Here is a 144,179-nt window from a genome sequence, read left to right on the forward strand (position 1 = left end):
TAAAAATGTAAACCAGTGGCTGCAAAATAGACTACTTGATCTGTTTGACAAGGAATGAAGAAATGTTATCATGGCCAGCTGAAGATGTTTTTAGTTCATCAGTAATGAAAAAAAGAAAAAGGAGGATAACTTCTTATAATAAATCTAGTGGCTTACCGTAACAAGCGCCAATTTTACTAGCTAATTCATGACCATGTTAAGGAAAGAATCATTAAATCTTTGAGCTATATCAAATGAATTATTAAAATAATTTTCAACTTCATAAAAAATTTAAGGTAATTCTAGGTGAGTCTTATCAGCAACTGATTTATAACTTTCCATGGTGTAACATTTTTCACTGAAATATTTCTTTTTTGCAGATCTCAGAGTATATTTATTTCTATAAGATTGATAAGCACCATGGGTAAGGGGTGTAGGATCTGAGATGTATTTTTTGTACAATTTGTTCTTTTTCCTAAGCAGCTTCAACAAATCAACTGTATTTCCTAGTAGAGCTGCCATTTGGAAAACTCATTCATTGATACTAATGCTAATAACTTTCATACAATTTTGATATGCAAAATGAGCATTATTTTCTTTGTATATGTCATTCCATGAAATACTGGAAAGCATATCTTTAAATTTAGAAATATTTAGCTTGCTCATAATTCTTTTATGCATATTTTTCTTTTTTTGTTTAGTTGTATTAAACTTGATTAACGAGTACTGGAATATAGGGAAATGATAAGACAGATCTAAATACAAGACCCCAGATATCATTCCTTCACTCAAATTGTTTAAGATATTATTAAACAAATTTCCTGAATTCTCCTTTACTCGAGTAGACTTATGAATAAGAGGGAAAAAGTAACTAGAATATAGAATATTGAGAAAATCTGCATGTATCTGAATTATTTTTAAAAAGGTTTATATTAAAATCTCCTAAAATGTAACTAAGTTTATCCGCCTTGTTTATCAAGTCAAGAGAACTGGATAGACATTCATTAAAATGAAGAGATTTGACAATAGAGTGAGCAATAAAAACATTATAAAAAAATTTTCACCAAAAGCAAAAAATAGAGATACTCCACCTCCAGATCTATTTTCTCTTACATAGTGAACTGAATTGTAATTAGGTAATTTAAATATTTCTCTAGAATCCATGTTTCAGATAAGGCAATAACAGAGAAATTATGTTTGAGTGAAGATAAATAATGAATACATTTGTCATAGTAAGGAAGGCTTCTTATATTCAAGTGGAAAGTGAAGAATAAATTCAAAGGCATAGAAACATATAAGTCATTAAACTGAGTTTGATCATAAAATCTGCAAAGGTTTTTGGCATCAAACGATGAAAAAAATGTAGAAGAATCAATTGCAGAGGAATCAAAATGCTTAAAAATATTACAGAGTCAGATGTATTGTAGTAGTCCATATAGTGTATATTTACTGTACTATAGATATGTCAAGCAAAAAAAACAAAACAAAAAAGAAAAATACTGTATAAATTAGACATGGTGGGCAACTATTGAAGCAAACTCTAAATGTTGGTCCTCCTTTGTTGAGGAGGGTTTTGAGAAGGTGGATGGACAATACGTTTGTCATATCTCAAATATGCAATGTTACCTCTCTCTCGAGCCACCTTCATTGCAGGGAGTTGATCTTTCCTTCTTTGTCGGACGGTCTCAATGAAGTCCTCACTGATGAAGATGCCCGAGCCCTTCAGGTTTTTTGCTTTATTCACAACATGAAGTTTGTCCTTAAGCCGCAGAACTCTGACCCCAATGGGTCTGGGCTTCTCTGATGGTGTCGCTGGCTTCCCAGTTCTATGAGCCCAGTCAAGCTCTATTTTCAAGTGATCCAATTGTAATTTTTCACTGAATAGTTTTCACAATAATATTATGCCATCTTGACTGGCCCTCCAGCCTTCTCTGAGATTGAATTTAAACTTTTACAGATTGTGTCCAAATCTGATCTGGTTTCACTACAGATCTTGGACCAGGTGCCAAAGGAGATTTTAAAATTATAAAAGAAATTTAAATGATAATAACATAAAACATCAGCAGCTCTAGATCCGTAATCACGCTTTCGTGTCAACCCGACAGCTGTCTGGCTGTGATCCCGTCCTATTCTCTCCCACCAACGCAGTCACAGGAGGAGGTCAAAGTCTTAAAAAAACTCAAGTAAAGAAATGTGCTTTAGCACAGTATCGTTAATCTCTCCACCTTTTCTTTAACTGTTGTTTATGAAGTGTTTTGTAAGTCTATACATCTTGATGGCCCTCAAAATATGTAAAACACATATAGGAGTCCTTACAATAAAACGGTTTTATCTTTTAATAGACCTACTGCTATATCTACATTGTTTATAGACATTGTTTGCGTTATGAGGATGACACAGATTTTAAGGTTCACTCATGCACACTGTTTTAAGTTAAGCTGTTAACACAGTATTTTAGATTATAAACAAAGTCAGAATTCTATTTGTTTAAATAGGAAAAAGTATCCAGTGGACGCCTAGCATCCATGATAACTTTGGGACTAAAATAAAAGTGAATGTTTTTTTTCTCCTCTCTGGTAGCGCTGTAGGTTACTTCAATTGCTGAGAAACCTTAATTGTCTTTATTATTTACAAGACAGTTTATCTACAGTTGAAGAAAATAAAACCTGCAACACCTCTCACCACTACATCCTGGAAGGGAGCAGACTCTCCACTTTTCTAAAATGTAGAAACAGTAACATAAGTAGTATAATAGTACATAAGTAACCTGAGTTTGCATTCTTTATCTGCGACAGCTGTGCGTCCAACACTAGGATGTGATGTAAGCTGACTGCTTTTGACAGGCTGAAGGGGTCACTTCCAATCCTCTCTCTCCATCAGAAAGTTCTGCTGCATCATACAGCTGATCTTCAACCATAACAACACGTGCCAAGTCGACAGATGTCTATTTGATGTCAGGATTCCTTCCTATTCTCTCACCCCTCAAAAAAGTTCACTGCATCATACAGTTAAAAAACGGATCTACCCCATAACAACATATTCATATGGAGGATCACCACCTCTCTGTGATCGTGACCGATGCACAAACTCTGGCGTTTGACACACACACACACACACACACACACACACACACACAGACAGCCATCACAAAGAGAAGAAATGCCGCACTATTTACTTAAAAATCTTGATGTTTCTCCCAGCATCAGTCGGATCTACATAGCTACGCTTCATCTCAAGTCGACAGCCTCCCCAGTTTCACTATAGGCTATCACATGGCAGTTTCTTAACATTGCTTTATTAACACAGTGGATTCTAAAAACAGTAAAGTAACCCCAGTTTGCCATCTCTATATGAGGGATCTGAGCGTAACTCTGGGCCAAAGTCTTTTTTACGGTTTTATCCTACGATACTTGCGTGTCCTACATTAGGATGTGATCTAAGCACGCATTGCTAACCTTAATATACTACTCTGATAAAAAAATACTTAAGCCAGTTTAGAGCAGCTCCTTAAATGCCAATAACATGTTCCAGTCACTGTAATAGAATTGATGGTTAGAGGTATCAAATGAAGCACTAAGATCTAACAAGACCAAGTCCTTTGTCTGATGCAGTCAGAAGATGATTAGTCATTTTCACCAGTGCTGTCTCTGTGCTATGATGAACTCTAAATCCTGATGGAAAATCCTTAAATAAACTATTGCTATGTAGAAAGTCCCATAGCTGTTGGGCAACTGCTTTATCAAGGATCAAAGGAAGGTTAGAAACAGGTCTATTTGCTAAAAACCTCTGGATCAAAAGTGGGCTTTTTAACATCAGTTAGCTACTTTAAACAACTGTGGTACATAGCCTGCTAATAAGGACAGATTGATCATATCTAGTGAAGAAGTGCTGACTAAGGGTAAAACATTCAAAATTTAGGATGAAACTCTTTCATTTAAGTCATTTAAGGAAAAATCACTTTAGGGCCAGTACAGAAGAAACAATTACAGTGAGCCATAACTTTTTCAAGTGTGAGTTTTTAAAGTAGTGGCTCAAATCAAGGATCAATATGCCTGAAGCCTACCCCTTTTGAATCCTGTCACATGATTGGGAAGGGCGTGTGTGTGATTTCTTGTCTGCCTGTGTCACTGAGTGGGTTCCCATCTGTCAGGAGCTTACCATTTCAGATGACACCTGCCACTTCCAGCTGAGACTTTAGGCCACTCCATGCCATGAAGTTGACGGATTTTGCTGGTCAGCAGTAGTACGCTGCAAGAAGAGCCATCAAAAACACGACCCCCAAACAGTTGAAGAAAACAAAAGGTTTATTTTTTCCCTACAATACTTTGGGAGTAAAATACCCCCCCAACATAGTTAACATTTCAATATTTGGATTTGTACAAAATCAATTGCCCAGCAAAGAGACAAACACCAAACAAGGCACACAATGTTTCAAGTACAAGGCCTACCACTGACACATAAAACATACAACAACATGAGGTCTTGTTCTAAGGAAGTCATAATGTCTCAATGCCATCACCATGAAGTTCAAACATTACCAGGGTTTTATTCTAGTACAGTTTACAGCTAATAAATTAACATAATTATAAATATTAAACCGATCTGGAAAAATATCACTAACCATGAACGTTTAGTGTCTTAGTTTTACGATTTCAACAGGATGTTTTATTGTAACAAGATCAGCTATTGGAAGAAGTGATAAATTAATTGATATTCCTATTTTCTGAGATAAGATATGTAATGTATCCATATGAGGTTAGACAAGAACTTTACATTCATAATATCTCAGATCCCCCACAGACAGAAAGGCATACATTATTATCTGCAGGTTTTATATAAAAATACAACTTTGGTGTCTTCACTTGACAACAAATTCAGAAAAAACAGAAACCACCACAAAACTGACAGGAATAATTAATGACTTTTAAAATAAGTGGTGTCTTATTTAAATTACAATATGTTCCCCACAATCTCTTTGGTTCAGTAAGGCAAAGGTGACACTGAAATGGCAACTTCCACACAGTAGGGGAGAGTTGTAGTGGTCTTGGTATATCCTCCTTTCACACACACAGCTTTACCCAGAAGTTAAAGTTGGTCCAGCATCTTTGTTTTAATCAGAGCTGCTTGTCATTTGAGCAAAGGACAACATTTGTATAAATAGTAAAGAGAAACAATCATTTGGGACAATCATGTCACATTGGAAATACAATGTATAGAATTTTTAAAAGCACCAGCTCAATAAAGACATACAATATATTTATTGACTTCCCTCTAGTAGTATCCATCTATAAAGAAAATTTTATTTGTCCAGACGGAGATTTCAGCATTCACCCAAATTCAATAGAATTTGAATTTTTCAAAGCATTAAAACATGTCAATAGAAACACTGTTGCTGTTATTCTAGATAGTTCACAGAACAAGCTGTCAACTGCTTATAGTACAGTACTACTGTGAGTTCCCATGACAACTGTTGACAATGTCAACAGGGACACACAGTTCCTGGAAAGATGTTGCTGCTGAATAATTTTTCAGTGGTATAAGCACCATAAACTTAAAGAGTGATATCTGGAAACCTGGACAAATAAAAGCAAAATGATCTGACCTGACAGACAGGCCAGTGAGGTTTTATCATTTGGGTGAAATGTTGCTTTAAAAGATGCCCTGTGGAGTTTTGCAGTAAAGAAAGTTACACTGAGTGATTGACTGAGTGACTGACTAAGTGATTTTGTGAATTCAGCATTGTTTATATTCATGTGTACTAGCATGCCTTTAAGGCCATCTTAAGATTCATGCATGAAAGGGGTGTTCGCTTTATGTGCGAAAGGGCCCACAGAAGATTACATATTCTTATACTGTTTTGGCCAAAAGTGCACATAATTCTGACACAGAATATCAGACACATACTTATAATTTCACAGATATGCCACTGAATTATACCAGGAACAAATCCATCTTAAGTCCACAGGGATTCAGGTTCGGTGTATAGCAGTTAACTAAAGGAATTTAGTCTAGCTAGGCAGCTACTAGCCAATTCTGACAACTCCATTCTTAATCCCCCCCAGAAAGCGCTGATTGGCTTGGTTGTTTTTTCAAGCCACCAATGACCACAACACCTGATCTATTAGATTTCTTAGAAACTGGAAGGTATGGATGTGATTCAAGGTCTAAAACCAGGGTAGATGCCACCATGGTCCCACTGGAAGGCTGGGTTTGGGTATAAAATTAAAAATGGTCCGTTAGGTAGTAATAGTAGGTAATAGTGTAGATGGTTAAGTTTAGGCATAAACTTGACTGTTAAGGTTAGAGATGTTATGGTTTAGTCTGTCCTTAACTACAGCAGGACCCATGAAAACACAGTCAACAAGATAAATAACTGTTACTTGTAGTTTATCTAAAATCCCATTACACATGCCAAAAATAAGGCTAGTTTTATAAATCTGCCAACTCTTGGAGTCATAGTAGATAGTGGCTTCAAACTTAAATTGGCTGCAATAGGAAATAGGTTCACAGAGCAAGAAAGAGACAGGGTAGTTAAGTACAGCATTTCTGTGTGCAAGTATATACAGTATGTGCCAATGAATTCTCTAGACTGAAATCTGCTGGAGTCTGCTGCTGTTTGGTTCACCAGCCACACCTTCAGCCTCACTTCATCCTCAGGGACGCAAGGGAAGCAACTACCGTAGCTGGTACACACATGCAGCATGTTGCATTATTTTCCATGTGTGCATGTGTATGGTTAATGTCTCAGGTCCAGGACAGTCTACTTACAGTCAGAGCCACAGTCCATTTGAGGCTTAGACAAGGAGGCAGTGCAATCAAGGCGCTCAGTGCTCCTTCAACCTGGGAGGCAGAGACAAGCATTAATGCCATATTGATACATTTTCCAGTCAAGAGCTCTATGAAAAGTGAACTCACAGTTCATGAAGGACTTTGTGGAGTGTGGATCAAACTATTAAATTACACGTGTCCTGGCTTCAGAACATTTGTTCATCTTCCAAGTTGGATGTCAAATTACTATTTTTGTGAGCGATAATATTGTGAACTGAGGTTTGTTGCTTTCTGAATATGTGACTCAATGGCTCTTTAAATTACTTGTTTAAGAAATTAAATCCATTTCTCAGCCAAAATATTTCTGATCTGCAGTACCAAAATGGCAGCATACAGCCTTCATTCCTTACCAACTGTTGCCCATTATCACTGATATTACATTAGTTGTTGTGTGGGGAATAAATATTCATGCTGAAAACTGGTTTCAGCACCTGACAGTACTCATCTGGCAGCAAAAAGAGAGCCATACCCAGCATTTCCTCCAAGCATCTGGTTCTTGCTGTGAGCTAAAAAAGATTATTTCATTTGTACTGTATTATCTATTCTGTGCTCATGTTTTGCCATGCCATGCTTTATTTCCAAAACAGTTTTAGGAGTACTATTAATTTGTCATTTTTACAATCATCTTTGGAGTTTTATCCATCAAAATTATATAGACAATTAAAAGAAATGACTACATAGCAACTGAAAAAAGTGACTAAACTTTGAAGTTAATTCAGCTTGGAATATGAATATTATATAACCCCTATTTTTTGTTTCAGGGAATTTGAGTGTTTCCCCTTTTCTATTAGAAACAACAGAATAGATTTAGAGGCTCTACATCAGCTTATTAAAGAATGCAGATGTAAAATGTAGCTATATAATTTCATATCTGGAACAGACAAACCTCCAATACACTTTACCTCTCTGCAAACCTTTCATTTTCATTTTGGATTTTCCCTTCCCATTTGAACTGAGAGATAATCATCTATAAATTTCAAAAACTGAATCAATAGCAATATTTTGCAGTGTCTTGCAATATGTTTCGTGTTTCATCACAGTACTTCCAAGTTCTATGCGTGTAGCACGAGTTATTTAAATTTCTCGATGAATTGTTTCAGCCCTTGTAATGCCCAGTTCAAAGTAAGATTCAATAAGCTGATCCATACTGAGGCGCTGGGAGCAGCTGAGCGGAAATAGAAACAGAGGGAATGGAAGAAGAAAAGTATTAAGGTGATGCAAAACATATTGCAAGGGAACACAAAAGTAGTCCTCAAAAATATTCTCACCGTCACCCTCCATAGGTTCTCAAGATTCTCTCAGGTTACATGTTTCTCCAGTAAATGTGTTTATTGGAGCATGGCTATATCTATATGGTTCCTAACTAGGAAATCTATACAAGCAATGTGCTTTTTAAAGCATTTGAGTCCTTTGAGATTACAACTTAAAATATTGAAATACATCACATTAAAGCCGCTTCAACCTTTAAATCGGTTATGAAAAATTATCTGGGAAAAAGGGAAACTTTTTTCTTAAATTACCCACCCAATTCCCACCTACTCCCCTTAACTCCCCAAATCCTACTTGTCCTCCAAGTGTCTTCCAGGGATGCAGCCTTTCAGCACAGTCACTAAGCCCCACACCTCACAGAATATTACATATTAATATTATTATTCTATACTCCCCCCCACCCAAATGATTGTAACATATTTTTGCTTATTATTATTACCTTATTATCATTACCACCTCCATGTGCATTCCACTTCATAAATAAAAAAATAAATATATATATATATATATAATAATAATAATAATTAGAACTGCAAACAGTTATGAGCGGGGTCCAAGCCCCCTGGTGCCAGGTTTACCATATTTATGAATGTGCAATGTATTTAGTAGTTATGAGGCAAAATGTATGAAATGAATAGGATTTTCCCATGGTATTTGAGCATGGATTATAGCGCCACCTATAGATATAACATGCATGTATGTCAATGGGAGTTTGTTTTTACGTCTATAAGGCCTTTTCACACGGGAAGCAATTTACGCGCCTCGTAATTCATTTACAATGAGAGGCGATCGTGTGGGAAGGGGGGCGCGGGCATTGCAACAGGCGTAGCAACAAGCGGGCGTGTTCCTGTGAAACTGTCGCTATCAGCTATCGCTATCAGCTATATGAATATGAATAATATATATAATAATATAGCTCATCAGCTAACGTTACTTAGCCTATAGTTTTACTTTAAACTAGGCTATGAAGGAATACAGTGGCGCACAGAAGCCGTTGCTATCTATTGAGCGCCTTCAGTTTACTCGCGGAGCGCTTGTCTCTGTGTCTTTTCACATGAGAAGCGCAGAGCAACCCCGCGGGGCCATGCGACTACGCAGGCAGAGTGTCGCTTCCCGTGTCAAAAGGCCTTTAATCTGCAATAACAGCACCACCTATGGGCATATTAGGGTCAACTTTGGTCCATGGAGTCAGGAGACTGTCCTGAACAATTTGGCTCAAGTTTCATATCAATGTGATTTGTCGTTATAGAGGAACAAATATTTTGTGTTAAATAGCGCCACCTAGGGGATAATATCACCAAACTTTGCACAGCCACTTAGGGGGGCATGCCCCCATAAGGTCCTCAAGTTTGGTGTCGATCGGCCATTCCACACCTAAGATATGACACTTCCTGTTTTAAGCGTTTTACACAAACATTTGTTAGCTTATCATTCCAACAGTTTTTCGAGTATCAGTCTGGAGAGCACTAACTGTTATCAGCTTGGTCCAGAGATTATCCGTGCCAAGTTTGGTGCCGATCGGACTCACAGTTTCGGAGGAGTTAATCAAAAAAGGTTTTTTAGTTTTCGCGATGTAGCAGAAAAAAAAGTCTAGGCAGAAATGGGCGTGGCCTATACCAGGAGATTCAGCTCGATCTCCCGAACGCGGGATATAAGGTTTTTAATATGCGTCTTTGTATCCGGGAGTTCCAAGCCCAAATGTGTTGACCTTGCTATTAGAGCCCCCTAGAGTTAGAAGTGTGTGGATTTTTTCGCCTGCCATTGTTTCACGAATCTGAACGTACCCCGTGAGTTTTGTGTCTGTAGCACTTACCGTCTAGGCCGCAGTATCACTTTTAGGCAAAAACGCACGGAAAAGTAATAAAAACTAATACGATTACAATAGGATTCCCAGCTCCGCTCACAGTTCCCAACCCCACTCAGGCTTGGACTCTAATAATAAAAAAACCCTGTAAACATATCCACAGTATAGTCACTGCAAATACATACTGTAATGTGTTCTGCACTATGATAAATTAAATTAATAAATAAATATAGATAGATATTTAGATAAATTATTTTTCAACGTATATGTAGTATTGTTTTTTAAATCCCCCTGGGGACAACAAAGTCCAACTAACTAACTTTAAAGTTATAGTTATATTATAATATAACATCTTTGGGAGTGAAGGAATGGGAGAACAGACAGTAGAAAGAGACAATGATCAACAGTAGAAAGCAGGACTCACTCTACAGCGGAGATGGGATGGGCTTTAGCCGAGCATAGCTCTTTTGTCACGAGCCGTAGCAAAAGCTGAAACACACATGCACAAAGTCAAATATTAGTTCATTTATTTATTTTGCTTCTATTTGAAACATATTCCTTTTATGTTCTGCTGGCCTGAATTTAAAGCTACATTCAGTAATTTTACTGGCCACTGTTGTTCATGGTTTCTAAAGCACTCACCAACAGAGCAAGGAAGTCAGCAGTCATCAGCATGTAGAAGACCTGATTCCAGCCGCCTGTAGCCAACAACCCCGCCAGCAGGGGGCCCACTGCTGCACCTGACAGCATAAACATAATTAGGATCATTTGTTTGTGTGTGTAGATCACCTCCCTATAGAAATATCTCCAAGGATATCTCAGACAGGTTGAATCCAAGCTATCCCAACATGAACACTACTAGGTAGGTCATTCAAAGATAAGGTTGGTTGTTGGTTGTCCACAAATCTCATCTGGAGACCCAAACCAACCATGTCTTCTACTAAAAAAGTATTGTGTGCGAGTGTCAAAGACTGATGTTGCTTCTTCCTCTGAGCCATAAAGCTCCATTGTTGTCTAAAATTATTAAACTATTAAAACACATTAGTGAGCCTCACTGTTCTGCTGGGTAACATGTTCCTTCATCACCATGAACATTCTCAAACCCCAAAACACCATCCTGCAGAGCACCATGTATACTAATCCACCGTTGTTTTTATAAAATGACATTTCTAAAATGACATACACTGCTCAAAAAAATAAAGGGAACACTTAAACAACACAATGTAACTCCAAGTCAATCACACTCCTGTGAAATCAAACTGTCCACTTAGGAAGCAACACTGATTGACAATCAATTTCACATGCTGTTGTGCAAATGGAATAGACAACAGCTGGAAATTATAGGCAATTAGCAAGACACCCCCAATAAAGGAGTGGTTCTGCAGGTGGTGACCACAGACCACTTCTCAGTTCCTATGCTTCCTGACTGATGTTTTGGTCACTTTTGAATGCTGGTGGAGCACTGCCAGAGCCCTGCAAAATGACCTCCGACAGGCCACATATATAACCGGTGACAACAAAAGTCAGTACACCCCTAAGTGAAAATGTCCAAACTGGGCCCAATTAGTCATTTTCCCTCTCTGGTGTCATGTGACTCATTAGTGTTACAAGGTCTCAGGTGTGAATGGGGAGCAGGTGTTAAATTTGGTGTTATCACTCTCACACTCCATGGCACATGGCACCTCATGGCAAAGAACTCTTTGAGGATCTGAAAAAAAAAAAGGTTACTCTATATAAAAATGGCCTTGGCTAGAAACTGAGCTGCAGCACGGTGGCCAAGACCATACAGCGGTTCAACAGGACAGGTTCCACTCAGAACAGGCCTCGCCATGGTCGACCAAAGAAGTAGAGCGCACGTGCTCGGTGTCATATCCAGAGGCCGTCTTTGGGGAAATAGACGTATGAGCCTGTCAGCCTGTCAGTGCTCACACCATACGCCACACAGTGGAAACAAATTGGTCTGCGTGGCTGTTGTCCCAGAAGGACGCCTCTTCTAAAGATGAGATGGACTCCAGTGGCAACCTGTGAAGCTCTGGTGAACTCCATGCCCAAAAGGGTTAAGGCAGTGCTTGAAAATAATGGGGCCGGTTTGGACATTTTCACTTAGGGGTGTACTCAATTTTGTTGCCAGCAGTTTAGACATTAATGGCTGTATAATTTACACTGTAACACAAGCTGTACACTCACTACTTTACATTGTAGCAGTGTCATTTCTGCAATTTTGTCACGTGAAAATGAAAAGTTATAATCAAATATTTACAAAAATGTGAGGAATGTAGTCACTTTTGTGAGAGAGATAATTTTATTTGTGAGTTGTTTTTAAAAGTCTTCAGTAGGTGTAGAGTGCTACAGATAAGGTTGGGACATTTAAAGATATTGGGAAACAGACTAATACATACAGTTAGCTGGGTTTTTCCATGGGATTTGTTGAACATTAGAAACATAACACCAGCCTTCTGTTAAGTAGTTTTATTTTTATCCTTTTGTCCTGTTGATCATTGATACTGACCTACAGATCCTGTGCCATCTATTATTGCTGTGACAGTAGACAATGCTCTAGCATTTCCTTTCAGGCTCTTGTGGGTGCCCTAGGGTCAAAGGTCAAATGAAAGTTTGAGAGAAAGAGGAATGAGAGAGGGGGTCTATGCAGATTGAGTCAATAATCATGTATGAATTTAGTATATTGGAATTAGAGTTAAACACACTTACCAAATCAGCAGACACTGCAGTCGTAATGAGGGCGTAGGGTCCATTGACTAGACCCCCACACACTAACAGCATGCCTGGGAAACACAGACTAGGTGAGTTACATCATGCATTTCTACAGCCATCCAAATCCACTGCACTCCTGTGTAACTCAATGTTTCCCCCAGTACTAAGAACATACCTGGTAAAGTTTACTCTACTTCACTTAGGGCAAACCAACAATGTGTGCCAAAGTCAAAGTCAACTTTGTTGTCAATTCTACCATGTACAAGGCACACAGAGAATTGAAATTGCGTTTCTCTCATGACCCACGGTGAATGTAAGACAAAACAAATACCAAAAACAATAATTTAAAAAACAGTTATTAACAAGTTGTTTACAACAATTAAACAAAGTGCATGTGTTTTATACATCAGAGCGGCTGCTGTTGCTCAGCAGCTGTATCATCTTCTGCTGTATCACAGTGTCACATAATGACATTTACAAATTCCCTTCAGCATATTGTGAGGATAATGAGCCACAGCTGTGACCATTATGAGCTCAGTGGGAATAAGAGTCATCAGTTGAGCCACAATGTCTACACTGAATGAACCACTGATGATCACCTGATGATCTAATTATCTGGAACTTGTACATGATAAGCAGATGATGTAAAGGACACACAGAGGGATAGTATTTGAAACATAACTATATAACTCCAAAACAGTGTTCAGGAGCATTTAGGAAAAGACAGATTCATTAATACACGTCAGAGCAAACCCCCACATCGAGATGAGGGCAGGTGTGTGTGAACGTCTAAAAATGTTCTTAAGAATAAATATGAGTCGAACATAAAGCCTTACAAAATCAGGCAGCTCACAGTAAGTTTGATCTGTCTCAGTGTGATTCCTCAGAGCTGACTGCAGTGACTCAGTTAAGGACTACAACTAAGTCTATCCACAATGTCACAAAGCATCATCCATTTTGTCATAACTGAATTTAATCTGACTTCTTTTCGCAACCAGTGGAGTTGACCCCTATGGAGGACTGATCATAAACATACTCAGAAATAAATACATAATTAAAATAAATGCTCAAATAAATAAACATCGAATTAAATGCACAAAATGATCAGACCAAGATTAACAGACCAGAAGCAACTGCTACTTGCCTGACCTTCCCCCTGTGGAGGAAGAGCAACAACCGCTACTAGCTAACACCGAGGATGTCCTTGACCCAGCTTTTCACCAAACTATTCAGGAAATAACAGCAAACATATTCAGGGTGATTGATGAAAAGCCGGGGCCACTAACCCAAACTATACAGACCTTTTATAGGAGAGAACCACCGAGGCAGAGAATAGGATAGCAGCGTCTGAACACACCTCCAAGACGGTGGAGACGTGGTTTCAGGTGCTTGAAAACCAAATACAAAACATGTCCGAGCATATCGGTGACCTCGAGAACAGAGCAGGATAAAAATGTTTACCAGAAGACGCGGAGGGGAGTAACACAACAAAGTTTTTCGAGAGCTGGATACCCAACCTGCTCGGACTGGAGACGAAAGCCGACCGCGTCAAAGTTGAAAGAGCTCACTGCACTCTAGCTCCAAAGCTGGGACCAAACCAGGGACCACGACCCGTCCTAATCAGGGTTCACAACTTCGCTGACAAACAGAGGGTGCTGGACGCCGCAAGACTTAGCAGGACCATGAAGTACCAGGAGTCCAGCATCATGTTTTTCCTGGATCTGTCAGCCGCGGTACTGCGCAAAGGAAAAGGATTTTAGGACCATCATGTATTTAGGGCTAAATACATGATGCTGTACCTGACCACGCTGAAAATAATCCACAGTGGAGAAGCCAGGAGTTTCGACTCCCCCGCTAAAGCCATGGCCTTTATTGACACTCTCAGATGAGCTACACGTGAGTCACCAGCCGATCTGTTTATGTTCATGTTTATGTTCATGTTTGGGCAGATCATATATCTCTGTAGATAATGATGATGGCTCACAAGGCTAAAACTGATCAATTTCAAATGACAACCTTTGCCCTACTGTCCTATGTTTATGGTGATCATGGGTGAATGATAACATGGTGTGTAAACCAATATTACAGACAGTATTTTATTTTGTTTTTGCAGAGGGATGGGACCTTTTTTTTTTTGGTCTGCCTATCCTTGTTCACAGGTGGATATTAATATTATTCAGGTGGTCATTTGAGGTCGGAGCTGTAGGAGAGGTTAATCAAGTTAGTGTCTGGGTATGGAGATGGTTATGGTACTCCCTGGTTATCGCATGGGGAAGGTTCCTCCCACAGTGCTGTTGGCACGTCTGTTATCTGTCACCTGTGTTGTCTGTTTTTTGTTTTTTGGAATATTAAGGGAAGCCACTCCCCCATTAAAAGAAAAAAAATATTGTTATCTTTAAAAAAGGAAAAGATTCTTATTATTCTCTGTGTATACCAATGACATGACACTGCAAGACAGCAATTATAAACTATTTAAATATGCTGATGATATGGCCTTAGTTGGTCTTTTTTATAAGAATGATGCTGTGTCTGATTATTTTGCTCAGGTTTCCAGACTGGTGCAATGGTATAGGTCTAGCTATCTGGCAATCAATGCTGTGAAAACAAAGGAGCTGATTTTACATCATGCTGAGCAATCCCTTTCGCTTACTCTCTGTGGTCAAACAGTGGAGATTTAAGAGAGTTTTAAGTATCTAGGTACACACGTGGATGACAAATTGAGTTTCACTGAAAATACTGATTTCATCTGTAAAAAAGCCAGGCAGAGAATATTCTTAATTAGGAAACTGAAAGAGCTTGGTGTCAGTCAAAACATCCTGGAGAGAGTGTATATCAGCTTGATAGAGTATTCTAGAGTATTCTCGTGTTTAATATCTCGGTCTGGTTTGACCTTCACAGTACAGCTCTACACAGAAAGGCCCTGAGTATCATTGGTGACAATAAACACCCCCTCCATATGTTTGAGCTGCTTCCGACGATACAGAGTGCCTCTGGCAAATAGGAATATCTATAAGCGATCTTTTATACCTAGTGCAATAAATTTAATGAATAAATTGCATAGTGTCATATATATGTTCATGTTTGTATAGTGATGTTTTTATAGGTCTGGTGAGACCAAAGACAATTTTCTTTCCAGCCTTGGCTGGACAAAGTGGTACTCTATTCTATTCCATTGATAATGCTATGCTGCAAGAAACACACCTGAATGATGAGGAGCATTTACAGCAGCAACAGTGCGGCTTTCATCAAGTCTATTTTTCATCTTTTACCACCAAAACAGTTTATAGAATCTGTTGTCTCCTGTTCAATTTGAAACATTATAATATCAGACCACGCAGCAGTATACATGAACGTTATATTTAAAAAATTCTTAAGAAACCCACGAGTTGGAGAATAGACACCTCAATTCTAAAAGATCACAAATTCATATCATATTTCACTACAGAATTTAAGCATTTCTTCACCATTAACAACCCCTCTGTTAATAGTTCATCTCTGCTCTGAGAAACCTCCAAGGCCTATGCCAGGGAGTTGATCATATCTTATATTGCTACCAAAAGACGCAAAATTATGGAACAACAAGAAAAGAGGTTGAGTATATTGGAGGGGGATTATTTCAAGAAACTTACAGAAGCTAAATTGAAGGAAATTACTGCTATCCGCTCCACATTAGACTCCTTGCTAACACAAAAGGCGGGGGGAATTAGGATATGCAAAACAAAGAACATGGGGACAAACCAGGAAGATATTTAGCCAATTTAACAAAAAAGCGACAAGCCTCTCAGCTTATTGAGTTAATTTCAGATGGGTCAGGGACTTGTTCCTCTGATTCTATACTAATTAATGACACTAATGACAAATTTCTACACAAAATTATATCAGTCAGAGCAAACTAACCATGTTAAAACACTAATGGAAGCTTTTTTCTCCAATCTTGATCTTCCAACTATATCACAAGTTCAGAAATCTAAATTAAATGCCCCGATCTCAGCGGCTGAACTGCGTGAGGTCATTCAACTCCTTTGAACAGTCAAAACGCCAGGCAGTGCTGGTCTCGGTGGCTATAAAGAAATTCAAAGTCTTCTATTAGAACCTATTATGAATGTTTAACCACTCCTTTGAATGTGGCACCCTTCCACCATCATTAAGGGAAGCCAATATTTCACAGATTCCGAAAAAAAGGGAAATGCCCCGAGGATTGTGCCCCGTATAGGTCGATCTCGCTATTGAATGTGGATTTAAAAATTCTTTCCTAAGTTTTAGCAAGACGCGAAGGCTTTCTACCGATCATTGTGAAGTAGGATTAAACTGTTTTTTTTTATTAATTCTTATCCCAACATTAGAAGATTGCTAAATATTATCCAGCTATCTGAACAGCAGGAAGTAAATGGTCAAGTGGTTTCCCTAGATGCGGAAAAAGCTTTCGAGAGAAGAGTTTTTAATTTTTTTTACAATTGATTGGTTCAGCTTAGGTGATAGATGGATGAAAGTCCTGTATGCCCAAATAATGGCTGCAGTCCTAAGCAATGGTTTAGCGGAAGCTGTCAGGCGAGACCCTTTAATGGTTTGATGTGGGCGAAAAATTACATAAAATTACACTGTATGCAGACGATGCGTTGCTGTTTATGTTAAACCCCTCTGTATCAGTCCTTTGTCTTATCAGAGCGGTAATGCCTCTAGGTACTTCCAAATCAGAGAGGTAATGCCTCTAGGTAATTTACGACATGCCTCTAGGTACTTCCAAATCAGAGAGGTAATGCCTCTAGGTACTTTACGACATGCCTCTAGGTACTTTACGACAACCACCAGATAATCCCAATCCTTTCCCATTCAAGTGGTCCCCTACAGGTTTCATGTATTTAGGCATATATTACACCTAAATTCAATATTACACCTAAATTTAATCAGTTGTTTCAAGCCAACTTTAACCCACTATTCGATAAAATTACACAACGCTTGGAGAGATGGAACAATCTTCCCATATCATGGCTGGGCCGAATTTCCCTTCTGAAAATGAATATCCTTCCACGTTTGCACTATCCAATACAAATGATTCTCATCTTTTCAACCATAAAATAGAGAAAAAACTGAATGACAGTTCTTTTATCTGGACTAAACAAAGACCACGGATCAGCATGTCAGTATTGCAGTTACCAAATACTATGGGTGGGCTGGATCTCCCAGATATTAAGAGATACCAATTGAGTGCCTTTCTAAGATACATACAGTCTCCTCCAAAAGTACTGGAACGGTAAGGGAAATTCCCTTGTTTTTGTTGCTCACTGAAGACATTTTGGTTTAAGATCAAAAGATGATTATGAGACAAGAGTTCAGAATTTCAGCTTTTATTTCCTAGTATTCACATCTAGATGTGTTAAACAACTTAGGACATATCACTGTTTGTATTAGACCACAGCATTCTTTGGTGAGCAAAAGTAATGGAACTAATAATCTTAAAGTAAATAACATTTAATATTTGGTGGCATAACCCTTACTTGCAATAACTGCCTCAAGCCTGCGACCCATCGATATCACCAAACTGTTGCATTCTTCATTTGTGATGTATTCCAGGCTTTTACCGCAGCTTCTTTCAGTTCTTGTTTGTTTCAGGCTGTTTCTTAAGGAGGTGAAATGCATGCTGTATTGGGTTAAGGTCAGGTGATTGACTTGGCCAGTCTAAAACCTTCCACTTTTTTCCCCTGATGAAGTCCTTTTTGTTGGCAGTGTGCATTGGGTCATTGTCCTGCTGCATGATGAACTTCCTCCCGATTAGTTTCAATGCATTTCTCTGTAAATTGGCAGACAATATGTTCCTGACACTTCTGAATTCATTCTGCTGTTACCATCATCAGTAAATATTAATAAGTCTATTCCAGAAGCAGCCATGCACGCCCAAGCCATGACATTACCTCCACCATGCTTCACAGATGAGCTTGTATTCTTCGGATCTTAAGCAGTTCCTTTCTTTCTCCACACTTTGGCCTTTCCATCACTTTGGTAGAGATTAATCTTGGGATGTGTTCGAAACGGAAGGCAGTTGCCTCGCTGCCTCGCTGCCTCGATATCGTAATAGACAGCTGCCTCAGAAGGCATGACTTTCAAGTGATCATCAGTCCATAACACTGTGTTCCAGAACTTTTGCGGCTCATCTCTGTACTTCTTTGCAAATTTCAATCTGGCCTTCCGATTCTTACTACTAATGAGTAGGTTGCCTCATGTGGTGTGGACTCTATATTTCTGCTCTCTGAGTTTTCTTCCAACAGTGGATTGTGATACCTTCACCCCTGCACTGTGGAGGTCGTTGGTGATGTCACTAACTGATATTTTGGGGGTTTTCTTCACAGCTCTCACCATATTTCTGTCATCAACTCATGTTGTTTTCCTTGGCCGCCCTGTTGGACGTCTGTTGCTCAGTACACCAGTAGTTTCTATCTTTTTCAGGACATACCAAATTGTTGTGCTTGTTATGCCCAATGTTTGTCCAATGGCTCTGGTCGATTTTCCTTCTTTTCTCAGCTTGACAATGGCTTGCTTTTCTCCCATAGACAGCTCTCTGGTCTTCATGATGGTTTATCCTCTTTAACAGGAAATGCAGTCTTTATAGGTTTGAACCAAGGATGAAAACCTAGACTAGTCATGCAGAGCTACTTAATGTTTGGACAATCGAGCTAAAAGGCAACACATGGGTAACAAGAAACATCTGTCTGTCACATGTTCCAATAGTTTTGCACACTTGAAAAATGGGTGGGTTCAAACAAAGGGTGGTATGTCCTGAGTTGTTTAACACATCTAGATGTGAATACCACGAAATGAGAGCTGAAATTCTGAACTCTTGTCTCATCCTCATCTTTTGATCTTAAACCGATGAGGGGACTGTAGCTCATTGGATTAAAGATGATGCCTCATCAATCTGGCTCGATATCGAGAAGTCCCTATCCAATTGTCCACAAAAAAAAAAAGTACTTTTTATTGATAAACTGAAATATATTAAAAGCTTTGCAACCCAGTTACAATTAATACTGTTAGAACATGGAGGATTACACAGCATAAAGAAGGCAGATCAGGGCATACGTCGGTTTTCACCCTGATCGCTGATAACCGTGACTTTCTCCCAGGAACCTTGTACAGGGCTTTCAAATGCTGGACAGTTAAGTAAATTTCTTCCCTGGGTGATCTTTTTGTTGGTCCAACCCTCATGACTTTTAATCAAGTTATGGAAAAATATGGCATATCAAGAAATTACCTTTTTTGTTATCTTCAGGTCAGAGATTTTATTGTAAAAGATACATCTCTGCTTGCTGATATGAATGTCACACAGATAGAGAAACTTACTGCCTTCTCAGAGCAATGCTTCCATTAGAACCTTTTATGCCAGTCTGAAGGATTGCTTAAATCTCGGCATTCGGACGCTTGGAATGATCTGGGAGAGGGAACTGGGTGTTGTGATAACTGAGGAGATGTGGGAGGACATCTGGGAGAATGCAAGGAAAGTATCTGTTTGTTACCAGACAAGAGTGATGCAATTTAAGATACTGCATAGAAGGGGTGTAACGGTACATATATTCGTACCGGACCGTTTCGGTATAGGACTTTCAGAACGGTGCACATGTGCACCAATTGCAGTCTTTAACTTTATATATTGGGCTTATTGTGTGTGTGTAAGATACGTAAATTCCGAGTTTCCACACGGACATATTAAGGCGGACCAAATCTCTGCCTTGTGGCACTACAGCGCTGCACAGGCAGCCACTTTAGCCCAGCGTCTCGCTAACTAGTGACTTAAGCATCACGGACAGAGCTTTAAGACCGTCCCTTATTGTTAAAGTCTTCTGTTTGGGAACACTTCGGTTTCCAGTGAAATACAACAACGGACAAGTTGACAAGACGAAAGCATTGGGCCGACATTTCTTAGTAGTGATCAGGTATGTTTCTGGCAACACGTCAAACTTGCTAACTCACTAATGGTATCACACGAAGGAGAAGGTCACTGCAACAAAGGAGGAAAAAATAAAAAAACGCCTTTTGGCATTTAAACAAACTTTACTCTTCGGCAAAGGTTTTTTTTTTTTTTTTTTTTTTTTTAATCTGAGCAGGCCTTCCAGCTGGGATTGATAATACTCATTGATGGAATAAAAGAATAAGAATGCTGCACTGTAATCCATATTATTATTATTTTATTAGATTTTATTAGCTATATGTGGTATTGTTTTGAGAATATTTTATTTAGTGGAGAACTTGTTAGTAGTTTGTAGCAGTATTTTATTTCTTATTGTCATTTATTTTATATAATTTATTTTTTATGTGTAATTTGGAAGAATGTTTAAAAAACTGTAAACTAATTTAGATTTTAACTAAAGTTCATAATAAACCAGCAGCAATTTAATGTTTGCTCCCCTACTGTACCGAAAAGAAACCGAACCGTGACTTCAAAACCGAGGTACATACCGAACCGAGATTTCTGGGTTCTGTTACACCCCTACTGCATAGAGCACATGTTGGTCCAAATTGTCTCTCCAAATACAGAAAGGATGTCTCTCCATTTCGTCAGAGTAAAACAGAAATTGGCGATCTTACTCACTGTATCTTGTCCTGTGTAAAAATACAACAATATTGGAGTGGTGTTCTGTTTAAAATACAGAAGGTTCTGAGGAAGGAGTTTGAACTTGACCTGGTTTCCCTCTTTCTGGGTCTTCCCAGTGGTCGTGTAACTGATATATATCAGAAAAAAAAACTGTATAATGTTATGACATTCTGTGCCAGGAACAATATTCTTCAGCGCTCGATCTCAGATAAGGCCCCCTCAGTGGTGGGATAGGACAATAATGGAATTACATACCTCTGGACTTTCTCACCTGTCCTCTGCAGTCCAAAACTAATGCCATTGAAAGAATATGGAAACAATTTCTTGACTATATTAATGTAAATATTTCTGCTATACTGACAAGAGCATTTGTATAAAAAACTATTGTTTATTTCTGCTTTCTTTCCTTACTCAACTCCCATTAAATCCAAATTAGCTTTATTGGCATGAATGTATAGCAATTATATTTCACTTTATTCTGTATAATGTGCCTGTCACATTTACCTGGAATCTGGGTTTTTGGTTTTTGTGTTGTTATTCCAGCTTGTGGTTGCTTTGTCTGGTCCTGTCTTCTGTATGTTTGTTTATAAAAAAATTAATACAACAGAAAACTTAGAAAACTTTTTACTTAATATGTGTGTTTTAATATTTTTGTCTGTTTTATTCTTCCTTTGCATTTTCTTCTCCATTTATTTCCCCAAAGGTATTTATTTCTGTCTCCCCTTTTTACATTTTGTTATGCAAATGAGGAGTGGTTGTGTCTCAAGGGGTCAACTTCTCGCCTATTGGTGGACAAGCCAGACGGCAGAGGTTGACTCTACATGCACGCATCAACAATGCTTGCTCCCCACACAGTCACAAGAGATGGCTTCCTTTAGTGAACTGAGGTGTTTAGCAACTCTATTTGAAGACACTACTACCAGACATGTCTTCCTTATTTTTTTGTGTGGAGCCCCTGACCTACAGAGTTTTCAGTTAATATAAATATGGATCCAGGCTTCTAGAAATCACTATCAGAGCATATTTCTCGTTTTAACAAGCTTTATTTTGCATTATAAAAAGATATATTTCATGTTATTATGCCATATTTTCCTATTATTACTAGATAGCAAGTTATTTAGTTTTAACAATTTTTTTGTTATGACATGTCACTTTTTCTTTTTATGTCAAAAACCTTCTCCTTATTTCACAAATTTTCTTGTATCAGAAGCAACTACCACTACGCACTACCCACTGTACCACTCTAAAGATAAATAGGTTATACATGTTTTATGTAGCAAACTTTATAAAACTTGGCAACAAGGAAGTTTCTTGTAAAAAATAAATAATTTGGTATCTAGTAAGAACAAGAAAATATGTCATAATAACATAAAAAGATACCTAATTTTTACAAGATCCTTTTCACATTACAAAAACTGGAAGTAATTTTTGTCTTGGTGAAAGCAATACGCTACTGTAGTTAGAACATTTTCACCTACACTTTATTAAATTAGAATTTCAGCTGATATTGGTCAGGCATTGAATAAGCCTACATCTAAGTTAACTTGAAATGTATGTTTACTTTAGTTATTATTTCAACAACAAATTACTGGTTTTGTTTAAAAAATGTCAAAAGGTCTTCAATGTACAAAGTTCAAATGCTTAATTTTGTCAGATCAATGGACCCAAAGACCCACACCTATTCATTATAGGCTAACTTTCATATTTGAGAAAATGGAAGCAGAAAATGTTTGACAGTTTTTATCATCAACAAGTAATTTATTCTCAAAAGTACTACTGAATAATTTTCTCTCAACCAACAAATGAATTAATCATCTAATCATTCAGCTCTAGGCTGAAGAATAAGAGCTGGCTCTTACCGATGGTTGGCCCCAAACCGAACTCACTGATCATGGAGAAGCCATACAGCTGCAGGACAAAAACAAAGCAGACAGTTAAAACACTCACATTTTCAGTTACCATTCATAATTTAAATGTCTAAACAAATAAGCAGCTGCCTGGTGTTACGTTCACCTAAAAAAAATGATATCTTCGTCTCATTTGTCAACATATTGAGTTATTAGAAAAGATTAAAAATGGCATTAAATGTGCCCCATTTCTTAATGTGCAAAACTGTGGTGCCTTTTATATTATGATGTTGAAAATTTTCGTGTCTTTTAAATTGTTTTGTATTACATATTTAATTTATGTTTAATTGCGTTGCTTTGTACCTTGTGACAAACTGCCGAGGACTACAGATGGAAAATAGCCTTCGGACAAATTTTGCCATATTTACATGTGTTCATTGATGTGCACTGTCCCTTTAAAAAAAAAAGTTTCACTGACAACGAGTGTTGGGCGTAACACGTTACTGTAATCAGATTACTTTTGTCTATAACTTCAGCAATCACATTACAGTTACTAATAACAAAATCATCGCATTACCTAGCAAACTGGTTCTTGTACTATCTGCATAATGGGAGGAGAAAAAAATAAATCAAACGTCCCTTTTCGTGAGTGCAAAGACATCTTTCGAGGGGTGGAAGTATTGTATTAATTTTGTGAAAGGATAGCGATACCCTCTAGTGCACCTGTGGCGAGGTTCTTTAGCTTGGGCAGTCTTGTGCTGACTCTGATGAGGAACAGGTTGTCTGACAAACGATTTGAGAGACTCAGGTATAACCACTGCTTTGATAAGCATGTCCAGTAAGAGGGAAAAATCTACTTTAAAGAGGTGGTATTCTGCTTTTTGGCTTTCCCTCTCTCCTTTATTGAGTTATTTCTCTTTTTTGTGCATGTAACAGGTTTGCAAAGTGAAAAAGCCAAAAGGGAGTTCCCATCTCCCACAGAAAACTCTGCTCTGAACCGCTTGAAAACAGCTCGTTTGTAGTCCAGCCCTTCACTTCCTGTACTTGTGACGTCACAATGAAAACGCGTCATAAAGCTTGCCGAGTGGCTAGCGGGGTCAGGCACGCCCTCAAACCAAGCTAGGCTGAGCAGAGGCCCTTTGGCTCGACTCGCCTTTGTTTGGTTTTCCATTGTAGAAATGTTGTACCTGTACCTGCTTCCAGGTACTTTTTTTCGTATCACCTCCGTCGAGGTTCCAAGCGAGCTGAGGGATACTAAAATGTGACGTGAAAACAGACAGACTGCTGATTGGTCAGAGAGAATATTCACTATTCACTGCATCATCATTGCTGCACCAGACAGAGGCCAGCAACAGAAAGGTTTATATTTTACAGTTTGCTGCGGGGGAAGCCTGCGCCGACCCACGGGAGAGGAAAACACAGCCGGAAGGTTTTCATACCGCTTATCTGTCTTTACATTCTGAACGTTTTAACTTAAAAAAGAGAAAGCTGTGTGGATCGCTGGTGTGTGTGTCGCATTGAACATTACGTCGCGGCACCTGTGTGTGGTGTCGCTATGATGACAAGCTACGTACTCTGTATCTCTGGGTACTATCTGCAATGGAAAACAGAGCAGGGCCGAGCAGAGGCGAGTCTATCGATTTGCGCTATGGTAGCATTTTTCAGCAAGGCAGCATAGATCGACAAAACACCGGCAACATGTAGTCCTGATGGTAAGATGTGGAACAATAATGTTGTGTGGTTGTGGACTTGTGAGTAACTTCTACCATCTGCTAGGTTACGGTCGCAGTCTGAAGCGGCTTTGATTTGGATCACACTACCTTGTGTCTTACGACCCGCCCTTCTCTGCTTCTGATTGGCTAGTAGGCTTTACCTGGGAACTGCGCATGTGCAACTCCCAACAAAGATTTTGTACAAGTAAGATGCATCACTCTGTTGCTCAAGAGCGGAGCGTACAACACACAGGGTGAAAAGAGGAGCTGCAGCAATGAGCAGTATGAGAAAAATATGGTGTTTTTTGAAAATTAAACCATGTAAACCTGTTCTGGTACAACCCCTAAATAGGATTTTGAACCTGAAAATGAGCATAATACCACCTCTTTAAAGCCATAGTTTGGCAAGTGAGCTACAGTAAGTTTGTTGTGTGGGTTTGGTGTGTTAACTGCACAGTTCAAATTGCATTACATATGATAAGTTTTTCCTTTGAAGTCTCAGCATCATCTGTTATTGTGATGAGGGCCAGTGTCTTATTTTTTTATTGGTATTATTTTCAACAAATTAATATTTGCACTAGATGGTTGGAAGGACAACATATTTTAAGTTATGTAGTATTATAATGAAATTCATTATTTAAAAAATAAATGTTTCCAATGAAATAACCAATAAAAGTTTTAAGCATTATAGTACTGAACTCTAGCCTTGTTCTTCTCTTGACAAATGTTGGGCTGATGTTCACAACTCTGTTGTCAGCTTTGTAATATTAAAGACCATAAAAGAGAGATCATGCATATCTTCTCATTATAATAAGGATTTCGGTTGATCTGAGCATTTATCAGGTGTAACTTATTGTGCATTAAGCATGCAGTAATCCAAAAGTAATGTAACTAGTAGTGTATCTAGTTACTTTCAGTAGTGAGTAATCCAGTAAAGTAAGGCATTACTTTAAAAAAAAAGTAACTAGTAATGTGTAATATATTACCTTTTTTGAGTAACTACCCCAACACAGCTGCCAACAAACATTTTGCCTCAGTGAAATATGTGTTCACTGAGGCATCTTGCTGGATGCTGGACAGAGGCCGGGTAACTTTAAAAAAATCCTTGATCTATTTACATCTATTTGATGTCTGTCATTGCTACTTGGAGTGTATCCGTGCAGTGTAAACTTACTGTGGGAGCAGCCAGCAGCAACATGACTGCACAGGTGGTGGCCCTCTTCCCCAGTTTATCAGAAATCACTCCTGCCAAGATCCCCCCTGTGCATGCATGATGCAACACACAAACACACGCACGCGTGCGCACACACAAACACATTATTCATACAGTGCACAAAAGTAAGTAAATACTTACACTAAGTGAATGTGGGAAGAACATTCATGTAAACAAAGCACCTACCAACGATTCCTCCCACATCAAACAGGGTGGAGAGATCTGCAGCCTTCTTGGCATCTAGATGAGCTGAGACACACACACACTTAATTCAATTCTCTTTTTGGCAGTCTTTTGTCTGACATATGAATGGAGGTAACAAAACTGAGCGGGCTGCCTACTCTCTGTAAACAGCATAATAATGTGGCAGGCTAAGATACTGTATCAGCTTGGTCATCACATTGCAGATAATGTTAGAAAGCTGTGTAAAAATGCTGAATGAAAGGTCTGTACAACTGTACAAAAGGTCAGTCTCCACACTAGCCTAGTCTTCAGCCCCTTTCAGATGTGCTGTCCTTTACATTTATCTGGTGGCAATTTAACATGTTCTTTATTCTCTTTCAGTCTTTCAATTAGAGAGCATGACTTTTTGATTTCACATTCAGATATTGTAATGCTTTCGTCTAAACCCACTCAAACAGCCCCTGCTTGCTCTTACATCTGCTCTGAATCTGCTCAGACTGCTGGCACTCAGGTAAGTTGTTACTTGCACAGATTTTGAGCTTCAGGATGTATTACCTACACCAGTGCCTTACTTTTTACTATAATGGCTACATACTGTATAATATTAGCTGTACAGCACACCGGCCTAACATTGGGTTGTTGGAGGAGAAAACGATGTCACCTTTGTGACTATGTCGCTGCCAAAGTCAAGGACCTCCAGAAAGTGTTTATTTGAATGGTGATAGTACCTTCCTTCAAAATAAATTGATGATATCTTATTTGCAGTACGAGAATACATCCATGTTAATACTGGCTTTCAAGTGTTTTATATTACAGGAACACTGTTGCTAGGCAACAAACAACAGTTAGTTTTTGGGGATGGAAATGTACCAACAGCAAAAGCAACTAGTCAACACATGTAAAAACACCATAGACAGTATATTACTGGATGAAGCGACCCCACTGGTTTCAATGGAGAGTAGTAAAGTCAGTATTTTCCTATGAAATACTACTACAGGCTACTTCCTGTTGGCACCAGGTTCTAGTTTGCATGATCGCGCAGCATAAGCGTGGTTCAGGACGTAGAGCCACAGCAGAAACCCCATAATTCTGGTAGCTGCATAGCTACACTATGCATAGCTACACTATGCAGCACCAACAAAAAGTCTCTTGGCTCCATGTGTTTGTCTGATTCGGATCATCACAGTTTAATCAGCCAACCTACAAAGCGGAAGGAACAAATAAGGTTGTAGTTCTGTTTGGTTCTCACCTGCTTTGGTGATGTAGAGCGGCAACCAAAAGAGGAAGGTGTAGCTGACCAGCTTGGCAAACAGCAGACATAGAGAGAACTCTATCACTCCCTGGAGACAGACATTAATACAAGATTGTTGGTATAGTAGTTTTTCTGTGATTGAATTATACCTTCCTAGCTTAACTTTTAAAACTGGACTGATAAAATGATTCTGTTCTCTAGGTGCCCAGAAACACAACTCTTAAGAATGATAATGTTGCTCTGTTGCTGCAGTAGGGAATTCTTTTAAAAAGAACTTTCTGTCATATTTGCTAATCTGTCGATATATACCCTGACAGCAGTACAAGAGACAGATAATTTGTGGAAAAAAATCAGGTTCCTTTGGCTCCTCATACTTTCACTGTGATTTATTCACTGTGACAGAAACAAATCCCAAGTGCTCAAAGAAATATACTGTTGCAGTATAAAAGTAGTGGCATATCTGTGATGTCCACAGATTAGATCTCATTTACTCAGTGATGCTCAGAGGGATCAGTAGGACAAACAGAATAAGTTGTGCCCTGCAAGAATCAAGATGACTCTTTATTAGCTTGGACCTCAGACAAACATTTCCATTGACTTTCAACTGACTGGTATCCGTAGGGCTCCCATGAAGCTGATGGCAGACGGCTCAGATTCCCTCTTCACAACCACCGTGGGTTGCATGGGGACACACACGCTGTCCCTGGGCAACAACAGCTCTGTGTCGTAACTCTGAAGGAGAGAGACGAGCAAGGCAAAGGTCAGAGGCTGCAGATTTAACAGTTTTTCTGTCCCAGGCACCCGTTCACCTGCTAATTGCAAATTAAATCAAACCAGTAGCCAAGTCAGAGACTTTTATCAGTTGAGTTCATGCAGTAACTTCACTAAATTTGAGCAGTGACCTTTTGTTGTTGTTGTACCTAAATAGGTTTGTCACTGCAAAATCAGATTTAGAGTAATTTTTTTTGCATTAAGTTGTTGCCTTTACATCCAAAGGTCTTTGAGGGTGAACTGATAAATGGCAATCCATCTGTTGATGACAACCGTGGACTGTTCATTCATTGTAGACATTGACTAGTTAACTGTTTTAAAGAGGTGGTATTACACTCATTTTCAGGTTCCAAATCTTATTTAGGAGTTGTGCCAGAACAGGTTTACATGGTTTAATTTTCAAAAAACACCATATTTTCACCATATTTTATTTGTCATTCTTCACAGTGCTGCAGCTCCTCTTTTCACCCTGTGTTGAAGGCTTCGCTTTAGCTATGGAGTGATACATCTTGTCTCTAAATGATCTTTGTTGGGAGTTGCACATGCCCAGTTCCTAGTTAAGGACTACTAGCCAATCAGAAGCAGAGAAGGGCAGGTCAGTGAGAAGCCAGTAAACACGGCTTCTTTTCAGCTGTACATGTTCCCGTTACCAGCTTGGCAACATGGACTGGAGCAAGAGTTTCAGAGTGGTGAGTTATTAATCTGTAACAAAATTATCTTTCATCCATAAAGTTTTAACTGAGCTCTGTCTCTACATCACAGGAACAACTTTCTGTCCACTGACCGCCTGGAGGGTAGCTAGTGTTTGGCAGGGAGAGGAGGTGTGTGCTGCAGCTCACTGTTTTTCCACTGGTGTTTTTGAGGGGGTGTCAGAGTAGCTGCTTGGCGAGCCTTACATGAGGCGTATTTAGCTTTCGAAAGGGAAGCGGCTGGACTGCAAACGAGCTCTTTTCAGTTTAGAGCAGAGTTTTCTGTGGGAGATGGGAACTCCCTTTGGGCTGGACTTTGGGCTTTTTCACTTTGCAAACCTGTTACATGCACAAAAAAGAGATATAACTCAATAAAGGAGAGGGGAAAAGCCAAAAAGCAGAATACCACCTCTTTAAAGGTGGAAGGATTAAAGTAGGAGAGTAGGCCTCAGAGAACTGCATATTGATTTAAGTGGTGCTCCTAATTTTTGTGCTGGTGCTCCTAAAATATTCAGTTGAGAACACCAGTGCTGCTTGTGGAACTAGTTAGTCTAGATCCCTGAACGGCCCACTCTGGAGTCTGGAAAGAACAATTGCATGTGGTAAGCCCAGCCCACCCAACTATCGTTCCAATAAAGTTAAAGAAACTTTGAATACACATGTCCTGACTTTCCCGCACTTGCAGACTCATGGACTTAACCGCCATGTTCCCGCACAGGAAGTCCACGAGTACAGAGTGCTGTCTAAATCTAAAAGCATTAGGACTCAGCATAAGAATGCCTTTTCAGTTATCATCAAGCACCCCCAAAATGTGAATGCTGCTGAAGGAACCATGAAACACCTGGAAGCAATGAAGGAACTGACCTTCCTGTTTTGCACACTATCCTTGTAACAGTAGTATGCCTAAATGGATTACAATGACATGTTGGTTAATACATTGTTACTACATGGCAGGAAACTCCACCACCACCGACTCTCACACCGTTAACTATAATCGATTTACACAGGGCTACCAGTTCCCCAGTACAATCTAAAGCAGTCCATTCCTGGACTATTATTTGATTGTTCTTGGGGCTGTACCTACTGGTGATGAAAGTGCTTCTGAATGAATTTTCCCCTGAAAACACATGTTCTCAGTATGCTTCTCACTACATGTAATGGCTCATACATGAATAATATTTCATTTAAGATTTTCAGTATTTGTGGTTTTCTCAGTGCTCTTCTCACTGGTTTGAAGTGGGAGGGGCTCAGATGAAAAAAAGTTAATGTCAGACTCTTCTATGCATCAATCCGGATATAGAAACATCTGAATCAGAATCTGATAATGGTTGGTTGGTTGTCACTATCAATCAAATCTGATTTAACCAACACAGTCCAGATGAAGAAGCTAAAGAAGTAAATTCCTAATAAATAATACCTAAATCTCTTATCTTTTGTCTATTATGTAGTAATGAATATTTAATATTATAGCGGGAAAAAATCTGAATAAATCCAATTTTTCAGGGGAAACACAGATATACAGAGACAGGAGCATTGCATGTACAATACATTAAGTATTAACATACACACAGAGACAGTCACACACCTGGGTTTTGCTGTCCTTATACTGCAGATACACCTCAGTTTGTCCATTTATGCCATTCCAACTCTTTGTTGGAAACTGCTTGACAAGACAACAAATCGCATTATTAATATTCATACGTTCATGTTCATTTTTTCCAGGCGTTAAATCTGGTGTTATTCTATATCTTTCTTATTGCCAATTAATCCCATGACAGGACCTAAACCAACAGTGCGTTAGTCAGCAGGGTGATAAATAAGCAAAAAAACAACATAAATGTCATCAATTCTGTTCAGTTAAACTCCATTATTCCAAAAGACATTTCCTCAGTTTTACACAGAGCATGATTGGGATTTTTTTTAAATATTTTTGGGGCATTTTGTGCCTTTACTTGATAGAGCAGTGGATAGAGTGCGGACAGAGGGAGAGAGATGGGGGGCGACAGGCAGCAAAGGGCCGCAGGCTGAATTTGAATCCAGGCCAATACAGTAAGGACTAAGCCTTGTCCATGAGGCACATGCTCTACCAACTCGTCATCGTGACTTTTATGATTATTTACCCGTATGTTATTCAGAAATGTATCACTCAATCCAGCCTTATTCCACGATACAAAGTTGACCAGTTTTTGGCTAGACAACCTTCTAACAGATGGTTTAAGTTAGTCTCAATAATGGGCCTGCATGAAGTGCCAGTATAAGATAGAAAATAATTTTTTGGAACTTTGAATAATGCAAAGCTGCCATATAGGAGTCACAGAATTACAATATAGGGCTGGAAATGCAGTATAACAGGTCTCCTTTAAGGACGGATTCAAAGTGGATCCCTGTCATCTTGTCCTTTCATGGAGTGAAACTTTATTGAAATAACTGGGGCAATTGTCTTAAATTCACATCCCAGTAGATGTTAATACCTTTGGTGCATCAATTAGTAATTAATGTTTGAGAACCGATGACTGTTTTTTCAGCCCCCGTGCCCTGTATAGAAACATCTGTATAACTCATAATCCTATTATATTCCAAAGATCCAGCAATGGATGTAAATCCTGAGGCAGTAATGGATGCTGATAAAGATTACATGGTAATACATATAAAATACAAGCACACACAGTAATTAATAATCAAAATAACTACTACTACAAAAAGACAAACAAAGAAAAGGGTGTATATACTCACACTCTTGCCTTGACAAGAATTTCTAGCGTACGTGCTTTTCAGGTCATTTGGATCTGAAGAGGGAAAATATATAGGTTAGTTTGATCCTCTATTTACAGATGTGAAATCCTGCTAAGAGAAAAAAAACTGCCACAGAATGCAGGATTCCATAGCTAACTGCACTCAAAGCTAAATCCACTTCTTTTTTTATGCAAGTAAAATATGTTCTCTAGGAAGTCACAGACCTTTGTACCAACCATTTGTTTGGGAATTAGCAGCGTAAATGGAAACTCACTTTACTAAGGAAGAAAAGGGGTTTACTGTGTCCACTTTGAGAAAGTGCAGGAACTGCACAAGTAGCTAAATTTAAGTTAATAAACAAGCCAATCAGCAAAATAGTAAGATATTGTAGCCCCACGCACGCTCAATGAGGAAGAGGAAACAGACAACGCCCATAGCTGCAATGATGAGCCCCGGTACGATGAACGACAGGCCCCAGTTTGAGGAGACCCAGTAGCCGGCAATCAGGGAGCCCAAGATGTTTCCCACTGAGGTGTGAGAGTTCCACAGCCCCATGATGAGTCCACGCCTGGCAGGAAGATAAGATAGCAGCAACAAAGACATCAGGGTAGTGGAGGCAGAGAGTCCAGTTTGATTGTTATTGTGTTAAAATTGAGCTGTTTCATTAGATTAAATGAGTTTGTAAGAGAGAAATGCATCAAACCTTCGCTAAAGGCTTGTGCAGACTACACGACTTTCAGCAGCAGCAGATCGCTGTGCTGTTCAGACTACACAACCTGCCGTCTTGTGACGGGAGTCTTGAAGTCGTTGTGGCACAACACTACGTGACTGATCGGTGACAGGGGTCACACACTACACGAGCTGACGACTGTCACCCGACGCTGGTCTCCAAACCATGTTTTATTATGTTTTGTGAGGTGACCTTGAGTGTTCAGAAAGGCGCCTATAAATAAAATGTATTATTATTTTTATTATTATTAACTATAAAGACAAAGAATATGGGTGAAAGAATGGATTATCACATGCAGGTAGCAGGGATCGTCTGAGTTCCAACAACGCTCCATCTTTGGATTAGGTGGGAGTTAGACGGAACTTCCAAGATGGTGACAGATGGAGCCACCCACACTGAGCTTCAAAGCCACGCTCAGAAAGCTATGCTTAATGTCTCGGAGTCTATGGCCATGTTTTATACAGTCTATGTGATTTTTTATTACTGAATGAAAAAAAGGCGTTGAAGTTAAATCAGAAATGCTCATTAAATGTTCAGGGTGTAAGTTTTAGTGGCATCTTGTGGTGAGGGTAGCAAATTGCAACCGTCCCATTTTCCAAGTTGTTCTTCCGACATCAGTGTGTGTTCATGTGCTTTTAAGTCAGAATGTGGAATCAACATGGACACTGCTACAAAGATGTGTTGGATTAACATTATCAGAGCAAATAAACACACAGACATATAGTTCACTCTACATGGATAGCAAGTAAAAAAGATTCTGATTATTCCGACACAACATGAATGCACCATCAGTCAGTGCTCACCCCTCCCTTTCCGAGCGAGCAGGAGAAGCTACGGTGGCTGACACGCTCTGTCGTCTCTTGTGCTAAATATTATGCGTGGTCCTCCATTTGTCCAAATTTCTCTTCTTTTCTTACTTCTAATAAATCAGACTACTACTACTATTACTGTTACCTGTGGTGTATGTAGATAGAAATGGCTCATTCTAAGGTAATAAAAACATAACTGTTCTTTATGCAAGGTCTTTCACACCAATGAAAACATAGTTGGAAGGATATTATATCGCATTTCTGTCAATAGATCCTCTTAAAAATTACACACTGAACCTTTAAGCCCCTGACTCACTTTTAAGTAATGCTTCATCCAAAACCATAAACGTTCTTTACTACAGAAGCCAAATTGAAATCCATATTGTATTTTTTCCTCTGCTAAATTCAGTCTGAGAAGACCATACCTTCCTTTTCCAAACCAGTTCCCGATGCAGGTCACTAGACTGGGCCAGCCAGTGGTTTGGACCAAGCCGTTAGCTACCTGAAATCATAAAAGGATAAATGAGGACAGCATATTGTTTTATTTGAAGTGTTGTTCTTTTTACTGATAACTTACACTGCACTGTAACTTTTACTGTCCTGTTTTCTTTTTCTTTGTTTTTAGCTTTTTATTATTTTCCATTTAACTCTTTTAACCCTGATTGTAACACTGTAACTTTTATTATATTCTATTTTGCTTTTAAACTTTTACATATTTCCCTTCTGCTTTTATGTTTTATGTAAAACACTTTGAATTACCTTGTTGTTAAATTGTGTTATACAAATAAACTTGCCTTGCCTTGATTTTATATGTTACCATAATAATGGTTAATATGGTATAACACTTAATTATAGGCTATGATGTGTGTGTAGCATGAAGGGACTACAAATTTGTTTCGTTATGCAGCCTTGTGCTGTATAATGACTAATAAACAACCTTGTACCTTGTAACCTGACTATGTAGTATATGTGTACGTGTGTGTCTCTTGTGTGTTAACAACCATCTCAGATGCTGTCTATATTTGCAGTCGCAGAATAGGTTATTTATTAATTTTCTTATTTGACAATACTTACCACAGTGTCTTTAATAGGGTTGGATACCAGTACCAAAACCAGTACCCTTAAAGTGATACCGATACCATACAGATACCAACAGAGTACTTCATTTGATACCTTGCATAAAATCCCACCTGTTGAAGCCATAGTAGTTGATTGGTAGCCTATTATTATTTTTATTGTTGTTATGGACAAGCAAAGTTATCCATTCTATTTTGTCTTGTTTCAAATAACTGTTATATAAAAGTATTGTGAAAATTTATCAGATTGCTCTCATCCTATAATTAGCTAGTTCATCCGCACAGGTAGTATTATACGTGGAAAGACTACAGTTTGCAAAGTTTTTATATTTGAATGAGAGGAGTAAAATAGTTCAGTGACCAAATAAGCCGTGGGAAACAAATTTAAGGTAATTTTTTGTGTTGAAAGTAAACAAGGGACATTTATTTTGTTAACTAACAGCTGATGTGAATAGCCAATAAAATGTACAGAGAAGTGTTAAAGAATACCAGGAGATAAAGCCAACAGAAACCCAAGCTTGTGGTGATAAACTTGCAACAGTGACGAACATGCCTGAGACCGCAGCCGAAGGTGAGCAGCTGTTAAAATCACGCATGCAGGCACAAAAGGGAAGATATTGTGTGTTTGGATGCAAGCAAAAACATACAAATTGTAATTTTTTGCTGCAATCTGGTTACAAAAGTATTGACTGAAGTACTGGTTTGACTGGAGATGTTTCGATACAACTCCATACTGGGCTGTTTCAGTTGATACTATAAAAGGTATAAAGTAGCGATACCCATCCCTAGTCTTTAAGCAAGATATTTTATCCTACCAGCAATGACACAACAGCTAGCTAATCTGTGCCCTAAGCAGAGAGGTAAAGAGGATTTCCCTCATAGCAAATGAACCTGTGCCATGACCATGCTGTGACTACTGCAAGTTGGCACATTAATCCTTGTGGTCTCTGCTTTAACTTGTTGCCAAATGTGATATTTCATGATTTACTAATGCATTATGAGGGTCTCACCTGGACAAATATATAGAAGCCAAGGCTGTGGATGTTGTAGACATAACCCAGTCCAAACAGGCAGGTGAACAGGCCACTGGTCAGCATGCCCACTGTTAGGTACAGTCGAATGGGCAAACGCTCCCCAATGATGCCGCTGCATGGGCAGATAGTGGTGACATGATAATAACCACAACAACTTAGTCTCATCAGTTAAGTTGTTAAATATCTACCTACATATAAGCTTTGTTTCATAACCTCCACAGAGGAGATTAGGGGCCCTATACACATTCACTGCAGCAGGCTGTCGCTGCCAAGATAGAGGCAGTGTCTCTATTTAATATGAGACACGTTTACGCACAAGGCATAGCAGCGTAAGCAGTGTAGCTCAGACACTGATAAACCAAGAAGTTTTATACACGTCCACACTTCTGTCCATAATCACGCTTCCTCTCTCTCGCTCATCCACCAGAGCTCTCTCTCTCTCTCTCAGAGACTGCATTTTGATCAATTGGTGGTTTTTATAATGTGCCATTCATCCAACATTTAAAGCTATCAGTTGATATTTTGACTGGTTTCATTCATGTTACGACAAAACACACTTAATTAACTTAAGATGATTAATTAAGAGACTAAATACAACCCTTTGTGCTGTGCACCTGACTTCGCAACCTGATTATGCTAGCAAAAGTAAATCTGGACACACCCTACCTACATGCACTTGCGCATTTTTAAGTTTTTAAATATCTAAACCTGCTGAGGGAATTCAGTGAAAGTTTCACCACAGGACAAGGGACTCATTTACAGTGATGATCCACATCCAGTTCTTGTTATCTCACCTGAGGTACATTCCCACTGCATAGGCACAGAGGAAGGAGTAGTCCATGGCTCCCAGTAGCTGTTTGTAGTTCCTTTTATCTGAAAAATAAAGTGTTGTAAAGCTTATAGTCAGCTGTGTTTATAGGTCTCTATGCTGCCACGTCCTTCCGTGATCAAAGCTACAGAAAACAAGCTGTAAAAGCAGCTACGTGCTTTACAAACTCATTTTATAATGTTTTTAAGTGTGTAATTAATATTAGAATCTGACATGCTTGAAGGTGCTATGGGTACTGTATTACAAAGGTATCATGTTGAGTAATATCGAGATGGGTTTGTCACTCATCGAAATCCCCCCCCAACATGCTTAAAAGTCAAGAGTCAAGAAGATACAAACCAAAAGGCTTCCAGCTACAGTCCATGTCTGTGTGGAAAGATGGCAGGGAGGGCAGCTGGCTGCCACTGTCGCCGCTGCTAGAGGCAATGGTGGCTAGTTCAATTACAGACGAGCAGTTCTTATGGAGCTCGCTCTGTCGATACAAAACAACAAGGGCACCATTCAGTTGGCCAGAAAACACCATGTGTTACAGGCACAGATTGTGATATAAAATACACAGTATGTTCCCAAGATGTACATCTTTCATCTGACCATATGTTCTTTATCCATCGAAGTTTGACTTGCTACGTGAAATAAAATGAACAGGGACATTTGATGACATACACACATTTGAAACCACTAAACCAAACAGAAGGTTGACTGGCTTTTTATTTACACCAGTTCAATGATACAGTAAACAAGCAAACATGAGGCAACAACACATAAAAGCATCAGGACATTACATTGCCAACAATGTCTTTTGGAGAGAAAGAGAACCAAAGCTGTGTTCAAGAAGATACCAACCTAGTCTCTAAATCTGTATGTAGATGAACAATGAGTTATTTACCTTGACAATGCTAATGGGTTTCCTGGAAAGGTGGAAGCTGGTGTAAAGCAGGAAGGTGAGGATGAAGGTGAAAGCTCTGTACCTGCAGAGAAGAAACACAAGAGGGCAGCACTGAGACCTGAGGGTTATTTAACGGCCACATCTGAGTGAGAAAACGGCTGAAAGTAACACAATCTGTGACTATCTGCACAGTCTGAATCGTTTCAGTTTTTTTTTGCCCCACACTGATGCAGAAATATATTTTCCTGTGATAATTGTACTACATATTACTCAATACTGACATAAATCCATATCAGAAACATTAAAGGTTTTAAGGAAAGTAGCCTAATTAATGTCTGTTATTGTTATAATAATCATAACACAGCTGTGATCTGGAAATTGGATTCATTTTAAGATGCTACTATTATCATTATTATAATGTGCTGCCAATAGGATGATTGAATAAAATACTGATTATTAATAAGACAAGGTTTTGATGTTTATTTTGGATAAACTGTTATATTAATTTTCGTTTAGAATACACAAACATTTGTCATTAGATTAATCAACTGAGCCAACTAAGCCAATCAAGTGGTTTAACTGACATAAGGGTGTACTACGCGTGTGTGACTACTACTACGAATGATAGTCGTAGTAGAACCTGTGGGGAATTTTATTTTTAAACCGTATTTTAGGGCAAAGTCATCAAATATTTTCAGCTTTTTTATTAGATTTTACTGCTGATTCAATACATGCAGTTTTTATGTCCCAGTGACCATTTAAAGTGCAGTTATAAATCTCCCCCCGGCCTGGTCTTGCCCAGAGGAATTCCCAAGATGGCTGCCGACATGGCTTTAAGGACTTTGCAGATACCAAGGTGTGTGGCTGACATTACGCCTCTCCAGGTCCTATTATGTAACACGCACATCTAGAAATATGTATATGTATTAATCAGCCAGAATGACGCACTCTACAACTGAGTCAACCTCCCATTTCTGGCTGACGTTTAACACGTCAGATCAAATTGTTGGGAAATATTTAGGCACACAAAGTATAAGCTATTTCAGGTGTGGCTGAGGTCTAATTACACATTAAATATGTGATGAGAGTATTATCCTGCAGACATATTCCTTGTTAAAGGAACATGTCTGCACCTCCCGTCTAGACTAAAACAGTGAAAACGAAGACCTAAAATGGAGTTTCAAAAGTTTGAAAACGTTTTTCATTTTATAACTCCGGAGAGCGTTTTATTGCAGACGGTTAAAAACGGAGGACTTTAGAAACAATGACGCACACTCATTTTGGCTGTCTGATTGGGTCTCATAAGTCCTGCAAAGAAGAAACACTGTGCTACTGACAGAGTTTTTGACTTGTTATTTTTATTAAAATATTTTGTACCATGCAAATAACACTTACAGCCTACACTTTTACTGTGCATGTCACCGTATTTACTTTGTTTTACAACTCTGTTTTCCATCGCCACAGCCGTTTTTAAACTCCAGAGTTACATTCAGAAACAGTCCCAGCTCGTTATTGGTCCATGCAAAATAAAATCTGGTGCGGTTCTTTGTCTGCATTACTTTGTTCTTTCAGGAAATCACCGCCACGCACATGCCCAGTGTACCTGAACGGCCACTTGATATGCGTTTTCAGTCGTTTTAATGTAGATACAGATCAGTTCTGATACATATGGTGTGTACAGGTCAGGAGGTCTGCTGCACTGCTGCTGTAGCCTGCAGTCACAGTTGCACCACCACAGATATCGTAAAAGAGAACAGACGGACTCATTTGTGCTCCTGACAAAGCCTCATTTCATCATTCATCAATGTCAATGTTACACCCATCTACAGTTTAATCCAGGATATCCTGCACCTTGTATGTGTACTTTAATTTGCAATTCTTTTTTTTGCTTTAGCTCTCCCGTCATGTTTACACTCATTTGTGAAATGAACTGTTTGCCATCCTGATGTCTGAATGTGTGTGTGTTCAGTGGTAATGAGTAGATTGACGGTAATCATCGGCAGGCTGAAGAGCAAACAGCTGAAGCGGAGCCAGAAATCTGCCTCTCATCTGTTCTAAAGTACATCAAGATGGCTTTCCAGGCCCTTTAGCAGATACTGGAGAAGGACCAAGAAGCATTTTGAGAAGAGCAACTGCTGGATGGCATGCTGTGACTCTATTCCAGTGTACGTCAACAGCTAGACAGCTGGCAAGACACAGCCTCAGCTCCACCACACAGCATAGTGTGTGGTAAAGCTGCACATGACTAACTAAAGAGAAATCTCCTAATCACAATACAACCTACTGCACTTCATGACTGTTTTAGAACGAAAAACCTCAAGCAAAAGGGCCCTCAACAGTTCAAAAATCCTGAATGAATGAATGAAAGAATGGCATAATATGTAGAGCTGAACGTTGTTTATCCAATTGAAAATACATTTAGCAGTTTCACATTTTAATATGTTATTAAGTCACACAGACAATGGTGTGTTGTTCCGATTTTGACTTCCAACAATTAAACAAATAAATAAAAACAGCTTAATCGAATTAAAACATTATTGTGGCATGCTGTTTTGCAATGAGACCCCCCTAAAAAGCCCCAACTCTCTCTCTCCGCTGTGATGTTTACTTTTGAACTGAGATGACAGAGTTGTAACTGCTACAACTTGCTAGTTACCGAAAATACATGCATCCTTACATGCTTACTAATTACTTGTTCGTGATACTAACCATTCAATTCACAGACGGTCCGTTGTGAATGTATTTGTGGGACAGAGAGAGAGAGGGAGCGAGCAAAAGGAGGTGCTGAGTGAATATGTGCACACTGATTCTAATCTTGTTGTTGTACACTTTTTGTTCAATTCTAGCTCTGTGTTTTTTGTGTGAACAAATTGAGAAAGAAGTTATATTACCAGGCAAGGCAAAGACCCGTGTTAACATTGGTGAAGCCAATTGCCAACGTTGGACATTCGACAGGTAGGGGCTCTTAATTTCCAACGAATGGAAATTCACACAACTGCTACCTCCGAATCACTATGCTTCCTTCGAATATCTTGCTGTTCTTAGCCCCTGTTCCACAAAGCTGGCAAGGTGCTTGACCTAGTTCTTGTCTGAAACTGAGCCACCGAATGCCTAACAGTCACACCTCTACACATATCTGACCACTATGTCATTCAGTTCAAGGTATGCCTACAGGAACAGCACCATATGTCTCACATCGTCACAACCTTCTCAACCACTCCCACTCTCTTTGTCTCAGCGCTCTACCTCCCTTCAACACATTTTCCTCACTCGACGTCAATGATGCCGCACAATCGCTGTGCTCTACACTGAGCTCATGCCTGGATATAGGGCTGGGCAATAAAACAATAATGATAATTAACGCAATATAATTTTCCTTGTTATCAATATAATAAATGTTCAATATATCGTCAATAAATATTTGGTTTAATTCATTTGAATCCCGAACAAATTAGCACTTAATTTTTCTATTAAAATATTTATTTTGTTGAGGAAAAGGGACTGAAAAAAAGATTTATTAATCATCTTAATGTTATCATAATAGTTTTGAATGTTCCCCCTCAGATTTGTGAAGTAATCCACTGTTTGGCATCAAGTGTTTGGCCCATTCTGACCATTAAGAAAAGTTGAACCACATAATTAACCCTCTGGTTGCTTCAATTTTCAGTCAGGAGCAAAAATCAGCCATTAAACTTGAAAGAAATAGCAATTTGACATTTATCATGATAATTATCAATATCGAATGGTATGAAATGTTTCATCGTGATTGTTTTGGAGGGGGGAAAATTCTACAAGTTACTGCCTGACTTACACATTTACTGATTGTCAACAACTAAAACCTTATGCAAGCAGTTCATATCAGTTTCACACTGCTGGCAAATTGGCAGTCAGAAATGAAAACTGATACAAAATATCTAAGAGCGTGAATGATTAAACAGTAAGCTGAAATTCAGAGGAAATACCAATATGTAAACAGATGCCACCCACTTACACACACACGCACACACACTCACCACTGGTCCCTGTCAAAGGACACCAGCAAGCGGATCCCAGGAGGAACAGTGGCCATGTTTGGATTTAGGTTTGACAATCAGGGTGACAGGCAGCTGATGAGACCTCACGCTGAAGAGGCTGATGAGGTACATGCCGACATGGTGGTTCTGCCTAGAAATATCAGGAGCCTGAAAAGATGACGAGAGGGAGAGGGGTGAGAAAGGGGAAGTGGAGGAAATGATGAGAGGAGAATGGATGAAGGAGACTTGTAAATGGAGAAGTCCATCAGTGAGGGCATAAAAAGAGTGATAAAAAGTGCCATTTTTCAAAGCTGGTGTAATTTATGGTTTATTTCTCCTTTTGTTTCTACAGCTGAGCTTATTCCACATTCAGTCCGTGTCCGTCAGCGGTTTAAAGGCAGGCTTACATGTCAAAGTTTGACACAGTTGTTTTCAGAAGTCTTTTACTTTACTGAGGAGGTCTTGCAGTAGCTACACTACAGTCACCCATTCTGAATCAACACACAGGACAAATCTAAAATAACAGAGAGGAAAGCTCAACTATGAGAGGCAGAGCTATGTGCAGATCCAGTGCTGATAACCAGGAAAACGTGTAGTCATTCTGGTCAAAACTGTAGTGCTGAAATGATTAGATAATAAATCTATTAGTCAGTGGACAGAAAATTAGTCAGCAATTTAGTCTGGTATACGTGCATTTTCATCCTAGCGTGCTTCTCACGTCTCTTATTTGTCGTCTCCTCGCTCCTCGATTGAACCGGAAGTTGTTCCGCTCCGCCATCTTGAAAGCCGTCCCAAAGCTCTTATTTGCTCTCCGAGGAGCGAGGAGTGATCTCTGAGGAGCTATGAGCAAGGATACCCCAGTGCATCCTTGTCTTTGCCCAGTCTTTGGCTATATTTGATTTGTTTTATGATTCACCGTCTAGAGTTCATTGGAGGTCTGAACAACAAAAGCCCCACACACAACTTTCTTCATTTAGGCTATTAGAAAGATTTTATTGTTCTTTTCTTTTCTGTTTCTTTTCTCTCATCAACTTTTATTATGGAGACAATTTAAGTCAGAGAGAGTCAGAGAGTCTGTCAGCAAGAAACACGTTTTACATCATTTTTTTTTTTTTTTAAAGTGTCCAATTGCTATGCCAAAGGAAAATCCTCAGTGGCAAAATGATCAGAATTGGAAAAAAACAACCTTTCAAATCCTCTGAATGTGTTTTACTAGTCATTTATCAAACAACTGTTGAGCAAGCAGAACATAAACTTAAATACGACGTCTTTGACCTCCAGACACCTTTCCTCTCATTCACAGCGGCTGTATTTTACACATGCAGCTGGCGCTGGATTAATAAACCAGGTGCTGCGTTGGTTTGACCGCACGTGAACGCTCCGTTATGAAGCTCGCACTAATGACTTCCTGTTATAAGATAAAAGCCGTTTGTGCTTGAAGTGTGATGAGACAGCCTAAAGACGGGAGGTTGATCAGCTGGCTCTCTGGTGCGGTCAGAACAACCTGCGTCAGCTCAGGAAGCTCAACCTGCCTAAGGAGCTGCTGATCCACTTCTACACAGCCATCATCCAGTCTGTCCTCTGCACGTCCATCACTGTCTGGTTTGGATCTGCCACCAAAAAGGACAGGAGCAGACTACAACGGACAGTCAGGACTGCAGAAAAGATCATCGGTGCCAACCTGTCCTCCATTCAGGACTTACACATTTCCAGAGTCAGGAAACGGGCAGGAAACATCACTGTAGATCCATCTCACCCCGGACACAACCTGTTCCATCTCCTCCCCTCTGGTAGGCGCTACAGAGCACTGTACGCCAAAACCAACAGACACAGGAACAGTTTCTTCCCACAAGCCATCACTCTGATGAACAGCTGATTTCTGACTCACAGTGTCAGGAACAATTCCTGTGCAATATCCCAGTAACTCTAACTAATCAGCCACCTGTTTACTGGTTTCCACTTATTATTTATTTATTCACCATTCTCTATTTCAGTGCTGTTCATACTATGTCATATTGTAAATACTGTATACCAATACACCTACCTCAGGTCATAAGGTCATAGGTCTTATTTATTTTTTCCAGCATCCTTTGCACTATGCTCCATCACACCGTGTACATGTGTACATGTATGTGTACCTGTATATCATATCCACCTTCAACATGTACATAATGAGAATAATAGTTTACTCTTGCATCCTTTGCACTCTGATCACTGCACTATCTGTCAATATTTCTATATTGTTTTGTTCATAGTGTGAAAATCACCTATATACTATGTATAAATCAACTATTTTTTGTCTGAGTAAGCACAGCGTGAGCAATGTACAATACTGAGTCAAATTCCTCATATGTGTACACATACCTGGCAATAACGCGGATTCGGATTCTGAGACGCTCACCTGTTCCGTTCTCGCCTGCCTGCTAATCTCCGCAGGGAGATCGGGAACCTTTCAAGCAGCCGTGTGTATAGTGGCTCGTCAATCACTTTTCGTTAACCAACCAATCACAGCCTGGAGGAGGCACTACAGCAAACTTTAGAAATGTTTAACTCGTCGTTCTGCATGCAGTTTGTATTTCTGACAAGTCAGACAGAAACTGCTGTTTTGTCCAACTGGAATTAATATTATAGGCTACTAATGGTAAACTACAGTAGCCTCTAGTATTATCTGAAATTATAATGAATTTTACATACAACCTATCACTGCACATTAGCACTAATCAAACCTTAACCACAGTGGTATAGGCCAATATCAGAAAATTTTTTATTTGTTTTATTTGTGAACCAGCTAAATCTCTACTAATAAACTATCTGTAGGCAGATCATCCGAATAAAGTTTACATGTAAATATATTATTATACTAACATTATACTTTCTATTTAATGTTATATATGTTATATGTATTATATTTTCTTTATCACATGGTCCGAAATAACAAGAAAATGCATAGATTTCAGTCATTAGGTAAGTCATTGCCTTCTCTGAACGCTTACCCATCATGCTTACTGTCGTGCAGTCACCCCCCAAAGGCCCATTCTGAGCCAGGAAAAACCCCGATTAGTATCAGAACACGACTGACAGCTGATCCAGCTGTGATCAGCTGCCGCCGTCATCAGAAACGGACGTCGCTTCATGTGACGCTTCGGAGGAAAGGACATCACATGTCTCTAAAAACATATTTCCTCATTCTTTCTCTCCTGGCTTGGTTTCCTTGCGTCTCTCCATGAATCCCCGGTGGGCAGGACTAAGACACAAGGAAAAGACGCAAGTGAGAGAAATGTGGATGCGATTAAGAGACTTGAGATGCGCCCCTAGTTATATGTTTGAGCACATGCTGGTTCATGAAACATAGATGAGCCCTTATCCTTTGTTTTGATAAATCTAAATATGCTAGCTAGAGTACTCTACTGAAAACAGGATGCTGTGACAAACACCTTGTCAAGGTTTCTGACCATTCTCTGCCTTGTGTCTATATGCATCCTTAACTCAAGATGATGACATATGATTATTATATATTAATGTATATTGTCTGCTACATAGCAGAAGGGAGTTAAAATTCAAATTCAATTTGACTTTTAACCTGCTGTATTGTGACAAATAAATTTACCTTGTACCTTGTATGTAATTAGCATCACCCTGCTTAAAAACTGAAAAACTACTACTAAAGGTCACTTGAAGGTATTCTCTGTATACATTTTTTTTAATTCTGTTTTGAAGGCATTCGTGGATTTTTCTGATCTTACAAATGCACAGGATGACATGTTATTTTCAGTGTTGGGCAGTAGTACTAGTTCAATAGCAGCAAGGTGTGTGGTTTTTACTTGTAACGCGTTACTGTAATAATATTAATTTTCCCAGTAACTAAGTAGTGTAACTAATTACTTTTCTAAAACAGTAATATTATTACTAGTTACTAATGCAAGTAACGCTGCGTTACCCGTTACTGAACGCGCCATCCTTGACATAAATCCACGACCGTGCGGAAGGTTAGCGGGACCGGACTTTGTTGTTCATGTCCGCTGTTAGCCAAACACTAAAGGAAGAACGGAGAACGAGGCAGAGAGGCGTTCTTTCCACAGCTGTAAGGAGCTACTGCCATTATTGTGTCACAGTCTGATTGAAAGAACATTGTCGTCTAGTGTAAACTCTGTGCGACCAGCAAAAAGCTTTCAACTGCGAACAATTCTACATCTGAGTTATTGAAGCATCTGCAGAAGCAGCACATCAACATGAAACTGACAGAAAGAAACTCCTGCAGCCACTGATGCTTGGACTCGTCGGTAGAGAGTGGCGTTAAGGTAACGCTTTGTAACTACTGCTCTTATAATAGGCTACATGTGCAGAAAAACAGCCGTTTAAAAGTCGGGATTTACTTGCTTTATTTTTTTATTTCAGCCTCTGGTGTTAACAAGCATTAGGCCTAGGCTATATGCTTTGTGAAAACCATATTCCTTGCTGCTATTGAACATGATGTTAGTTAAAAAGTTGGGAAAGACTGCTTTGTTTGGGGGTGAAGGGGGTGGTAGGGAAAGAAGTGTTTCCCAGAACTAGCCTATAATTTGGATAATTATCAATGCTGATCACCACTTACTGATTTTCCAAACTTTTACTAGGCGAATTTAAATTAACTTTTGATTAAGGAGCTGTATTGAGGAGCATATATTCGTGCAACACCTCCTGGCTCGACTCGCTCCCTCTTTCTCTCCCTCTCTCTCCCTCTCTCTCCCTCTCTCTCATGAACACCGCTGCATAAACCTTTCCAACGTTAAAATCACCCACCCCCACCCCCGCTGTCATTCTGTGAATTCTGGAAAGTAATATAGTAACGTAACTAGTAACGTTACTAGTTACTTTTATCACCCAGTAATAAGTAAAGTAATAGTATTACTTTTTTAAGTAACTAGTATTATATTACAATTTCTGAGTAACTTTCCCAACACTGGTTATTTTCTTAAATGCTTTTCCATTATTAAACTAATCAAAGTAACTGCGTCAGCACTATCTGCTTCCCCCCCAAAACTACACTACTAAATGGGTTTCATTTGTGTTTGTTGTTTTTTTTTGGCCACAAAAATGCAGCAAGTTGTTTACTGTCATTACACACATTCCACCAGGAAGCAGCCCCAAACCACCGAAGAGCCTAAACTTACTGAGCAGCTAAACTGGAGCACCTGTTGAGGGTAACATGCCTTGCTCCATAGTACAGCAGTAGGCCTAGCTGTTGGGGGAAAAGAGCATGTTTTTCATATACTTTCACTACCCAGATTTTACAAAGTGGTTGGATCCAAACTAATGTCTTTCACTTAAGTCACAAAGCGTCATCTCTAACTTCCATGCTATTGCGTGTCCCCCTTACCTGCCCACAGTGAAAGACATGTGGCCTCACACAAGCTGAGCATCTGTTGCTCTGCACATCCATTTGCCTTTGAGCAGCAGCACATCTCTGGAATACCACATACTTTACAGAGGGAAACATGATGGGCCAAGACTGCATTAGCTGGCCTTCATCAAAACACCTCTGTCTGCTGCAGTAGAAACCAAGTGACAGCCAGGAAATCTATGCATTTCAGTCCTGAGACCTAGATCAGTAGACTTTTATAATCACTGCTCCTATATACAGTTGCAAACCTCATGTGACAGAAATAGCTTCCTGGTTTTGCCACTGAAGTTTGTCTGATCGTAACCTGAGACCGATTCTGTGAAGGTGCAGCTGTAACCTCACCAAACCAGTGGCTCCTGCTGCATCATGGTCAGTTTCTAACGTGAGTTACCAGCAAAAATGTCCACACCAAACCAAAGCTAATAAAAACAGAGCAACAGACCAGACAGTAATAATGCGCTTTAAATCCTTCTTTTTATCCAAAATGACCACAGTGTTTGCTGAGGCTGAGAAGATCATCTGAAACTTGAGACGTGTAGTAACTTAACGTTACCTAATGCTGTTGTGTGAACTGTTTGGACTTTTAAACAACATTTTCTCTTTTATTCCCTCAAATAACGTTAGCTATATCAAACGTACTGTTTGATCAGTCGAGCAGTAACGTTAACCATTACTGAAAAGAACCCCCCAGTGTTCGGTAATGTACCGGCAAAGTCAAAGAGAGTAGGTTATCCACACAGAAACCTTAAGCGTTAACTACATTTCCCCTTAAGCTGGAAACACTCCGGTGGTTAAATCGCAGGCTAGGGGCGAGCTTCCTTTTCATTTAACAACAGCTAGCTAGACCACAGCGCGGCTGGATCAGACGTTACCCGATTCGCCAAAAACACTCCATTCCTGCGGATGAGCTTACCTCGTACGGAAAAGTCGACGGCTTTGTGTCCGTTTCTGCTTTTAGCTGAACGACACATCCACTTCCTTGATTTGTGAAAGCTAGCGACTGTCACCTCAAAGCCACTCACACACAGCTGGGCCGGAGCGGCGCGCGCTCCTCTCCGCTGCTCTGACGTCACCCCCGGCTCCCGCTGCAGTTCAGACAGCTGACTGATCTTTGACCTGGGCCGCTCAACGTGGTCCACTGTCGGATATCTCCACTATTACTGCACAGCGAGCAGAGAGTCAGCAGAATTTTGTGCAACCCTTCAGTCATTCAGAATATTCATAATGATTTCGGCTTCCTTCCTTTAGCCTATAGCACCACTCAGACTCACATCAGAATCAGAAACAGGTTTTTTTGTCAAACAGATTTACACATACATGGAAATTGTTGGTACTTCGGTGCTTAACAATAAACATATAAGGTAGAATATGTAAGAAAGATAAAGCAAGTACTGCAGGTTAAGAATCATACATATACAATGTAAAACTGACGGCTGGTGTGGTGCCCCAGTGGATACTGTGACCTCAAAGCAAGAAGTTCTTGGGTTCAAACCTTTGTTGTCCCAGGCCTGTTGTGTGGCCTTTGCCTGTTGTGTGGAGTTTGTGTGGGGTCTCGCTGGGTGGTAAAGATGTGCAGGTAGGTTCATTGGAGACTCAAAATTGCCCTTAGAGTGATTGTAAATGTGTATGGTGGTTTGTGTCTATGTGTCAGCCCTGTGATGAACTGGCAACCGTCCAGGGTGTACCCCACCTCTTGTCCAGTGTTAGTTGGGATTGGCTTCAGTCCCGCTGCAATGGATGGATAAAACTGATATAAGTAAGTAAAGTAAAATATTTAAAAATATCTGAAATTCACAACCATCTCCACTGTCTTAAGAGCTCCAGGTACTTTGTACCTTGTATGTAATGTAATTAGCAGCACCCTGCCTAAAAACTGAAAAACTACTACGGGTCACATGAAGGTATTCTCTGTATACATTTTTTAAAATTATGTTTTAATATCAGTGAATTTTTCTCATCTTACAAATGCACATAATGACATGTTATTTTCTTAAAATGCTTTTCCATTATTAAACTAATCAAGCTGTTGGGGGAAGAGAGCATGTTTTTCATATACTTTCACTCTGTAAAGCATGTGGTATTCCAGATCCAAACTAATGTCTTTCACCTAAGTCTGAACTACACGCCAGTGGGCAAACATTTCTATACAAGATTTCTGTCTGATAGTGCTGTAGCTAAATTTAAGGATGCGATTCCATCAGCTCTAAATTCATTATCAAGTCACAAAGTAACGGAGGACTCCTATGCTAATTTCAGTCCCTCCCAAATCGATCATCTTGTTGATAGTGCTGCAGGCTCGCTGCGAGTGACACTCGACTCTGTGGCCCCTCTAAAAAAGAACATTAAAAAACAAAGACGGTTAGCTCCATGGTATAATACTGAAACTCGCAAATTAAAGCAAATATCTCGTTTAATTTGGCAAGATAGTCTTAAAACTTAAAGGAAGGCCCTCCGTAATGCCAGAGCAGCGTACTACTCGTCATTAATAGAGGAAAATAGGAACAACCCCAGGTTTCTTTTCAGCACTGTAGCCAGGCTGACAGAGAGTCACAGCTCTATTGAGCCAAGTATTCCCATAGCTCTCAGTAGTTACGACTTCATGAGCTTCTTTAATGATAAAATTCTAGCTATTAAGAGACAAAATTCACCAAGACCTGCCCTCAACTGGCACCAACTTATCTCTAAACTCAGGAACCTTAGAAACAGCTGTAGAACCAGATATATGTTTAGACTGTTTTGCTTCCCTCGATCTTTACCAACTAACTTCAATAATTTCTTCATCTAAACCATCAACCTGCCTCTTAGACCCCATCCCGACTAGGCTGCTTAAAGAAGTTTTACCCTTAGTCAGCACTTCTCTACTAGATATTATCAATCTATCGTCATCAACAGGCTATGTACCACAGTACTTTAAAGTAGCTGGAAATAAACCTCTTCTGAAAAAGCCCAAACTTGATCCAGATGTTTTAGCCAACTATAGACCAAGAGATGTCCAACTGCAGACCTCCACTCTCAGTTTTTTACATCCCCACAGGATGTAACATGATGCGTTCTCGGTTGTTTCACTACTCCACACATCGCGACAGCGGTTGGTGACAGGTTAGCATTATCCAAAACATTAAGTAAAGTCTGAATGCATTGCTCTTGGTATATGTTCGCTGTCAACAGCTACCACTGTCAATATTGTACATCTAAATTACACAAATTACAGAATGTTACACGTGTGTAAGTTAGGTTATATTTCGTTCTACCTAGGTAATGTTATGCGGTATGAAGCTTCTGTGTGTTCGTTTTTGTAAAGCATTTTGCAAGGGTATAGGTTTGCATTTGTCTTAACATGTTGACAACACTCAGGTTAGTTATTTGTCCAAAAGAAGTTTGACCATTTAGAGACCATTTAGACTGTTTCGGTTTAGCTTTTCACAATTTACGTTAAACAGTGTGCAAAGACTTTGTTGGCTGTATGAATTGATCTTGGTTAAATTGAAGTTTATGTACTACGACAGTGTTTCTCAACCCTTTCCTGAAGAAAGTAATCCCCATTCCTGCATGATTTAATCTCTCCCTGCTTAAACACAGCTGATTGAAGCAGCTTCAGGATTCATAACGAGTTGATAGTTTGAATCAGCTGTTTTGGAGCAGTGAGATATTTAACACACACGGTTATTTAAACAGTTATCCAAATAAAGATACTACTCCTTACCCCAGCCAGAGTTGGCATATCCTAATTTGCGTGATTTACAGTGGATAGAAAAAGTCTACACACCCCTGTTAAAATAAATAAAGTTTCTTATGATGTAAAATAATGAGACAAAGATAAATCATGTCAGAACTTTTTCCACCCTTAATGTGACCTATAATGTGAACAATTCAATTGAAAAACAAATTGAAATCTTTGAGGGGGAAAAATTTAAAATTAAAACCTTCAAATAACCTGGTTGCAAAAGTGTGCACACCCTTAGACTAATACTTTGTTGAAGCACCTTTTTATTTTATTACAGCAGTCAGTCTTTTTGGGTAGGAGTCTATTAGCGTGGCACATCTTGACGTGGCAATATTTGCCCACTCTTTTTTATTTTATTTTTATTTTTTAACCTGTCCTGCCCAGCAGCCTGATATAGAGTATAATGACCTGGATAACATATTGTGCCAGACAGATATTACTTTAACAAGAGAGTATTAAAATACTCCTTTGTTTGTTTTATTATTTATTTAATTATGTATTGATTTGTCACCGGGCCGGACAGGGGGGCAGACACGGGGATGGGGGGGCACAAACAGACAGCACAGAGAAAGGACAAGACCTGTAAGAGAAGGGGGATGGAAGGTGGGGAAGCAACGAAAACCTGCAATAGAACAGAGAGGGGGGCTTGGGGAGGAGAAAAACAACAACAAATACAAACAAAAACAAACAATAAAAATAATAATAATAGTAAAAGACAACCAGCCGAACAGCAGCAATAAACAGCTGACATATTAAGACAACTAAGAGAACAATGAAAACAAGAAACAGTCACACACACTAAATAAGCAACACAGCACAGCCACGAGAGCTGGAATAATAATTAATTTAAATAAGTAACTGAAAGAAAGGCATCAGGAATAATTCTACCAGGGACAACCTAAATTTGTTTGTGTCTGTGTGTGTCTGTGTGCGTGTGGGTGAATGTGTCTGTATGTGTGTGTACATGTGTGTGCACATAAGCCTGTTAAAGAATGTAGTTGTTAGTGAGAGTGGGACGCCACGACTGTAACAAGCAGGCAAGAACCCCAGTAGCCAATAGGGGTGGGAGAAAGAAAAAGAATAAATCAAATCAAAATAAAAACACAAAAAAACAAAGACTCCTAGATGCACTGCGATGCAAACGCAGAAGACCCCGACCCAAATGCCAGTTGACAACGTAATGCCGACGGAACACAAAAAGCGTAACCCGCGGAAGAGCAGCGCCCGGACTGACCGCGGCGCGCACACAACATAGACCAGTGCTCCCCCCCCACCCAGCACCCCACCGCCGCGCAGCAAACAACCAAAATGCCCAAATGCCACGCAATCATCAACACCAATGCACAAGTGACGAGCCCAACGCACACCCTGCTCGAGCACGGCGACACCCAATGCCCAGCAGCCCCCCGCGAATCCCGTGTGCGAGGTCGGGCAAACGAGAGAGCAAACGGAACAACACGACAGCGAAAGCCAGCGGAGAGAAACACCAGCAGCAAGTCCCAGCCCGGCAGCAACCTCGCCGCGCAGGTCACCGTGCACCCGCCAATAAAAGTCCGCCGTCCCCCCAACCGCCGGAAAAAAACTAAGGCCGCTGGTGCCAGCCGACATCCCCCATGCCCAGTGCGCCCCCTGGCCGCCATGCAACACCAGCCAAACCAGCAACAAGGCAAAATCAACTAGCTCAGCTGCATGCCACCAACAACCCACCCACCCGTCAAGGGCAGAGAACTCCAGGCACAAACCCAGAACAAACCGGAGCGCAGCCCTGCCCCGCACCCACACTGCACATCCCGAAAAAATAACTATATACCTCAGTATCCAGAGGGGTCCAACAACTGGCCGAAATGGGGAAGCACGGATCCGAGGCCAACGAAGCAAAACAGGGACGCAAACAGGTCCCTCCAAGCCAACGAGGAGATGCCTCCCCCGGACTCCAATGCACAAACTAAACGCCCAGCAGCCATCCAGAGACCCTGCCCAGGGAAAAAGCATAATGCATCAAGATGCATCGACAATCGCCCCACAATCCAATCGCAATCGGATCAACCCGCGCTGAGACCCCCCACCCCCAGAAGCCAGGACACCCTGCGACCCCCCAAAGCGCAAAGGACCCCAGACCGCATGTCCCGGGGGAAGCTGTACCCCGCCCAAAGGAAGAATAGCAGAAAGCCGTGCCAGGAAGCTCCCTGCCGCCAGGGAGCGATAACATGGGAGAACCAGGCCAACGGTCCCCCAGCCCAGCCAGAGGCATCCCTCCCTACAGTGCAGGCAGTGACAGCAGCCCCCGAGGCTGATCTCATCCCCGGACAGGGGGACAACCCCCCCCAATCAAGCACCCCCAAGGAGGAGCACCAAAACCTACCCCTACAACACCGGCCATGCACCCCAGAGACTCCCGAATGCCCCCACCGTGAGAGAGCTGGCAGGGGGAAGCAGCGGGAGCCTCACCTCTGCTGAAGAGGGCCCAGGCGAGGAGAGGAGACAACGGGCCCCCAGGCCCAGGGACACGCCACCCGCCCAGAAATGAGCCACAAGCCACAAGCCCGAGTCCCCGGAACCCTAGGTCAAGGGCGGGCCCCCACGCCAGGGGAGCCCCGACCCCCCCCAGTCCACCCCAGATCAGGCAAGGCCGTCACCAACCCCACAGCACCCCCGACGCCCAGGGCTCCAGGGGTAGGACACGAGGCCAATGAGAATCTCCTCCACTCCTTCAACCCCTCTGCCTGCCTCTGTAAATGTATTGTTTTGTGTTGGATGCATGTCATGGATTGTGAAGTGTTGTATCGTGAAGTAAAGATAAGGTGTGTGGTAACTAAGGTGCAACTAAAATTGGAGGGTAGTTGTGACACAGGCACCCCACAACTGTCAGGTAGTGGAGCCTCCCATGGTGCCCCTCCCACCCCCCAAGCCATCTGTGTCTAATGTGTAATTAAAATTGAGGGGCAGGCAGTGAGGGAGGAAGAAGTGCGAGACCGCAATAAAGCAGCCCCACCCCCCAAACGCCCTGCAGGCTGCCCGCCCCCCAGAGTCCTAAGGGTGTATGTTGTGAGACATGACCAAAGGGGGAAAGGTGAAGGAGGTCATAGGGAGGCTAGAAGACCAGATTCCTGACTGGCCCCATCATTCATTCAGTCCCGTCCCCCACCCCCCTAAGCAGGAGGACGCCAGGTCCCTCCAGCCCCAGGGCTTATAGCAAGAGCACCCCAAAGTCAGCGACAACCCCGCCCATCCCCAGGACGGGCCCAGGGGGGTCCACAGCCCCCCCAGCGCGCAGACCCACCCCAGACCCAGAGGCCCCAAAGCCCCGTGCCCCAGACCCCCACACACTCCCGAGGCAGGTCAGTGCAGCCCCAACCCAAAGTCCAACAATCCCCCGTCCTCGCCGGGGCCCCTCCGGCAGCCCCACTGCCACCCCCCCACCTCACCGTTCCCCAACAATCAGGAGCACTCCGAGCACCACCAGGCCATCGGAGCTGGCACAACCCCCCCCCCCCTACAAGGGAGCAGGTCCGGAGCAGCAAGGACCCCGCCCAAGGACAGAACGGCCCACCCCCAGGAGGCAATGCCACTCAGGCCAGGTCAGGCCAGAAGACCCCCACCCCCTTCCCTTCCCTTCCTAGCAGCGAAGCATCCCACACACAAATCCCCACCGTCCCCAAAGAAAAGAGACAGCAATCACCCCGCGACAGCAGCAACAGCCCCTCAGCCCTAGGGAGTCAGCAGATGCACCTAGCCCCTAGGACTCAACACGACCACAATCCAGAGGGCCGCCACGCGACTGCGAAGCAACCATCGACACACCCCAAAGCACAATCCCTCCATACACAGGATCCCGGCACAACCACCAAGCATCCAGTTCGGGCACTAAAATCCAGAGGAGACACCCCCAACCAGCTCAAAAAGGACCAGCCCGCACCCCCAACCCACCCCGTCAACCCCTTCTTCCCGGTCCCCCACCCCTCCAACAACCAGTCGCCAGACCCCTCAGAGAACCGAAATGCAATTATCAGGATGCACAGCATGCACACAGGACAGGCCCACAGGACAGACACCAGCCCAGTCCAGGCCAGCACCCGATGCCCCCAACCCCCGACAAGCACGCAAGCCAATAATGACCTACAGATGAGCCAATCAACACTACCCCGCTACCAATCTAACTAGCGGCACACAACAGCCAAGTAATGCGCTGCACAGGAGAGATGCCAGCCGGCGCAAACCGCCCCCATCCCACCCGCAGCCAGAGAGACCACAGACCCCACCCACGGCTACACCGTGACCCACACTGCACGTTCACCACCGGACCGAAACCCACCACAAGCACCCCCCCCCACCAACCTCCACCGCCATGCCCGCCGCCTGCCCCCTCCCCCCAACCCGGACCCACACACAGGACACACAGAGAGGCAGCCAAGCACAGAGCGCCACAACATCCGCACAGCGCGCGAGTCAAAATCACCACCCTCGCACCGATACCAACAACCGCGCGACACCCAAGCAGAGTGGCTACCCACCCCGCAGCAACGGCACGCCGAATACAGGGCACCCTAGGCATCCCGAGCGCCGCACCACCGCCCCCCCGCCAACACCATGCCATCAACCAACATTTTAAAAAAAAAAAATTGAAAAAGTCCCCCACACCCGCACCGCAATGCATCTAAGAATCAACCCACCCCCAGACACACCTACCGGCCGTACGGGACCCTGACCAGCAAGGCAGTACACACCCACCCCCATTAAGTGATAAAGTTGATCAAGGGGGACCAGAGAGATTGGAATTGTGTCAATTTGTTTTCTTTTACAGCAGACATTTTCTCCATGCTAATGTGATCTATAAGGTGATTCCGATATTGGGTGATACTTTGGGTGATATATTCTTTTTGGCCTTCCAGTTCATGAGGATAGTTTTCTTGGCGATGCATAAGGCATGAAGCATGTATGATGTGTCAACCTCTATACTAATGTCACTTAGGTCCCCCAGCATGCAGAGTGATGGGGAAACTGGGACGGGGTAACTTAGCCATATCGATAGGTCTTCACATATCTTCTGCCAGAACTTTTGAACAGGTGTACATTGCCACATAGCATGCATGTAACTATCAGATATGTTACCTGAGCAGTTCCGGCAGATGTTTGACTGCATAAGACCCATTCTGAACATCCTTTGTCCAGTATAATGTGTTCTATGGAGAGTTTTATACTGTATAAGTTGTAGATTGGGATTTGTAGTCATTCTAAAGGTATTTAAACATATCTGCATCCAAAAGTTTTGGTCTGGACTAATGGATAGATCTGTCTCCCACTTTAAGAATGGGAGAGAGATTGAACTATCTGTTTTTAACAGTAACATGTATACTTTTGATTTGACTTTTGAACAGTTTTGGAGGCGAGAGTTTAAGAAAGTCTGTTATCGTTGGAGGTAAATCTAAGTCCATTATTTTATCCTTAAATCTAGCCTGAATTATGGAGACCCAGACCCAGATATTTTGATAAGTTCCCACCAAGCTGCCAAGGAAGTGCTTATCTTAAACGTTTTTAATGCTGGTATGACGTTTGATGTATGTTGTATGAACTGATGAATGGCATATCGGAAATTTTAATTTCCTTACAGAATGTTTGTTCTATGTCTATCCATGAGTGGTCCAGGGGGCTCTGATTGATCCATTTTGAGATATATTGTAGTCTATTGGACAGGAAGTAATGATAAAAATTTGGCAGTTCTAAACCACCACAGTCTTTTGCTTTTTGCATAGTTTTTAGACTGATTCGTGGGGGTTTATTTTTCCACAAAAATTTTGAGATGTTTGAGTCCAGTGATTTAAACCAGACAGCAGAGGGTTTGGTGGGTAACATTGAAAACAGGTAATTGATTTTAGGTAGGACCATCATTTTTATGGTGGAGACTTCCCATGAGTGATATAGGTAATGATGTCCACCGTACAAGGTCATCCTCTATTGATTTAAGTAAAGGCGTGTAGTTTAGCCATGTCAGTTCTGACAGCCTGGAGGAAATATTGACACCCAGATATTTAATATTCCCAGACTTTAGCGGTGTGGTAGATATACTCTGGAAATCACACTTTACAGGTAAAACTATGGATTTACTCCAGTTAATGGAGTAGTCCGAGTGTGATTGTCTCAGAAAGAGAAGTTTGTGAGTTTAGGAGGAAAAGTAATACATCATCTGCATAAAGGCTTATGTTGTGGTGTATATTTTCTGTTTGAATTCCTTTATTATTATTTTGTCTGATCGCAGCTGCTAGCGGTTCTATAAAAATAGCAAATAGCGAGGGAGAGAGTGGGCAACCCTGCCTGGTACCCCTCTGGAGACTAAAGCATGGAGAAGTATGATCATTTGTTTTGACAGAAGCTCTTGGGGAACTGTATAAGATTTTAATCCAATCTATGAAAGAGTTTCCAAATCCAAATTTATATAAAGTAGCGAATAGAAATTTCCAATTTACTCTGTCAAATGCTTTCTCTGCATCTAAAGAAACAACTGTAGTTTCCAGGTTATGAATAGTGGCATAGTCTATTACGTTAAGTAGCCTGCGTGTATTGTTGGTGGAGTGCCTGCCCTTAATAAATCCTGTTTGGTCAGAGTGTATTATACCAGGAGTGACCTTCTCTAGCCTTCTTGCTAGGGTTTTGCAGATGATTTTAAGATCTGCGTTAATAAGTGATATTGGGCGATAACTGGACGGGAGTTATATTATATTTGCCCACTCTTCTTTGCAAAAGTGCTCCAAATCTGTCAGATTGGCGAGGACATTGCCTGTGCACAGCCGTCTTCAGATCACCCCACAGATGTTCAATTGGATTCAGGTCTGGGCTCTGGCTGGGCCATTCCAGAACATTAATCTTCCTCTGGTGAAGCCATGCTTTTGTGGATTCGGATGTGTGCTTTGGGTCGTTGTCGTGCTGAAAGGTGAACTTCCTCTTCATCTTCAGCTTTCTAACCGACGCCTGAAGGTTTTGTGCCAAAATTGCCTGGTATTTGGAACTGTTCATAATTCCCTCCACCCTGACTAAGGCCCTGGTTCCAGCTGAAGAAAAACAGCCCCAAAGCATGATGCTGCCACCACCATGCTTCACTGTGGGTATGCTGTTCCTTGGGTGATGTGCAGTGTTGTTTTTGCGCCAAACATACCTTTTGGAATTATAGCCAAAAACTTCTACCTTGGTTTCATCAGACCATAACACATTTTCCCACATGCTTTTGGGGGACTTGATGTTTGTTTTTGCAAACTTCAGCCGTACTTGGATGTTTTTCTTTGTAAGAAAAGGCTTCCGTCTTGCCCGCCTTAACCCATAGCCCATTCATATGAAGAATACGGGAGATAGTTGTCACATGTACCACACAGACAATACTTTCCAGAAATTCCTGCAGTTCCTTTATTATTGCTGTAGGCCTCTTGGAAGTCTCCCTGACCAGTTTTCTTCTCGTCTTTCCATCAATTTTGGAGGGACGTCCAGTTCTTGGTAACGTCACAGCTGTGCCATATTTTCTCCACTTGATGATGACTGTCTTCACTGTGTTCCAAGGTATATCTAATGCTTTGGAAATTCTTTTGTACCCATCTCCTGACTTATATCTTTCAACAATGAGATCTCTATGATGCTTTGAAAGCTCTCTGCGGACCATGGCTTTTGCTCGGAGATGCAACTAAGAAAATATCAGAAAAATCCTACTAGAACAGCTGAACTTTATTTGTGATTAATCAGAGTCACTTTAAATGATGGCAGGGGTGTAATGACTTCTAGTTAACCTGAGTTTGAATGTGATTGGTTAATTCTGAACACAGCCACATCCCCAGTTATAAGAGGGTGTGCACACTTATGCAACCAGGTTATTGTAAGGTTATTATTTTTCATTTTTCCCTCTCAGTTTGTTTTTCTATTGAATTGTTCACATTATGGGTCACATTATAGGTGGAAAAGGTTCTGACACGATTTATCTTTGACTCATTATCTTACATCATAAGAACCTGGCATTTTAACAGGGGTGTGTAGATTTTTTCTATCCACTGTAGATGTACAAATATTGATAGTGGTACATATTTTGATGGAACATGCCAAGACCCATGCATTTAGACTTTTTAAAAAATGTTTTGGATAATGCAAATCAGTCACTGCTGCCAACTCCTTTTCTAACTGTGTAATCTCTGTGTGTATAGTGAATAAGTATTATTACAGTAGGCTATTGTCTCCATTCATTTTTAAAAAGTGGATATTTACAAAATTCTCAATACAGGTATACATGTTGTATTGCATGTGTGTTCATTTTTACGGATTGTACAGTTTGATAGTCCACATAGTCCAGCAGGGTTCTAGTTACGGTCCAGAAGGAGGGCCTGAGCTCTTATTGAAGCAGTAAAATCATGCATCTGTGGGGGTCAGTAATTCATTTACTAACAACCATTATTTTTAATCACAAATGAACATTATATTAATAAGATAAACACACTAAAATAAACACGTCTTCCAAATGAACTATGCTGCTCACCGCATGAATGTCATTACGGCATGATTAATAATAATTAATATGATACCATAAAGGGCGGGTTAGTGTCTCTCCTTTAACAGTAGTCTTTGTTGGTTTATTTCAGGATTTTAAAACTTAAACTGCAGTATCACACACATCTGGGGCAAGTAGTGGGCTGCTGTGTGAAAGAGAAAGTGTTGACAACGTAATGAACAATGGGTCTCTGTCCAGGCTTCTATTATTTATGTATTAACCCTGCCGGTAACGTCCGTTATACTACAGACTCCCACGAAGCTCAAATTGTAGTCCTCTTAAATTCAGCTAATTGCAGTAAAATGCCATAGTATATTACTCTTCAAAGGAAAATTATGAATAAGAAGTGTGTGTGTGTGTTTCTTTTAAGATGACTGGAAGAGAGGCTAAGTTACACTCTTATCAACAACGATGTTTTTCTGTGAATGGATGTGGCTAGCTGTCTGGACGGAAGTAACGTCATATTTTGACAATAGCTAAATAAATAATGCCTGTAAAAAAAGATACTGTTACTAGTTGAATGATATACAGTGGGCTTTGTTGCTAGTAGAATAGGCTCAAATCAATATGCTATATTTAAGAAATTAGCCTGCTAGTTTCCCGTTACAATGTTGAGTAAATAATTAAATATAAATCAACGACAAAAACCTCCCCCTATGTCTACGTGATTAAACTTTATCATTTTTGAATGTGTTTCCTGTCAAATCGCACATTTTGTAGTTTTTGCGTGTATTTCCTGTCCTGACTGGCCTGACAGAGGAGGTCTGCAGTTGGATCCTCCTGTATAGACCTATATCTAACCTTCCATTTCTCTCTAAGATCCTGGAGAAAGCAGTCGCCAAACAGCTGTGTGACTTTCTACAGAGCAATAGTTTATTTGAGGATTTTCAGTCAGGATTTAGAGTTCATCATAGCACAGAGACAGCATTGGTGAAAATTACTAACGACCTCCTTATTGCATCAGACAAAGGACTTGTCTCTGACAAAAACTCTGCAAATTCAGATAAGAATTCAGAGTACGGGCCAGGTGCTCGGTACACTATAACGAAGAGAATTGGTTGCAGTGATCCAAGTTTCCAACTTGGGTGTGAAAGACCAAGAACAAGGCTTTCAAATGAGTTATAATTTAGTTTAGGTTTAGAGCTGATTAGTAGGCTAGAGTCAAAGATAGCTGCAACTCCACCTCCTCGGCCTGTGCCTCGAGGAATGTGAGTATTAATATGACTGGGAGGGGTGGATTCATTTAGGCTAACATATTCTCCATCAGCCAGGTTTCAGTAAGACAAAATAAATCAGTATCATAATCTGATATTAGTTCATTTACTAGTACACCTTTAGAAGAGAGAGATCTGATGTCCACATTTAATTTTCCTATGAGGTTGCACTATTGCTCTTGTGGTTTTAATTTTTATGAGGTTTTTATGTACAGCTCCTCTTCTGTTTACCTTTGATTTAAATAATTTCGATGGTCGGGGGGCAGACACCGTCACTATAGGATTTTCACTAAGTAACTCCTGAAATGGAGGAGCAGAGAAGTGTGTTAGACTGCGACTCTGCGTAGGGTCCTATTACAGAGACTGTAACATTTCATTGGCATTAAAGGAACCGCTCTAAGCTGGTTTAAGTCCTATTTATCAGATCGATTTCAGTTTGTACATGTTAACGATGAGTCCTCCATGCACGCCAAAGTTAGTCATGGAGTTCCTCAAGGATCTGTCCTCGGACCAATCCTGTTCACTTTATATACGCTTCCTTTAGGCAATGTTATCAGGAAATATACCATAAACTTTCATTGTTATGCAGATGATACTCAATCAAGTCAGATGAAACTAATCAGTTAGCTAAACTTCAAATGTGCCTTCAGGATGTTAAAACCTGGATGACCTGTAATGTACTAATGTTGGGCCCAAGCACCTCCGTGACGCATTATCTAAAGATATAGTTTCCCTTGATGGCATCGCCCTGGCCTCCAGCACCACTGTGAGGAATCTTGGAGTTATTTTTGATCAGGACATGTCGTTTAAGTCTCAAGGACTGCCTTTTTTCACCTGCGTAATATTGCGAAAATCAGGAACATCCTGTCTAAAAATGTTGCAGAAAAACTAGTCCATGCATTTGTTACTTCTAGGCTGGATTACTGCAATTCCTTATTATCAGGCTGCTCGAAAAAGTCCATTAAGACTCTTCAGCTGATCCAGAATGCTGCAGCACGTGTTCTGACACGAACCAGGAAAAGAGATCATATTTCTCCTGTTTTAGCTTCTCTGCATTGGCTTCCAGTAAAATCCAGAATAGAATTTAAAATCATTCTTCTTACCTACAAAGCTCTTAATGGTCAGGCACCATCTTATCTTAAAGAGCTCATAGTACCTTACTACCCCATCAGAGCACTGCGCTCCCAGAATGCAGGGTTACATGTGGTTCCTAGAGTCTCCAAAAGTAGACTAGGAGCCAGAGCGTTCAGCTATCAAGCTCCTCTCCTGTGGAACCAGGTTCCAGTTTGGGTTCAGGAGGCAGACACCATCTCCACATTTAAGAGTAGGCTTAAGACTTTCCTCTTTGATAAAGCTTATAGTTAGGGCTGGCTCTGGTGAGTCCTGAACCATCCCTTAGTTATGCTGCTATAGGCCTAGACTGCTGGGGGATTTCCCATGATGCACTGAACTCCTCTCTCCTCTACTTTCTCTCCCTCTGTATGCAACCTCATCACATTAATGCATTATACCATTATTCATTCAGTCTATAGCAACATTACCTTTACTGTCTGCTCCCCCCTACCCCCCATCCCTCTTTCCCTCTTTATGGCTCTCTCTCTCTCTCTCTCTCTCTCTCTCTCTCTCTCTCTCAGATGGCCGCCCACCTTTAGTCATGGTTCTGCTCGAGGTTTCAGACTCTTAAAAGGAAGTTTTTCCTTGTGTGACGGCCCCAGTTTTGGGCCCTCTCTTGTTGTTTGTATCTTGCTGTGTTTTGTCCCTTTAATCCAGGTAATTGGATTGATATTATAACACTTAATATTTAATTTAGAACATTCTTCACTTGACTAACTATATTTCTTATTTATACATTTTTGTTGAAACAATATTATTGGGATATAACTTTGCTATGCAAGATTAAAGTAATGACATGAACCACACCTGATTTGCGGAACGTAATTTGCCTTATACATACAGTACAACCATAACCTAATATTTTCACATTGTTTGGCATTTTTACCGTTTTCCTGAATGACCTTTTGCAGAGAAGAGGACTTTCAGAGATTGCTGACTGTAACTAGCTATCTACTCACATAAGAACATATTTCTACATCCGTTCACATGTAGAACAAGTTCTACTATGTGATAGTATGTATTTCTATGAATTTAAATGCATGCAAATATACTTTACTTTGCCCTTTAGTTTATGTTTACCATTTACAATATGTTCTTCCCTGGGAGCTGCCATTGTTGCGTGACGTCATTCCAGCGCTTCTCCTGAAGTCGGGGTAGATATTGGACTAATCCCAATGTCCCCCCTCAACCCTAAGCCCTGAACCCTCACACTTTACTGTAGTCTCTTGGAAAGTGATTGAGTGCAAGAGGCTGTGAGGGCTCACAATGCTGTAAACAGGAACGGGACAGCCCTTTATCACTTTATCACGTTATCAATTTTTTCGCCCAATTTTTCAGTTTTTTATTTGTTAAAAAAGTTTGAAATATCCAATAAATTTCGATCCACTTCATGATTGTGTCCCACTTGTTGTTGGTTCTTCACGAAAAATTACAGTTTTATATCTTTATGTTTGAAGCCTGCAATGTGGCAAAAGGTCGAAAAGTTCAAGGGGGCCGAATACTTTCGCAAGGCACTGTATTCCCATCCCAGCACCGACACTCCATAGAAACAGTTACATAAACAGTAAATATCCAAGCATTCAACTACAGGCAGTGTGTACATCAGAGATGATCTTCCTTGATGTGTACACTGGTTGGCCAGGGTCTGTGCACGATGCCAGGGTCTATCAAAACAGCCCATTCCCTTTATATGTAAATGCTCCGTATTTGTATAGCGCCTTTCTAGTCTTTTCAACCACTCAAAGTGCTTTTACACTACATCTGCATTAACCATTCACACACATTCATACACTGGCGGAACAGCCGCCAGGGGCAATTCGCGGTTCACTATCTTGCCCAAGGACACTTCGACATGCAGCTTGGGGGAGCCGGGATTGAACTGCCGACCTTCCGATTAACGTCCAACCTGCTCTACCCTCTGATGAAGATCCTAAGTGTAAAGACAAATAGATCAAACCAGGTAGTCTCAAAATATGAGTTATCAAGGCAACACTTTCCTCCAACAAGTAGGCCTACATTTTGCCATTTCTATATGGATTCAAACATGTCTGCATACTGTAAATGAGAGTTGTGTGCAAACAAAGCTACTTCCAACATCCAGTACCCCAAGCTTAGTTACCAGAGACACAAAAGCCATCTTTAATATAAAGTTGTTAACAACACTAACTGCCACTTTTTATACAACATGATTTGTGATAGGACTGTGGGTGATTGTGATCAATGAATTATTAAATAAGAACCTCACTATTACTATCCAATGTATCTTAGAAATCCATGTAGATGTGTGCTGTTGTGCTACTTAATATAACATATCACATGACATGGGAAAGTTCACCGGCAAATGAGGACACAATGTGGACTGGATCCACACTGGGATCATCCGCCAAGTGGTCCTCCATTGGAGTGAAAAAGACCCAGCTTCTGGCACCACTCAGTCTTCTTTTTGTTGTCCAGTATAGTTTTGTATCTAAGAATGGAAACCCAGGCATAGTAAATGTATTCGAGGTGCTCTACTCAAATGCTGACAGAGAAACTGTATAGATCCCCAAGGGTTGTGACATTGTTGCTGTAGCAGTTCACATAAATCACAAAACACTTATCTTTACACAATAGATGAGGTAAGTCTAGATGCACCATATTTCCAAGTCTAGATACATACAACTACTATTGGATGAAATAAGTACAGTAGAAGTAAAATTGGCCCTGGCTCTAACTGTGCAAATTATATATAATATGTTCATTGTACATTTCTACTCATACTAGTACCACAACCAACCTGTTTTAGCTGCCTGAACTTATTGTCACAAGCATCTGCTCCGAAATCATAGCCTTTGATTAGCATTCCAGCAGCTACTTTCCTCCACACTTCCACTTTCTTTAAAATGGGAGACTGGAAGTCTTCAGTAATTTCCTTACGAGACTAATTAGAAGCAAGGTTGCTTCATGCGTCCAAGGCTTTGCATCTGTAGCACAGATGTACATTTTAGTCACAGAATAAATATCAATGCTGAAATTGTGTTCAAAAATTCAACTTAAAAGCTACATTTAGGAAATTGCTGGAGACAACTATGACTGAAAAACGTGTAGGCCTAGTGGAGTTTGAGCATGCTCCAAAGGGATTGCTTACACACAAAGGGGAGAACACACATTTTAATAATGGAGCTGATTATATGAACAGGTATACTATAATGTTGCTTTAAAATAGAGACAATGAGTGTTAGAAGGAATCAACACATACAATGGCCTACATTAAGATTAAAAACTTACTAGCTTATTCTGTTAAAAACGTGACTATGAAATACTTACAACAAACATGTCTTCTAATATCTTCAGTTGATGTGAATAAGTAACATCTGCCGCATTTATAGAGCACATTTAACACTACACCACACCAAGAAATGCAATTCAAGTTCTATACTAATAAAAATATAACATCCACTGTTATTCATAATTTACTCTTATTAATTCACTCTTCATTAGTGTTAAAACTTTTCATTGACTCCTGCAAATGCTAAAATTCAATAATATTTACTCACCGTAAGTGTTATTCTTGCAAAACACCTTGTTGAAATAAAAATCTAAATAACTACTTTCTAGTGTTTCACAATTTTCTACTTTAGCATGTTGAGCTTACATTTAAAACAAGGAAAACTTTTAATGTTTGCAGGGGGAAAAAAAACAACAACCACCATGTAACCATCCATGTAATCCATACAATTTATTAAAAATAAAAACATCTACCCTCAAGGGTGTTTCAGTGTGACAGCTCCTTTAGCACTCACTATTAAACTGCACATTCATTTTAAATACTGAAATTGTTGTTAAAAGACATGGTACATGTAAAATCTCTCTTAATAATGAAAATGTTTGTTTAAAGTACATTGCAGGGGAGAATTGTAGCCCATAACAAACGTCATTATCATGCCATCATTTGGAATCTACCAATCAACTCTAACCAAAATCTACCAAATAAGCCCTGAGAGAGTTGTGATGCCAAAGTGTGCCTGCTCCTGTTTGTGTTGAATGTGTCTCACAAGATTTTAGAGTGAGAATTGTCTTTGAGATTTCAGCTTCCCGTTAAAAACAGAATGTCTCCTGGAAGCCATCTACTGCACTGATTAAAAACTTTCTGAACCTACAAGTCATTTCAACACAAAAATAAGTGAAAATGGGGCCCAGGTTTCAAAATACTGAGATCATCCTTTAACAAGAACAAGAACAACAACTGTTGCTGTGAGGAGCCAGTCAGAGCTATCTTCGCCTTGATGATACGACCTCCACCAGGTTTCTTGGTCAGTGCAGACTCAATTAACTATGAAAGGAGTAGAAGACAAGACAATATTCAGTAATAATAAATAATCACGAACAACTTACAGTAAATTCAATTACAGAAATAGCTACCAATCAAAAAACTGTGCACAGGAGGCTCTCACAATAAATCTCATCCAGGATGACTAGATCATCCGAGCCACAAGATGAAACTTACAGTGCTGACTTGGTTACATCATCAAGCAGTGGCCTGGTGGACTGGGAAGAGCTGGAAGAGGTTGTCCCCTTGGAATCTAAGTGTAGTTCAGGAGAGAGAGGGAGGAGAGAAGAAATAAATACCATTTGTTGGTTTTTCACAACTAAAGTGTAACTGGGTCTTAGTCATAATCCATGGACTATGGTGAAAGAAATGGGAATCAAGTTTACCGTTGTCAGATCTGATAGTAAATACACCAGCGTTGGGTTGCTGTGCTACTTCTTCAGAGACGTAGACCAGCTGGGATGGAGAACTCGATGAAAGCTTAGGGAAAAAACACAAACTGAGTCATCCCACATGAAATGCTCAAGATAACCAAAGGCTATACCCCGAAACACCCTCAGTGATACCTTTTGACCGTGACACTAATCAACTGGTCACGACAAATCACTGGTAAAAACATGATATTGCCATATAACTCACAATTAGCGTTGGAATTATTATATTAGAACTTCATATTTAAATTTCACTGAATAAACTATTAAATATATCACTATGTGAAAGAAACTGGGGTCTGTAACAAAACAAATATGGACTTCTTAAATCTCAAGAACAAGATTTGTAGGCCAGAGCATTTCATGATGCAGTTTTCTGTTATCAAAAAAAAATAAAGGGGGGGTGACCGCGACATGAACCGAACCGTGGCTCAAAAATCGAGGTCTGAACCGATCCGTGGATTTGGTGTATCGTTACACCCTGTGTGTGTGTGTGTGTGTGTATATATACTGTATAATATTTAACTTATTACCATTACCACAACAGACACAGTTACTGCTCTCTGACGTACTGACTTCAAACCAGCGTTCACAACCGCAGCCTGTAACACTTCATTAGTCTGTAAACTATTAGTCGTCATTAACATTACGATTATTATCATTAACACTACTGTATATATCTGTACCATTATTCATTCAATCCATAGCAACATCACCTTTACTGACTGTACCTCTGTGTGGATATTGTGTAGGCTACTTCCTCCCCTTTCTCTCTCTCTCTCCTTCCAACCCTCTCTCTTTCTCTCTGTTCCTCTCTCTTGCTAACTGGTGATAGTCCCAGATGTGTCACAGGTGTGGCTTCAGGATCCACTGACTGCAAACGTCCCAAAAACTTTGTTTATCTCCGTAATGTATCGTTCTATAGATACAGGTGAAACTCGAAAAATTGGCATATCATGCAAGAGTTCATTTATTTCAGTAATTCAGCTTAAAAGGTGAAACTAATATATTCTATAGACTCATTACATGCAAAGTGAGATATTTCAAGCCTTTATTTGATATAATTTCGATGATTATTGCATACAGCTTATGAAAACCCCAAATTCTAAATCTCAGAAAATTAGAATATTACATGAAATCAATAAAATAAAGGATTAAATGTCAGCCCTCTGAAAAGTATAATCATGCATATGTACTCAGTACTTGGTTTGGGCCCCTTTTGCATTTACTGCCTCAATGCGGTGTAGCATGGATGCTATCAACCTGTGGCACTGCTGAGGTGTTATGGAAGACCAGGATGCTTAGCGGCCTTCAGCTCTTCTGCATTGTTCGCTCTCATGTCTTTCATCTTTCTCTTGGCTTAAGCTGTAGCCCCGGGCCAGTTTAAGACCGCGTTTTGGTGCCATCACTAATAACATTAGCTTTCTTATTCATCATGTTTCAAGTTACATCAGTTTTAAATGACACTCTTGAGACATATGAGGTCTGCATTAAAGCACAAGCTAGACCGGAAAACGTTAGCTGTATTTAATGTTATGCTCCGGAATTTTTGGGTTTTGAGAAACTTGGAACCTGATCCTATAGAAAGCTAAAGTCATTAAGTTATGTTAAGGACCTGCTGCTGGAGCATCAGTTGTTATGTTGCATTAAATTATTTTTTAAATTGAAATATAGTTTAGCACGTTGGATTAAGTTAAGGCTTTTTACTTTTGCTCATCCATTTAATGGCACATTGGAGCTAACATTAGCCATCAACTCTTTCACGTTAGCCCTTCAGAATTCTGTGTTTTAAAACATACAACCGAGCAGAGTAGGTGGACATCAATATTCTACATTGCTGCTTCTATTGAAATGCAAAACAATGAATTAATAAGTCATTTAGACACACTTACCACAGACTTTTGACGAGGAAAATGGGCAGTAAAAAATCCGGTTGGTTGAAGGTTGAAATCAGTGAGAAGGAGTTGGGCGGCCTTCCCAGAGTAAAAAAAAAAGTCTTTTAACTACGAAAAACTACACCAACAGTGGAAGAATCTTACTCTAGCTGTTGTTGTATTAACCATGGAAGAATCCATGTAGGTCGACACTGCATATCTTTTTTTTTTCTTCTTCTTTAGGGTTTAATGGCGGTTGGCAAACCAGTTTAACGGTGCATTACCCCCACAAGCTGGACTGGAGTGTGGAACGAGAGATTAGGCAGGAAATAAATGAAATAAACAAAACAAAAAAAAAAAACCCAAAGAAAAAAAAAAACCAAACAAACATAAACATAAATTAAATTCTTTTTCCTAACTCAGTTTCTTTAAGAAACTTAATTATATGACAATATATCTGGCCTGCTGTTTTCCCCAAGAGACCCGCCAATGAGATATCATGATGTTTTGCCTTCCGTAATGACTGAAAGAGGCGTTCCCTCCTGCATATCTTTTACTAAAGGAATCTACTATGTAGCTGGCTTGTGTCAAATAGATGAATCACTTGCTTCTGTCTGGTTTGCATGCGGCCCCCAGCTAACCAATCATGCTTCAGACTGATGTTGGCACCACCCACTCTATTAGCATACAGGCGCAGGGAAAAATAAATGTGGAAATGTGGAAATACAGGCATAAAGAAATGTGGAAATAAATAAATATATAAATGTATAAATAAATAAATAAATATAAATACATGTAGAAATACAGAAATAAATGCATGTAGAAATGCATAAATAAATACAGAAATTTTAATTACCAAAATATATTTAATTTTAATTTATTTCTGCATTTATATATTTATTAATTCATTTATAGATATGTCATTTTTCGTCCCTCATAATTCTTGCATCTTTGGGGTTCATTTTTATCAATTACAATACCTATGTAAGTAAGCTTTTCACAGGAATATTAGCAATTAACTCAACATTTTTAAGGTTTAATCGGAGACCAGAGGCTTTACTGAAGACTTCTATTATGTGGTAACCCCATACAGTCTATGTGTAACCCCCGTGTTTTACGTCATACCGCTATGAACTGTGGGCAATTCCCTCAGTCAAAGTCTGCAGAAATGCGGACTTACGTAAAGGGTCTAAAAAGTCTCAAAATGTCCGCGAGAGAGCCCTCGCGCACTTGACGATTTGAAAGTGGGACAGCCCTAAGCCCTCACGGACTTCCCGGGAACGCGCCTCAAAGTCTGTGAGTCTGTGAGGGGGGACATTGGGATTGGGCCATTTTTTCTCCGAGTTCACGAGTAGGAAATCCGACTTAAGGTGGCGTTCCAGGGTAGTTTTTCTAGTTGTAAGTCGGAAATTTCCCTGTTCCGAGTTGCCTGGAACGCAGCATGAGAAAGGCCCCCAGTGTGTATGAGTTCTGGGTACGTCATCAGATCGCGCCGCACGGAGGAAACGTGGGAAGAATAGAAAGGAGTGCAAAGCAGGGGACAGTTGAGAGACTCCACGTGAATCAGTGTGAACATGGCGTCGATTCAAGAGCCAGAGGTCCAGTTCGCACAGCGATTAGCCTCCAACGAGAAGCCCATTCGAACCAAGGCCATAAAGAAACTGAGGAAATACATAAATGTCAGGTCTCAGAAAGCGACAGGTAAGCTAACCTGCCAGCTAACGTCAGCTCTGACAGAGCTTGCTAACACAGCTCAAATACTAAACTAGCATTAATTTTCCTTGAAAATCTGTGGAACTGTTAACGTTAGTGTGAACTATACATTAATGACTATAAGAGACTGGTGGTAGTAATAATAAAGGACGCGGTGCTAGGTTGACACATGTGGCTGTTGTTTTAAAAAATGGTAGCCAGTGCACACGTGTGGAGGAAGTTAGCTTTTTGATCAAAAAGCTATCCAGTGTTACAGCTAACCATCAGTTAACTGTAATAAAGCCACGATCACCAGGACATTAACCATGTTGAGACGTTATTGTTGCAATAATGTAAAGTTATGATTAAACAAGCAGTCTCTAAGGTCAGTAACTGAAAACTATGTCCACTGTAAAAAGATAGTATCAATTGGTTATCTGTCTGGGCCTGAAAAGATAATGACTTATTGATTACTGCTGCAGTCCACAGTTTTAGTATTCAGCTAACTTATCTCCTTGATTAAGGAAATGTTTCACAGATCTTCTTATGTCCTCTGTACAGGTGGGTTCACAGGTGATGAGCTGCTCAAGCTATGGAAGGGTTTGTTCTACTGCCTGTGGATGCAGGACAAACCGCAGCTCCAGGTATGCTTTGTTAATGTTTGCAAATATGATGGCAATTTCAGATCTAGGTCTAGTGTTGGATTAAGCATCAAGTCACTTCTTGCTAGGGTGGATCTAGTGTCTGTAGGACTTTGGTCTGAATAAAAAGCAGCAACACACAAGGTTAAACACAATAGGAGACAATGCAAATCTTGTTCTGCCTTCTGAAACTTACTATAATAAATGAATCACTTAATTCCCACCAGTAATAATAATAATCCTTTTAATAAATCAGAAAACATGTCGGATCAGTCTGTAAAGAGATGTTTTCCCTCACAGTGCAGGGAACAACTAGTGTGTGTGTGTACAAAACCAAAAAAATACAGCCACACCCATGATGGGCATTCATTAAAGCTTCAATGGCAAAATAAGTTTTACAAACCAACAGTGATTTCTGATATGCTCTGATAAGCCAATGAAAGAACAAAGAATACACTTCTTTCTTGATATAAACACTTCAGACTCATTGCTGTTCTCCAGCAGTGACTGAATGAAGCCATTACAGACGCTTGTGTTTTATCATGGACCTTAGTTTAAAAGCTCCAAAGTTGTCCCTCTAACAGATGAAGTCAGCAGTGTTTGTATTGTAAAGTTATGTCTGAAAAGGGCTGCAGAGGCTTCACAAGTGGGAAGAGTCAGCTTCAGTTATCTGGTGTGTGTGTATATATAGCCAAAAATGCTGCAAATCGTTACAAATTCTGAGAATTCCAAGGTGATGTCTTCAGATGTCTTTTTCTTTTCAGTCCAAAACCCCAAAATACTCAATTTGAAACAAATAAATACTGAAAATCTGCACATTGGAGAGGCTGGACCAGCCATTTTTGCTTTAACCCTTGAATAATTGTATTCATTAGTTGATTATCAAGGTTGTTGCCACTAGGGCTGGGCAATAAAGCAGTAACTATTATTAGACTTAAAACTCAGGGGGGACAGGGCCTTTTCTGTGGTTGGACCTAAACTCTGGAACGCTCTGCCCCTCCATGTCCGAACAGCCCCTACAGTTGAGTGTTTTAAGTCTCGTCTAAAGACACATTTTTATTCTTTGGCTTTTAACTCCGCGTGAGTTGTGTGGTCCTCTGATGTCTTTTATTGTTTTACTGTATTTTAGTATTTAAACCTGATGCTCTTATTTTGGTTTTACAAAATTTAATTTTAATTGTTTTGTATGTTTGAGTCTTCTGTGCAGCACTTTGGTAACTTTGTGTTTTGTAAAATGTGAAATAAAGCGGATTGGATTATCGCAGTATAATTTCCTCCATAGATGCTTTTATCCAAAGCAACTTACATTTGAGGAACAACATGCAATCATTAACAGAGCATAAAATACAGCATGAGATCTACAACTGACAACACATTAATAAAAGCAGCAATAAATACTAGTAAGTGCTAATGGCACGTATCGCATCAATGGGGTAAAAATACCTAGGGAAAGAAGTTAGTTAACAAAGTGCAATCAATACAAGATAACTGTAGGGGATAGAAGAAGAAGAGCACAGGAAGTGCATGTTAGAGGTTAGGAGTTAGAGGTGTTATAAGAGGAAGTGTTCTTGGAAGAGATGAGTTTTCAAGAGCTTCTTGAAGTTAGAGAGGGACGCCCCTGCTCTGATGGCGTGTGGTAGCTCGTTACATCATCGTGGTGTCACAGATGAGAATAGGCGGGACTGGGATTGCTTTGTGTAAAGGGATGGCAGAGTCAGGCGGCGTTCGTGGGAGGAGCGTAGCGGCCGAGAAGGAACGTAAGTTTGTATTATGGAATTTAGGTAGATGGATGCAGACCCAGTAGTCACTCTGTATGCAAGCATTAGTGACTTGAATTTGATTCTGGAGGCCACGGGGAGCCAGTGGAGGTCACGGAGCAATGGAGTGACAGTCCTTTTGGTCTGCGATCTGAACCATTTGTAGGGGTTTCACTGCACAAGCTGGAAGACCTGCTCGGAGGGCATTGCAATAGTCGAGGCGAGAGATAACCATGGCCGGTTGGAGTGATGGTTGCGGAGTCAATTTGTAGTTTGATGTTATGGTGGATAGATTGCTTGGCTGGAATGACCAAGAGTTCAGTCTTAAAGAGGTTTAGTTGAAGTTGGCATCCTTCATCCGTGCAGATATGTCTGATAGACAGTCCGTGATCCGCGCCGAGATGGTGGGGTCATTTGGCGGGAAGGATAGGTAGAGTTTTGTATCGTCTGCGTAGCAGTGGTAAAAGAAGCCGTGTGAGCGAATGATCGGCCCCAGTGAGGTGGTGTAAATTGAGAAGAGAAAGGGCCCTAGCACTGAGACTTGGGGCACCCCTGTGGAGAGGCAGTGGGAGGAGGATAATTGTCCTTGCCACAAAACATTGTAGGAACGCCCAGAGAGGAAGTACTCGAATCACAGGAGTGCTTTACCCAAGATTCCCATTGCTGAGAGAGCGGATAGCGGGATCCTGTGGTTGACTGTGTCAAAGGCAGCTGATAGGTCAAGCAGGATAAGAACCGAGGATTGGGCTGCAGCTTTAGTTGACCTTAGGGCTTCTGTTACAGACAGAAGAGCCGTTTCAGTAGAGTGGGCACTCTTTTTTTTTTTTTTTTTAAACCTGTCCTGACCAGCAGCCTGGTATAGAGTATGATGACCTGGATACCATATTGTGCCAGACAGATTTTACTTTAACAGGAGAGTATTAATATACTCCTGTTTTATTATTTATTAAATTATGTATTGATTTGTCACCAGGCTGGACAGGGGGGCAGACACGGGGATGGGGGGGGCACAAACAGACAGCACAGAGAAAGGACAAGACCTGTAGGAGAAGGGGGATGGAAGGTGGGGACAACAGGGAAAAGCTGTGGGAAACACCAATTGCAGAAAGCAACGAAACCTGCCATAGAACAGAGAGGGGGGCTTGGGGAGGAGAAAAACAAACAAAAACAAACAATAAAAACAATAATAATAGTAAAGGACAACCAGCCGAACAGCAGCAATAAACAGCTGACATAGTAAGACGACTAAGAGAAAAATGAAAACAAGAAACAGTCACACACACTAAATAAGCAACACAGCACAGCCACGAGAGCTGGAATAATAATTAATTTACATAAGTAACTGAAAGAAAAGCATCAGGAATAATTCTACCAGGGACAACCTACATTTGTTTGTGTCTGTGTGTGTCTGTGTGTGAGACTGTGTGTGTACATGTGTGTGCGCATAAGCCTGTTAAAGAATGTAGTTGTTAGTGAGAGTGCGACGCCACGACTGTGCCACACCTACCCCAGCAACAGGCAGGCAAGAACCCCAGTAGCCAATAGGGGTGGGAGAAGAAAAAAAATATATCAAAAAACAAAGATGCATCGTAATGTAAACGCGCCTGCCAACCGCCGGGAAAAATTAAGGCGCCAGCTGACATCCCCCATGCACAGCATGCCCCCTGGCCGCCGTGCAACACAAGCCAAGCCAGCAACGAGGCAAAATCAACCAGCTCAGCTGCATGCCCCCACCCATCAGGGGCCGAGAACTCCAGGCACAAACCCAGAACAAACTGGAGCACAGCCCTTACCCGCACCCACACTGCACATCCCGAAAACTACCTGCAAACTGCATCCGGATCAACCCGCGCAGCGCCCAGAGACCCCCACCCCCAGAAGCCAGGGCACCCCGCAACCCCCTAAAGTGCAAAGGACCCCAGACCGCATGTCCCGGGGGAAGCTGTACCCCGCCCCAAGGAAGAACAGCAGAAAGCCGTGCCGGGAAGCTGGGAGCGATAACGCAGGAGAACCAGGCCAACGGTCCTCCAGCCCAGCCAGAGGCCATGAATGGGCACTCTTAAAACCAAACTAATATGAATCTTGGACGTCATTCCGTGGGAGGAATTCTGAGACCTGTTTGAAGACTGCCTGTTTGATAGTTTTGGATAAAAATGGTAGAAGAGAAACTGGCCGGTAGTTCTCAACTTGAGTTGGGACGAGTGAGGGCTTTTTAAATCAAGGGTGTAACCCTAGTATGGGTGCAACAACTAATCGACATAGTTGACAAAAATTTATTATTAAATTTGTTGCCAACGAATTTAATAATCGATTCGTTCATGACGTCTTCGGGCCGTAGCGACACAGTCAGCTTAAATTATCCACTGTTTGGCCTCAAGGGTTTGTACTGACCATAAAGAAAAGTTTGAGACCTCAATTGACGTCTGACGTCTGGTTTCTTCAACTTTCCCTCAGGAGCAAAAATCAGCCTTTAAACTTGAAATTATTATTTAAAATGTATAATTATAATAATAATAATAATAATTTGTTTTGCTTTGATAACGCATTTGCCCAGTCCTAGTTGCCAGTTAATTTTTTGTTGATTGAGTAATGGATGTAATTAGTGCTGTACATAACGATTATTTTTCAAGTCGATTAATCTCAAGGCTAATTTTGTTTATTCTACAGAAAAAAAGTTGCCAATTACTAGATTAACATACCAATTTATCCAAAATAAATATCAAAAACATGTCTAATCATTAATATTTTATTAAATCATCCTGATGAAGCACATTAGAATAATAACAATAGCAGCATAACTTAAAATTAATCAAATTTCCTCTTCACTGTAATAATAACAATAACATACATTAATTAGGCTACTTTACTTAAAACTGTAAATGTTTCTGACATGGATTTATTTCAATATTGAGTAATGCAGTATGATAATCAAATGTATTTCTGCATCAGTATGGGGCAAAAAAAAACAGCTGAAAGGATTCACAGACTATACAGTTATTGTTGTCTGTACTGTTAGTTTCAGCTGTTTTCTCGCTCATTCGTGGCCGGTAAATAAACACAAAATATGAAAAGGCCTAACATTAGATGACACGTAGTGTAATGTTACATTACCATGACAGCAACATGAAGGTGATAAAGAAATATTTACCTTTTAAATAATACGTTTTAACAAATGGTAATGTCCTCGTGTGGAGACAGAAAGTAAACATGATTTGCGGTGCTGCTGTCAGGGATACTTTCGCTTCACTTGTTTCATGCTGCTTCATGTGTTCGTGGACAACAGTTGTGCTACAGTGAAGCTATTTCAATTCACAGAGCTCATAGAGCAGCACCTTGTTGAGTGTCTGTCTAAAATACTCCCAAACTTAAGACTGTCGAAGGCGCGGTCTTGTAGCTGGAGCTTGTCCGGGGGAATCCCACTAACACTGGATGCAGCGACGCTTCGACGCACGTAACGGGAGTCGAAGTATTTACGTAATCGATTACATCGATGAATCGCCCCAGCCCTAGATGTTATGAGCATTGCCAAAAATGATTGTGCTAAATGTTTTTTCTAAAATAGAAATATCAGCTCAAAGATTGTTGAAGTTTCATATGGGTGCTTACAACATCTTGATGGAGAACGATAAACTCCTCAAATCCCCAATCAGAAGAAATCGAATGTTTGTCTGTCCAGAAAACCTTAAATGTGATCATGTTAAGTGAACCACCCCTCTCCTGCCTGGTTTGATGTTCATGGAGTCTTCACTTTTCTTTCATAGGGGGATCTATCAAACCAAATATCCAGCCTGATCCACAGCTTCCACGATATTGACGGTCGTAAGTTGTCCATGTGTGATTTAATAAGAGCAGGTAAATCGGACCATGGCACATGCTGTATGTTTCACGATGATGACGATGTGCTGTTCCCTGCAGAGTTTTTGTTCTTGGAGAGCTTCCTGCAGACTTTCAAAAGAGAGTGGACAGGTATTGACAGGCTGCGGATGGACAAGTTCTTCCAGGTAAGTAGGGCTGGGTGATATGGACCAAAACGTTATATCCCAGTACTGTTGGGCAGAATTCTGCTATAAAATATATATATCAGTATTTTCTGCTAGGTGGGCTGGGGGGTCAGCAGGCAGGTTTTTACTATTTATAGTAAACTAGCTTGTTTTTTATTTCACTGTTTTAATTACACTTCATTCTCCATCTTAAGTGTCACTCACTGCCTCCTTCACTTCTCTTCGCACTCAGACCTAACGTACCTCTGCTGCAAACACGTCAGCGTGCCCACTTCTTTCCATCTCTCCTTCCCTGCATGTCTGATCCGTTGACTTTCTCCATTGTTAGTAGGCTACGTTAAAGTGAAAGAAACAGAACTTGTCTTCTGGACTTTTCCTCTGGTGATTCCCTTCACAGCAGCAGCTGAGCTGCATGTTGAGGAGGCGCGTTGACGAGGTAGCCTATCAAAACAAAACCAACGTGGTAGCTAACGAATAACATCTGACTGGTGTGTTTGTCTCTTTACCTGGTCCGCTCTTGTGAAATATCCACCGTGTTGTGACATGTAACGTAATATCTCTTTCTCTGATAAATGCTGCAATGTATCACCTAACATGGACCAAGTGAATGTGTGGGAAACACTGACTCAACCGTTGTTTATTTCTTTTTACAAGCCAGGTCTTCAGCAGTAGACCAGCACTGTGTCTCCCTCCATGTTAGTTAGTAGTTTGTGAGTAGACGGCTGCGTGCAGACACAGAGGGAGAGGCGGGGCTGCGTGGTGAGGGAGAGAGACGAGCAAACACTGGCACGACTTTACGGAAACACATTAACTCAAAACTATAGAGGGATAAACGATATTGTCTTATTTTATATCTCTTTAAATTATGTCGGTTCTGTGTCTTACTGGTCATGGTGGAAGTTAGCTGAGCAGACACATACGGGGAGAGCGACCCCCTGCTACAGTAACACTGTCATTCTGTGACTTCATTATAAACCTTTCCATATGATGCCATAAGGATACTTCTAACAACATATGCTGTTTTTTAAAATGATACTAGTGTTGTCACGATACTGGAATTTCTAACTTCGATAACACCTTGAAAAATATTGACGTTCGATGCCATTTTCGATACTACGGACTGCACTTATAAAGTGCCTTTCTAGTTGGTGACCACTCAGATTGCGTTACACAACATGTCACATTTGCCCGTATTGAATACACTCATGGCCATGCAACGTACCAACTGCAAAATAAGATTTGACAGAGACATTATTAATGTTGTGCTTTTCATGTGCACTCTCAAAATGCCTGCTTTGAAGAGAGTCTACTGCTGGCTCAGAATTTGAACCAGTATACAACACTTTGGTGTCTAAGGTGCATCTCAAAAAATCAGAATATTGTGGAAAAGTTTGTTGTAAGCAGCTGAAGCAGATATTTTTTTTTTTAGATGCCCCTGTAACTCACCAACCCTAACGTCGAGATCACATTGCTCGAGATCACATTACTCCTATTTGCTCCATGTTCATTTTAAGTCCTGCAAAGAGACGTTCACATTTGGTAGCTAGCTGAGAGTCCATCTGAGAACTCAGAACAACAAAAATTAAGCAGTCTGGCTCATAACCTGGTATCAACACCTGATGAGGTAAATGAGTGAAAGCAAAGAGGGCAAAAAAGCCTTGCTATGCTTAACTGATGTTACGGGCCTAGTCTGAATTGTTTTGACTCTGTGCCACTGACAGTAATGACAGGTTCCCTGAGTCAGCCTGTTTGATTTTTTTGAAGACTGTATATAAATGAAGCAAATGCAAAAAATGAGGTGTGATTTTACTTGATCACTGATTGCATCAACACTGATTTCCAGAAAGACTTGAGTGGTGAACTTCTTGAAGGTATGATTCTATTAATTGCTTGCAAAATCCAAATGATTATTTTCCTCTGTTAACAGCTGGTTCGCTTCATGTTCAGACAAATCTTTGAGTTGCTGAAAAGAAAAAAGTGGGAGAGCAGGTAATGCATTAAAACTTGTCTACAAAAGCTTTTTGGTCAAGTTCCTGTCATGTAATTTAAAAATGAAAGCGGTCGCTGTGTCTCCTCAGTGTGGTTGCCAGATTTCTGGAGCTGCTGACCGCACAGCTCTTGCAGTGTGGTAGCGGAGCGCCCAGCGGGCTGCAGTTCCACATCCTGGACCTTTACATGACTGAACTAGCAGCTGTAGGTTCAGCAGAGGTACAGTTGCAGTTCAATTTAATTCTTGGTTTGTTATTTTTCCAGTATAACTTAAACTAATTTATCAATCTGTTTTACTGATCCCTTAATTAATTAATCCTCCAATTTTCCAGCACTTTTTTATGAGGAAATACACGTGTATTTTTCTTTTCTTTTCACAGCTCACTGCTGACCAAAACTTGACATTCATTTATCCATTCTGCAAAACAGCAGCCAAAACAAAGGAGTAAGTCCATATCATCTCAGCTTTTTCTGCTTGATTTATTGTGATTTAGTTGTTGTCTCTTAAACTGGACGCAATATTACAAAAATGACCTAGCAATAAAAATGAAAAATGGCACTGTCATGTATCCAGGTCATAGTTATCCAAGGAATATCAGTGAGGATTTATTGGAAAAGGGTCCGTGTTGACTGTTTGTTCAGGTCTGAACCAGCACAGATGCATGAACCTGAAGCAGCTTGTTTCGTCTTAATTCTGATGCTAACCCAGTGTTTCCCATACGTTCATTTGTTTGTGGCAGCCCGCCACTGACCGCCACACACTGATCTTCAATTTATTTTTTACTAGGCCTATTTAAAATCGTATTTGAGCTGCAGGCAGCGCGTATTCGCGCAGCACTTCCTCTCACTCGTCTCTCTCATCCGTCCCTCGATCTCTCGCTCTCTCTCCCTCGTTAACACAGCTGCACAAATCTGTCCAACAACGCTTTTAATGTCGGAGACCCAGCTATCAAAAGTTATTAGAAAGCATGTAAGGAGCCTAGCTAATAAGGAGAGCTAAGTTAATGTTGAAATACAGCTGGGATTTCGAGGCTAGCATGCTGTATCTGCGCCACAGTTACACTGTCATTCTGAGGGAAACACTGTAACCGTTGGCCTGACTACTTCCCATCTGCTAATCCTGACGTCTGTTGCTTCTTTTGATGTCTGTCTTAACAGTGTGACTCTCTTCAGAGCCATCTGCAACAGCATCTTTAGCACTATTATTGACCAGGCTCCCTTCGCTATTGAAGATTTGATGAAGGAGGTGACAGCAACTCTGGACTCGGACTCAGACTCAGGACAGGCTTCTGAAGTGGGCGACGAAGAAGACCAACTAAAAGAGAAAGGGAGTGAACCAGTCTGCAAGAAAAGAACAAGAAAGCAGATTAACGGTACAGAAATTATAATCTGGACAGGATTTGCTTTTATTAGAACATAAATCATTTATGATTTTCGATTAATCATTTGTGCAAATGACTGTACTAATTGTTGTTAGTATACGTTTCCTTGAAAGAGGGTTGTATCTCTCTCAGTGAAAACATACTAAACACAGCACATAGTCCCACTGACAGCTGTGCTATATTTGGAGCTTTACAAACACTATAGCCATGTGGTTTACCATGGCACTGACAGCTGCTAGCCGAGCTACAACACAGGTTCACCAGGGACTCTCTCAAAGGGGCATGTGCTTCAGTGAGTGCTGCCCTGTCTGTCCAGCACAGGCATAGAGAGCCTGTCAGTAGCTACTAGTGGCTGCAAGCTGTGACTACCAGCATGCATGTTGCTATCCATGGGGCAGATTTAACTCAGGGGTTCAATTCAATTTTATTTATATAGCGCCAAATCACAACAACAGTTATCTCACAGCGCTTTTCATAAAAGAGCAGGTCTAGACCGTACTCTATGATGCTATTTACAGAAGCCCAACAGTTCCCACCAAGAGCAAGCACTAGGCGACAGAGGCAAGGAAAAACTTCCTTTTAAGAGGCAGAAACCTCGAGCAGAACCATGGCTCAGGGTGGGCGGCCATCTGCCTCGACCGGTTGGGGTGAGAAAGAGAGAGAGAGAGAGAGAGAGAGAGAGTGAAAGAGAGAGAGAGAGAGAGTGAAAGAGAGAGAGAGAGTGAAAGAGAGAGAGAGAGAGAGTGAAAGAGAGAGAGAGTGAAAGAGAGAGAGAGTGAAAGAGAGTGAGAGAGAGTGAAAGAGAGTGAGAGAGAGTGAAAGAGAGTGAAAGAGAGTGAGAGAGAGTGAGAGAGAGTGAGAGAGAGTGAAAGAGAGTGAAAGAGAGTGAAAGAGAGAGAGAGTGAAAGAGAGAGAGAGTGAAAGAGAGAGAGAGAGGGATGTAAGGAGAGAGAGAGAGAGAGGGGAGGGAGGCAGCCTACACAATATACACACAGAGGTACAGACAGTGAAGGTGATGTTGCTATAAACTAAATGAAAAATGGTACAGATATTTATAATAGTGTTAATGGTAACCATCGTAATGTTAATGATTATAATAACAATAATAACAATAAGACTAACAACAATAGTCGTTGCAGTAGAGGGTGTCGAGCAGGAACACGGGGGCAGCAGGCGACCCGCAGCCACAGATCCAGACTCCACAGCTCCAGAGCCAGAAAACCTGCAGGAAGTGATAGGAGAGAGGAGAGGGACGAGAAAGCACAAGACTACCAGAAAGGGGAGAAGTTGTGTTAGTAACATGCAATAATGGGATGAGGTTGCATACAGAGGGAGAGAAAGTAGAGGAGAGAGGAGCTCAGTGCATCATGGGAAATCCCCCGGCAGTCTAGGCCTATAGCAGCATAACTAAGGGATGGTTCAGGACTCACCTGAGCCAGCCCTAACTATAAGCTTTATCAAAGAGGAAAGTCTTAAGCCTACTCTTAAATGTGGAGATGGTGTCTGCCTCCTGAACCCAAACTGGAACCTGGTTCCACAGGAGAGGAGCTTGATAGCTGAACGCTCTGGCTCCTAGTCTACTTTTGGAGACTCTAGGAACCACGAGTAACCCTGCATTCTGGGAGCGCAGTGCTCTGGTGGGGTAGTAAGGTACTATGAGCTCTTTAAGATAAGATGGTGCCTGACCATTAAGAGCTTTGTAGGTAAGAAGAATGATTTTAAATTCTATTCTGGATTTTACTGGAAGCCAATGCAAAGAAGCTAAAACAGGAGAAATGTGATCTCTTTTCCTGGTTCCTGTCAGAACACGTGCTGCAGCATTCTGGATCAGCTGAAGAGTCTTAATGGACTTTTTCGAGCAGCCTGATAATAAGGAATTGCAGTAATCCAGCCTAGAAGTAACAAATGCATGGACTAGTTTTTCTGCATCATTTTTAGACAGGATGTTCCTGATTTTCGCAATATTACGTAGGTGAAAAAAGGCGGTCCTTGAAATTTGCTTAATGTGGGACTTAAACGACATGTCCTGATCAAAGATAACTCCAAGATTCCTCACAGTGGTGCTGGAGGCCAGGGCGATGCCATCCAGGGAAACTATATCTTTAGATAATGCGTCACGGAGGTGCTTAGGCCCCAGAACAATAACTTCAGTTTTATCTGAGTAAAAAATGAGAAAATTACAGGTCATCCAGGTTTTAACATCCTGAAGGCACATTTGAAGTTTAGCTAACTGATGAGTTTCATCTGGCTTGATCGATAGATATAACTGAGTATCATCTGCATAACAATGAAAGCTTATGGAATGTTTCCTGATAATATTGCCTAAAATCATTAACATTACGATGGTTACCATTAACACTATTATAACTATCCATGGGGCAGATTTAACTCAGGGGTTCAGGAGTCCACTTATCAGAAGGTCGTTGGTTCCTTTCCTTAGCTCCCCCAGTCTGCTATTTGAAAGGTCCTTGGGCGAAATACTGAACCCCGAATTGAATGTGTATTTCTTATACTGATGGCATGTGTGTGTTAATGGGTGAATGTGACGTAATGTAAATGCACAAAAGACTAGAAAGGTGCTATGCAAGACCATTCACCGTCCATGCTACACTGTGTGGTGTCCCAGCGTGGTCGCACACTACACCTCATACATATTTAGTCTACCCCACGTTGATGTAACAATAATATGATTAGTCACAGTCTGTTTATTTGTGCATTGCTTTTATTTACTGAGACACAGTAAACAGTGTTGACTGTGTTGTTCATACATATGTTGTGAAATTAAGTCAGATTCATGATGGTCTGTCTGTGGAGGGAGTATCACACCATGTAATGTGCTTGACATCATATTAAGAGGAGATGTTTTAATATTTTTAACAAAGATTAAATTTGGATTATTTGTTTTTAGCCAATAAATCAAATGGAGAAGAGGGGGGTTGTTGTGATGATGATGATGAGCTTCTTCACTTGGAAGACTCAGAGGTGCCATGTGATGATGATATCGGACCAGTCCTCCAGGTAAATGTTTTTTTTTTTTCTTTCTTTTTGGATTGAATGGTCAAACAGTTCCTTCATATAACTCCCTCCATGAACTTAGAGCCCAGACCCACAGTTCTGCACGTTATAGCCTGTTAACAATAATGCTGCACTTTAACTGAACTAGGGCTGCACGATTTGGAGAAAAGGTCATATTGCAAACTGCAATTCAATTATAATTGAACAAATGGTACTATTAGTCTACTTGCTTAATTATCAAGGAATGCATGAAATACTGACATTTTGAAATGTGTATTTCTCAACTTGAACAAAGAAACAATATTTATAACAATAACTAGTAAAACAGAGGAGGTGAACAGAAGCAGCAAATATTGTCACACTGGCATCGGCTCAGTGTACATCTGTCTAATGAAGAGTGTCTATCCACAACCAGGAACTGTACACGAGTGTATTAAATAAAGAACACATAACAATAATATATTAAATACTACATTCATTAGAATTTCATATAATAGTATACTTTTTTTGTCACTAGTTGAATATTGTAGCCAGTTAGAGTGGTTTCATTTTTGTGGGTTGTTTTTTAAAATTGAATCCTTGTGAAAGCAAAAGGCTCTACATTGGTCTGTAATTTGTTAATGCTAAGTACTAACTTGTCAATAATCATGTTGTTCAACATTTAATAATTTGCTGTAGCATGTCAAACAATTTTTAATGTCCCGCTCCACCCAGCCTGTGATTGGTTGGTTGACAAAAGGTGACAAGCAAGTCGGCTTTATAAAAAAAGTGACATGCTGAAAACAAAAGGCACCGATACAGCTAACGTTAAATGGCCAGCGAGCCAAAGCTTCCTTATCTTTTCCCTGTTTTCTGCTGTCTTACTGCTTCAGCTGCTGCCGACGTCGCTCTGTCGCAGAGCGACCGGAGCATCAAGAGAAATGGTAGTACTCCGGTGAAGAGTCTGACTATGTTGACGCTTAGTATGGGGGGCGGGGAGGGGCTTACGGTAGGTTGTTGTCTGAAAAGTCACTCGCAGACTGCTCATAAAACATTTTTGTCACGTAGGCTTTTCTGTGAGAGCCCGGGTGGGCGGAGATAATGAGCAGACTGCAGCACACACAGTGACTCACTCACTTGTTGTTTTTTTGTTGTGTGTCACACTTAAATTGGTCTCTGTACCCAGGGATCTAAAATCGTGGGACACACAACAAAAAACACTGATTCAATTAAATTTTCTTTATATAGCGCCAAATCACAACAGTTATCTCACAGCGCTTTTCATAAAAGAGCAGGTCTAGAGCGTACTCTATGATGTTATTTACAGGGGGGGAGAGAGAGAGAGAGAGAGAATTAATAGTAAATAATTAGTTAATGATTATAATAACAATAGTTGTTGCAGCAGATGGTGTCGTTCACGGGGGCAGCAGGTGACTCGCAACCACAGATCCAGACTCCAGAGCCAGAAAACCTGCAGGAAGTGATAGGAGAGAGGAGAGGGACGAGAAAGCACAAGACTACCAGAAAGGGGAGAAGTTGTGTTAGTAACATGCAATAATGGGATGAGGTTGCATACAGAGGGAGAGAAAGTAGAGGAGAGAGGAGCTCAGTGCATCATGGGAAATCCCCCGGCAGTCTAGGCCTATAGCAGCATAACTAAGGGATGGTTCAGGACTCACCTGAGCCAGCCCTAACTATAAGCTTTATCAAAGAGGAAAGTCTTAAGCCTACTCTTAAATGTGGAGATGGTGTCTGCCTCCTGAACCCAAACTGGAACCTGGTTCCACAGGAGAGGAGCTTGATAGCTGAACGCTCTGGCTCCTAGTCTACTTTTGGAGACTCTAGGAACCACAAGTAACCCTGCATTCTGGGAGCGCAGTGTTCTGGTGGGGTAGTAAGGTACTATGAGCTCTTTAAGATAAGATGGTGCCTGACCATTAAGAGCTTTGTAGGTAAGAAGAATGATTTTAAATTCTATTCTGGATTTTACTGGAAGCCAATGCAGAGAAGCTAAAACAGGAGAAATGTGGGCTGTTTCTCAATCTGCATTCTTGTCTGTTCTTGTGAAACGTCATCAGTCGCAGCCAAAGTACTGTTCCAGTTCAAAAGTCCGCATCAAGCCTAAGTACAGTCAAATATATATAGTAGTTTTTAAGAGTTTTTAATGTCGGAATATAGTTGTTTAAACTACAAACATTTGGTTGATTTCTCAAGACAGAGCTGATTTAAAAAAACGTTTTCAGAGATGTGAGGTCCCGCCCGCTAGCGGTCCGGGCGTCATCAAGTCCGCTGCTGTTCCAATTGCTGAATGACTGACTGCGTGCTCCCGTTCCTGGAAGTTTGTACTCCCGAGCCGAACTTGCCAAGTCCGAGCTTTAAAGTACAGAAGTCCGAACTTGGCGAACTCTGTAATAAGAAACCGCCATGATCTCTTTTCCTGGTTCCTGTCAGAACACGTGCTGCAGCATTCTGGATCAGCTGAAGAGTCTTAATGGACTTTTTCGAGCAGCCTGATAATAAGGAATTGCAGTAATCCAGCCTAGAAGTAACAAATGCATGGACTAGTTTTTCTGCATCATTTTCAGACAGGATGTTCCTGATTTTCGCAATATTACGTAGGTGAAAAAAGGCGGTCCTTGAAATTTGCTTAATGTGGGACTTAAACGACATGTCCTGATCAAAGAGAACCCCAATATTCCTCACAGTGGTGCTGGAGGCCAGGGCGATGCCATCAAGGGAAACTATATCTTTAGATAATGCGTCACAGAGGTGCTTAGGTGCTTAGATATAGGTCTATAGTTGGCTAAAACATCCGGATCAAGTTTGGGCTTTTTCAGAAGAGGTTTAATTACAGCTACTTTAAAGTACTGTGGTACATAGCCTGTTGATAAAGATAGATTGATCATATCTAGTATAGAAGTGCTGACTAAGGGTAAAACATCTTTAAGCAACCTAGTCGGGATGGGGTCTAAGAGGCAGGTTGATGGTTTAGATGAAGAAATTATTGAAGTTAGTTGGTAAAGATTGAGGGAAGCAAAACAGTCTAAACATATATCTGGTTCTACAGCTGTTTCTAAGGTTCCTGAGTTAAGAGATAAGTCGGTGCCAGTTGAGGGCAGGTCTTGGTGAATTTTGTCTCTAATAGCTAGAATTTTATCATTAAAGAAGCTCATGAAGTCGTAACTACTGAGAGTTATGGGAATACTTGGCTCAATAGAGCTGTGACTCTCTGTCAGCCTGGCTACAGTGCTGAAAAGAAACCTGGGGTTGTTCCTATTTTCCTCTATTAATGACGAGTAGTACGCTGCTCTGGCATTACGGAGGGCCTTCCTATAAGTTTTAAGACTATCTTGCCAAATTAAACGAGAATTTTCCACTTTGGTGGAACACCAATTCCTCTCAAGTTTCCGCGATATTTGCTTTAATTTGCGAGTTTCAGTATTATACCATGGAGCTAACCGTCTTTGTTTTAGTATTTTCTTTTTTAGAGGGGCTACAGAGTCGAGTGTCATTCGCAGCGAGCCTGCAGCACTATCAACAAGATGATCGATTTGGGAGGGACTGAAATTAGCATAGGAGTCCTCCGTTACTTTGTGATTTGATAATGAATTTAGAGCTGATGGAATTGCATCCTTAAATTTAGCTACAGCACTATCAGACAGACATCTTGTATAGAAATTTTTGCCTAATGGCGTGCACCGAAAATGAATCATCCAAAAACTGCAAAATAGCACTTTCGGGGTTTTACTGAACAATTGCGTATCAAATTGGGTCGGACTTGATGAGTTTAGCGCAAGTATACACACGTGACAGCGGTTTTCAAAAAAGTGTCTGTACAGTATGGACTATTTTGACTATTTAATTTATGCAATGGTGAAAAAAATGAGAATGTACTTGTTTGGTATTCGGCAATTTTTTTCATTATATTTGGTTTCAGCTTTGGCCAAGAATTTTTATTTCTGTGCATCCCTAGCTGAGAGTCTAGCTCCGCACCTGCTTCTAATTATTACTTATATGGTCTCACCTAGGCTTTAATGTATTTTTAATTTCATGTTTTTCACCTGTTCATGTATTTTCTATGTCTGTATTTTATACATTTTTACATGTACTTAACTGCTGGTTTTATTGTAAAGTGTCTTTGAGTGTCCTGAAAAGCACTATAGAAATAAAATTTATTATTATTATAGAGAAAATCAATGTGAATATAGGGCTGGGCGATATGGCCTAAAAATAAAATCTCCGATTTTATTTACTTTAATTCAATTTACGATTTTTTCCGATTTCCCCCCCTACTTAAGGAAAGCAATAAGGTTTGTTGGTCAGTGCGGCTTTGTTCATCGCGGAGAGACTGGCATTTTTCATATTCGGCTGGATGTCTCTGTTTCAGGTGTTGGAATAGGTTTGTGGTGCTGCTGCCTTTCACTGCGATAGGCTTTAGGCAAATGTTGCAGCGTGGTGTCTGTTGTTCCACATCTGTCGCAGCAAACCCATACCAGTTCCAAACAACAGATGACTTTATTCCTTTCTTGGGAACAAACTTCCCGCTCTCACCGGTAGCCATTTTGTCGCTTGCTGTTGCTGTTTAGTGTATGATGTTGTCGCTATGGGAAACGAACACTACGGAAACCCCGGGGAGCCAAAAATGTGCTATTACACAAAAACTCGATTTACTTATTTTTTAAATCGCCCGCAACAAAAAATTCGAATTAATTCATTCAATCGATTTTTCGCCCAGGCCTATGTGAATACGTATGGTATGATTTTAAAAATGGCTGGCAGTAATGCAAATGTGCAAAAGCTTTAAGGAATTTGCTGCAGGAAGTGTAGCAGCTGACTAAGGGATGATTACTGTGCCATTCGTTGTCAGTTTCTTTGGTTTCTAAGAAATAATTGGAACAAATGTATTTCATTTTCACTTATCAGTTTGGCTAAAATAGTTTAATGTTAATGAATTAGTTTTCTTTCTAATGAGGTGTGTGTGTGTGTGTGTGTGTGTGTGTGTGTGTGTGTGTATAGTTTGACTATGCGGCCCTGGCAGCCAAGCTGTTCGAGTTAGCCAGTCGGAGCAGCACACCCAGTCACAACAGACAGAGACTCTACAAAATCATCAAAGTGTGAGTAGATGCTCCAACACTATACTGTGTGTGTGAAGTGAACAGGCTTTATATAGCAAGCTGCTTTAATGAGGGAATACCCCTACCATTGAAAAGCCTGTGTGTCATGTTTGTTATTTACCATTGTTTGCAAAGTTTACCTTTTTGGGATTTAAGATTAAAGGTCTGTTTAATTTAAGGATAGTTGTGCTATTTTAGGCCCGGCTCCATGCAGTTCAAGTAATCTTATATCAGATCAAGCTATATTTGATCTGATATAAGAGTACTGTTTTGTTTTTTTTTCTCCAGATGAAAGCATGCATTATGAGGGAAGTTATTGTTTATCTAGTACATTCAATCTCCAGAATAATAGGATATTAATTACATTAACTGTGCTGTTAATCAGAATCAGCCTTATTGACAATATTTTGAGGATAAGCTCATTGTCACCCAAAGAAAGCTATTGATTTTTTTTTTTTTTTTCGTTAAATCCTGCATGCATGTGGTATTTATTCATTCTGCCCCATGAATGATCTCTGTGAATTGAAACTAATCATTTTTCATACTTCTCTCTCACCCTGTTTTGTGTATGGCAGACTACGTGACCTCAGTGAAGGTAGGAGCTGATGAACGATGATCATAATGTCTTTCTTCACACTTGGTTTCATATTTATGAAAACTGGATAATTGTTCTTTGACCTTGTCCTTTTTCACTCTGCCTGCTTGGATTTCCTCTCAGGCATCTTTCCTCAGGATGAGTATCCAGAGGAGGTGTCCACTGATGAGGATGATGAAATGTTTGGCAGCAGGAAGAGGATAAAGAGAAGCGATGGTCACCTGGAGAAGGATGTTGAGACGCCAGCAGCCAAGAAAAGTAAAGGTATGTGATGTTGGCACATTAACCTCCTGTCCATGCAGGCAGGAGGTTTTATTTCAGCTCCTGAAACAGTGAGTCGTTGCCACGTTTTTTTTTTTGTTTGTTTGTTTTTTCATTTATGGTTGTGAACTGAGTGTTCACACCCCCAAAATCAGTCAGTCTAGGGGAAACACAGCTTAGTCCCTATATTGCGAGGTGGCAGGCTATGTAGCAGTTCACAGCTGGATTCTCATGTGATCTATTACCATGAAATCATTTTACATATACTGTTACACCAGATCACCCATCCCTTCTTGTTAAGAACAGTTTATTGAAGTTGAACTGAAATTTGAATTCTCCTCACTTTTTGTGCAAGGAATTATAGACCACGATGAAAGGGAATCTAATGCATATATATTTTGTAAATGCATCATCTCCTACAAATGTCAAGATTCAAGATTTCTTTGTTATTCCACAGTACACTATAGTACGAAATAACATGCAGAGTTCACAGCTTAAAAATATAGCACAGAAACAAACACCGTAGAAATACGAGATATTGGCTATATAAAATAAAAATGCTTATATGGGTGTGTGCAGCATGTAGAGTGATAAATATACAATGTTTAAAAAAGTGGGAGAATAAATATACATATTTAAAATAGTGCAGTTGAAGAATAAGGTGCAAACAGATAATTATGTACATGTAGTGTTTCACATTGATTAGTCTGTTTTATTGGGGTTTAGTGTTCAATAGTCTGGCAGCAGAGGGGAAGAAGCTGTTTTTGAACCATGCAGTCCAGGTTCTCAGACTGTGGTACCTCCTGCCAGAGGGGAGGGGGGGAAAGGGTCTGTGGCCAGGGTGAGCAGGGTCTTTGATGATGCCCTTTGCTTTTGATGGGCAGAGCAGTCCCAATAGTCCGCTCAGCTATCCTCACCACAGTTACAGTTCCCAAACCACAGAGAAATGTTGCTGGTCAGAACACTCTCAATGGAGCCCCTGTAGAAAGTGGTCGGGATGGATGGACTGAGTTGGGCCCTCTTCAAAAATGTTAATAGGCTACAATTTGTTGATTTTGATGTTCCTTTTTTATCAAGCTTACACAGTGCTTGTTCTGTAGTTGTGTGTCCCTAGTGGGCACTAGGCACTATATTATTTACACAGTTTTTCAGTTGGACTGCCCCTAAACGTCCATTATGTTAGTCGAATCAATGCACTTCCTTCTAGAGACAGAGAGAGGCGGGGCAAGCCCAGGTGTGGGGAGAAGAGAATTCCGAGGCAGTGCAAAGCATACTTAAAAACAATAAGAACAAGTTTGTGGTCATTAAAACCTGCTTTCACAGGGTGGTATGATGTGAAAATTGTCAGCCATCGTCGATGGACAATGGCATCATCTATCGGTCCAACCCTAATGTTAACTGCGGTGTTGTCGGAGAGCGCCTCGGGAGCGCGCACAGAGCTGCATCTGACCCGGTGTCTTCACATTAAAAGCAGAATAGTGGCTGATGCAAGCAGAGAAAACAGGCGTGTGCTTCATTTGTAAGTGAGGTTAGAGCCCATTGACAATAAGGCAGTGAAAATTTGATTTACTAAGAAGTCATTTTTATTGAAAAACTACAAATAGCCCCTTTATATGAAACTGTCCTCACTAAAAAAAACCAGTGTGTTTGTATAAGAGAGAGCGTGTGTGCTGATGAGAAGATCAACTCCCAACTCTTTAATTCAGTTTAGTTTTATAGATCCAATTTATCATTGCACCTTTCATATAGAGCAGGTCTAGACCGTACTTTCTGTAATATTATTTAGTCATATTAGTAATGTTGGGTTTAGTCCACTATTAGGAGACAGCCCTAATTAGGGCAGATCACTTTTTTTAACAAGGCATTGAAATGTGAATCTTGAAGTTAAGTGTTTAAAATGAGATTTAAGGTGAGAACAGAAATTTTAATGAATGTGAGAACAGCATTCTCTTGTCAGACTCTGAACTTCTCTGCAGAATAATGTACGTGCAAACACACAAATGTGTTTATTAACAATAATCAAACTAGGCTCAGGGACTAGGCCAACATATAGGACCTTGAATATTTCAATACTAAAAACTGTTCTGACTGGATACTTTTTACTTGACAAGGATCTGTTGGATTTACTACAAAGTACTCCACTGATTTTAACCAGTCAGAATGTCTGTAATTGGAGACTATAAAAACGTTACCAGCTTAGACCAGTCAGCATAGAGGTCTGGGTGGACCTGCCACTTAAAATCAGTCTGTTACAGCATAGAGTATGATGTGGCTATGTAATTAGATTATATGGCTATTGCTGATAATTTTTGCCTGTGCCCTGCATATATATTTATATAACAAGTATTCTCTCAAGTTTAAGAAACTATTAATTGTATGTCATTACATGTAGGGCTCTTGATTCATAGAAAACTCAATTAAGTGTTTTTTTTCATCAGTTAAGGAGAAATTTATACATTTTTACAGTTGTTGGAAATAAAGTGATGAGTTTCAGAGACACTTCCAACACCAAATGTGAAGAATACTTCCTGTCCAGGGATATTTATCCTTCCTAGACCTACAGAGATTCACTTAAGTGTCCAAATAAGGTTATTGTTCACCCCTTTATAAACATGTGAAGAGTCTGTTGGTGTCATTCAAGCCGCATGCAACCTTTTCTCCATAGAGTCAGCCTGTCTGTAATGGAAAAAATAATACAAGAGATTGAGATAATCTCAACCTTGGGTTACCTAACAAAAGGATAACAGTGCATCATTATCAAAGCAGCTGTGTCAGTCAGTCGACCAAAAGCAGGCACAGAAGAGAGACAAGGTCAGCCTACAGTCTTGTAGGGACCTTTGGCTTCCTTTAGCTCTGCAATTGACCCTATCATGACTTGGGGAAACCTGTGTCATAGTACCCCTAAATTCCCTAAACAGTGACCAACTAGAGTTGTCGTCATAATTAGAAATTACAACATATTACTAGCTGGTAAATGTCCCATATCTTGTCTGTTTAAATGTCTACATTTTGTCTTGTGAAAGCTTTCTTTTAATGATGAAACATTTTTTGTGTGAGAAACTGATCTGTGTCTCTGCTAATTCAGGCAAGAAAAATGAGGCATCCACACCCAACAAGCAAAACAAGGACCTGGGAAAAGATGACAATGAATCAGCTGACCTAACTGCAAAGAAAAAGAGGAAGAAGAAGAAAAAAAAAGCAGGGCATGGCGGAAGTGCAGGTAGTGAGGAAAATGAGGAGCAGATTGTGGCTCAAAGTTCAATTGAAGAGACTGAAGGATGTCTGGAATATTCTCAAGGTTTAGGAAAGGATGCGCAGATGCAAAGCTCATCCCCATTTGTAAAAGTCACAGAGAAAGCAACTCCAGAGAGTCAGTCAGAAACTCTGCTCCTCAAGAAACAGCTTTCAGTTTCCGTCACAGAGGAAACCAGCCTACCTACTCCCTGCACAACTGACAACAAGGACCCATCTGAAAAATTATCAAAGAAGAATTTAACAGGGGGGACTTGTGAGTTCACAGAGGCAGCCGGGGAGCAGAAGACTCCTGTTAGAATAGAGCCGAAGATGTCCTCTGAATCCAGTGCGCCAGTCTCAGGACAGAAGAAAAAAAAGAAGGGCCTGAAGGCTAAGTTACAAACAGATGGGCAGGCAGTCATGACTGAATCGCAGCTTAATGCAGAAACAGAGATTACACCAGTAAGTAGTGAGCAGTCAGCAGAAAGAAACATGACAGCACCTGAGACTAATGCTACAACCCCTGCCAAGAAGAAAAAGAAGGGCCTGAAGGCTAAGAAAAATCTTGAGGAGGTTGGTGGTGAATCACAGGTTAATGGTGTAAGCACAGAATCAGATTTCCCCTCAGTATCTTGTGAGGATTCAGCAGATGTCCCAACCATCAGACTTGAGCTGACTGATTCTACAATTCCAGTTAACAAGAGAAAGAAAAAGAACCTCAAGGCTGACGTAGCACAAAAGATTGTGGCTGCCGCACAGCTGGAGGTAGAGGAAAGATACACTGACGCTGAAATCACATCAGCTGTTGAGGAAGCATCACAGGATATCACCGCAGTGCCACTTAAAAAGAGGACAAAGAAAAGGGGTAAGCAGGAGGATACAACACTCATAAAGTTAGCTGCTGCAGATGAAACTACTGTAACCCCACTGAAGATGACAAGAAAAAAGACTCAAAAAGATTCTAAGATTACAGTTGAAGATGAAGGAGCAGCTGTGGAAACCCCTCAGGTGGGAGATGCTGAGAAACTGCTGTTTGAAAGCACCGTCACAACACCAGCAAAGAAGAAGAAAAAGACTCAGAAGCCGACACCAGCCCAGGTGGATGACATCAAAGATCAGCCGCATGGAAGTGTAGATGCAGAGCTCCCACTAGATGGAATGGAGGTGTTCTCTTCCTCAAAGAAACTGGCCAAGAAGAAGAAGAGGAAGGTCCCTGTGATGTTTGAGTTTGAGGCCGATGAGCTGGAGGCAGCTGCACAAGAGACTGCATCTATCAATGGCCATGCAGAAGAGACTGTGGCCAAGAAGGCAAAACTTTGCACTGTGAGTATTTAATAAGGTTAAATAATTCAGATGAGATTAGACAATATCAGGCTTTCTGAAAGCACTGAGAAATAATTAACTTCTAAACTGATTTTCCATTTCAGGATGTTTTAGAGCCGTCCACACCTCTGAGCACTAAAAAGTCAAAAAAGAAGGCGAAGACTTCCTCAGGGTCACCTTCTGACTTTATTACCTTTCAGAGCAGTGCCGCTGTCCCCACACCCCTCTTTTGCAAAACCAAGGGAAGCTCCAGCACCCCGCTGTCCAGCAAGAAGGTAAAAGTGATGGACGTTGGTTCACACACATTACAACAAAGCTCTGTGATGTGTATCCCAAGATAAGTCTTAGAGGTTGCTAAATGACTAACAGTATAATAATAATTAGGCTACATCAAATTATATTCTCTTTTGTTACCTCTGCAGACCACCAAATATTCATACTCTACATTTTAAAGGCAAAGAGCCAAAAATTTGGGAGCCATTGCACTAGATGTCAAAAAAATTAATCTTGAAAAAATCTTGGTGGAAGGTTCTGTTTCATTCACCAGGACTGCCTGACTGGAAATCCATGTCTCTGGCAGTCATACACAATTCATAGAACTGTAATTTACATATGTTACTCCCATTTGGATTGGTTGTAGTTTACGGAGTTGAATGAAGCCGTTGGGGAAGATCTACATCCTTCATAGTACTCGGGCACATCCGTGTGCTGGTGCTCTCCATTGCATCTGCTGCCTAACTTTACCTAGTAGTTAAAACATGGATGGCGCTCCGCCACCATATTGGGTCGCAGTTATGTGAGTGAAACGAGCCGTTGCACTGCCGGTGGTGACTGTGATATTGATTATAACTAACACTCATGAGATGGATGACTTTCACCAAAATTTCTTATTTGTGTGAAGTGTAAGCATGATGTGAGCAGATCAGGGCCCTGTACTACCATGCAGGTTCAATATACCAGGATATCTGTTCATTGTCTGGCTTCACTAAACCGTATTATCGCAATCACACTAAAGTGCAGTTTATACTTCTGCGTTTAATCGACGGCATAGCCTCTGCGTAGCCCCCTACCCTATGCTGTAGCCGACGCGGACTGTTAAGAACTGTGATTGGTCGGCTGGGTAGCAATGCCTCCGAGCCGAAAGGAAGTGCCCGTGCTTTGTAGTAACTTTTACTATCAGCCAAAACGGCGGCTGTAACACGGTGGATCAATATATTTGAGTGTCACAACCCGAGCGAAATGACTCGTTTCACTATCAGAATGTGATCCATTCCAAAACATTTGAAAAGGCTACACCAGCCGCACATATACAATTTTACCCCCATTCATGTTAGTGGAGCGCTAAACCGGAAGTTATCCTGCTCGGCCGGCAAAAGTCAATACAGTGGATGCTGTAGCGCTACTGCCGACTAGCGTTTGGGGGGTAAAATTTGGGGGTAATTGCAGAATGACGGACACACCTATGCACAAGTATAAATGCATAGCTACGCACGTAGACCGTACACAGAGTATAAATCAAGCTTGATGTGTAAATGTCTCACATTTATACATTAATTAATGCCTACATTTATTTTTTTCAGTACTTCATGATTAACCTGCACTGTGAAAAGTGGATAGGTTGCCATGGCAACTTACGCTGCATCTCTAAACTGCTCTGAGCAAGTTATGTTTGTGGTTAACTCGAGGTTACCCTGTATATGTGGGCTACACACCACATCTGGACCCAGTGTTAATGAGATCAATTAACACATCACTTGATCAAATATGTTTAGATTTCGTCCCGACTTGTTTCATTGCTGTTACAGCTGAAATGATGTTCTTAATGCAATAGCATTACATTTATACAGGTAGCCCTGCAGCCTCGGTGATTTGGGGCCAGTTTCTGACATGTAAGACCACCTGTATAGGCTAATTTAGTGAATTATCCTATATGTCCAAAGCCGGGTAGGGGTTAATAATCTGAGAAAAACTTTTGATACAAGAAACATATTTGTGCACTAATTATTAATACAATTGATATTTTCACTAATAAGGACACGACTATAATATTAAATTAAAGGCAAGAAGTCAGTGTTACAGTTGCCCCCGGTCTCCCCTACTCCCCTGGCTGGTTTTATTACAATGGACCAAATATACAGTGGGGAGAACAAGTATTTGATACATTGCTGATTTTGCAAGTTTTCCTACTTACAAAGCATGTAGAGGTCTGTAGTTTTTATCATAGGTACACTTCAACTGTGAGAGACAAAAATCCAGAAAATCACAATGTATGAGTTTTAAATAATTAATTTGCATTTTATTGCATGACATAAGTATTTGAAAAATCAAAAGCAGAAATTAATATTTGGTACAGAAACCTTTGTTTGCAATTACAGAGGTCAAACGTTTCCTGTAGTTCTTGACCAGGTTTGCGCCCACTGCAGCAGGGATTTTGGGCCACTCCTCCATACAGACCTTCTCCAGATCCTTCAGGTTTCGGGGCTGTCGCTGGGCAATACGGGCTTTCAGCTCCCTCCAAAGATTTTCTATTGGGTTCAGGTCTGGAGACTGGCTAGGCCACTCCAGGACCTTGAGATGCTTCTTACGGAGCCACTCCTTAGTTGCCCTGGCTGTGTGTTTCGGGTCGTTGTCATGCTGGAAGACCCAGCCACGACCCATCCTCTATGCTCTTACTGAGGGAAGGAGGTTGTTCGGCAAGATCTCGCGATACATGGCGCCATCCATCCTCCCCTCATTATGGTGCAGTCGTCCATCTCCAAAGAATGTTTCCACCTCCATGCGCCACGGTTGGAATGTTGTTCTTGGGGTTGTACTCATCCATCTTCTTCCTCCAAACACGGCAAGTGGAGTTTAGAACATAAAGCTCTATTTTTCTCTCATCAGACCAAATTACCTTCTCCCATTCCTCCTCTGGATCATCCAGATGGTCACAAACTTCAGATGGGCCTGGACATGCACTGGCTTGAGCAGGGGGACCTTGCGTGTGCTGCAGGATTTTAATCCATGACGGCGTAGTGTGTTACTAATCGTTTTCTTTGAGACTGTGGTCCCAGCTCTCTTCAGGTCATTGACCAGGTCCTGCCGTGTAGTTCTGGGCTGATCCCTCACCTTCCTCATGATCATTGATGCCCCACGAGGTGAGATCTTGCATGCAGCCCCAGAACGAGGGAGATTGACCGTCATCTTGAACTTCTTCCATTTTCTAATAATTGCGCCAACAGTTGTTGCCTTCTCACCAAGCTGCTTGCTTGTTGTCCTGTAGGCCATCCCAGCCTTGTGCAGGTCTACAATTTTATCCCTGATGTCCTTACACAGCTCTCTGGTCTCAGCCATTGTGGAGAGGTTGGAGTCTGTTTGAGTGTGTGGACAGGTGTCTTTTATACAGGTAACGAGTTTAAACAGGTGCAGTTAATACAGGTAATGAGTGGAGAACAGGAGGGCTTCTTAAAGGAGAACTAACAGGTCTGTGAGAGCCGGAATTCTTACTGGTTGTTAGGTGATCAGATAATTGTCATAAAATAAAATGCAAATTAATTACTTAAAAATCATACATTGTGATTTTCTGGTTTTTTGTTAGATTCCGTCTCTCACAGTTGAAGTGTACCTATGATAAAAATTACAGACCTCTACATGCTTTGTAAGTAGGAACCTGCAAAATCAGCAGTGTATCAAATACTTGTTCTCCCCACTGTATATATAATAGTCCACAGTGCACTTCCAACAAGCCTCCCTGGCTTTGTTGGCAGCCACGGTGTTAGATTTTGCCGTGATTGTTTATTTACATTCACATCCTGACACTATCATGAGGTATTCTTCTGGGGAAAATGCAGAGCTTGCATTCAAAAAACTCTGCCTGCGTGGCTGAACCTGCCCCTTTTTTTTAAGTGAACGCGCACCAGCCCCTATGAAGTTAACACGACTCGATTAACTAACTATTTTATTCACTGCCGTAGTACCATTTAACAGTCAGTTTATCAACCCTAAGTTAGCTTGACAATCCCGAGTTAAATCTGAGTAGGTAAACTCCCTTCACAATACAGGTTACAGGTTTCTCATGGCCTAAGGACAATTTTGGGTTATTTGAATGGAAATATGTTCCTTTTTTTTACTGTCTAAATATTGACTTGATATGTTTTGGTGTGTTAATGATGGAATGTAAGTGTAGAATCTGTGAAGAACTAAGTGAAAATGATAATTTGTTTTCTGATGGTAATTATGTACTGTATGCACCACTGTGACTTCTTTTCTGTGTTTGTATTTCACAGAAGATTCAAACTCCCAAATCAGAATCCAAGAAGGTGACCTTCGGTCTCAAGAATAATAAGACCGCTGGTAAGAAATTGGATGTAATTTGATATAAGATGGCTGTCAATTTGTTTGAACTTTTAGGAAGCATATTATTAAAATAGCATCACTTGTTTTAGTGTTCAGAGTAGATTGTGTCTGACGGGATCAAAATGCACAGTATGTTATTACTGCTCACATCATAACAAAAGACTTAGTTTGATGACGTAAGCGTGGGTTCTTGGGAGTTGTTCTCTTCACACCATTGCCGCTAAGACAGTTGTGTAATACCCCTAGAGTATAAAGTCCCCCGTTTCTTCACTTGCTCTTTCTTACATTCCACAGACTGGTTGCACTCTGTATGTTTGTCTGACCCTTTGCAAAGAATAAAACCCTGAAAGACATCTGGATTAAATTCTTTATTTCAGAGGACACACTAAAGGACAAATTTTCATTTCACAACAAAAGTCATAGATGTAAACTATCAGACTAACTCTGGAGCCTGTAGGACCTATAGGTCCTACAGGAGTATTTGTAGCATGAACGCATAGTACACCGACCATGTTCTAGTAATAATGGCATTAGTAGGAACAAAAGAGCAATTAGTTAATTGATTACTCGACTTTCAACAGAAAGTGAATCCCATTGTAATCAACAATTTAGATTAATCTGTAGTTGTGTTTTTTTTTAAATTCCTAAAAATTGTTCTTCTTGTTCTACTTCAGTTTTTTCAACCGTTAGATTGTGGGTGAGAATATAAAACATAATATTAGAAGTCATTGTTGGAGTGTTTGGTTTGCTCAGTTGGTAAACTGCTGGATTTGCAGATTGTTTTCAATCTTACCCATATTTTTTTCTCTCCAACAAATGGATTCTGCAGCGACAATTTCTCATATTCATATGTTTGATCCACATCCATCAACCTACAGACGCCTTTTCATTTCCCCAGTCTCTGCTAGCAGAGGACATTTAGGGGAATCACGTTTTCTGACGGCTCTTTCAGAGGTGTGTCATGCAGGCTATAGGTTTTTTTTTTTCTACTCAGTTTACTTTCCACACTCAGATTTTATCCTGCCGGTCCGGGGATTGAACCAGCGACCTCCCGGTCACAAGCTCGCTTCTCTAACCTTTGTGTCACCACTGCCCTAGTTTTTGTGTTTTTTATTAGAAATTAAGTAGCAGCATTCTGACAGAGCTGCATGTGTCTTATTTAGAAACACCTGAGAAAGTCGAGTGGTAGTCCCACCTACTACAGATGCTGACGTGGGTCTTTAATAGTGGTTTTGAGAAATATTCCACCACAAGGTCCATTTAGTAGCTATTCATGTCTGATTAACCTCAGCTTTTAAGCCCATATGGACAAGAAGTCCTTTAAGTACTCTGGAAAAGGAAAATTACTATCGCAGATTTTCTTCCCATATTTGGAGTTTAAACAACTATATTCCTGCAAAAACGTCTATATGTGACACACGAACAGCAGTATTATAAGTTACAGTTGTGAGTTTTCTCCTCCGACATTTCCGAAATGCATTCTGGGATATCTGGCTATCTGACGTCCACACAAGTCACCACCGATGCAGGCTCGGTAAAACGGGTGGAGCGAGAACACATCCGGGTATTTGACTGTACTTGGCTTGATACAGACTTTTGAACTGAAACAGTACTTTGGCTGCGACTTACGTTTCACAAGAACACAAGTACAGACAAGAACGCAGATTGAGAAACAGCCAAAGTCTTTAATGTAATGCTGTCATTACTGTCTTAACAGTTGTTGCTGATGAAGATTATGTAACGGTGCTGCTTGTACCTTATTTATTATTTTTTTTCTTTCATTTTTCCATGTCATGCTGCAGAGTTTAGGAAGACTGATCGCAGCCTGCTGGTTAGTCCAGACGGGTCGTCACGAGTGCCCTTTGACCCGAAACAGAAACCCAGGTTTGGGGTCTTAAAGTCTCCACCTTCTGCCAGCATCAAAACAACCCCCAACGGCCACAGGAAGACCAATTCAAATACTCCAAAGAGTGCACCTAAACGGCGACCTTCTGCGGCAGACTTCTTCTAACATCCCACACTGACAGACGCAGATGTAATGCTCTCTGTGAACTCTTTAATAGACTGATTTAAAGCAAATCCTGTTTTGGAGACATGTATAGAAGAATTTTTATGTTTATCTGATATCAGTGTTACATTATGCCTATTTGAGTGACTTGATGTTTTAATAAAGTTACTTATTCTAGTTTTTCCCAGTCACAAATTTTTAGTTTGTGTGTGAAACTTGGTATATTGACTGTACTTGTATAGCACCTTTCTAGTCTTTCGATCACTTGAATCACTTTAAACTGTCACATTTACCCACATTCATACACTGATGTTAGAGCCTTCAGGAGCAATTTGGGGTTCATTCTTTGTCTTGCCCAAGGACACTTCAGACTTCTGATCAGTGGACGACTTTCTGAGGAGAGCATAAACAAAATGGCAACAACAAAACAAAAGTAAGGCAGCATTCACACCAATTTTATAATGTTGAACTATATCTATGAGATTACGTTTGTAGTTCCCTTTAAGCTACTGACAAAGCAAATTTTATATAAAAAAAATTATAAAGTGATATACACTAAATGGGTGGATAAATAAGTCAGAAATAAAACTGTTAAGCATGGTGGAGTGCAGGACAGGGAAAGTATAATCCTTGCCTTACCTTACTGCACTGGTCTTTCTGTTGTGCATTTTTCCTCTCCACCACAGTATGGAACACCAGCTAGCTCACAAACACGTGACTTCTGACACACAGACAACCACAGCCATGGATGGCCCAAAGATTTCACCCACCATCACCACCAATTTCCCGCCGGTGCAGGTGCTACTTTCATTCCCTGTGTGACACTAAAGTTTCTGTAGTGTCAGCTTCTGTTAAGCTTAAGGCCATTGTACAACATGTCAAGATACAGCGTAACGTGCGAAGTTGATGCTTCCTCTGCAGACTGGTTTAATCCAGCATGTCATGTGACCAAGTCATGACATGTAATTGCAGCCTTTGCAAATAGAAAATCGGGGGTTACGTAACCCAGATTCTATGATTCTCAGCCCTATAAGGCTATCGCTATTGGGTTTACCCCCTTCGCGCGTCTGCACGGCACTGACAATTTAAGTCTACGCCCACCCAACAGCGTGGACCTCTCCTACATCCGACCTTGTATATGTACAACGGTGAGTCCCGGCCTTTCTTCAGCCCTGAGAACCAAGGTCCAGTGAGGCCCTCAACTTAGAGGGCTGTGCCTATAGGCCATAGGCTTTGACCTCTAAGGCTACCGCTATTGGGTTAGAGGCAAAGCAGGATGAGTCAACGCCTCACTGGCCCATACAGTACCACCAAGCACAACTCACCTGCCCAGAGCCATAATGAGCCACCCAGTCACTCGCTGCCCGCAGCATCGGTGCTCGTGTGCATGCCGGCACCGATGACGCAACACGGGAGGCCGAGGGCCGACCCATGCATAAGTCGGGAAACTGGGCGGGGGGCCGTGCAGACAGACGAGGTCACAACAGCAACCGCATCAGCTGCGCACAAGGCAGGGCCAAGTAAGCCGCGGTGCCCCCCCCCCCCCACGCCATCCCATGGGAGAGGGCCCTCCGCACACTCACAAGGAGAATCACTCAGCCAAAACACTCAGTACTGAGTGAGTCTGAGAGAGACGTGAGACATCCCGCAGGTAGAAATGGACGAAAGAGCATACAGCAGCCAGGGAGGCCACAGGGGGTGCGTGAAGGCAGACATGCAATCTGAAAGTGTCAGATTCAATGTACTAATGGATTCCTATGGCTCTCTCCAAAGCTGAAAGACCACCTATAGCACAGAGCTTTCCTATCCAGGACAACAGTAAACACGGTCATAGAAGCTATTGGATGTCATCAAAGAAACGTTGAGGTTAGAGGCATGTATTCGATTCAAATCGATACAACACAATACATAACTTCTAAAGACCAGTGTTAAGTGATAATTTGCTATGTGATGGATGTGAAGATACATGGAGAATGATTTTACTTCATCGTCTACAGGTCAGGAGACGATGAGAAAATGGAACTTTTTGAATGTGAAGTTGAATGTGTGAGGAATTCCTCAGACGGCGCCGCTAACATACACAAGGAATATAGAGGATTTTCAGCACTCCTGTCAGCTCATTCACCGACGCAGGTACACATATGGTGTTATGACCATGTACTGAATTTTGTAATAATGGACAGTACTGGTGGCATTCCATCGAACACATCACTTTGTTACGACATTGCGGTTTTCCTGCGAGATCAAAGGATGAACGCATGGGAGGATTTGAGGTACAGGCTGCTGTCACCAATTGGCGAATCCTGATTGTGGGCTAAAGATGCTGCGCTGACAGAAGCGTTTGGGAAGTTTGGGGATCCAGAGGGATATCTTTACATTGATCTTGTTGTAACACTCAAAGCCCTGAGCGAAAAAGATAACATGAAGCCGACGGTGAGTGCAAAGGCTGATGCTTATGCAGAGGCTCTGCTGAAATACCAAACCATTTTTACTGCTCAGACGCATCTACACATCTTCCAACTAACAACTCCACTTTCCAAGTATTTGCAAACGAGTGGAATGGATTTGCTCTTGATCCATCGCTTTGTCACAAGCACACATGACAATATGAAAAATATGCAAGGGATTTTAAGGGGGTACACTGCTTGATCCCCAAAACTTCAATGACTTGAAATGTAACGATTACCTGCTGGTGCACTCAGTGCCCTGAGCGCCAAACTGATCAGGCACGATAGCAGAGCAACTTCCGAGGCCTTAAAGGCTGAACTACTTAACCTGGCTACGCGCTGGGACAAGTTGAAGGTGTCTGTGCATGAAGAGTATCTGACCAAGATTAGTACTGAGGATGGAAATGACGAGCAGACCCCAGCCCAGAATGGGATGTTGGGAACAAAACTTGCCAATCTTGCAGAAAGTGTCCCGTCTGTTATTATGTTCTACAACGGTATATCCTGAGCAAAGCTTTTCCATGTTTTTATGATTAACATTTTATTGATTTTTCAAAACATTTAAACACACACACATTCCTTCCGAAAAATAAAGCAATACTCTTACAACAAAATAGAATGAAAGGAGGACGTGGCACGCCCATAGACAAAAACTAAATACATTTAGAAAATAATAGAGAAAATAAAATAAATAAATAAAATAATAATAATAAAATAAAATAAAGCAGTGATGCACCTAGCCCTTGAGTTACAGCCTTGCCTAAATGTAGGTACCGTATTCTATCCAAAAGTATCCATCAATCATGTTTAAAGCTTTTCCATGTTAAAATTCCTCAAGAATCGATTAAGGAGCACAGTATCACAGGAGCACCTTGAAGCCTTTATGCAAAGAGGACACTCTGGTTACTTTGGACACGCATTGCATCATTGAAAGGGTCGCACAGAAGAGCGCGCTGATGTAACAGCTGCTGATTTAATAATGTATAATAATTAATAATAGTTATTAATCGAGGTTTGGGAATAAATGTTTTGTCCTTACAAAGAAACCATGTTCCACTGTTACTTGGAGTGTGAGAGCCTGGTAATGTTTCTGTAGCTGGAGGGTTTATTCAGAAAGGTAGGAGAGGTTTCTCCAAGAAAAAAATTAATTCTTAGAAAAAAGAAAGCTGGTTATTTATATAAGCAGGAGAGAAAAATTGATTCAGTAGACATTGATGTAAGATTACTGTTTATTAGGATGGTGAAAGCCAGAATGATTATTGATTTTAATTATGACAAAGAAATGAAGGATATAGATGAGTTCAGCATAATCTGGGTTTATGGTGATGTTCTGTGAGTCTGAACATGGTCATGGTTTTCCTAATTGTTTGTTGGGTATGTTAGTATCTCTCTCTCTCTCTCTCTCGCTCTCGCTCTCGCTCTCGCTCTCTCTCTCTCTCTCTCTCTCTGTCAACCTACAGTTCCCAAAGACACTAAGCTTCCCCAGCATAGTCTCCACAGCATCTCTGCAGGTGTATGGCTCCACTCACTGTCCACTCGGATTTCAGATGGAAATGCGGATGTGCAGAGACACCGCAGTACTGTTCGGCATTCTGATTTCATTCTTATATCAAATGCAACACTTGAAAGATGTCCATTCAAGATTTCTTTTACGTGTTCTTCAAATGTTTATTTTATCAGAAAAAAAATAGCAATGAAAAGATGAAAACTGAGGTAAGTAGCCTAGTTACTCTGCGTGCACATTTAGCCTACAGATTGTAAACAGTCTCTTTATTAATAATAGCCTACTCTCTAACAGTAGCATTGTTATATTGCGTTAGTAGAGTGAGTTTTTGGGCTTCTGCTTTATCTCTGACATATTCATCTGGTCTTGTGTGTGCGCTCCTCTACAGTTCATTTATAGTTCTGTGCTTATGTCATCATTATAAAGCTGGATCTGTTTCTCTGTATGAGTGTGGCTGCGCTCTGCAAATGGTGAGTTTAAAGCGAGAATTATGATGCTTACTGCTTACTATAGCCCGCTCGATTTATTATCTCATCAATCAGCCCGAATGGAACATGTTTTTATTGCAGATATTTATTGAAATTCATCTTGAATGTGTCTCTGTTTGATGCTTTCTCGCACAGGGCCAGGTGCAGAATGTTGCCAGAGCGTTTCTCTCTGGTGACTGCTCTCCTTGTCCTCTCTGTGGCGTTACCAGCTGTGTGCTGTGAGTATTATCATCCTGTGAGCTGCTTGTTATTTCTTGTAGGACTAGGGCTAATTATTCTTAGTATGGTGTACAGATGGTCCCTTGCGTTGAGGTGTCTGCAATCACATTTATTTTGCCCACCCACATCCTAAATAATCATTATTCAAAATGCCAAAAGTGTTACCAGTGTTTAGTCAGTAAGACACTCGTGCTTCCCTGATAACATTCAAAATAAAGTATTCAGATTGTTTACTTGAAATTACCAACACCATAATGTAAAAATACTCAATTACAAATCATGTAATCATGAGTTTTCCAGCAGCCACTAGTACACGTACTAGTAGCTGGCTGCCCTGTCTGCATCACTATAGGCTAGTTAATAAATCGCTTCACATTTGCTTTTTACTGTTACATCCTTTCTTGCAGGCTAAATCAACACTTTGACATAATACCAGTGGTACACAGGATAGTAATATGGGTTGCGTTAGTTGGTGAATTAATGTGGAAAGCGATACAACTTTACGCCGGATAACATTAGCAACTGCTCGGCGTAAGCCAAAGAGCTAACGTGACTCTTTCCGTGTTTTTCCAGCTTTTGTCATGTTCACTGTGTTTTTACTTGACATCATCTTAACCTGTTTGGTCTGATTGGGTTCAGCACATAAACCTTTACTGTTGTTTTGTATCCTTACATGGAGCCTGTGTTTTGCTGAGAGCCGGTTGTTTTATGGTGTTAGTGGACTGCATGCCGTTAACTGCCGTGTTGTTGCTGTAGTCAGAGAGGCTCTGGAGCATGCACAGGGCTGAATCGGACCCGGTGTCCTCACATTTCTAGCAGAACAGTGGCTGATGCAAGCAACAGAGAAAACAGGCATCTGCTTCATTTCTAAGTGAGTTTTGAGCCCATTGATAATAAGGCAATGAAAATGTATTAATAAGTAATTTCATAGAGGGTGGCGCGGTGGTGCAGTGGTTAGCGGGTTCAAACCCCGCTTGCCCCGGCCTTTCTGTGTGGAGTTTGCATGTTCTCACCGTGTCTGTGTGGGTTCTCTCCAGGTGCTCTGGCTTCCTCCCACCATCCAAAGACATACAGACTAGGTTAATTGGTGGCTCTAAGCGGTTGACGATGGATGGATGAATTTTATTGAAAAAACTTACATATAGTCCCTTTAAGTAAGATTTAAATCTAAATTGTCCCCTTTATTGCATTCTGTATATAAGGAATCTCTGCAGGATGGCTCTCTTCCTCCCACTTTACGACAAGCCTCTATAAATCTGCTTTTAATAAAGACAGATCCGAATCTCTGCAGCTCTTACAAACCCCTCTCCTTGATAAATGTGGATGCTAAGATTCTTGCTAATTCTTCCTATCATAGTTTCAGAAGAACAAACTGGATTTATAAAGGTGCATCAGCTATTTTACAATGTCCGTACCCTAAACATGATCTATTCCAAACACTCCACCATAACCCCTGAAGTGGTGATCTCAGTCGACGCTGAAAAAGCGTTCGACAGGGTTGAATGGGACTACCTGCTTGCTGTATTACATAAATTTGGATTGGGTTACATTTACATTATTTCTTGGATACGCTTTCTTTACACATCCCCACAAGCTAGTATCTCCACCAATGGTATTCAGTCAATGTATTTTGCGCATGCGTTGGTGTCTAGATAAGAGTCAGGTTTAAGACGGAGCTCGGTCTTAAACATGACTCTTATCTAGTTTTAATACACACTTTTACGTTACATTTTTTATATCCTTTTTATTTAACTTAAGTTTTTAACTTTTAAGTTTTACATGAGGTTAAGGATTTTTTTCATCCGACATGGATTTTAAGATGACCGTAAAAACGCTATCAACGGTACTGATCTAACGACTCCGGTGACTGCTAGCCAAGATAGAGAGATAAGTTTTCAAGAGCTTCTTGAAGTTAGAGAGGGACGCCCCTGCTCTGATGGCGTGTAGTAGCTCATTCCACCATCGTGGTGTCACAGATGAGAATAGCCGGGACTGGGTTTGCTTTGTGTGAAGGGATGGCAGAGCCAGGCGGCGTTCGTTGGAGGAGCGTAGCGGCCAAGAAGGAACGTAAGTTTGTATTATGGAATTTAGGTAGATGGGTGCAGACCCAGTAGTTACTCTGTATGCAAGCATTAGTGACTTGAATTTGATTATGGAGGCCACGGGGAGCCAGTGGAGGTCACTGAGTAATGGAGTGACATGAGATCTTTTGGGCTGATCAAAAACCAGATGCGCTGCTGCGTTCTGAACCATTTGTAAGGGTTTCACCGCACAAGCTGGAAGACCTGCTAGGAGGGCATTGCAATAGTCGATGCGAGAGATAAGCATGGCCTGTACCAGAAGCTGGGTGGCGTACTGAGTGAGGTAGGGCCTGAGCTTCCTTATGTTGTATAGAGCAAAGCGGCATGAACGAGAGACAGCAGCAACATGGTCTGAAAAGGACAGCTAGTCATCAATCATACACCCAAGTTTCTCACCACCTTGGCCGGAGTGATGGTTGAGGAGTCGATTTGTAGTTGTGGTGGATAGATTGCTTGGCTGGAATGACCAAGAGTTCGGTCTTAGAGAGTTTTAGTTGAAGGTGGCACGCCTTCATCCATGCAGACATGTCCGATAGACAGTCCGTGATCTGTGCCGAGACAGTGGGATCGTCTGGCGGGAAGGATATGTAGAGTTGCGTGTCGTCTGTGTAGCAGTGGTAAGAGAAGCTGTGCGAGCGAATGATCGGCCCCAGTGAGGTGGTGTAAATTGAGAGGAGAAGGGGCCCAAGCACTGAGCCTTGGGGCACCCCTGTGGAGAGGCAGTGGGAGGAGGATAATTGTCCTTGCCACAAAACATTGTAGGAATGCCCCGAGAGGTAGGATTCAAACCACAGGAGTGCTTTACTCGAGATGCCCATTGCTGAGAGAGCGGATAGCGGGATCCTGTGGTTGACTGTGTCAAAGGCAGCTGATAGGTCAAGCAGGATAAGAACCGAGGATTGGGCTGCAGCTTTAGCTGACCTTAGGGCTTCTGTTACAGACAGAAGAGCCGTTTCAGTAGAGTGGGCACTCAAACCAGACTGGTATGGATCTAGGAGGTCATTCCGTGAGAGGAATTCTGAGACCTCTTTGAATACTGCCTGTTCAATAGTTTTGGATAAAAAAGGTAGAAGAGACTGGTCGATAGTTCTCAACTTGAGTTGGGTCAAGTGAGGGCTTTTGGGGCTTTTTTTTACTTTTTAAAGCAGTGTGGAAAGTCAGTTTTTATGTCTGGTCCCATTCCCACAGTTGGTCGTAGTGCTGGCCGCTTCAGAAGACTCTTTGGCCTCCACCATTGGCTCCAGTCCAAGAATGGCAAAGAATGTCTCTTTTTAAGACAGATGGACTTCACCCAAACAAACGGGGCTGAGAAATGTTAGCTGCTCACATACAGCATGTAGTGCGGTCCTCCACACATGACTTACGTGAATGACTTATGATTCATGCAGCACACCTGGACACACCACCAGTCACTGAACAGATCTCTGCTTCACTGCCACAAACAACTGCCTTCACCTGCTGGCATGTAAAGCCGTCTGCTTCCAGCGCTGTTCCAAAGACTTCTCTTCCTCTCATCATCACGCATAGACCAGTAAACCGAAATGTGCACATCCCACACAGCAATCATAGTAATCTTTTAAGGATTAGGACAACTGCACCAGCTCCAGCACCCAAAAAAAAACTCATTTAAAATGTCTCTCTTCAATGTGAGATCACTTTCAAGTAAGACTTTTATCTTAAATGATTTTATCTTGATGTAGTGTAAAAGCGCTTTGAGTGGTCGAAAAGACTAGAAAGGCACTATACAAGTACAGAGCATTTACATTTACATCTTGTCTGCAAATCTAGATTTTAACTGAATCCAGGTTGCAAATGAATGACTATAGCCAGATAGCTGAACTGTGTCCGCCTCAATATGATTGTTTTAGTCAACCGAGGGTCAGTGGTCGTGGTGGTGGGCTGGTGAGCGTGTATAGGAAAATATTTAAATGTCATCAAGTACGCTGTGATGAATTTAACTCCTTTGAAATTCTCACTCTTAAAGTTGGAGGGCTGCAACCTATCATATTTGTTATAATTTATCACCCCCCAAAACCGCCTGGAGGATTTTTATCAGAACTTCCTGAATTTGTATGTACTCAATTATGACAGAGTTGTTCTTTGTGGCAATTTTAATATTCATGTTGATGACCCCACCAATGTTAATGCAACTGACTTTTTAAATATGGCCGCTTTCCTTTGTTCCTTCACCATTCCAGCCCCCATGTAGCCCTGTCTTGCAATAAGTGCTGGACCTAATGGTATGGTGACAGTTGCACTAGGGTTATTGCACAGCTGCTCCAACACTATTGCAAGTGTCTTAGGAGTCCACCACCTGCGAATCACCTCTTCCCACGGCACGTCAGGAAACTCTTCCTGCACTTGTGCCAAATTAATAAATTTTGTCAATTGCCACAATTTCTGATTTATCTCTTGTTCAGTTTGCCACTGCTCTACACCATCCTCATCCTTACAGGTTCGTTCCAACCAAAAATGTGTTCTTATTCCTTGTTTTCCTATATCTCCTTCCTGTGTGTAGTGTTCTGGCAAAAATAGCTCGTCTTCACTGCTATTTCCTTCTTCCATAAACTTATCTTTCCTTCAAAGATGTTTATTGAGCAGTGTTGTCTTTATCGAGCAGTACTCCTGCTTCAGGAGCCTTTGGTAGTATTATCTGCAAAGTTTTGATCACTAAATAACTTTCTCACATTAGTCAAACAATTCAAAACATTGACATTATTTATCTTAAATACATTTCACTACTATCAGCACTCAGTTTTAATTTTACATTGATTAGATGTTTTTAAATATTGACACTACTTGTTGTCCATACATTTTACACCTGTCAACCTACCTATTCTATTTTAGCAGTATTTACACGCATGTATGTTTCTGACTCCTATCTCCTGTCGGCCCCTGACTTAATTTACACTACCTAGGTACTTACTCTCTTCTTCAGCTCACTTCGCCTATTCAGCCCTAGCCTCACAATCGAAGCACCCCGACACTCAGTCGAAACCCTGCGATCCCAAGACAGCGGTATCCACAAGCTGGAAAACTCTTATCTTACATGTAAATCTTATTTACTTTACTAACTTACACTTAAAAGCAAACAGTTAAACACAAAAAGCGCAGCTAATCTACCAGCTTTGCACACACTTTGGCACAGACATATTCCGCACCATATTCATACACACATGCAAATTTTGCTGCTATTTTGCCTGCATTTAGCATAAAATTTCTGCATAAAATTTCTTAATTAAGTTTCAATCCACCATTAAATTCCAAATTTCGTATTTTAGTAAAATATTTAACACTTAATTTCACTGCTTTATTGCTTAAAATGTATTCTAGGTTCAAGATTGAGGAGACTTTAAGATTCGCACCTGGGCGGAAAACCCTGTACCCAGACACATTTAGAATGCAGAATTTTGGTTAAACAGGTATTCTGCTTACCTTTTTTATGTGGCCACGTGTCTCAGATACAGGCTGTCCATCCCGGTCAGAAACTCTAGGCCTCTGGGCTCAATCTCCTCGGCTGGCCTCGCCAATTGTTGGGTCGGAAATAAGGACAGGCCGGGCCAGTGGAATGCCTGGTCCCTACCCTAACCCAACTATTAAACTCAGTAAAAATAAAGTAAACTCGAATAACATCCCTGCAGGTCTCGGGATGGAACTGAGCTGGTGGTCAGCGAACCTCGCCTTATATTCACCTTAAACTCCACCTTCTAGGTGGGCGTTACACTTGGTCTACACCTACAGTGTTCGCTGACCACTCCCTTTCATTGGTGAATTTATTATCCTCTGCTGCCATCTAGTGGCCGTTTCTACGTGCTGTTTTTCCATTTTAACACTTTCACTAATATCGAAATTACCACTTTTTAGCTGTTATTCAGCATAATTATTGTTACAATTTATCATTCTTTATATTTTTAACATTACTGGACTAGAAATTCACGAATATGTTTCAACTTCAGCTTCACCATATTTTTTAAAAATTATACAGGCATAATTTGACAACATTAAAACTTAAAACTTACAATTGTATTTTTTAAAAGAATTAATAAGGAATACCATACTTGATAAACGTATACCATGATTCAACATATCAAACATGAATATGCCGTGTCTCATACAAAGCTTAGTTTCTTGCAGTACAAAGCCAAGCTTCTAGCTGTACCTTGCAGTACCTTGCAGTACCAGTCGACATTAATCACAATGTGTCATGATCTCATTCTTGGCCACAGTTTGCCATGATCTCATTCGTGGCGTATGGGACTTGCAGCAGGTGCCTTACTACCATTGTGTATGTTACGATAGGCTAGGTTTTGCCTGCTCTGCCTGAACGGCTGCTCTGCTCATGTAGGCACATTGAAAAGGCACAGGTTCATGAATAACACACAGAATATAATCCTTTTCAAGTCTTAAGAATAAAATACCAGTAAACTGTTGTCAAACCTTACATTGAAAGAATGACATTAGTGGTCAACACCTTTACCCAGTGAGACCACAGTCATTCTTCCAATGGCTATACTACATTCACTTGTGAGTAATACAGCACTTCTAGGATATCATAATAAAGTTTTAGATAAAATACAGCAAACCAACAAAGTAAAAAAGGGAATTATTCAACAGGAGCTTGTTGGCGTTAGTGAGTGAGATTATAATTTTTGTGCCAATATTCATCTTAAATTGCAGTTCCTTATCCCTCATTCAGGCTTGTCTCGTCAAACTTACATCCAAAAAGAGGGAATTTGGCCACTTATCATTTTGCTTTGTTGATACCGCACAGATACATTTATATCTACAGATAAATGAAATAAAACTCAACAGTAAATGTATGAGTGAATTTTTTTCCTCCAGAGCAGCTTCAGTGCTCCTTGTCACAAACTCGACAATTCCCTTTGTTAATTTACCTGTCAGTAAATCCAATGTAGGAACATTAATACCGATGAATCATATCACAATCAACTTAGTAGTTTTCAGTAGACTCTGCCATAGTGATGCAGTTCCATGATGGGTTTGTGTGTATTTAATCCTTTTTAATAGCAGTTAAACATTTTACTGTAGGAGTAGTAACAGAAACACTGATGGAAACACTGGTGACATCTTGGATTGATCATCACTGAGAAATGGGGTCCAGTTCCACTAAAAGGTCCCATATCGTACCTATTTTGATATCTTTGTTGACTCTGCATCCAATTCAGAATTTGATTCAAAGTATTTTTTATCACATTCAGAGCTCTCATTATATTCCTTATATTCCAGAGCTACTACAGCACTATTTTTCCAGTAGTTCACTGAAGTTGTGTGATCAGGGCTATGCTGGTTGTGCCTTACTTCACACCTAAGAAGAATGTACTTTGAGGTTTCCTGATCACACACCCATTAGACCTAATTAGACACCCATTCAAAATCAAAATCATATTTTTTCCACTCACCCCCAGTGGCAGGGCTTGACATTAACTCTTTTGCACACCGGCCACTGTGGCTAGTGGTTTTCCAAAGTTTCTACCCACACAGCATTTTCACTAGCCACATTTTTGTTGTTGGGAAATTACATTTTATATGAATTTGGCGTGCTAAAATTTACTTGAACTTAAATGTAAGTCACCACTGTACACACCGTTGAAGTACACCGACTTCACCGGGTCCGTTGATGAGAAGAGATCAGATGAGACAGTGCCTTAAGTTTCGAGACCTTTATTACCAAACCAAAAGCAATTGCAGACATATATCTGGAGACTCCTCACACCAACACAGAGTCTACTCTGAAGCAGTAAGCAGAGGAGTCTGTCTCTTCCTATGCAGCCTGACAATTTATAGAGGTAACCGTACCCAGAGTGGTGTGTCTGTGTGTCCGTCTGATTAGTGATATGGATGTGTGTGCTTGTGATTGGGTGTGGATGATTCAGTCACAATGTATGGTATGTGTTTGTGTCAACACAGCTTCCTCTTATCTAAGCCTCACAAACTAAGTATTGCAACACAAGTTACATAAGATATAGCATCATGTACCCTTCTCACAACAACCAAATCAAGACTACATAAAATGTATAACACTACAGGTCATAGTTTTGGAAAGGTTGTGTGTAAAGGTCCTTTTTTATGAAATCATGTAGTTGTAGTGAACAACGGTGTGGATTTGTGCATTTTACATTGAATAAATTTGGAGCTACCCTAAATTCCTTTCTCCTCCCCAGAGAAGATGGGGAGGGGTCAAAGTTGCTTTCTCTAAGTGCTAGCCCGACCATAAAACTGGCACCTTTTTGATTCCGAAGCTGATAACGCGGGGCCTGACTGTTAAACTGACAAAGGGACACGAGCCAGCCATTGGCATCTCCCTGAACAGCCTATCAAAACTGGCCCCCCACACAGGTGGCAACTGACCTTATTCTTTGTTTTATTACCACATCAAAGGGATACTCCTTGTCTCACCTAAGTGTGACATTGTCCAGGACAGCTGAACTTTCAATGTAAAAGGACTGCAGTCTCCAAAGACTCAAAGCATTTAATTAAATCTTTAGTTACCTGATTACGTTTGCCTCTATTTGAGTAGTTATGTTAACTGTTGTTGCTATCTGTTGTTGATATTAGTGCTGAAAAGAAGTTACTTGTGCAGCGTTTTTATTTTCAGCAAGACACTCCTTCATCTAATGTAATCCAAGCTTTCCTCATGTAACCTGAGCTCCCCCAAGTGGACGAAATAAGTATTACATGCCCTCGTCGGAAATGCCGTTAAATGTATAAATATCCTGACCAATAATGTGACAATTGTTTCCTGTTACCCAATGCCTAGAACAGTACAACCGTTCAACCATTGAGGTTCGATTGTGGAAAATGTTTGATTATAATACGTGCAAATAGATTTCTTTTCTTTAGACATTAAGTTTAGAAAGGCAGTCCCTTGGGAAACCTGAGACGCCCCCTGGGGAACCACGCCCCAGACAACAAAAGAGCGACACGCGACCTGCTCGCGCTCTTCTCTTCGCTGTTGGCTCTTCCACCCTGCTCGGCCCTCTGGACGCTTCGGCAGGCGCAGCGTGCCGCGCCAGGCAACGCCCAGACTCGGCCAGCGAAACAAACAGGCCCTTTTGTTCGCCTGAAGCTACACACCTGAAGTGCCGCGACATCGATCTGCCTTCATTTTGTTTTATTTTCTTCATTTCTTTTGTTTGTTAAAGTTATCAGTCCGTTAAGTTACACTGGACTAATTCAGGAACGACCAAGTTCCATTTTAAGCCTTTTTCGTCGAGCCAACTTCACCGAGGTCAGACCAAGCCACGTGGTCTCGCCAGCTACAACGAAGGAAACCTGCAAACAGCCGAATTGCCAGACGGAGACGGAGGCGTTTTCAATCAGACACGGAGAACCCCGGAGAATCCCTAGCAAAAAGCCAGGATCGGGCAGCTAGCGTGGGACCCGTGCAACAGGCCAAAAGCAGGCTGTCGACAAGCAGTAAGACTCAACACACGTTCTGTGATCAGATGTCCATTTTAACTCCTAAAATCATAGCATTAGTTTACTTTCAGTAGCTCTTCTATGCCGTATGGGTCAAATGCTTCCCACAACCGAACCTCCAGGCTCATTGTTCAGCAAATGTTTATGTTCCCTGTATCCAACCATCTTTTTATCACCTTAGTTAGAGAATAAATTCACTGTAAAATAATCAAGAGCTGTGTGTGTTGCCTATTTATAGTTCCTGCCAAGAGAATTGACCCTTTAGATATGAGACTGACTGACTGATTTAAGATAATTGAACGATTATTAACTAACTGATCACTAGTAATAATTGTATAATTATTCAAAACTACCTAGAGGTCCGGAGACTCTAGGATTATAACAACTCCGGTGGTGCCCTTAACGAGGAAATTTTGATTTTATGAATTTTAATTCATAATTGGGTATCAATTCTCATAAATTTATTAAAATGCATAACTAATAAATTTAGGTCTGCTACATAGTCTGTTAAGATAAAGACATAAAAAGACTCTTCTTATTGCATTTAATAAGAAAATGCTGTCTGTCTATATATTTATTTACAACAGCAGTAAATACGACAGAGTAGAAACATTAGAAACAAGGTGCAAAGAAGAACAAATTATTTTTGTCAAATCAAAGTCATCAAATGTTCTCACAGCTTTCATCACATAGCTCCACCTGTTCACATCTCTACCATGTTCTCCATGGTGGAGATGGGATAATAATTCAGGCCAGGAATCTAACATCAGTCCAGGCCAATCTCCACATTCACTTCATTCACAACAAACAATGCATACTGTGAGCCTAATGTTCACTGAATCTGGCTGTGTTGTCTTACGGCTTTCTTCTTAACAGAGCTAGAACAGAGTCCACCAGACGCGGCCGCAGCACGTCCCAGAGCGGCTGAAGCGGAAGCCACGTCAAGCAGCACAGAGCAGATCGGACCATGCAGGAAGTCAGAAACAGAACAGCATAGAGAATCTGGTCAATTTTCAAAATAAAACACTCTGTGGAGACTCCTGATCAAAAAACAACAATAAACATAAAATGTTCAGTAATTTTTGTTCAGCCTCTCTTGGCTACACTGTTTCGATCAGACTTTATTTTCTTTGTGAGATGGAAGAAGTTGTGCGGCGCTGCGGAGAGCCTCCAGTTGCAGTAACACATGGATTATGCGTAAAATTAGGAGCTCAGACTTCATCCAGCCAGAGGGAACGACCACTGACCGTCCAGTGCGCTGGTTCCACTGGCAACACAACCCATAGTCGGTCTATAAGAGGGTGAATGGAGGGGGAGCAGGGGCCTGGAGCGTACAGGGCTAGGGAGAGGAGCTTGCACTCTGGCCGCAGCCTCGGAAAAAAAAACCTTGATAAACATATTTGGGTATTTTCTTAGATCGCTCAGGTAACCAGCTGCTTCAGATCAGCCCAAAACAAAATGCTTCCTTCATGGTGACGTCGATTTTTGAGTGTTGGAGGCTCTGTAATATAGTGCTCACTTCTACAATCACATTCCCCACAGTTGATATGAGATGCGATGCAACCTGAAAAGAAATAGCCTTATATAAAATTGAAGTGCGTTACAAACGCATATAGGTCTTGACCATGCCATATGTGACGAGTTGGGGAGTGAGAACCGGTTGTAGGAATACAACAAGGTCAAATATGTATAACAAAACGCAGCTCCGTTTTTTTTCCGATTTGGTTTTGAAACGAAATAATGAAAGAACGAACCATACAAGGATTCAGCTAAATCAGGCAGACCCAGAGGAGAAATCTTTTTCTCAGAACAGTCTTTTCTTTAACTCTTGAGAAAACACTAAGATCTCAATAGTATGTCTTTTTGAGATCACTCCAATCTGAATTGTTGCTCCTAACTCCTAAAACCCCCTTAGGAGAAAAGGACGAGAAAGAGAGATTGAGGTTTTGAGACTTGGGTAAGACAAATGGATACTGAATTGAGATTACAATAGGATAAATGAAAGTAACAGATGAGATCTCATCATTGTCTCTTTATGAAATCATTAATGTCTTGCTTATTGCTCCTAAAAAGCAGTTGGGAGCTCTGGGGAGCTTGATTGGAGAACCATGCTGGAATCTTGCCCTGAGCTGGATTTGAACCCCGCTCCTATTGTTCAAAGAGCTGCGCCATCCAGCTAAAATCAAAAGAGCAGGACTGATTGTCTTTAAATAGAGTACAATTTCCCTTTACTTCAAAGAGGAGAAATACCATATCCACAATTACAGTAAATGCTCCGTATAGCGTCTTTCTAGTCTTTTCAACCACTCAAAGTGCTTGAATGAATTAATCTCTAAACATCATGTCAAAGTATTGGGTGTTCTTTGAGCTCTTTCTCTGATCTCAAGGTCATGGACTTGATATAAGACTTATTTAAGATACTGTAGAGATCTCATCCTTTGATCAGAGTAAAACAGAGTTATTTGCTCCTGAGGCCAATATGAGAAAACTGAGACATATTTGAGAAGAATCGTGAGATCCCAGGAGTCATAGCTGAGTTTTCTTTGAGCTCTTTCTCTGATCTCATGGTCCAATGTTCAGGAAACTTAAATAAGTCTTATTTAAGATCAGTTAGAGATCTCTTGTTTTGTCTCTTGTAATGAGATTTTATATGGTTGTTTCTCCTGAGATGAATTTGAGAAGTGGGAGAAAAGGCCTTTGAATTTTTAGCAACTTATTTATGTCTAGGAGTCAGTAACATGGGGCAGGCTGCACGCTCTGCTGCTGAAACGCTTTTGAGACGCTTCCACTGAACTTTGATGCCGGGATGCATCAAAACCGTGGCGCAGCTGTCAGTGACGCGCTGTAGCCGGAGTCAGTAGACTTTCAGAGTAGGCGTTTGGCTTTTTCTGTTCACTGGATGACATGTAACATAATATAATATATTTTACTTTTAATAGTTAAAGCAAGTCAAGTGTCTTCAGTTTGAAGAGTTAGTCCACTTCCATAATTAAGGCAACAGGATTAAACTTTTATGTATATCATTTTTGTGCACTTCTGGAGTGTTTGTTGTGATATTATTAAAAAAAGGCTTACTGTATTATCGCTGCCGCTGGTCAAGTTGACAATTAATGACAGGCCAAAACAGCCCTTAGGTCCCGGTGCTCCCAGTCTGCTAGTGCAATCTCCACAATGTCTTCCTGTTTTTAGAGTGTTGTTGGTAAATATAAATGTAAATGCTCCGTATTTGTATAGCGCCTTTCTAGTCTTTTCGACCACTCCAAGCGCTTTTACACTACATCTGCATTCACCATTCACACACATTCATTCACTGATCCTAAGTGCTCAAACACTGTACATGTACTGTATATGTCGACACAATGACGACCTTATAGGCACTTTTTATTGTGGAAGTCCTTCAGCCATGCCAAATATTTGGAAGAGGAAACAACCTGGCGCTGTCATACAGCAGAGATGAGCTTCTAGCCCTCCATGCTGCAGGAGACCATCCACCACCTGACCTTACCGAGGACATACTACCCACGGCCCCGAGGAGACGAAGCCGAAGAAGAGGAAGGAGAGGAGGAATCCGGCAGTGTCTGCGACAGAGAGGCAACAGGCCGCCGCTACCCTCCATGATCCTCAGCAACGTGAGGTCTTTGAAAAGGAAAATGGACGAGTTAAGGTGCAACGCTTCAGCCTGCTACAAGTACCGTGAGTCATCATTTATGGTGTTCACTGAGACATGGCTGCGCCCTGATGTTCCTGACTGAGTGGAGGGTTTTTCTCTCATTCGCTCCGATAGGAGTGAGGCGTAGGGGAAAGACAGACGGAGGGCATCTGTGTTTTTATTAATGATAGATGGTGCAGGCAACATACACTGCGCATGTTGAACTAATGTGCTTAGTTATCCTTACAACAAACCATACATAACTAAGGAGGTTAAAGACTGTATCAACTGCAAGAAATTGGCATTTAAGAACCAGGACAGAGCACAACTGAAAATTGTGCAAACAGAACTTTATCACTTGCTCAGGGAAGCCAGGAGAAGACATAAAGAATGAATTGAACTAAATTTTACTCAAAAAAAAATCAAAAAAACTATGGGACACAATGAAGGTAATTACTAATATGACACCAGCTCAAAAATGCATCAGTACCTCTGATGACCTGCAAAAAGCTAATGACCTGAATGACTTCTATCTGAGATTTGAATCTGGGGACTTTTCCCCTGAATGGAAGAATGAGGCAATCTCTGTCACACAACAGGCTGGTGATAGAACCTCAGGAGGTCAGATTGCTTTTTAAAGACTTGTGTACTAAGGCCACAGCTCCTCTGCATTTCTGCTAAAGACACGTGCAGAGGAGCTGACCCCTGCATGGTGCCCCATCTTTCAAAAATCAGTAGACTCACACACCATCCCCGCCTTGTGGAAGAATTCAGTAATTATACCTGTACCTAAAAAACCTTGCCCACTGGCACTGACATCATGAAATGTCTTGAGAGGATAATGGTGTCATTTCTTAAGCAAAATGGCGTGTTAGACCCTTTTCAATTTGCCTATAGGCAGGGGCGTGGCACAGATGACGCTATAAATAGCATATCACATCTGGTCAGTAAACACCTTGAGGACCCCAAGGCCTATGAACGCATTTTGTTTGTTGATTTTAGTTCAGATTCACATGCTCATCCAGAAACTGAAACACATGAATGTGAACTGTTTTACTCTCAACTGGTATTTTACTTTTTTAACAAAGCGTTCTCAACAGGTCAGAATGAATAATGCTCTCACAGAGCCCAGGCCAATCAGCACTGGTGCCCCTCAGGGCTGTGTCAGCTCTCCAGTCCTCTTTACACTGTATACTAACGATTTAACGATTGCACTAGACTCCACGCTGACAATTATATTATCAAATTCTCAGACGATACAGCAATCCTCTGCCTTATGCACAAAGATAGAAGCCCAGCAGCCTATCATACAGAAATTGAGGAATTTGTCCAGTGGTGTGACGACAACTACCTTGTGCTAAATGTGACTAAGACTGCACGGGAGATGGTGTTTGACCCAAAGGCCATAGGTGACACCAGGCCTGTAGTGATCAACAACTCAGCCATTACTTAGGTTAACTCTTACAAGTGTAACCGAGCGGTTGTAAGTTCGCCTACACGTTTGATGTGACTACCAAAATAACAACACGGAGGTTCCGTTGTCTGAACCAAGACGGGACATCTTTATTTTCTTTCTCCTCTCTTGCACATTGTTGAACCGGAACAGCATCACAACTTCAGTTTCTCCCCCACTTCAAAATAAAAGCCTCTACTCAACAAAGTAGCTTACATACCTCCCCCCTTACAAAAAGAAACGTCCTCGTTTCAGCAACACCACTAACAACAACAAACATGTTAACAGCAGCAGTCACTTGGTTGCCCAAAACACACCCCAACATAAAATTTGACATGACACAGGAAACAATATAATGCATGGCACGCTCACAAAAAAAAAACACAGTCCCAAAGTATGCCCCACTAATCTCTACTGTATACCAGAGGTGGCTGATACACACTAGCGGATCGACACACCCAAGCGAAATGAACCACACCAGCGAGGGAATGCATTAACCCACATAACCTCAGTACATTTTGGCACTGCAACATGGAACCCCACTAACAGGTGAAAAAATTACTTATAAGTGACAAAGTCCTGGAAACGAACCGGCCGGTTCACCACTCTGCCGGCACGAGAAACAGTTCGCTGTGGTTTACCAGGGTCTCTAACATAAACAGTCCCAGAACCACCAGTGGCCAAAAGCTCCTCCGCCCCACTCCCCACATCCAGCAGCCCCTCATCCAACAGCGAGGGAACATGAAGAGGAGCCGGGTGGCTACACAAAGAACTCGGTGGCCTCAGTAGAGTGTAGGGTTTCAGTCTATCATAATGGACCACCTGCTCCTGTCCAGCAGCGGTCAGATGATCTCCAATACGATAGGTGAGTCCCGGCTCGCCCTGAGAGTCCAACACAGCCAGCACCCTGTAGGGGCCCTTCCAGTGGGGAGCAAGTTTCATGCGGTCCTCAGTAGGATTGTGCAGCCACACCAGGTCCCCCACTGAGTATGGTCGGTGGCGGGCAGCCGCATCATGGTACAGTTTTTGTCTCATAGGCGCTGGCACCCCACTGCCGTGCACCACTGAAAGCAGTCTCCGGCCTTCCCGTCAGAGAGGTCACAAAGTCAGCATAAGAAAAAGGTAAGTCCGAACGCCCAACCTGAGAGGGCACCAAAACATCCACGGGGACCCGGGCTTCCCTGCCGTGAGTCAAATAGAAAGGGGTGTAGTTGGTGCAGGCATGGACAGATATGTTATAGGCGAAAGCCACATGCTTCAGATAATCGTCCCACTCACCCCCACATGCGAGTAGTGACTTGGCAAGCTGGTCAATGAGAGTCCGATTAAAGCGTTCAACCATCCCATCTGATTTGGGATTATATGGTGTGGTGTGTGTCTTTTTAATCCCCAAACGTTGACACAGTCTCTGGACAATCTCCGACTCAAATTGCCGGCCCTGATCACTGTGAACAGCCTCGGGGATGCCATGAACTAACACATAGTCTTCAAACAAACATTGCGCTACCGTTTGGGCCGTCTGATTATGAAGGGCATATAGATTCACAAACTTGGTAAAGTAGTCCTCAACCACTAACACATATCTGTTACCCTTTGAAGTCACTGGCAATTCCAGAATGTCAGTTGCCACTCTCTGGAAGGGCCGAGTTACCTGGGACCCCCCCATCGGCGCACGCCGCTTAGGCACAGGGGCCCTGCGGGTTTGGCACGGGACACATTGCTCACACCACTGCCTAATGTACTTAAACATAGAGGGCCAGAAACAGGTTTGCCTTGCTCGTTCCCATACCCTCTCCGCTGAGAAATGTGCCGCCGCTGGGCCTCCATGAAGGTGCTGCAACACCTCCGGCACAAACAAGGAGGGCCCAACCACTTGACACTGAGCATCCCCCGTGAGAGGGGAATTCACAGTCCGGCAGAGCAGTCCATTCACAACAGAAAGGCGAGGATATTCAGTCCATAAATTCCTAAGCCACCGGGAGCTACCTCTCATCCGCCCCCGAGGTGGTCTGGATCCACTGCTCTCAATCCACTCCAATGCCCTACCAATGTCTGGATCAGCTTGTTGCAATTCTTTCATGCCGGACCCATCGTGTGACAGTGCATGCATAAAAGACAGGTCCTCTGCTTCACCGCGTGTGTCCCCCTGCTGCCCCCAGTGGCGAGGTCTGAAATCTGAGGACACAGAGCTTGCGGCTGAGACTGCAGAGTGACATTGTGGTGGGCACCAGACTCCCCATCCGAGTCTATGGCATTCACCTGGGTGGCCGCCCCCTTTGGAGTGCCGATAACTGCTCTGAACTGGGGGCCGCCGTGACAGAGCATCGGCGTTAGTATGTCGTTGACCATCCCTGTGTTGTATGGCCCAGTTAAAAGGATCCAGCTCCAGTATCCATCTCGCTCTTCTGCCTGTGGGATCCTTGTCAATAGACATGTTGCGGAGCCCCAGCAGAGGCTTTTGATCTGTTATAATGGTGAATGCAGCCGACCCAATGTAGTGCCTGAATTGGCGTACAGCCCACACAACAGCCCACAATTCTCTGTCGAATGTGGACCAGCGCTTTTCAGTGTGAGTGAGCGACTGACTCGCATAGACCACCACACGTTCCAGTCCATCCCTGTCTTGAGCCAGCACAGCCCCCACTGCATCTGTGGAGGCGTCCGTGTACACCTTAAAGGGGATGCGGAAGTCAGGCATAGTAACCACTGGGGCCGATGAGAGCACCCTTTTCAGGTACTCAAATGCAGCATCACATTCCGGAGTCCATTGGAAATGAGTGTCTTTACACGTCAGGCGGTGCAAGGGGGCAGCCTGCTTGGCAAAGTCCTTGACAAAACGTCTGTAGTAAGAGCAAAGCCCCACAAATGCCCGCACTTCAGTCAGATTCCGCGGTGTGGGCCAGGTCCTGACTTTGTCTGTGTTCCGGGGGTCTGGCTGCAGGCCATGGCGAGAGACAACATGGCCCAGGAAAACCACATGATCCCGAGCCAGATGGCACTTCATAGGATTCAACCTGAGGCCAGCCGCCTGAATCCTGGAGAAGACCTCACGGAGAGTGGAGAGGTGGTCCTCAAATGTGGGGCTGTATATCAGTACATCATCAAGATACACCATGCACACTTGCCACGGAAGCCCCCGGAGCACCAGCTCCATCATGCGTTGAAACGTCGCGGGTGAGTTAGTGAGGCCCATGGGCATCGAACGCCACTGGTACAGGCCCCTGCCTGTCGTGAATGCCGTTTTCTCCCGGTCTTCTTCCGCGACCTCAACCTGCCAACGCATCCAAGGTGTCATCCACTCTGGGGAGGGGGTAAGAGTCTTTAATAGTGATGCAGTTCAGGCGGCGGTAGTCAATGCAAAATCTCCACTCACCATTTTTCTTTCTTACTAGGACGACAGGTGAGGCCCAGGGACTACAGCTCTCCTCAATTACCCCATTGGCTAACAAGGCTGCCACCTGGCGGTCCATCTCTTCCCTCTTCTCTGGCGAGGTCCGGTATGCACGCTGACGCAGGAGGTTGGAGGTTGGGCGCCAAGTAGCCCACAAAGTCAGGGAGCTGATCCACAGGCCCGGGCGGGATACAGTCACGGGCACCAGCTTCTCGCTGAGGGGGGGCAATGTCACAGCAGTTGCAATAGAAACGTTACAACACTCAGGGATCAAATCTTTGGCACTCAGAAGGGGAATTACAGTGTCTTTCAGTAGCAGTCTGCCTCGAGCAAAATCCAAAAGGGCGTGGTTGGAGGCGAGAAAGTCCAGGCCTAATAGTCCCGCTTGTGTGGACTCTCTAAGCGGTACAGTAGCGGTTACAGTGCCCAAGGTGTCGAGCATCTGGCCATTTACAGCACGAGCAGCAATAAAGTCAGCGTTCAAAGGCCGCCTACGCAGTGCCGGAACAGCCATGCGCAACTCTGCACTGATGAATGACTCTGTTGATCCTGAGTCCACCAACATGTTGACTTCCATGCCTTCAATGTTTCCCCTCACGTATGAGGTGTGCCGCTGCTCTGTTGTGCCCCGAATCTGAGCATTGCTTGTAGAGGGGACAAATATTTCACTCACCATTGGGCCCGTAGATACGGTAGCTGGTGTTTGGGCCGCAACATCAGCTACATCTCTTTTCCCGACTGGTTGGCTGGGTCTTCCCTCTTGGGGGAGAGAAAACGCACTCCACGCCTCCTCTGTGGTTCCTCATCAAAAGGACCCCTAGCAGATTGGGGACTCCGCCACGTTGGAGATTCTGCTCGGTTATTGCAGGGCACCCGGGCATCCCACCTTTCCTCGGGTCCCCACACAGCTCTCCGTTCACGCCAGCCGCGGTCAGGTGAACGCCCTCTCCGATCATCTCTGGGGCGACGTAACTGGCAGCCCTGCTCCCCACAAGCACACTGACACTGACCTTCTCGTCCTGGTGAGGAGGTTCTCAGCCTGCCTCTCCCGTCACTGGATCTCAGTCGGTTATGTCTCATTTCCATCCTCATCTCCCTCATTTCTTGATGAAGTCTGTCCATAGCTCTGTACAAACCACCTCCTTCCGATATGGAATGCACCATAGCAGCTGCACCCCCCCTCAGCAGGGGGCTGCTGTACACGCGTGTCCATCTTTAACGTCTCTGGCCACTTCACAACGGCCAGCAATGACCAGAGCCTCTTCCAGATCAGTAGCCCCCTGTTCATGACATTTGGCCCACAAAGTCGGATCAAGTCCAGCCAGAAACCTGCGAAATTTCTCCTCCTTCTGAGCTATGTCACCATAGCCAGGGAACGCTTCTTGAACTAGCTTGCTTATTTCTGCTGCATATAATTCCAAACTCTCACCTGAAGCACGTGGACGAGCAGAGAGGTTAGCCCGAAAACAATCCAGAAAATGTCTTTGTCCAAATGCTTCCTGCAACTTCTCCTTCACCGCAGGATAGTCGGCCTGAACAGACGCTGTCAGTGATTGCATTGCACATTATGGTTGTACTCTGTAAGTTAAAAACAGGTTACAGTTTATTGATTTGAGAGTCAGGAGGATGTGTTGACTGACAGTAGTATATAAGCTGTCAGTAACTGCATTGCACAGGTTGTCCTCTGTAAGTTAAAAACAGGTTACAGCTTTATTGTTGACCATATAACTTTACAGTTTTATTTAGTTATAACTTACACTGGGTTTAAGAGTCAACAGGGTTTGTTGACTTACAGTAGTTTATAAGCTGTCATTAATTGTAAAAATCCACTGTTGACTTTTCTAAAGTTAACCTGACAGTTAATGATAGCTTTGAACTTCACCCATTTAGGGGAGACAATACTGACAGGCTTGCAATCTCTGAGTGGGAGGAGTCTATTAAGATTTATCTGAGTAAAAGGGGCATTGATCTGTGTAACCAGGCTGATGAGGTGCTGAGCAAGCTACAAGGGAGAGCATGTGATATTGTGAAAGTTGGGCTATGTAGCAAACCTTCTGTAGACTTGAAATCAGGCAGCCTGTGTTTGACATTCTCTGACAACACTTTAGTGACTCTGTAACCTCTTTCATGCCCCTTGCTGACTTTTATGACACAAAGCCCTACCCCACTGAGACTGCTGTTGATACCTGGATTTGGTTTATGATACCTGGATTTGGCTTAACAAAGCCATTGATAGTGCTGTGGATGGACAAACAAGACAGGGTAAGACCCTTCACGCAAAGTGACTGTTATGTTCATCATTCATTGTCCTGATGCTGAGCTGTCTCTAGTCTACAGCTGTGGGCCGCTGGAGGAGTGGACCGCCACGGATGTTCAAATACGACTGGATGAGCATCACCGTAAAAAAGATGGCTTCTACAGTCAGTCTGTGTGCCCATCTGACAGTTTGCATGCCACCCAGTCTACACGGCTCCTTCACAGCCATGTTCAGACTTCAGAGAGACCTCCCACTTCTTAACCACAGGCAGATGGTAGACTCATTTAGATGAAGGTCAGTCACTTGAACATGTCATCACACTGCTTGAGCGCTTGCTGTAATGAGAGACCCCTCAGTGTCCCAGGCCACCTCGATCTGGAACAGGCAGCCATACCAGGTATCATGGCCTTTGTGTCATATGTGGGAGTGATGATCATGACACTGTGTCTCACTGTAGGCGTGAACGTCTTTGCTTCCGCTGCCATGCCTTTGGACACCAAGTAGTATCTTGCCCTGTCCCCATTGTTGCTGACCCGCCTGCTGCTCAGCTTGGTGGTCGTCCACATCAGCAGGGAAACTAATTCTAATTCAATTCAATTCAATTCAATTTTATTTATATAGCGCCAAATCACAACAACAGTTATCTCACAGCGCTTTTCATAAAAGAGCAGGTCTAGACCGTACTCTATGATGCTATTTACAGAAGCCCAACAGTTCCCACCAAGAGCAGCACTAGGCGACAGAGGCAAGGAAAAACTTCCTTTTAAGAGGCAGAAACTTCGAGCAGAACCATGGCTCAGGGTGGGCGGCCATCTGCCTCGACTGGTTGGGGTGAATGAGAGAGAGAGAGAGAGGTAGAGTGAGAAAGAGAGAGAGGGATGGAAGGAGAGAGAGAGGGGAGGGAGGCTGCCTACACAATATACACACAGAGGTACAGACAGTGAAGGTGATGTTGCTATAGACTGAATGAATAATGGTACAGATATTTATAGTAGTGTTAATGATAATAATCGTAATGTTAATAATTATAATAACAATAATAACAATAGGACTAGTAACAATAATTAACTGGCCCACATGAGCAGGGGACTAGTGGAGGGCCAGATGACATGTCCCCACAAGATCAAGCTGATGTTGACCTTGAATCTGTTTACTCACAGTTCTGTTCTTCAGCCGACAGTGATGCTACAGTAATATTTCAAAATACACAGAGACTGTCTGCTACTGCTGACCTTTTCTATACTGATGTGTTGATCCAGGATGCTGTTAAACTACGGTGCCATGTTGGACAGTGGCTCGATGGCCTGTTCTTTAAGTTCTTGCATGCTTGCCCTCTTAGAGCAGGCCAATGTAGTTTCATCTGCTTCTGTCTCTCCTTCATCAGTTGTTCTGATTGGATGTGGAGGTTTGAAGACAAACCCTATGAGAGTGTGTGAATAAATAAACGTGCTTGATTGTCACATCTCTGTGCACACACTCATCGTAGAACGTCAAAGTGACAACCTCATTCTTGGCAGCAATGTCATCAAGCATCTCATTCGAGCACTGAAGCATTCTGATGGTTTTTCTGAGAAAGTGTCACTTTCAGGTCAGACTTCAGAGGAGGAGAACTTGCTGCTAATGTTGGCCTTAGTGGAGAAATGGAGAGGCGATGAGTTCACTGACAAGGTGGGGACTGTGAAACTGAAACATGCTGTGATTCTTCTCGACCATGGACCTCACCTCTGGTTATTATGATGTCGAGGTACTCGAGGAGGACAAGTTCAGAAGTTCAGCGCATTCACCTCTGAGTACAACAGACTGCCACAAGGTCTCTTCAACAGCCCAGCCACATTCACGAGGAGGATGATGATGGCCATCTTTGGTGATCAAAACTACTTCAGTCTCCTGTGTTACCTGGATGACATACTGGTGTTTGCCCCTGATGAGCAGTTGGCACTGCAGAGGTTGGAGATGGTGTTTGAGAGGTTGAAAGTGTACAATCTTAAGCTCACCCAAAAAGTGCAATTTCATGAGACCATCTGTGAAGTTCCTTCCATATTGTGAGGAATGATGGCATTGCTACTGACCCGGAAAAAGTTAAAGCCATTGTTGACCTGGAGGAGAAGGACTTGATGGAAGAGGGCACCAACATCTCCTCGCCCTCCAAAATAAGATCCTTCCTTGAAATGGTGGGATTTTATCAGCAGTTCTTTGAGGGATACTCCTAGATCAGCAAGCCTTTGTTTGCGCTGATGTCTGGCATGAAGAAAGCCAGACAAGCCAAAGGAAAAAAGAGCCCTCCTGTGTCCAGGGATCTGCTGACTGGATCCCAGATTGCAGTGGAGCTTTCCTGAAGCTGAAACAGGCACCGCTGGATAATGTCACTCTCGCACATCCCAGTTTCAGTAAGCAATGCCTGCTGTCAGTTGATGCCTCTTCTAATGGCCTCGGGCTGTGTCGACTCAGCTGGTCGACGGAGAGGACACTGCACTTCCCATTGCATTTGCCAGCAAATCACTCAACTATGCCCAGTCATGTTATCCAGCTCACAGGCTGGAAATCCTCGCACTTAAGTGGGCTGTTTGTGACAAATTCTGCCACTGGTTGAGAGGTCAAAAATTGACTGTATGGACTGACAACAACCCGCTTACTTACATTCTCAGCAAGCTGAAGCTGGATGCCTGTGAGCAGAGGTGGGTGTCCAAATTGGCTCCATATGACTTTGAAATCAGATACATCCCCGGCCCTAAGAATGTGGTACCGGATACCCAGTATGCTTCATTGCCTCACAACAGTCCCTTTTGGTGCACTTTTGGAAGAAACAAATGCCTCGGACCTTGACTGCGTGCAAGAGGCTTTCCGTCTTTTCCTGTGATCCAAAGAGCCGGCTTTGTTGCACATGGCATGTCTCAGTGAGGTGTTAAAAATGTCTGTGAACACCGGAGACAGCTAATCAGCACCGTGCTTCAGGGTGGATGGGGAGACAGAATCTGGCCCAGCTGCTTTGCAGGGGTTTCTGCCTCCTGAACAGTCTGTTGACTTCTCCCTCTGAGATGGAGAGAGGACGGGAGGGGTGGACCTGGCCAACTCTGATGGTGCTTTCAGACCAAAAGCGAAGTGAGCGTTCGGGTCAGTGAGTTTACATGCAAAGTCAATGCAGAGATGCGTAGAGCCGCGATTTCCTGTTGGGCGGTGCCGGCAACGCGAATCGAAGGCAACGCGAAGGAATTCGCATGAGTTGTATATTTTCAACTCAAGCGAGAAATTCGCATGAGTTGTATATTTTCAACTCAAGCGAGAAATTCGCATGACACTGAGTTGCGATAGCCTATCAATGTAGAGATTGTCCGTACGTCACCGACAGCTTCAGAGCGTTGTGGAGAGAGCCAGGCAGAGCGGGCGATTGAAAATCTGCTGGCCAGCTGAGAGCTGCTAAACTTGGGCTAGAGGAGCAGGGAGCAGCGCTCCAGCTTTCGGACAAACTACGCCGTTTGCTTGAGGGAGGAGCTCGGAGTAAATTGCTTTTATTAAATTAGCTTTTTACTTTAGTTTTTAGGATTGATTTATCTTCACTCGAGCTTCTCAGCAGCTAGATTCCTTGCACATCCGGTTCCAGTGTTGTTAGCGTCGTTTGGCACTACTTCATATTTATGTTAAAACCGGACAAAACTGGACATTGCTGGGAGAAAAGAAAGCGAGGAGGTTGAACTACCTGGTGAGTTAAGAAAACATGTGTATGTAACTTTAGTCCAGCTATCGTTGTACTTTACTGTGACCAAGTTAGCATAGCATAGCCCTGATCGATCCCAACTCCATTCAGAAAACAAACATTTTAGAAGTTGTCCTGCTGTCTTGCTGACAGACCTGACAAAGCATGAATTCATATGTTGAACAAAACTGCAGCATATGGTAGTTATTTCGGCATCAGTTTGATCCGTTTGCTATTTAATCACAGCAAAATGTTTACTTTGAGTTCATTCAGCTGTAGTAATGGCAAGTTGTGTTTATTAACGTCATCGCGTTAAAATCGCCTTCTCGCGTTGTGTGTGAACACTTGCAGCGAATGTACTCACGCGAGGAAAGCGTGTTTGGTCTGAATGCAACATGAGGAGTTGGGGGAGGAGATGGACTGGGGTTGAAACTGAGTGGTAGAGTTACGGAGGATGGTGACCGATTGACTCTCAAAGCAGCAGTAGAACTGGTTCAGCTCATTTGCCAGGTGAGAGTCATTGATGGAGTGGGGGGATTTGGGTTTGTAGTTAGTGATCTGTCTGAACCCCATACAGACAGAAGTGGTTTTGCTTCTCGCACCTCCTTGCTAAACCTGTACTTTAACCCCCTGCACATGGCTCAGTCCCCACTCCTAAATGCCTCCTCCTTTTCCAACCTCAGCTGTAAGAGTTTGGCTGTAAACCAGGGTTTGTCATTGTTATAACTCACCCTGGTGTGTGTTGGTATACAGGTGTCCTCACAGAAGCTGGTGTAGGACATCACAGCCGCTGTAAACTCGTCCAGATTGTTGGTAGCAGTCCTGAAAACATCCCAGTCAGTGCAGTCTGAAGATTCACTGGTCCACTTCTTTGATGTCCTCACTACAGGGAGTTTTAATTTCTGTCTGTAAGCAGGAATCAGGTAGATCATGACGTGATCAGAGTGTCCCGGTGGAGCACGTGTGACGGCGTGATAGGCACTGCTAACCGTGGTGTAGCAGTGATCTAAAGTGTTCCCCTCTCTTGTTGGACACTTTATAAACTGTATTTGGGGAGTTCTTGGCTGAGGTATCCCCCAGCCAAGAACCCCCTGATGTTCATGAGCTCTTCTCTGGTGGAAGAACACGGGGAATCGCAGCCGACAACTTAATTGACACACAAAAATAAAACAACGAGCACCTAACACCAAGGCTGCTATGCTCAGCTCTATCTTGTTTGTTTGGTACTATGTGCCCTCTGCTTTGAAGGAAGTAGTTCTCAAAGGCGTGCACGATGAGGCAGGTCATCAGGGGCAGAGGAGGACGCTATCTGACGAGTCAAAGGTTCTATTGGCTTGGTATGGACAGAGATGTCAAGGAGTATGTGTGGCGCTGTCGGTGTTGTGTGGTCAGCAAATCTCCTGCACCTGAGGCTAGAGCGCCACTCGAGAGTGTTAGGACCTCCAGACCTCTTGAGTTGGTTTGCATTGACTTCTGGTCAGCCGAAGACTCATCTAACAAGTCTCGTGATGACATAGTGACTGACCATTTCACAAAGCTGGCCCAAGCATATATATCTGGAACAATTACTTTTGCGTTTATGACTTTCCGGAGAGAGTGCACTCAGATCAAGGTGCGAACTTTGAAAGCATCCTGATTGCAGAAATGCTCTAAGTTGCTGGTGTCGAAGTCCCATACAACTCCTTACCACCCCATGGGCAATGGAGCGGTGGAAAGGTTCCATCGTACTCTTGGAAATATGATTAGAACTCTCTCACCCACAGCCAAGCAAGATCTCTCACCTTCTCCTACAATGCCACAGTTTTGCCCCTTTTCAACTGATGTTTGGCAGGACACCTAGGTTGCCTGTGGACATGTTGCTTGAGTCTGTGCTGATGGATGATCAAGTGGTGGATTATGATGCCTATGTGCAGCATCTCAGGCATGACTTGGCAGAGGCTATTAGGATTGCTCAGATCTCAACAACAAAGCAGCAGGAGAGACAAGCTGAGTATTACAACCGCAAGCTGAGGGGTGCGCCTGTAGATGTTGGAGGAAGAGTCCTGTTGGACGACAAAGGAGAATGAGGTCACAGGAAATTGGCTGATCATTGGGAGAGCTATCCCTATGCTGTCATGGAGAAACATAAAAACACTCATACCTTCAGTATCAGGAGCTGAGAGACAGGCAAAGAAAAAGTGGTCCACAGGAATTTCATTGTGCCGATGGATTTCCTGCCTGTGCCAACTGAGCCTGAGGATTGTGGCTCTTCTGTTGATGTCCTAACAGATGGTGATGTGGACTTGTTTGTGCTGGATGTGGATATGGAGTCTGTTGTGCAGCCTGGATGTGGACCTGAAGACAGGATTGTCTCATGGATCTCTGAGCTTCCAGCCTCCGATGTTGATGACTTGACTGCTGCTGGGAATGTTCCTGCTGCAGATATCTCTGCGGGAGCTATTGATGGCCCTGACGAGAATAGCTCAGGCAATACAGACCAAACTGGACTTGACGAAGCTATTCCGGTTACTCATGACAAACCAGACTGCAGACTTGACTAATGTCCGACCCGCTGCTTCTTCTCCTCTTGTTGACTGGCTGCCTTGTGATGAAATTTTTGTAGTCACATCAGAGGCAGGACATTCTCATTGACATTACGCAAGGTGTGAGAACACGGTATGGGAGGGTTGTTAGACCTGTTGTTAGGCTTATTGAACATGTGCGCCAGAAGGTCGCTGTTGGTCATTAAAGTTTCTGTTGGGTTTTGCCTTGCACAAGAACGACAGTATTTCCCTTCTGTTTTGTGTCTGTAATGCAGTTGTGAACACCTGTAGGTGATAGTACTGTGTATGTTTAGGTGGTTTATGATTATACTGTCAATCATATGGTACTTCAGTAGCTAAAATGTAACTGGGCATCCCTATGGGTGTTGGAAGGCTTTGCAACCCATTCACATTTAAATTCTTAAAGAATAGTCTTTCTGACTGGAATTCTGTGTATCTATTGTTTGTACAGTACTGTACACGCCATGCATTGTTGTTGTGTTATTTTCCTCATTCTAATGTTGGTACCTGGTGTGTAAGGTTTGGAAGTACTCCCACAGCTCAGTCTCCTTTTTATGTTCTTTTGTTTTGGTTGTGCAAGTGGAAGTCAGTAGGGGGGAGAGTAGCAGAGTTAATGATTCCACTTGCCATCACTGTCTGTGGTATTATTAAATTGAATCTGCATTTTATCATCAGTCAACTGTTTAATTTTTATATTGTTAACTAGTTTTGTTATACTGTTTATATTATTATGTGTTCTGTGAGAGTAATGGACATTGTTGCCATGGAGACCTTTGTGTGTAGCATGGACGCCCTCTGCTGTGCAGTAGCTGTAGATTTGAGCAGTGCACCCCAAAATTTAACAGTCTACATGTGCTGTCTCCGTGATAATCGGCGAGTTGAAGACAAAGATCCACGTGTGTGTTTCACTTTCCTACACAATGCAACCGCTACATATGGATAGAGAATATTTGATTAATTCAAATTTTAACTTAGGGGAAAGTTATACTATGGCAATGGCAGCACTGACAGCAGGTGCTTTGATTGCCCAGAGGAGAGAAAAGAGAGGCAAATTCTGATAGAAAAGCTACAAAAAGAAATTTAACCCAGTGTGACACTGACGTTCGTTTTGGTGAAGCTGAAGTATGTTATTAGGTATGGTGGGTTAAAAGTACACATACTCACAACGCTTGTGCAGAAAAGGGGGCACTGGGGCCCACCCCCTTATAACCGATCTGCAGGAAGGGTCACCCCTCCTGAGTAGTGAAGGAGGTAGAGGGGGACACATTAATGCAAGACGGGATGACCCAGGTATTAATTTGGGTTCCCCCATTTGAAAATAGATTAAAGCAAATTTATTCCACTTGTGTTCAAACAAACACTCAATTAACGAGGAGTTAAAAGAAATATGACTTGTTTTATATGACACACATTGAAAGATTTACTTAATAAAATAGTAATAATATATTTTCCATAATGTGTTTTTACAAGCAGCGCATCGAATCCACATGCAGGCGCACAGCGTTTGGCTCGATAAGGCAACGAACATCTGATAACTAATATATGAAACTATGCACTCCTATTTGCTCGACTGTTAACTTATTTTTGAGAATAAATTGCACTGCATCAACTTATTTATGAGAATAAATTGCACTGTATGCAAGTATTAATTAATATGATTCTGGATTAAACTGTACAACATATCTGAGGTGTTCTTTTGCAGAAACAGATATCTCCGTTTGTGTTTATTATCCTCAGTCACGGTTCTTTTTGTGCGCACTTCAGGGAAAATCATTCAAACGAGTTTTTGTTTATTCAGAAAGGCTTTAAGCCTATAATACTCAAAGGTAATATTTCAATATATTTTACATAACGGTTCATTTCTAACTGTTGCATCCTTCTGCCATGTGAGTTGCCGTTTCTCAGTTTATGTGCGTACAAGTTTGTTTTTTATAGATCACAACCTTTGCTTGGGAAGTGGTGTACGCACGTTTAAAAATGAGGCCCCTGGTCTGGACAAAATGGGACTCAGGTTGGCCAAAAAACAAAAATCTGACACAAAAATCTGAGACTGCTGTGCCCAAATCTTTGCTTGCTTATCAACATCCTCGATCAAGCAGTCTATGCGCAGTTTTCCAGGCTGTCAGTGCAAGACTCCGTGGAAGGACTCAAACGCTGTCAAGATACACTGTTTCACAAATGTTAGACTTTTTATGTAAGGATGATGGACCACATTAAAATCTTCTTGCCGCTGTTTACATTCAATGCAGAGAAAAAGTAGTTTAAAATGTGGCCTCAATGTAATTAAACCTTGGGAACGAGGTAATATATTGTTCCCACATTTTAATTACCTCATTGCCACTTTTTAATTAGAATTTTTTATTTTCATTCAGTGATCCTTTGGGGGCTCCATACTAAAGCAAAAGTATAACAAAAGAATATTTACAGTACATAGTCTGTAGGAGACAGGATTGTTTGATTTCGCCTGAACTTGCTTTCCTCCTTTCTGTATTCTGTTCAGCCTTTCCTCTGTGTCTCTGTAAAAAATAATTACAGTGAAAATAGGCAAAGGAATCCCTCCATTAGTCTTGTGTATGTTGCAAATGTTGACAGAAGGCTTTGGACATGAGATTTAGATGTGGGGTTTCAGCATTGCTGAATTTATTTAATCTTCTTTCTTCTGTGAATCTTTTTGCGTGCTGAGCACAACAATAATAGCAGTGGCAGCCCAGAACAACCAGCTGCCTATTTATGTGAGAGAATTATGTACACAAACTAATGTGACACATTTCTTCTCTTTGTCCTGAGTGTATCTTTGCACCACCAGCTAGTTCCTGGCTTACAGAAAAGTCCAAATTAGACAATTCGGTTGAGAAAAATTGTTATCATGGGAAACAAGATGGATATGCAATTCTTAACCAATTATTTGATAAGCCTTTTGGTTTTCTGCATCTTTTTTAACCATGAAGGTGTTTTATGGGAACAAAATCTACCTACCACTAAATCTCTCTAATAACACTTTGTATCTTGTTTGCTTAAAAACAAAAAACTAGGTACAGGAGGTTATGTGCCAGACTATTTCTTGCTTGGGAACATTTGCCAGGTAACTAGCGGAGACTCCAGGAAGTTACTGCTTTTGAAATTGCAAACTTTCCCACAGCTTTTCCCTGTTGTCCCCACCTTCCATCCCCCTTCTCTTACAGGTGTTGTCCTTTCTCTGTGCTGTCTGTTTGTGCCCCCCCATCCCCGTGTCTGCCCCCCTGTCCAGCCTGGTGACAAATCAATACATAATTAAATAAATAATAAAACAGACAAAGGAGTATTTTAATACTCGCTTGTGAAAGTAAAATCTGTCTGGCACAATATGGTATCCGGGTCATTATACTCTATACCAGGCTGCTGGGCAGGACAGGTTTAAAAAAAAAAAAAAAAAGATATAAAAAAGAAATTGCAAACTAATGTTTGTACACATCGGTTAACAAGATATAATATGTTTTTTATATATAAATATATATATAGCTTTAGAGGGGCTGGTAGGCAGAATTTGTTAGGGTTTCCCATGTTTCCAGTCTTTATGTTAAGCCAAGCTATCTGTAATTACAGTACAAACATGAGAGTAGCATCGATCTTCTCATCTATATTTGTGTTCAGAAAGCAGATTTCCCAAAATGTCAAACTACTCCTTTAAGTACACATTTCGGAAGGTACATTACCTCATCTGTTATTTAGATATGACTTGTTTGTTAAAAATTGACCAACATCTTTTGTCATTTAAATTGGGGTAGTTGCAGAAAAATGTTGATGCCATGTAGAACTGTACTAATGATAGCCTTCTACATGCATGATTGTCTACCCATGGAGTTTCTGAAAAAGCACACATGTTATTTTCCACTGCCTGCCCAGCAAGGAATTTATTCCTGACACAGCTGTGTGTGTGTGTGTGTGTGTGTGTGTGTGTGTGTGTGTGTGTGTGTGTGCGCACTAAGTGATGCTTGAATGTGTGGCTTAGTGTATCTTCTCAAGCAAGGAAAGACAATGAAACCGTGATCATTATTCTCTCTGAGAGGCTGTTAACATCTAAATGCATCAGATAACACAATGTGAAACAATTCTGATTGTCAACTGTGATTAAAAGAGTAACCAGAATCCAGAGTGGATTGATGATTCATGTATGCATCTACTTTGTCAATTAGTGACTCACCCAATTATGTCATTAGTAGATCAATAACAATATGAATGGAAATATATGTTAGTGGGCAGTCTGCTATTTTTTTCATAAATGGACCATTCATCAACTTGGTGTATCCTTGTATACTTGTATACTAAGCACTTTATACTATATGTCAGTGGCTGCCATGCAAGATGCCAACTGCTTGCAAGGAGATTAATTTGGGGTTCAGTATCTTGCTTATCTTACTTTTCACATAGACTGCTCTACCTCCTGAGCCGCAGCCACCCCTTATAACAATAAATGAGTAAAAGCTGACTTTGGCTTTATGTTATGGAGACTATAGTGCTATTGTCACATCCTCTGTGTCCCTCCCTCAAGCCCCATTTCAACGTGTTACTGGACATTTGTCTGATAAATTGCAGTTATTTACTCCATATGCAGTGGCAGGAACTAACACAAGCTAAGATACATACAATCTTAATTACAGTGGTAAGGCACAATAATTACCACTTTATTTTTAACCCAGCAGCAAACTTACATTCAGTGGTATTGGACTTTTGTCTTGATAAAGTGCAGATATTTTCTTCACATGCAATGTCAGGAAAACCCAAGTAAAGGCCCAGCGACGTGGGACTGATATAATAATGAAACGTGCAAAGCACAGAAGCAGACAGCAGTAATATCACAACACTGAATGTCAGGTTACAATAACATTATTACTACATTGATTACTACACTTTTGGTAGTGAATTAATGAATCAGTCTGTTAAGGTAGTCTGGTATAGTCCTCTTAGGCTCATATACTGACAGTGGCCACAGTACTGCGCTGTTGGCAGGTTCAATGGCACAGCTGGTCCTCGGGCAGCAGTGTAGAATCTGTATATTCCTTTCTTCGTTTCTCATCAAATGAGTTAAAACCTTCATCTAGGGAACTTAAGGTTCAACATTGACTAAAGTGGACCACCTCCTACTTGCATCTTCTTCACGTTCGTACTCCAGCTAGAGTGCTGAGATCGCCAATCTCCCCCTCCTGGAGGGGTAGAAGCAGAATCAAAACCAGAGGCGATCGAGCCTGTGTAGCTGCCCCTAACCTGTGGAACAACCTGCCAGTCCATATCAGAACTGCCTCTACTCTCGAACGTTTTAATCACTGTTAAAAACACATCTCTTTTCTTTGGCATTTCCTTTGAGTTAAGTCTGTTATTATTCCTGGCAATTTTAATATCACTATACATCATATACTGTATATCATTGTTTTATTGCTGTACTTTTACTGTGTAAGTAGTGTCTTGTTGTTTTAACCTTGGTTGTTTTAAGTGTGCTATCTAAATAAAATATATATTGATATTGATATCACAGTGGAAAGGCCAGGCAAATGCTGGGTCTTTGGGTTTGGTGACAGCATGACATCATGGCCGCACCACAGGGGGGCTCCTGCACTCCTTTGGGGCTCGTCCAGTAGCAATCCAGGATTTGGATTCATCTTAAATCTCACACTCACTTATGCTCCCCCCTTTTGATCTGTGTGGGGTGCTGGCCACAGTCTTCAGAACAATTCAAAGAATGTGTTCCTAGGATCAGACTGGGCATATAGTTCATAGAGTGCATAGAAGTTGTCTGGGCAGACATTTGAGGTTACGTCTGGGCAAACTTCTAACTATGTCTTAGCATATTTACATATCTACATATCATGTGTCACACACAATCCTTATTTTACAGGCAGACAAGTCATTCATTCGACCACAGTTCTTTACTGCTCTTATACATTGACAGTAACATCAAATAACAAAAAGGAAAATTGAAAGGTGAAAAACAGAGAGGGAGAGCAGAAGGAAAGGTGGTTAGCGGTTACTTACACTTGCTCCATGGCTGAAAAACAGGAGTGAGTTCAGGTTGGCCTGTAACTTCCAAATGTACTGTACATTAGGTGTGCAACAAATGCCGTGCTGATCCAGATTAATACAGACGTTTAGTCGGAATACATTCTGTCTTGAGAATTAATCCTATTTCGAGGTTTTTAGGGTCTATGGAAATTGGGATTGGGATTGCAATGCCAAGACTGTATGCCAGATGTACCTGTGATATTGCACAACAGTGATGGTAGTGGATTTAGAGATCTCAACAAGGTCCAGGGAGACCAGATAGTTTGAAATCCTTTTGGTGTTCAAACTGCTGATCGAGGAGCTTACTTCTTCTCTAAGGCATGCGGGGTGTTACTGAGGAGAGCAGTTAGGAGTTAGTACATGCCAGAGATGCTCACAAGTCTCCAAGCAGGAGTCCAAGTCAAGTCTCAAGTCACATGTGGTTATAATGAATGTTTGTATCACCTGCTGCGTTCAATCCAGGCTGCTTACACTGCATAGCTTTAAGGGATTCTGTAACTGTAACCTGTTTTTCACTTACAGAGCACAACCATGTAATGTGCAATGCAATTAATGACAGCTTATTAAATACTGTAAGTCAACACACCATCCAGACTCTCAAACGCAGTGTAACATTAACTAAATAAAACTGTAACGTTCTATGAACCTGTAACCTTTTTTTCCACAGAGCATAACCGTGTTGCCTAATTTACAATGCGTCTACAACTAATGACAGCTTATTAACTACAATAGTTCTAAATGGTCAACAATAAACCTGTAACCTATTTGCAGCCACCATTAATAATTAATGCTGATGGTAAATGATTACGTTAATTGACCACCACAAGTTTAGCAAGCAAACAAACATTCATTCATCTTTTCATAACGACCGACAGTCGGCGTTAACCTCCCATAGGTCGTAGCTAAAGCAAGAAGCAAGCTAACGTTAGATTGCCAATGCTGAGCTAAACATGTTAACTAACCTCAGGTTACTAACCTATTAGCAGGAGAGTGGGACTTGTTTGTTCAAGAGGCGGTAGTCAATCGTAAGGCACCACTTGCCTTGGTTTCAACAAAGGCCAGACTGAAGATTAGTTGGTGATTAGATGGGCATCACATCACAGTATAATGACATACTAAATAACATGAGGCATAGAAACAATAATAATATATGTGCTACAACATTGTCTTTTTCTGTTTGCTACTTTAAAAGTTCAGAAATGAGACCTCAAGGATATTATGCTGTGAAGCAGCTTTGTCAGTCAGTTTAAGGAAGCTAATGTTAAAATTTGCCAACGCAGCTAAAGTGCCAGTCAACAGTCGCATTAGGGGGCATTAGTCCAGTATCAAACATTGTCATTGTTACAATAAATGGACATTTATGTAGCAAAAATGATAACATCACTTTTAAATGTCATACTTGAGTACTACTTCACTGATCATTCCACCAATGTAATATCCGGATAAATGTGAGCTATATTGGTATTGGTTTTTACAGAAGTAGGCAAGAAGTTTACTTTTTTCTGATTGGTTAATAAAAAAATTGAAAAAAGGACATCAACAACAAGCAACAAACCACAAACACAGGCCTGTAGTATAGACTGTATATAAAAATGGACGTTGGTTTCTGAAGAGCCGTTTTGAAGCTCAAAATTGGCGGAGCTGGCCGGCGCCATCTTGGCACTACGCGCGGTGACGCGGATAACCAAAAATGGACAAAGTGGTGGGTCGTAGGTGGAGCTGAGGTGACGTGTAGCTGAAACCACTCCCGCCTAGCTCGACGTGACCGAGTTAGCTCAGGCTAAAGAGCTAATGCAATATGCTACTCTGCGTTAACAGAGGTAGCTTCTAAACCCCCGGTTGTGTATGGTGGAGGTTGGAACCTGTGGTCATGTTGTTACCAGTTTATGGTCGTTACCAGCTTACAGTCAAGGTAAGACACTGAAAAATATTAAAATAACTCACATATCTGGTATGGACATTGTATTTCACAAGGTTTTAAATGCTTTTTGATATATAAATGTGGTAACGTTATTTTGCAAGAGTAACGTTAGATTTTGTTGAGACCAACATTAACAGTTAACTATGAATAAGTTATTAATTATGTTAACGTTTACATCTCAAACAAACACTTTGAAGCAAATCAATTAACCCTTTTACATAACAGCAGTTACGAGTGTTGAAGTACGCCGACTTCACCGGGTCCGTTGATGAGAAGAGATCAGATGAGACAGTGCTTTAAGTTTCGAGACCTTTATTACTAAACCAAAAGCAATTGCAGAAATATATCTGGAGACTCCTCACACCAACACAGAGTCTACTCTGAAGCAGTAAGCAGAGGAGTCTGTCTCTTCCTATGCAGCCTGACAATTTATAGAGGTAACTGTACCCAGAGTGGTATGTCTGTGTGTCCGTGTGATTAGTGATATGGATGTGTGTGCTTGTGATTGGGTGTGGATGATTGATTCACCATGTATGGTATGTTTGTGTCAACACAACTTCCTCTTATCTAAGCCTCACAAACTAAGTATTGCAACACAAGTTACATAAGATATAGCATCATGTACCCTTCTCACACGAGTCATTTATTTAGATGTCACCTGATTATGCTACTTGTAATAAACGTAACAAGCTAGCGGTAGAGTCCTTAGTTACATGATGGAAGCTGTATATCTTGTAAAACGTTAGCCATGGCTGTTATCACGTTAATTAATGACCCACACCGCTATTTTGAGTAACGTTGCTGCTGTCGGCAGGGCTGTGTGGCATTATTGTCTGGAATAGGACATTTGAGAGAGCAAGGTGCTTTTTAAATTTGTCACAAGATTCTTGTTGAGGTTCTGCTACTCAAAGCTTAAACTGTAACGTTACAAGGACAACTTGGCTACTGAACATTTGACAGCTGATATGAAATTGTCTGTCTTAAAAGGACAACACAAAAACAAAGACTGTCTCCCTTGTTCCATTTTCTCCCACGTATGTGACATAATAGTGCTGTCAGCATTAAAACACTGAGGCATCTTTTAGAGGACCATCTCAAAAAATTAGAATACTGAGGAAAAGTTCATTGAGAGCATCAGAACCAGACTGAGAGATTAATGGCTTCAGAAACCTTTGCAGGTGTTTTGAGTTAATTAGCTGATTAGAGAGCTCTTCTCCAGTAGACATTTCTGTGTAGTTTATAATACAGAAATGTATTTATTCTAAAATTTTAATACATTTTGAGATACTGGAGGTTTTATTTCCATGAGCTGTAAACCATAATGATCAAGATGAAAACAAAAAGGGTTTGAAATGCTTCACTTTGTGTCTAGGATATATTAAAGATTCCCTTTTTGAAATGTAAATGCTCCGTATTTGTATAGCGCCTTTCTAGTCTTTTTGACCACTCAAAGCGCTTTTACACTACATCTGCATTCACACACTGAGCCTAAGTGCTCAAACAGAAACTAACATTCACACTCATTCATACACTGGCAAATTGGGGTTCAGTATCTTGCCCAAGGGCTTCGACACACAACCAGGGGGAGCCAGAGTTTGAACCGCCAGCCTTCCGATTAACGGCCAACCCGCTCTACCTCCTGAGCCACAGCCGCCGCCAAATTATGTTAGAAAATTAACTTAACACAATATTATCTCTCTCTCTCGTACTTAATGAAAAGCTAATGGTATATCACAGATAAAATATGAAACATTAAAACTGAACTCTTGCTAAAGAACATCAGTCTAGTATAGGTTAAAAAGTGAAAAAACGTGTTTCACATGAAATGTTGAAAAGTAATTATGCAGTGTATTTCTGTGTGAGCAGGAGTATTTTTTCGTTATACTTTATACTCTAAGATAATACACCCAGATTTGAAGCAAATCTATTAACCCTTTTACAGCCATACACCCAGTAACAGAGCCTGAAGTTTCTGCAGTGTGCCTTGTTTGTTGCTCTGATTTAAGTCTAGTTTAAACACAGAATAATGTGAACACATCCAAACCATCCTGTGGGTAAGTGATGAAACAAAGACTGACCTGCACAGAGTAATTATGAATCCCACTAGGTGGTTTTTATTGTGACGTTGCAAACTCTGAGGTCTCAGAGCTGATTGAATGCACATGTAGGAAATAGGTGAGTCTATACAATGTAAGCGACACAAGACCTTCTAAGAGGTTGCAGTAAATTACACCACCTGCAGGGCTTCAAAACTATTCAGTGTGCTAATAATTCTTTGTTTTTCACAACAGATTAACTTCTCAGTCAATGTCACATTTGTCTCAAAGAAATGTCAAAATAAAACAGTATATAACATCAACCTTTCATTTTTTACTTTCTACTAACATATGTAAAATGTTAGCCTATAAATACCATCTTAATATTTTCATTTACAGCTGTTAACTATAATATATTGAGTTTAGATTACACTATTTAAAATTAAAATAGGAAACTGATGAATGAAGAATGTTAAGACAACAATTGGTAGACAGTTAAGCAGCTTCTTCACAACTGCCATTAAGCTACTGAACTCTGAGAACGCCACAGCATGAAAACCTCTCTGGCGTGTGACAGTAATTAGGAGTGGTAATAATACACTGTTTTCTAATATGCTGCTGCTGGACACTGGACAATATTCCATGCTGCTAGACACCTGTTGACTACTCAAGACAACTCTTATTGAATGTTTATTATAAGAATCTTATTTTATGTATTTCTTATTGAACTGCACTACTTTTTTAGGCAAATTCTAATCCGCCAAACAAACTCACACCTAATTTCTCACATTAACTAAACTAACTTTATTAAACGCAGGAGCGTCGCGCTAGTTAAAGCCCAGCTACCTGTCTGCAGGCATAACGCTCATTATAAGCTGACAAAAAAGGTGTATGTAAATCTCTGCCTACAACATCTGTTCTGCAAAATAATGCATCCACTTAAGTTCCTTATCAGAAACGTTGCTGGTCAAACAGTTATCACCTCAGATTGTTTGCTGAATCACAAGGAATGCTACATCTACTAAGTGTAATAACTTACAGATGACTAAACGTCCCTCAGTTTGTACTTCGAATCAATCATCACCACTGATGAACCCCACAAAGAAGAGTGTAACATTATCGTTTTTGAACAGTACACTTGGTGCACGGCTATCCTCGCGAGCAGGCAGAACTCTGCGGCCGCTGACCCCTCGGCTCTCGGCCTTTAAACCCTTCGTGTCCCTCCGGTTCAGGTGCAGCCACTTATATTAGTATCTGACTAGTATCTAAATGAACAGTGACTGTTACAGTACGTAGCCAAATCTAACATTGCCCTAACTGAGAGCTGAGCCAGAGACGTTTGGCTGAGCCTTTACTTTACAACACACACACCTTTCTTGGATGGTAGCACACGCATGCCTAAAAATGGCCCTGATGCCTGATGCCTGCTCTCCTCTCTTTGTTTCAGGTCAAGCCACCAGTGAGCCTGACAAGAGACTACTAAGCAGGGAGTCTGGTGGGATCATTAAGTCTGTCCTGGAAGATGCCGTGTCACCAGCATTCGGTGCCACCATCATCATCATCATCACGGTCATCGTGTCTGGCAGTGCTTACGTCTGCTTCCTCAAGTACATCTGCACCGGCTGCTGCAAAGCTATGCAGGTTGCCCCTGCTGTGTAGGTGGACCCAAACAAGGTTGAGGAGCAAGTTTAGCAAGGTGAAAAGACTGAAAAGCAACACAGACAGAAAGAAAGTGGGCAAGAGAAAGGCGATTTGGATTTAGTTAGCAACATGCAAAGCTTTCTTTCGGATTTGTGTGATTCTGGTCATGTTAAACTATCAGCCAAGGAGGCTAAATGGAATTGCTGCATATCTGCAGCACTCCTGAACACAGTGTGTTACGGAGAACTTTAATAATGACCCAGTGTCAAAAAGTTTCTAGTGGCCAGCAACAAAAAGGCTGGTTGCTAATAAAGTCTGCTGATAAAGACAGAGGAGAAGGGATTACCTGCATTTTAAATTAATCTTAATGTTCATGTCCATGGCACTAATTACATTAAAGGTTCAGTGTGTAAGTTCTAGTGACATCTAGAGGTGAGGGTTGTGAATTGCAACAAATTGCAGCAAACTGCTTACTACGGTGGCCTACACGGGACAAAGGATATTGTTGTCTGAGACAGCAGAGAGTTATCTCACAGCGCTTTTCATAAAAGAGCAGGTCTAGACCGTACTCTGTGATGTTATTTACAGAAGCCCAACAAGATAATACAGTATTACAGTAATACAGTAGCTCATCTGGACATACAAAACATACCAAAGTAAATGAAGAACATCTCAAAAACTATCACATCTAGTGCATAAAGTATGACCACTGACAGATTACAGGAAAATGTAAGCCTCATGTTTCTGTACCTCACTCCATTGTAAACCACATAATATATGAAGTTTACAAAGGCATTGTCAGGTGAGGACCAGGGCTCCTTTCACTTTGTTCAGTTAGATAAGCAATCTGCAAATCTATTTTTTTAAAATACAATAGAAAAACAAAGTAGTACTAATAGCCATAATTTTAACTTGTTGTAAAACGCTGCAACGTTTTCAATTATCATTTACTCTGTCACATTTGTGTGTGTACAAACAAATACACTTTTAAAAAGATGTAAATTCTGAAAGGATAAGCATTATTGGTCACTGAATACGCATACTGTCTTGTTATCATAGCACTGTTAACAGTAAAAATAATTCTGTCCACGTAGCAAAGCCAAAAAACAGCGTTGGAGAATAATGTTACATGAAATTACAATCCAACTAGCTATCACTGACAAGTGAAACACGTTACCTCTCTCTGTGATTATGCCAATCTTCTAGCTAAAGCTATCAAACAACAGTTTTCATTTGCATTGCTAAGGTTGGGTTAACTTACCTGTCCGGCAGAAAACAGGCAACTTCGGCGGAGCTTTGAAAACATTTGTCCGACATCAGCACCTTCCATCTGGGAAAATCCACAACAATCATATTCGTGATATCTTCCGTCATCTGTCCCAACTACGTCTGGTTTCATCACGTTTACACTTATTTGACCACGAAGATACACTCCGTCGACTCATGCTAAATAATACAGTCCTTAATTTGTCCAAATTACACTTCACTTCTAATAAACCAGATGACTACTCAGAGACTGTATATTATTGATATTATTACTTCTTCTTCTTCTTCTTCTTCGTATGCATTGAACATAGTGACGAGCGTCTACACTGCTGGAATTATACAAGAAGAAGAAAAACATAGTGACGAAACACGCTCTGCAGAGTAGTTTGTCTGTTTTTGTCTACTGTAAACATAACAATTAATTATATAAGGTCTTTCTACAACACTGAAAACATATCAAATATATGCATTTCTGTCAATAGATCCTCAAAAATCTTACACACTGAACCTTTAATACAACAGTCATGTCTCAGGCCTTTATTTGGATCAAGCTTATATTAAACACAGGCTGTTTCCATTGTTTGTGTTTGTGACTATTTTCATTATAATGTAAATTGTGTGTGGTGGCACCAGTTAGGTTCTGATTTAGGCAGAAGCAAACGTTGGTAAAGTTTTTAGTTTGGGACCAGCTACATTGAGTGGGTATTACTACTACTGAAAAACAGAGGATGGGACACCAAAAGAGCTTGTACCAGCAATGAAAAAGTGCCATAAGAGAGTTAAAGTGAGTGTGTTAATTATTCTCCATCTAGCTAGCTCTATCTAGATGTAAATGTAAATGCTCCATATTTGTATAGCGCCTTTCTAGTCTTTTCAACCACTCAAAGCGCTTTTACACTACATCTGCATTCACCAGTCATACACATTCATACACTGAGCCTAAGTGCTCAAACGGAAACTAACATTCACACACATTCATACACTCTAGAGGATGTATAACATCTAGCCTCCAGATGTTATACACATCTGCATGAGATGTGTTGCACTGCGTAAGGCAAATTGTGGTCATACCAGATACTGACTGGTTTCTGGACCCCCCCAATACAGTAAAACAGTACATTTTCGAGTGGCCTTTTATTGCTGCCAGCCTAAGGCACACCTGTGCAATAGCCATGTCTGATCAGCATCTTGATATGCCACACCTGTGAGGTGGATGGATTATCTCGGCGAAGGAGAAGTGCTCACTAGCACAGATTTTGACAGATATGTAAACAATATTTGAG

At 41.4% G+C, this 144,179-nt stretch overlaps 2 protein-coding genes and 1 long non-coding RNA gene across 5 annotated transcripts; 1 reads left to right on the top strand and 2 right to left on the bottom strand.

The window, feature by feature from the left end:
• Positions 1-4,265: 4,265 nt before the first annotated feature.
• On the bottom strand, positions 4,266-47,400 carry slc37a1 (solute carrier family 37 member 1). Of its 3 annotated transcripts, XR_005444525.1 has the most exons (22): positions 47,244-47,400; positions 40,951-41,118; positions 36,938-37,019; positions 36,391-36,523; positions 36,017-36,095; positions 35,199-35,334; positions 33,538-33,614; positions 31,975-32,141; positions 31,574-31,626; positions 30,426-30,500; positions 29,705-29,743; positions 27,990-28,112; positions 27,378-27,468; positions 26,132-26,194; positions 25,907-25,992; positions 23,033-23,081; positions 12,590-12,663; positions 12,390-12,468; positions 10,523-10,620; positions 10,305-10,369; positions 6,748-6,819; positions 4,266-6,183 (listed from the first exon to the last, which is right to left on the bottom strand). XR_005444525.1 is itself a non-coding variant. In XM_038719743.1 (21 exons), the coding sequence occupies exons 2-21, from the start codon at positions 41,004-41,006 to the stop codon at positions 6,804-6,806; spliced, it is 1,641 nt and encodes a 546-aa protein (XP_038575671.1). In that variant the 5' UTR covers positions 41,007-41,118; positions 47,244-47,400; the 3' UTR covers positions 4,266-6,803. The 3 variants fall into 3 exon arrangements, 2 of the variants coding, with proteins under 2 accessions (XP_038575671.1, XP_038575672.1); XM_038719743.1 differs by having other exon boundaries at positions 4,266-6,819; XM_038719744.1 differs by lacking the exon at positions 29,705-29,743 and having other exon boundaries at positions 4,266-6,819; positions 47,244-47,399.
• Positions 47,401-64,589: 17,189 nt separating this feature from the next.
• LOC119903511 lies at positions 64,590-67,859 on the bottom strand. Its single transcript, XR_005444526.1, has 4 exons — positions 67,529-67,859; positions 65,592-65,685; positions 65,383-65,458; positions 64,590-65,208 (listed from the first exon to the last, which is right to left on the bottom strand). It is a non-coding gene; the product is annotated as an uncharacterized LOC119903511 (long non-coding RNA).
• Positions 67,860-68,885: 1,026 nt separating this feature from the next.
• On the top strand, positions 68,886-99,027 carry LOC119903512 (ribosomal RNA processing protein 1 homolog B-like). The gene is made up of 16 exons (XM_038719747.1): positions 68,886-69,211; positions 69,764-69,846; positions 75,362-75,419; positions 75,516-75,601; positions 77,529-77,590; positions 77,680-77,809; positions 77,971-78,035; positions 78,749-78,963; positions 81,881-81,990; positions 86,983-87,080; positions 87,656-87,675; positions 87,799-87,939; positions 91,022-92,493; positions 92,598-92,768; positions 96,759-96,825; positions 98,631-99,027. The coding sequence occupies exons 1-16, from the start codon at positions 69,085-69,087 to the stop codon at positions 98,837-98,839; spliced, it is 3,114 nt and encodes a 1,037-aa protein (XP_038575675.1). The 5' UTR covers positions 68,886-69,084; the 3' UTR covers positions 98,840-99,027.
• Positions 99,028-144,179: the final 45,152 nt, after the last annotated feature.

Source organism: Micropterus salmoides, unplaced genomic scaffold (genome assembly GCF_014851395.1).
Source record: "Micropterus salmoides isolate LMB-PRFRI ecotype aquatic unplaced genomic scaffold, ASM1485139v1 Ms_hic_scaffold_15, whole genome shotgun sequence".
Lineage (NCBI taxonomy): Eukaryota > Metazoa > Chordata > Actinopteri > Centrarchiformes > Centrarchidae > Micropterus > Micropterus salmoides.

Bases quoted from the DNA above. Each gene is read 5' to 3' on its own strand.
- slc37a1 (XM_038719743.1), bottom strand. From the start codon at position 41,006: ATGGCCACTGTTCCTCCTGGGATCCGCTTGCTGGTGTCCTTTGACAGG. The intron at 32,142-33,537 runs GTATGGTCTTCT...TCTTCCTGCCAG, and splicing joins AACTGGTTTGGAAAAGGAAG to GCGTGGACTCATCATGGGGC. The intron at 27,469-27,989 runs GTCAGTTGAAAG...GTCTGTCTCCAG, and splicing joins TGGGAGCCCTACGGATACCA to GGAGTGATAGAGTTCTCTCT.
- LOC119903512 (XM_038719747.1), top strand. From the start codon at position 69,085: ATGGCGTCGATTCAAGAGCCAGAGGTCCAGTTCGCACAGCGATTAGCC. The intron at 77,810-77,970 runs GTACAGTTGCAG...TTCTTTTCACAG, and splicing joins CAGCTGTAGGTTCAGCAGAG to CTCACTGCTGACCAAAACTT. The intron at 92,494-92,597 runs GTGAGTATTTAA...TTTCCATTTCAG, and splicing joins AGAAGGCAAAACTTTGCACT to GATGTTTTAGAGCCGTCCAC.